The sequence below is a fragment of the Apteryx mantelli genome, chromosome 22, assembly GCF_036417845.1.
Source record: "Apteryx mantelli isolate bAptMan1 chromosome 22, bAptMan1.hap1, whole genome shotgun sequence".
Taxonomy (NCBI): domain Eukaryota; kingdom Metazoa; phylum Chordata; class Aves; order Apterygiformes; family Apterygidae; genus Apteryx; species Apteryx mantelli.
Window position 1 is genome coordinate 12526250 of NC_089999.1, and position 139047 is coordinate 12665296.

At 45.2% G+C, this 139047-nt stretch overlaps 8 protein-coding genes across 13 annotated transcripts; 6 read left to right on the plus strand and 2 right to left on the minus strand.

Moving 5' to 3' along the window:
* Nucleotides 1-2412: 2412 nt before the first annotated feature.
* CA4 (carbonic anhydrase 4) lies at nucleotides 2413-21019 on the minus strand. The gene is made up of 8 exons (XM_013955043.2): nucleotides 20960-21019; nucleotides 10305-10352; nucleotides 9340-9510; nucleotides 7087-7241; nucleotides 6244-6336; nucleotides 5907-5970; nucleotides 5285-5448; nucleotides 2413-4156 (listed from the first exon to the last, which is right to left on the minus strand). Exons 1-8 carry the CDS (start codon nucleotides 21015-21017, stop codon nucleotides 3968-3970), a joined length of 942 nt encoding a protein of 313 aa, XP_013810497.1. The 5' UTR covers nucleotides 21018-21019; the 3' UTR covers nucleotides 2413-3967.
* A 7648-nt stretch (nucleotides 21020-28667) lies between these two features.
* LOC106494707 (lysophosphatidic acid receptor 1-B-like) lies at nucleotides 28668-29724 on the plus strand. Its single transcript, XM_013955009.2, has one exon. The coding sequence runs from the start codon at nucleotides 28668-28670 to the stop codon at nucleotides 29634-29636; it is 969 nt and encodes a 322-aa protein (XP_013810463.2). The 3' UTR covers nucleotides 29637-29724.
* A 2468-nt stretch (nucleotides 29725-32192) lies between these two features.
* Nucleotides 32193-33557, plus strand: ZNHIT3 (zinc finger HIT-type containing 3). Its single transcript, XM_067309805.1, has 4 exons — nucleotides 32193-32293; nucleotides 32504-32535; nucleotides 32617-32793; nucleotides 33026-33557. The coding sequence occupies exons 1-4, from the start codon at nucleotides 32211-32213 to the stop codon at nucleotides 33214-33216; spliced, it is 483 nt and encodes a 160-aa protein (XP_067165906.1). The 5' UTR covers nucleotides 32193-32210; the 3' UTR covers nucleotides 33217-33557.
* A 94-nt stretch (nucleotides 33558-33651) lies between these two features.
* MYO19 (myosin XIX) lies at nucleotides 33652-54974 on the minus strand. 2 transcript variants are annotated; one of them, XM_067309802.1, is made up of 26 exons: nucleotides 54890-54974; nucleotides 54140-54312; nucleotides 53509-53640; nucleotides 51495-51636; nucleotides 50543-50691; nucleotides 50203-50316; nucleotides 49305-49437; nucleotides 49018-49087; nucleotides 48544-48646; nucleotides 48250-48346; nucleotides 47680-47756; nucleotides 47211-47301; nucleotides 45977-46148; nucleotides 45562-45635; nucleotides 45347-45468; nucleotides 43452-43565; nucleotides 42966-43142; nucleotides 41901-42047; nucleotides 41307-41414; nucleotides 40336-40406; nucleotides 39272-39381; nucleotides 37169-37332; nucleotides 36319-36448; nucleotides 36049-36134; nucleotides 35411-35716; nucleotides 33652-34471 (listed from the first exon to the last, which is right to left on the minus strand). In XM_067309802.1, the coding sequence occupies exons 3-26, from the start codon at nucleotides 53518-53520 to the stop codon at nucleotides 34343-34345; spliced, it is 2898 nt and encodes a 965-aa protein (XP_067165903.1). In that variant the 5' UTR covers nucleotides 53521-53640; nucleotides 54140-54312; nucleotides 54890-54974; the 3' UTR covers nucleotides 33652-34342. The 2 variants fall into 2 exon arrangements, with proteins under 2 accessions (XP_067165903.1, XP_013810573.1); XM_013955119.2 differs by lacking the exons at nucleotides 54140-54312; nucleotides 54890-54974 and having other exon boundaries at nucleotides 53509-53860.
* On the plus strand, nucleotides 54636-57485 carry PIGW (phosphatidylinositol glycan anchor biosynthesis class W). 3 transcript variants are annotated; one of them, XM_067309803.1, is made up of 2 exons: nucleotides 54636-54771; nucleotides 55943-57485. In XM_067309803.1, the coding sequence occupies exon 2, from the start codon at nucleotides 55955-55957 to the stop codon at nucleotides 57473-57475; it is 1521 nt and encodes a 506-aa protein (XP_067165904.1). In that variant the 5' UTR covers nucleotides 54636-54771; nucleotides 55943-55954; the 3' UTR covers nucleotides 57476-57485. The 3 variants fall into 3 exon arrangements, with proteins under 3 accessions (XP_067165904.1, XP_013810563.1, XP_067165905.1); XM_013955109.2 differs by lacking the exon at nucleotides 54636-54771 and adding an exon at nucleotides 54977-55050; XM_067309804.1 differs by lacking the exon at nucleotides 54636-54771 and adding an exon at nucleotides 55058-55186.
* Nucleotides 57486-61449: 3964 nt separating this feature from the next.
* On the plus strand, nucleotides 61450-80930 carry GGNBP2 (gametogenetin binding protein 2). Of its 2 annotated transcripts, none has more exons than XM_067309550.1 (14): nucleotides 61450-61528; nucleotides 62317-62444; nucleotides 66354-66434; nucleotides 68507-68760; nucleotides 69740-69838; nucleotides 72932-73045; nucleotides 75144-75353; nucleotides 76362-76536; nucleotides 77849-78043; nucleotides 78665-78815; nucleotides 79015-79140; nucleotides 79227-79378; nucleotides 79749-79997; nucleotides 80695-80930. In XM_067309550.1, the coding sequence occupies exons 2-14, from the start codon at nucleotides 62352-62354 to the stop codon at nucleotides 80896-80898; spliced, it is 2103 nt and encodes a 700-aa protein (XP_067165651.1). In that variant the 5' UTR covers nucleotides 61450-61528; nucleotides 62317-62351; the 3' UTR covers nucleotides 80899-80930. The 2 variants fall into 2 exon arrangements, with proteins under 2 accessions (XP_067165651.1, XP_067165652.1); XM_067309551.1 differs by having other exon boundaries at nucleotides 75144-75347.
* Nucleotides 80931-87222: 6292 nt separating this feature from the next.
* DHRS11 (dehydrogenase/reductase 11) lies at nucleotides 87223-115997 on the plus strand. Of its 2 annotated transcripts, XM_067309691.1 has the most exons (7): nucleotides 87223-87379; nucleotides 104951-105160; nucleotides 110489-110583; nucleotides 111135-111264; nucleotides 111812-111904; nucleotides 113081-113146; nucleotides 114202-115997. In XM_067309691.1, the coding sequence occupies exons 1-7, from the start codon at nucleotides 87248-87250 to the stop codon at nucleotides 114241-114243; spliced, it is 768 nt and encodes a 255-aa protein (XP_067165792.1). In that variant the 5' UTR covers nucleotides 87223-87247; the 3' UTR covers nucleotides 114244-115997. The 2 variants fall into 2 exon arrangements, with proteins under 2 accessions (XP_067165792.1, XP_067165793.1); XM_067309692.1 differs by lacking the exon at nucleotides 111812-111904.
* A 3889-nt stretch (nucleotides 115998-119886) lies between these two features.
* On the plus strand, nucleotides 119887-128450 carry MRM1 (mitochondrial rRNA methyltransferase 1). Its single transcript, XM_013954977.2, has 5 exons — nucleotides 119887-120539; nucleotides 121048-121141; nucleotides 122880-123000; nucleotides 127298-127417; nucleotides 127537-128450. The coding sequence occupies exons 1-5, from the start codon at nucleotides 119887-119889 to the stop codon at nucleotides 127584-127586; spliced, it is 1038 nt and encodes a 345-aa protein (XP_013810431.2). The 3' UTR covers nucleotides 127587-128450.
* Nucleotides 128451-139047: the final 10597 nt, after the last annotated feature.

Consider the following 139047-nt stretch of genomic DNA (forward strand, 5'->3'; position numbering starts at 1 on the left):
CTTTTCCATAACTATCCTCACAAAGGAAAACCAGGTGTCCTACTTCAAGCCTTCCTGTCTTTAACTGTTTTTTTATTTGAACAGCTTTTGCTGTAGATTTCTATTGATTTACTGCCCAGATACTAGTCCTGTAATTGGTATGTTCAGCACCAGAACAGGCTGTGGGTGGCTGCAAAGAGACGCAGAAAAACGTGGGCGAGAGCTTCAGGTGGCACCGATCATCCCAGCTCCCCTGGGCCGTGGCTCCGTGCCACGTGTCCTACCAACCCCAGTCTGGGGTCAGATGAAATTCACAGATTGCCTTTAACCTCCAAAGCCTCGTGTGCTTTCGGTGTCCTAAGGACCTCTGTCATCATGAGCTGCAGTAATAGCGGAGATGAGTTAGCGTTAATGTCTGAAATGCCTGGATGTGGGGCTGTCAGCGAGTCCTCAGTCAAAGGGGCCTGATACAGTGTTGTAAAAATGGGAACGAATAGAGTGACAGTGCTCCAATTTCTATGAAACAAGAATCTCATAGACTACAACTACGTGGCTCACACTGAAAATGTGGGGAGGAAAAAACACAAACAAAAAAACCCAACGCTTTGTCCAGCAGAGAAGAGGCCATTGCTGAGTTTGCTCTCAGTAAATAAATGCTGAATCTGCCCGTTGCTTGAGACCTGGTGCTGCACACTGATTGAGCCATATTCTTTGCATATGCCAAACTGAAGATACTTAGGTTAAATTTTTCTTAGAGCACAGGATGAGCAAGATCTTTTTGCATCACAGAAGTCTCAGATTAGAGCTCCTTTCTTTTTCTTTTTTTCTGTGAAAGACACTGTAAACATTGAATCACCTTATCAGCTATTTAATCTTCTAAATTAAATAAATTGTATTGTGTTATTACTATTCTTCTTCCTATTTCAGAAGCAGAATGATCCTGCAGAGGGAACTGGTTGTTCCTTGCTTCATTACTTGAGTAAAAATTAATAACGAGATTCAGTCAGAAGACTGATTTTGGAGATACAGGAGCCCAGAAGAACTGAGGATGAATTTCAGCACTGTTTTAGGTTGGGAGAGCTTAAGCAAATATTTTCTTTGGTGGTAATTCTGTAGAAATGGTCTTTCAAGAGGAATTCTACAGTGTTTTCATGTTCCATAGCTGCAAAGAACTGCTGCAGGTACCTATAGGTTGTTTTTTTTTGTTTTTTGTTTTTAATTCTTTGGAGAAAGAATTGCAGTTAGATCATTAAAAAAACAAAACAACTGCATTTCACTTTTCTCATAAAATTGGCATAAAATTCAGCCTCACTCAGGCAAAATTAGCCATACTTATCTATTTAGAGCTTATTCATGCTGAGGTATATGCAGCAGAGTGCTTAGAACTATACGAATCATGTTTTCAGCAGATTTTTTTCCCCCCCCTTAGCTATATTTTTAAATTTTTCAGAGGGAATAAGATCCTCCCCATAGTAATTAATTTCTGTAAATGCTTCTTCTATCCACAGTGTAACTGAGGCCCAGCATAGCGAAAAGTTGCCCAGGAAGTGACTAGCAATAAAGGGCAGCTGACCCCGATTTTTTGTTCTTTATTCGCTCTGTTCACCCTTAAGAGAGCTGCTGATGAAATGAGAATGATTTCATGAATTCGGTAAATAATCTGAGTGAAGAGGGATGGCTAGCTCTGACGCGTGCTCTCCGAAGGTGCCAGGGTCTTGGTTAATGAACCAGGCTGTGTCCTCGCTGGCGGCATCTGGAGGAGCACTCACGCTGCCACGCTCAGAAATGGGAGCTCCCGGTTCTGTGCGACTTCTGTATGCGATTGGGCCGTTTATGATGTTGCTCGTAAATCTTGAAAGAGCAGTAAAATGTGAGCCTGTCGGAATACACCCGTTTATCACATCTTGTAAAACAGCCTTAAAACAAAGCCTCTTTCTTCTTAATTTCTCAATGCTTTCTCTGCCTGTGGTATATTAAGGGAGGTGAAGGAAATATGGAAACAGGTAATGGAAAAAGATGGTATAGAGATGCTCTGCAGAGGGATGAATAAGTACCTATCCCGCCTAGCTAAACAGCTGAGCGTTTGTGCTGAGATAAAGCTATCCTGGGTAAGTCAATGGTACTATTTTCCCCGTGGTAAGAAATAGCGCTGTATCAAGCAGTTCTGTGTGTGCAGATCGCACTGTGGCAACCCCCATGAAGAAAAAGATCCAGAAGCCTGTCGATATCAGTAATGTCCAAATGTAGTGTAACTCCCTCCAGAGCCTCCACCCACCCCGAGGAAAAGCAAACCCAATGAGAAACTTTGTGAAGAAACTGGAAAAAATGTCACTTTCCTTTTCTTAATGCTTGTTGTATGGATCTTCCTCAGGAAGAACAAGAGAAATAAAAACTCAAGGCAATGAAGATATAGTAGGTCTCATTCAGCTTTAATCTTTCATTTATGTTTGCTTCTCAAAAGTTTTTTAATTATCTAAAAGTACAGTTAAAGTCCTAACTATTCCTCTAAATGTAAGAAGGTGAATTTGCTTTCACACGTGGTTTTAAAGCTTATATTATTGATTGCTATATATGAAAATAATTTTTCATCCTGCTTTTTCTCCTTTGGTGAGCTGTGTTTAGTAAGTCTTGTGTGATTTTCCTGAAAATGACCATGTAGCTGTCACGTAGAGCTATCGCTGCAAATGTTGTCCTAAGGAAAAAAATATAATTTTGCTAGTAGAAAATTCTATTTTTTGGCATGGCCATAATCTAAAATTCTTAATGAAGCAGCAGCAAGTTATATGGCATTAGCTGAAGGAAACAGCCAGCTATGTTCATCTTCAGAGGGAGAACTGGAATACTATCCGGAAATCCCATTTCTCAATATATTGAGCTTTCCTATAAGTAATTGGATAAGGTCTGAAGAAATCAGTTCAAATTACAATCTTCTTGGAAAAAATATAGATCTTAACCATATGTGTATATTTTACAGGCATGTTATTATTAAAAAAAAACAACAGATGGAAACGTTCACATATTTCTAAACTGAAATTTAAAAGCTTCTAAGATGTGATACTGGGAAGAGCCATTTCTTGAGCTGTCCCATTTTATTATGCAAATCAAAACTATATAGGATCATCAAAGTCTCATGCTTCAAAGGCAATCCTCCAAAGAGAGGGAATTTCCACAGATGTGCAATTAGTACATGTGGTTGAGCTTCCCTTTTTCTCTCTAGCACATTGTGTCAGCTGTGGACATCCGAGAGTAGGAAGCTGTATTAGGCTGAATAAATAGTCTCAGTTGTGAAACCTATTGACCTGAAATCCAGAATTAGTAGATTACCTGTAAAGAATCCAATATCCTTATCTACAAATTAATTTAGATATACTGAAGGAGGAGGGAAAAAAATTGTATGAGTACAGATGAAATTTGTCATGTATCCTTCACTGGATAGGAAGACGCAGATGTTGCTCATTTGTGTGTGAGCATTTGTTTGCTCTGTATTGTATCTTCGTGCTGGCAAATGTAGGGGTGATGTGAATTATTCCAGACAGTTCAGTGTTCCTGATTTGCAGTGCTGAATGTAAACTTCTAATAAACAAGACCCTTCTTAGGCACTCAAGAACAAATTCCTCCTAAAGGTCCTCTGCATAGTTTGTTAAGTGTTCTTCCAAGGTTGTGTTAAAACTACAGGATTCCAGATAATCCATCTTAATGTTTCTGTAAGTATTTTTTAAATTAAAATCTTCATACCTTTATCTTACAGTTCCTTATGATTCTTGTAATTTAGTGCAATGGGTTTCATTTTACATAAGAGCAGCAACAGAAGTCCTTTAAAAATTTTTAGGTGGTTAGTGTCTGGAGGAGAAAAAGGTTAAATTCTGTATTCAGATATAATTCATGAGTTGGCGGAGAGAATACTTGATACAAAAAACAACCAAAACAAACAAACCAAAAAAAAAATAACTCTTAAAAACCCTAGAACCTTGAATGAGGTGAGAAATCTTCATTGAAAGAGAGAACTCAGGACATACGTCAGGATTGGGACCAACATTAAAACCTTAGCAGGAGGCAGCAGGGGGCTGGTACCGGACCAAAACACACTTCGGGCATTCAGAAGCTGAACAGGCCGAAAATTTTCAACCATGTTTGTTGAGTTCTTGTCACCAAAGTGAACCATTGAGAACTGAGAAACCTGTGGACATTTAGAAAATAGCGTTACATTCTTTTTCCGTGAAACATTGGAAATTGTGATATTTTTAAACTGCCATGCCTCGCTCTGTGACATTGTTGTGTGTTAAACATTGCAGGAAACTTTGTGATGGAGGCTACTGCCAGAGGTCAACAACAGATACCTTCCTTTAGCTTCAGAAGTCGTCTAGACTTCCTTTCTGTGTGAGTCACAGGCTTTTGTCCTACTCAAGGACCTGGTTAGACCAGTAGTCTTAATGCATTTAGTCTTGTCCTTGTATGTCACATCAGAGTGACCCAAAGCCAGGGGCTAGGATTATGTGCCTCTTCTCTTTCCTAGCTCCAGATTTCTGACTTCTTGCAGCAAGAAGCTGGCCCAGAGCAGGCAGCAGCTCACTGCCTTGTGTGCTCTGCTAAGCTCAATGGTACGTGGCTGAGCACTGCCCTGTGGCTAAATTGATTATGAGTGTATTGCAGATAAGGAACAAAAATACAGATGCTGACTCTCGCCCAGACTGTGCTAGTGGGTGGTATTACCAAGACTCCACTCCAGAACATCTCAGTTCTTTATCATGTGCTCTCTCTGTAGAACGTTCTCCCTTTTATAGGCAGTCATGTCTCAGTGTCCTGGTTGTCTTTGTAGGACAAAAATGGGTTGCCTAAAGCTGATAGACCCAACTTTCGATTTTAAAGTATTCCGTTCTAGTACCAGAGCAGGAGAAAAGCAGTGGAATTTGGGGACAAGCAGATGGCTATAGCAAAGTGCTGTGGATGGATGAAACACTGAACTACGCATATACCTGTGGTTTGGTTTGGCTTTCTTTCCACCATGTCATTCCTCCTTCCTTCCCTTTTCCTGATGTTTTTTGAGAGAAGATGTAATAGGGCTATAAAGTGATGTTGTCAAAACTGGCACTTGTGACTACACGTAGGCTTAGACTGAAGTCAGGCACACATTGGGAAATGTACATTTGTCCAAGCAGTGTCAGTCTGAATTTTTTTGTGATTAGGCTGAATGCAACGGAGCAGTGGAGAAGCAAATGATTCTGTATTAAATCATGAGGGTGAACAGGAAGTCAGAGGGGCAAGATAACCATAAGCCAACCTTTCGGGATATCCCTCTGCAAGGTACCTGAGCAAGGCTGAGCTCCACCGGCTTCTCAAACACCGTCCAGATGACATCCTCGTGGCAGTCAGGGGTGGTGAGGGACCCCGTATACCGATAGTATTTTGCCAGATCATCTTCACGTGGGATAAGAGAGTCCAGTGGCAAAGGGTCCATTTGTCTCATTTTCCCTGTGCAAACAGCGCAGAAACACAGTTTTTAACAGGATTGTTCACGCTTGTCTTCACATGCAGCTGCTGCTAAAGGCTACCTAAAGTCTCAGCCCCAGGCATGCTTCCCTGGGCTGCAGCAGCCATGGTGTATTGCCTGAGAAATCACTGACTGCCAGTTTGAGGAGCTCACAGAGCACAGATTATGCACACCTCTTGTGTTAAAAACCTGCATTTTTTTTCTTGCTTTGCTTCCTCCTGCAGAAGCAGAAATACTCATTTTGGTGCTTAGGGCTTTCTTTATTGGCAAATTTGGAAAACTAGATTTTCTCCTGCCTGTGATGCTCTGAGTACCTGAACTAATCTTTATCCTTGGGCTCTGAGTCTCAAGTAACAATCTTAACTAAAATTGAACTACCTTGCAGCATATGTGCTCAAAATAAATATATGTTGCTCTTTGAGCAATCCAAATGTCTTACCTTTGAATTTAACATTGTCTAATTCATTTATTAGAGTTGCATAATTTTTATTTTCGTCTCCAACCTGAAATGGAAATATTTTGATTCCAAAACATGCATTTCCAAAAAACTGGTTACTTTAAATTAATAGTGAATAAAACAGAAGCAAACCACAAAGCTAATAGAAAACAGCAAGCAGAATATAGAAAAGTGTTAAGTAGCTAAGTGCTGGGACTGCACACTTGTAGAAATCAGGGAAGTTTAAGTCTTGGACTACTGTAACACAGACAGTCCAATCCTGAGACAAATTGCTGGTAGATGCAGGTTTGAGACAGCAATTAAAAATTTGGCTACCTACCTCTATAAAGAATGCTAACACAGCCACACCGTCCTCATTTTTCTTTGCTTCTGTTATATCTGAAAGATCTTCTCTTATGTGGACAATATGAAGCTGTAACACAACAGTTCAAGGCCAATTATTTGTTCCTTTTCTGTACAGTTAGCTGATATAAATATAGCCTGGCTGCTGCTCTGTGACTATGCTGGGGTGGAACCAGGGCTGCTTTTTTGCTCCCAGGCCAGGGAAAAACAGCTTCCATGGGGCACATGACTGCAACAAGAACTGTGAAATAAATGGACTATAATTTGAAGCTTCCTTCAACAAGAGCAGCCTCATTTCATACATCTTCCCATCACGTAAGTAAAATTGAAGTGCTCTGTGTATTGCTGCTACCCTCAATTTTCAGCCTCTACAATGCAACAGCTTTTTACTTCATGGCTTGGAAGGAGGGATGGTCACCAACCCATGTGCATCAGCACCAGTGACTTGCCTTGCCTTGAAGAGACCTTTTTTTCTCCCCCCCCCGCCCCCCATTTGCATACTCACTTTATGGTTGCAATCCCAGAAGTGTTTGAATAAGCAGTGTGAGAGGGTAATCACAGTGTATAGACTTTGAAATATTTCTCCACCCAAAAGGCTAAACAAGCCCAGATTTGTTGCATCTCTTGTGCCTTTGCTATGCAAAACTCATAGGATTTTTTCCATGTGATCTGATTAGCAAGCAATGCATCCGCAGCTCCTTATTTCCACTACTGCAGTTTCACAGGGGAACTGGCCAGTTGGTTTTCATGCAGTAGTATCACAAAAAGCCAGCATTGCTCGCTGCCGGCTGTACCCCATAGGTACCACCTATCCACCTACCTCCATAGCTGCTTTTTCGCCATTTATGCTGTGCTCTGACCCAGGCAGGTAGTGGATGTCTTGGACTCCCCAGTGGAAATGAAGTTCAATGGCCTTGTATTTTCTTCTCAGACCTCCGCCTCCAATTTTAGGGGATGTGCTAAGTGTTGCTTTAACTGGAGAAAACAAATAAGTAGTTAAAAATATATATTTAAGTTGTATATTAATATTATTGGAGACTAGAGAGATGCATGTTCTTTAGATTCAAATTTATTCCAAAGCTGTGGCTCAGTTTTTCATGCCAAGTGTTCCAGCAGTTCAGCACTGCAGAAGCTGAACTCTCACAAAATGCTTGTTGAGATTAATTTGAGATGAGAAATCCGCTGGCCCACTTTGCAGCAATATGCATCCTTTGCCTAGGGCAGGGCACTGGGAGCATCCAGCCGTTCCTATTTGCACCCTGGATTTGCTCGGCAAGCTCGAGTGACTCATGGCCTCACTTGCTTGACCTCGGCTGGAGCTGTAAAGTGCATTTGATGATATTTGTTTCCTTCTGTAAAACGGTGGAAAAGGGCAGAGTACTTGTATGGCTTGTTCTAGGGGGGAAAGTGTTTAAATAGCCTTTTATGATCCCCCCTCTATTTATCTTCTGTGGCATCATCAGCTACATTGAAGGGGTTAATAGGTGGTCTTTCCTTGACTGTGCTGAGAATGGTCGGGAGCGTTCGTTGCCTTTACAGCCCCCGGAGTCAGAGCTGCTTCACCAGGTGGAAGATCTGATATTCCTGCATCTTTCCTCTAGGAGAACACCCGCTACCAAAGCACATGAATGTTGTCTTGAAAGTAAACTTGATCACAGGTTATTTGGTTTTAAGGATCATTTTTATCTCCTATTGTGTGCACTGTAATAGTTATTTATTTTGTGCAGGGTTTAAAGACGCTATTATTTAGCTCAAATGGTGAATCTGATTGTTTTAATTGAGAGTAGTGCTGCTACTTAAGGCTAAGGGTTTAAGTCATTATATCTATTTAATGTGATGCTTGCTCGATTGTTAACAGCAAAACAGAATCTTAAAGAAGATATTTTTCTAGTTATAACTTATGTTCACTTCCTGTGTTTGAGGCATTTGGGATATATTTAAAAAATTTAATAATTAAGATCTCTACATTAAGCACAATATTTTTTTTTAATCAAAAAGGTTGTTTTAAGCCCTGGATTGAAGCCCCAGAGATTTCATTTTAGTTCCAAATTCCAGATGAATGTGGAGCTTGTGAGAGTCATTTAATTACTTTGCTTTTTTATGCTTTTTTTAATCTGAAAAATGGATTAGTAATGTATCTTTGTTGGCTTTATGTATTTAGATTGTGAGACCTTTGGGACACTGACCTTTACTGTGTGCACATCACCTAATACAATGACATTCTAATCTCCTGGAGAGCTTCTTATTGCTGCTGTAATATAACAATAACAGTTCCAGGGTGGTTCTCGTTGTACCACAGGAACTGGTTGCCCTCAGAAGAAAGACGTTTAAAAAGCCCAGACAAAAACCCTAATCTTTTCACATGTCTGGGGAAGATGAGTGATCTGACCAATCTTCATGAATATTAATTTTCACATAAAAGATATTTCTGTGTGCAGCAACTGTAATATGGAGCTTCTAGAATATCCTTCTGTAACCAGAAAGTCATTAACCTGCATATTAGTGAAAAATCAAAATATGTACATAATACTGATGTTTTAAACTAGAACTGCATTATTCTCTCCAGCTGTAAAAATCTACCTATTTCTCTACCTACCTATGTTTACATTTTAATTTAGGAAAATATTTGACCCTTGCAACTTCCCATTTTAGGGATCTGGCAGTCACAACAGCACATCTAACATTTTTAGAATACTAATAGTTAGTTAAAAAAAAAATTACAACTAATCTTTTTGAAGTTAAACTAATTTAGCATAACATCATTGAAACATCATTACTGATACTGCTTCCCAGACTTTGTGAAGGAAGTGCAAGCTCAGCAATGAAGGGTATAGGAGCACTCGGCAGACCTGATACACCCCTGCCAGAAATATTGCCCTGAGCCCCGACACGCTTGTGCCACGCCAGCCCAGAGGCTGCTATTTGGTGTAGAGCTTCCCTAGACATCTAGAGCTCTCCTTCTGCACACACCAGAGCCAATTCCTCCTGGGAAGCTCAAGGAACAAGTCCAGGATCCAAAAATTAGGTAATTTCCACAAGTAAACCCCATAGTAACACTTTTGACAGTACCCACCTGTATGTCCATTATTTTCTAGGTTCCATTTTGAAGGCCCCTTAACATCGTATCCTTCAAAATTCAGTGGCTTCAGGCTGCTGTCATAAATGACATTTTTGGTGACAATATTGATAGGTGACTGTTTGCTTCCTTTGCAGGTGGTGGTTATTAAATGCCATTTTCGAGGATCTGTTTAAGGGAGAAAAACATATTTTTTACTGTAGATTATGAATCCTTTATAAAGCCAGAACACCCTAACTGTGAATATGTTCTTGCTTTAGAAATTGGAGACATCTTTGAAAAAAAGGTCTTTGTATGGTGGAATTAAATAAAGGAAACTTTTTGGCATGCCATTTTTTTGCTTTGTTTTAAAAATATTCATGTGCTTCAAGAACGTTCTGTTAAGTTTAACAGGAAAAGATGCACGTGCAAATAGCCATAAAATAGAAAGTGAACTATTGCCAAGATTGACTGGCTGATCATCAACTGTAGCAAAAAAGAAAGGTGGTGCTGGGGGAGAAAAGCCCAAATCCAGCACAGTGGGTTTCAGAGGCGGCTGGACTGGACATAGCGAGGAACAAGGGAACGGGCCAAGTTGCTGCTCCTGGGAAAGCAAAACAGAGGTGCAGCTGTAGGTAGAATATAAAGCTTTTTCTTAACTCTCTTCATTAGAATTTAAATAGCTGGCTGTATCCAGCTTGCCGAGATGATTACCTCTAGAGCACATTTTAAGTTATTTTTATATTTGTAGTATCAGTCTTGATCGAAATAAAATGAATAGCTAGAAAAAATGTTGGCTTCTTCAGCATATCTTTATCCCTTTCTTCAGGTATCCTGTTTCTCACTTGTGTTTATATATAGCATGGTCGTGCAGTGTTAAAAACTAAGCTGTGTGAATTTTTGCATTATTTTTACAAAGAGGTCCTCTGGAAAACAGAAGAGTCCAAACACTGAAGCGATCAGAAATAAGTTGTTCACAGTACCTTCACAGTTTGGCAGTTCGTGCTTCTGTGACTGATAGCACCAGTGGCCTCCACATGCAAACAAACAAACAAAATGTAACCGATCAGACATATGGAATTAGATGAAAGAGAAACTGTACAGATTGCTTTAATATGCAAGCAACGGTGGCTGGTAAGAAGTGAGTTCTTCAGTTGTAAAGAGAGCTTGTTGCTAAAGATTTCCTAGCAGTACAGAGCATGCAATCATTTCTAATCGTTTCTACCCTGCAGCAGGCAGCTCCATCTTCTCTTTAGAGCTCCTCCTAGTCCTTAATGAATCAGTTTACACCTGTTAATATTCCTCCCCAAAACTGTGCTACCATGAAATATTACAGTTTGGGGGGGGGGGTGTTGCAATTCTAAATAATTTAGTTTTGAGCCCTTGGCTTCAGCAACTTCTTGAGGCAAGGGTTCCACACTCTGAATATATGAAGTGTTAAAGGGTATTTCCTTTTATCAGTTCTGTACTTGCCATTCTTTAATTTCTTTGGAAATTCACTTATGCAAAAAGACTCATCTCATCTGGTTTCAGGAACCACTACAGATTATATGGTGCAGTAAGGAATTTTAAGAAATGATAAATTTAGTTTTCCGTAAGACATGAGGAATCCTCATTCTAATTCAGCTGAGACTCCAAACAGAGAGGTGGAGAAGTTTTCATTAGAATGTCTTAATCTTGCTTTTTCAGTGTCAGAGGAAACGTGAAATTCAGAGGAAGAGAGCTGACTCAATTTAACTATGTGTTCATCCATGCAGGAAAGCAAGGACTATTTTGCTTATAGCAGCGTATTTCAAGGATAGTTTTATGACAGTAATAAAGTTTAAACAGAGTTTAACAAGGAATAGCTCTTTTGAACTATTTAACTAGTGATCAGTAAGAATACAAAGCCTCTGGGCATGGTAACTTATTGAAAATATAATCATGATCAATATTATAGTTTGTCTAGGTTTAGACATTTTTAATAAATGGTTAATCAATTTTTAGAGACTGTTATGGAGTCCTACATGTCATTAGATTACTTAGTACCGTAATTTGTGACCTTTTATAACAATTCTGCTGAAGGGTTCATAACTTTTTAACACCTAATCTTCATATTGGTAACACAGCAATACCATCTATTAAGCATTTAGAAAAATTCCTGAGTAGAACCTTGATATAAAATGTGGCTAACTAGAACAACAAAGGGGGGAGGTTTGGATGAACATGTGGTAATGAATTTAATCTTTTTGAAAAAATGATAGTGTTTTAGTTCATCTCTGTTCCTCACAAAATTTTAATTTATGCTGGAAACTATAAATAAAGTTGACTCACTTTCTAGTTCAGCAACTATTTAGTAATATTGTGAAGAAAAGTGAACAAAGAACTTTGTACATCCTTGTTGTAAAAACTGAAGTGATTTCTACATTGTTGTTCCATTAATATTTTGTATTAAGTCTCTCAAAAAATTGGTTTTGAGAAATTTTTTTTTTGACACCCTACTAAACATATACAAAACTTAGCTTTAGAACCTGCAATTTCTAAAACTGGTGGTTGTGTTTCGTTCAGGACTGTGTGCATTCGGTGGTGGCTGCACCTCCCACAGCGATAAGTGGTTTGTCCTCTCCGCTCCGAAACAACAGAACGGAAGTACCAAGTGCGGAATGGCACCAAGCGCCTTTATCAACCTGTTAATCAATAAAAGCCTAGCAAATACTCGGTAAGCTGATCTCCACAGTGTTTGATTATGTTTAATATGTGTCAGTGTTTGCATGAGTGAATAACTGAAGAAGTGTTTTTGGCATCTGCTGTAGCCCAGTTGTCAGCATATGCTTTAGAAATTGCTGTGAGCTGGAGGGAGCTTCCTTTGCAAGCTACAGGGGCATGAACCTCCAGGGGAAAAAATGCTGTACTGCAGGCGCAAACGCTTGATGGATATGGCTCATATGCAGTGTGAGAGGATAGTCACCTGCAAAGGTTTGGACTCAAGCTGTTGGGTGTGAGATGGACCCGAGAGGAAAGCTGGCAGGTGAGAAAGGAAGGCTGTTGGAGATGTTCTGGCCTGTCTATTGTAACATCCTTGGAACAAGCTCTGCTGTTCTGGGTTTGTATAGTGCCTCGGACAATGGGTGCGTGATCATGGCTTAGACATCAAAGCGTTGCTGCAGTGCAAATCAAATTTCACAGTCAATATGAGTCACGATTAAGGGTAAATGCAGCAAGTGCATTATTCATCAGGTGTCAGCCTGTGGAGCTTTTAGACCGTGACCAAAGAACCAAGGCAATCAACGCAGAGCATGGGAAATGCTGAGGAAAGACAAATACCACCGAATTGTACTGTCAGTGATCCTGATCCAGTGCCTCTATATCAGAGGAGGGAAGCAGAGGAGTGGGTTATGGAGACTTTTATTGCTGAGTCCAAGACCAACCCTTTTCAAACCAAGTGACCACATCTCATTACCAGCTGATAGATGTCTGGTAGGCTCTAGCAAATAAACTTGCAGGTTTCAATCCAATCTTAGCAGATGGACAAATGACAACAGTAAAAAATCTTTCAGCCTGCACATCCAGATGCTGGGGAGAAAAGCTAAAGAGAAAAAAACCCAGCCCTTTGGTGGGTACTGTTGCTTTATATCCAAGACTTATGAGGATTCTGCTCTGCTCCTGTTGAATGCAACTTAGGCCCAATAATCAGCATCTAATTGTTGCAGGCTTTTTGCAAAACTTCTAACGTCTACAAACTAATAAAGAAATAGTGGTTTTCTATCAAGTAGTTATCACAGTTGTGGTTTAGGAAGTTGGATAGTATCAGTGCAGTAGAACAGGATATAAACTCAGCAATTCTTAAGAAAAAAAGGTCCTTAAAGCTGTTAAACCTTGAACAATGAGATAATTAAACATTGCAGAATGGCTGCGCAAACAATGAATTACTGATTATTGTGAATAAGGGTTTTTTTTTTTTTTTGGTAATGTAACTTTAAAGAACAGGATGTTTTGCGTAGGTACTGCTCGAGAAAAACCAAAATTACCAAACCCTGTGTCACTTGCCAGCAGAATTTGCATCTGAATAATATTTGGCTTAGGTGTGATTCCTCCCTGTGTATACAGACCTTGCATTTAAAATGGTCCTTTCCCCCCACCCCGGGCTTAATTCCTGAGTCAAGTAGGAAAGAAACAACTGATACTTGTCTTATCCAGTCAGTTGTCCGTGGTCTGAGGCACGATTATACCCTAGGGTATGTTGTCTAGTCTTGTTTTAATTGTCTCAGCGGCTCCTGCCACTTCCCTTAGGAGACTTTTACACAGTCTATTAGACTTCACTGTCAGGAAATGTTTCCTGTTTAATAGCTTACATTTTCCACTTGCTTATCTGCATCCCATCACTCCTAGAAATACCATTGAACCACCCTAAACAATCTCTTTTCCCTCCCTGCTGTTTACAGCATTCAGACAGTTCCTTCATAATCTGTAATTCCTGTTCTTGCTTCATCCATCCTTACTTTGTCCCATCGTGTGACACCCTGCCCTTCACCCTTCCACTGTTTCCATATCGAAGTCTTTCCCCTCTTCCTCTGAAGCTCCCTTCTTCACAGGACTGGCAGCACCTGGCAGATCCTGTCTGGTGTCCCTCAGACCCTGCTCCTCTTTCACTCCAGTCTCAGCTCTGCCACTTTCTTGTTGTTTAGTGTATAATGGTTGCAACTGAAGGACAGACTCAGGATCATCTTCTCCACCATGACAAATTCCCGGATGCCTTCTTGCTTCCTTCTGGAGGCAACCTGAGCATAGAGCGCAGCAGCAGAGAGGCGACATGAGGGAGTGGTGATGAGGTGGCGGAGGGGCCCTGTCCTCCCTCCCCTCCTTCCAGCGGGGCACCGGTGCCTGCCCCAGAGAGCTGCCAGGATGGGACCGTTACCCCATCAGGGCTCCTGGGTTTGCCGCTGTCGGTGAGAAAGGCAGAACTCTTCTCTCAGAGTTGCTGTCTTGGCATCTTTCATAACTGCTCAACTATGCTTACTTTATGTATTGTCTTACTCAGATTTAGCCTAAATAATTTTCTAATTCTTGTTGTTTATTGCACTTTTGGAGGTGAGGTGAGAGAGAAGACTATAAACTCTCTGTATGAAATACATGAAGATTTACAAGTCACACAGTGACAGAGCATAGCTCTCATGGATCACCAAGTCCCACTTGCAATTTCTATCCAGCCCTTGCTTTTCAAGGCTGTTGCATTCTCCACTGCTTCTGCCCAGAAAAATGCACAGCTGTTTGGGGGTTTTGTTCGTTTTTTTTTCTTTTCTGTAGCTGTAGTGCTCAAACTGTTGTTGTAATAGCTGCCCTGGAGGGCTTCATAGCTTACTCCCCTGGTTTTTACTAGCTTGCTGGCACAAGCGAGTTAAGCCATGAGCACCCACACTTTGCTCAGGACAGTATTAGATACTAGGTATCAAAAGGCTCCTTGCCTTATTGGCATTAAATAGAGATACCTGCTTTGTTGTCACCCTTGGAAGTAATATAATTCAGTATACATATGAGGGCATCTGGACTTAAAATTACCGTTTTATCAACCGTATCTGACTCTTGCATTGTATTATGGATTCCTGACTTAAGTCACGGTGCATCATGTAATAGGTATCACCTTGACTTCACAGTGTTTTAATTTAGACTAGCGCTGAACTGAGCCGAAGACCTCCTCTTCCTTCACAAAGTTCAAGACAGTTAAATTTAGGGAGTCTCTTTTGGCAAGTAAGCAGGCCTACCACTTATCTCTGTTTCTTCCTTGTCAAATTTACAACTCATTTCCTAACCAAAGCTGTTTCTTGGCACCAGAATAGCAACAAAACAATACAATTACGTATTGTTTTCATTTTATTGTAAATGTTTTCAATTGTTTTAGCTATTAAGCCCAGTTTGGAAACTTGAGGGAAAAATTACTTCAGCTGAGAACTCCCTCTTCTGTTCACTGACGCGACTCCACAGAGGACAGTGCTTCTAACTTGAAGCCAGGGTCTTAGCAGGTTGCCAATGTGCTATTGTGTGATCTCAGAAAAGACCCTTAAGCTCTTTGGACCATGGTCAGATTGCCTGAATTCCATATAAGTTCCCAAATCGACTTTGTCCTATTTGTTCCTCACTTACTGCCCTACTTGACCTCCCAAATGGTGATTTGGAAGCCCCTCAAGGCAGCGAGGCAGGCCTGGGTCAGGCTGTTTGAGTGTTGCCCTTTAAATTTGTCCATTACTAAAGCAGTGTTTGTCCTTCTGCATGTCCGGAAATCTCTAAATTTCATATGCTGAGTGTTAGCTGGTTTTATTAAATATATTTAATCTCTTGAAGTGTGAATGATCTTTATGCCACCAATGGCCCAAAGTATTGAGACAGTAAGAATATCCTCTGTTGCTCTTCAGCTAAAATCCCTTCACTCTCACTCACTGACCGACTCCTTTGTTTGCCCCGGTAGGTCTCTGCTGTCACCCCATGTCAGCTGCGTCCCCTCTGACAAGTCATTGTTTGCTGAGACACACGACTGACAGTGCTCACGCCACACTGCCACTTTTCGGCAAGCTCGGGCTGCCCTGAACGTCATCGTTCCCACTTCTGCTCTATCGTCCACCTGATTCAAATCCAGCCAGTAAACCTGCAGCGAGCCCTGGCATTGCACTGGAAGGAAGGTTGCCTTTCCAGGAAAAGCCTAAATGCTAGTTGTGCATGCAGTGTAGTCTTCGTTTGGGTTTGTATTGTGCTAGTTCTGTTTCTAACTTGCTTTGCAAAACTTATTTTCTTTAGTACAAAAGACTAAGCAACTTAACAGCAAGTGGAATCTAAATCTGTCTTTCTGTATCTCCGTATGTCTACTTACATATTTTTTAAGTATTACACACCCCCAGGAAATCCTGATCAACCACTTTGACAGGCAAAATCAGTTCCAAATATTTAGTTGTAGATCTGTGCATCTCTAACCATGGAAAAACAAACATTAGTGATCATCCATCTCTCCTACTGTCATTTACTGGGAAATTCTGTTTTTCACAGTGCAATGCATCTGCATGGATATGCGTTCCAGTCCATTAGAGAGAATTGTCCTTGAAGATAAAGTTCGCTACCATAGTGAAGTGTTACAAGGAACGACATCTGATCCAAGCACTGCGTTTGTAATTTGCAAATGTGTACATAAGCCACGTGTACAGTGAGGTCGGAGCCTGTAACACAGTATGAGCTAAAGGAAGAATCAGATCTCTAAAGAGACTGGAAGGATTCTGTATTTGCTCTATAAACATTTGCAGATTTCTTCTGTTGTGTCAGAGTGAGGAAAATGTTTTCAGCTGTGACCTGTGATACTGTTGTAGCCTCTGTCATAATTGTCATGATAAATCTGCCATATCAAAGGAGAAAGCTGGCTTTGAACAAGAAATGGGTATCCAGGGCAAAGGTGACTTGCTTCTGCAGAGTAATTTGCTTTGCTTTGTTTACAACAGAGGCAGTGCCAAACAAAAATCTGAGAAATCCCTTTTTTTTTTTTTTTTGGTTATCTTTTAGAATTAATTCAACCAAAAATACTTTATCCTCCTTTTTCCAGTCTTTTATGTCTGATCTCATGCCTAGAAATGTGAAGGAAAACCTAAGAACAGGCCATTAGATATGTTGTGCCTCCGACTGACAAAGCATCTCCTGCAATGCCACAGGCAGGGGAGAAAAGCCCGTGCACCTGCAGCCAGCTAGCTGAGGAGTTGGCCCTTGCAGCGCACCTTCAAGAGCTGAAGGTTTGTGCTGGTTATCTGGACAGCAAAGAGGAAGGTGTTTCACAGCAGTGCCTTTCTCTGAAAATGCTTTTCTGCCTCCAGTTTTCAAAATCTAAAGGTAAGAGCTATGAGCAGCCATGACTCCAGTTTTCTTAAGTGTCACAGTGCATAACTCATGTCCTTATGCAGCACATAAAGGATATTCTAATTCTTATGCTGATACCTTTTGCTGCAGGAGAAAGGAGATAATCTATCAGCTGAAGTAATGTAATTTGTCACCTGGGTATGGCCAGGTGCTAGAGCAGGACGAGGCAATGCAGCACCTGAAGGTTACAGCAAGGTGTGACCGCAGAGCACAGCACGTGCTCTTGAATAATGTCACCCAGACTCATGTGAAGAGTATCAAGGCATTCCTCTGCTGACACAAATTTATCTATTTGTGCAATGCAGATGTATCTGGAGGCCATGTCTGGCTGGCTACGGAAATGTAAAAGGTTAAAAACATTTCAAAGTTTATTCCATATATGACTCTAACTCTGTCTGCAGCTGCCTGTCAGGGGTCTTCCAATAATACACAATGTTGTTTCTTTGCCTGCTGGCCTTCTTTCACCTCCTCACCCCTCAAAAACCCACAGAAACAGGCTATTATGACCAACTGAAGATAAATAGCCACTCTGTCTCCACTGTCTTGTCTATTGCTCTGCCACAAGTGCTGTTTTGTCTTTTGCTGAATTTTGGTGTCAAAGAGAAAATGAGAATGAACTTGTTACGATGCCTTACACGTTTGTGCCTTTATCATAAGCTGTGAAAGAAGTGAATGTGCTCTGCAATGACAGGATCTGCATCCTCAGGCATCCTGGTCAAGCAGTCTGTGTCCATCCTTCTCTCTCATGCATGAGCCCCCTCCAAGTGTAAGCCAAAACAGATATGTATGGATGATCATAGGCTGACTCAGATAAGGCTTTAGAACTATTTTGCCAGCCTGAATGATTACCAGGAAGAAAGGGAAGAAAGCCCTAAGCAAGGTATCCTGCATAATGATCATAATTTGAGATCAAAAGTCTGTCTGCACTGTGACAATCGAGGTAACTACCTTGAGATAATGTCAGTGATATCTTATCAGTTGTATTTTATCATGTGCTGGATTAGGTGGGTGGAGAGAAGACAGTTCAAAATTTTTCTCTCCTAAAGCAGCTCTGGGTTACTGCTTTTACCATGTATTCTAGGTCTTATAATGCAGTTCTTGCTCTCCTTTCTTAAACATCTAAAGATGCAACTTTTCATCCTGGTGTGTACCTTAGTAACGTCATTCTGGTTTTGCCAACTTTAAAATGGATTTGGAATACTACTGTAAGTATGTATGCAGACTGTGCTATTAGAGCTGGAAATAGAAGTTAAAGTATCTTACTGCCTCTATTTCCTTTTCCTCTGGAATCTCTTTTTATGCTGCTCATAGAGATATCAGGTATACTCTCTATTTTAATGGCCCTGAGGAAACATGAGACCAAGAATTAATGCTGACAATGTCAGTATCAGCATGGTTATGTAAATTTTATGTTTGTGAAAGTTAAAAGTACACAGGTAGAAATACAGAAAACAAAAGGAATTGTATTCTATTACGTGTCAATCTTTTGGAGCACCAGAGCATGGACTGTGGGAGAATGTCTTCTTACGGTTGAGTCCTGGTCTGTGATAAAGACAAAGGCTAAAACATACTGGGGTTTCCTCCATTCCCCTTAAAAGAAAATTATTTTTCAGAAACGCTCGGTGCTTGTTGTAACCCCCCTACAAAACTTCCAGATGGAAGCAGAGCACTATCCTCTACAGCTGTTGTACTCTGGATGACTCTACACTGAATTTACTGTTAACATAAACTCTTTCTCAAAAGGTTTGGAATATTCCTGTTGGAGCTTCCCAGACATATCCACATTTTGCCTCACTTCTGCCTGTCTGATAGCTGTACCTGAGGATTATTGATCTCTAGAAGGTGCCAAGCACACCTTCTGAGGTACATCAGCACTGCTATTAATGGAATATGCTGTACTGAGACCCATAAGGTGAGTGGATGGGATGATGGACAGGGATTTAAGACAAATAGCTTCTCTTCCTGACTCTAGCCAGCTGGTTGGTCTGTGAGTGGGTTGTTGCACCTGCGTGCCTCAGTTTCCCCATCTGTAGAATATGGATAATGAAGCTTGCTTCCTTTATTAAGCCCTGTAAGGACTATTAATAATAATAAAAAAAGTGATATTAAGCCAGGTCAATGCTGAAAGCAACTTGAAAGATTAGAAGTAATTCACATTGACTATTTAAGTATGATGGAGCTACCCAGAGTACAAAATCAGCCCCAGTGCAGCGATGTTAAATGAGCTGATTAGTAGATATCACTCAAATAAGTTCTAAAAAGCAGTAAGATACAGATGAAGTTCAAGGAAGACCTCCTTTTCTTTTTGTAGATACCTTCCAAATATAACATAAAAAAATAATTTGGACTGATTCTGAAAAGTTGAGGTTTCTTGAAACATCTAGTTTTTAACTTAGCAAAATGTTGTTTGTCTCTGCACTCAGGGAAGAAAGTAGAAATAAACATGCTTGCAAAAAAGGGGGTGGGGGGCAACAACAATTAATAGATGTTTTCCTTGTATTACTTCCTTCTGTTGAAGTGCTAATTATTAATGTTAAGCTAATAAAGCCTATAGAGGTTTTCTAAACAGTCTTCTAAGTTCCTGTAATAGAGCAGTAAATTTAGCAGAGTGCTAAATAGTTGGTGATCAATTTATATCAAGCAAGCAACAGTTGCCGTAGACTTTGGAAGAGCAAAGGTTCCTTGCGTTTCTGTGTTCCTGTACTGCATGTGAGAAGCCTTAGGAGACAGAATACCTGTAAAACACAGACTAAAGAGGTGGAAAAGTATTTCAACTGTAAGGTATGATCTGGAAAAGGCCAGTTACTGACTCATGGATATGGAGAACTAATTAAGAACAGAGAAATAAAATGTGGGAGACACCCCCATTTTCCCCGTGCTCCTGTTGTGCTCCTTAAGGTACTTTGTGGGCACCTCAGACCTCTGTTACTTTAAGTTTGGCAAATGAATCTTGATCTGCTTTAAAACCTTGTCCCTTTAATAGGCTCTTGGTGCAGTGCTTCCCTCTGATACATCAGATAATATTGTATCTCTTTTTTTTTCTTAATGCAGTCTATTCTATTTTTGTACAAACAATAGACCCTTCATTACTACTTAAGGACTGCAGTGTTTATTTTTAATTTTGAGACTGCCCACTGATATTTACATAGAAAAGGATATTTATTCAATGTTATAGTATTTCTGATCTAATAGAAGCATAAAAAACCTTCTGCATTCTTCAATACTAATTATAGATCGCTATTTAATCTAGTCATCATAAGTGCATAGTGCACTTACGTACAGAATGCAAAAATAGATGAGTCTGCTGGACTAATGCAGCAAAAGGCACATTGTTCTTTCTCTCAGTTGGCAAGCATAGGAATTTCATCCTATATCATGAAGGGCAAAGCAATATGAGTAGAAAAATAAAACAAGCTATTTGAAGTTTTAAGAACTTTATAGACAAAGAAATTTTGCATGCTTTTTGAATTTATATATATAATCAGAGAGATCAAGCAAACCCCAGTAATCTTGCCTGGAGGAGGAAAGAAACTAGAATCTCTAAAGGTGATTAAAAAAAAAAAAAAAACAGCCCCAAACCTCACACATTCATGAAAGAAGCCTACATTTGATAATTTTCCACAAATGATACAAGACAGAGAGAAATAAATAAAACATATTCTCCATTTGTCATATAGAAGAATTGGAGAGATTGCACTGTATGCACTGATATTCAAAAATCATAAATAAGAGTAACCTTGTTATATGGGGTTAGGAAGAACAGGCAAGGACTTACCTACTGCCTCAGTCTTGAGAGTGTGCAGAGAGAGCAGGACAAGGAACAGCAATTCCATTATCTATTTTAAATAGGCTCAGTGTTGAAACCAGAATTGATTAGACTCCTTAGTATGTGATCATATTTCTGCTCTGAGTTTTATACTGGAGTAAGTAGCCCTGGACAGACCTGAAAGCCATAGCCAGGAAGGTGAACTCCTCCCCTTTGTAATTTCTCCAGATGTACCCTACTCCTGATTTGCCTAAATTTATTCATTTCCCCCAAATGAATGCCAAGAGGAATAAAATTTTTTAGCAGTGAACAAGGTCCTGCAGTGAATAACTGATACTTTACAAGCTAGGCACATGTTAACCTATTACTAAAATGTTACATTTTTGTTTACTGGTAGCATTTTCTCTGAGAGCCCACATGAATTTCAGATTAACTGTGAATGTGTGCATTAAGGTCAGTGTTTTGTTTAAACACACACACACTCTCCAGATTGCTATTCAGACTTGGAGAAGATTTGTGAGACTGAAAAATGGGATTTCTGTATGCAGTAACAGGAAAAGTTTGAGTGGCATTCCTGGCACTTCACTCATATATGATTTTGCATTTAGTGAATTAACTAAGAGCACACCTTTTTTTGCTAATCCTTTTTCTTAACTTTCCTGATTCCGATACTGTAGTATAAGATAGAGATTTTTTTTCTGTCCCCTTTGCCTTCCTATCTGAGCACTTTAACTCTTCGTGCCCGATTTGGTGACAATCGGGCTTTATGTTCCACAAACAAAGGTGTGTGGAGAAAAGCAGCACTGCTACTTTTTGCTCTATAGTCTCGGTTATACATACATTTTCTGCTTTTTATTTGGGGCTGGATTTTGATCCAGCTGAGGAGGAAAATTAAAGTGGGAGTGCAATTTGCTCTCTCCCTCTGCCCAGCGCCTCTCTGTCCGGGGGTGCAGCCTGCATCATGGTTTGGGAGCAAGGAGGACAGCAGGATGTGTGACCTACTCCTCTGTCAGAGGTGCAGAGGCAGTGGGGTGGCCGACGCCGGCTGCCTGTGGCAAGCTCGGGCATCCTGCAAGCTTTGCCACTGCAGAGGGCTGAATTTAAAAAAAAAAAAAAAAAAAAAAAAAAAAAAAGAGCCAAGGAAATGCTTCTGCATGTACCAGCTTCTTGCATGTACTGGGTGTCCAGGTGAAGAGCTCCAGATAGCCATTTTGCTGCCTGCAGTAGGGACATAGGGGATCAGGACTAGCAATAACAATGGGAAATCTGACAGCTGACTTATGACGAGGCCCTTTATTCATAAAAAGGATGGCTATAAATAACATTCCCACAAAGATGATTTGTTGGGTAGTGTTTTTCCATCCTGGATTAGGTAGATTAAAATACAAAAAGACAATGATTTACCTAGCACATGGTGCGAAGCTGAATAGTTGCTGCAGGGACAAAAACAATAAGGGATTTTGTTGCATTTTTGAACTTCCTGATTTGGCAGTCTCTGTGGAGCTATCTCCACAAGGTGTATGCTGAGCACGTAGAGAGAAACTTGGGGAGTGGATGTGTTGGTGTCAGGTGGTGTCAGCCTTCAGGGGTATGCATCAGCCATTTATTCTTGGGGTTTTGTTTTGTTTTGTGTTTTTCTTTTCAAAGGATGGTCTTCAGTGGGGGGTGAGCCAAAGCTCTTTAAAATTTTCTCACTCTACTTGTATTTTGTTCTCTGAAAGCTAAAAGCCTGCTAGTAGAAACCCTCTGTTTAGGACTAAAATATCTGAGGGTTTGAAATTTTGTCCTTGAAATTCAAGATTCATTCTTTTATTTTTTGTCCTTTTGTGTAAGACTCCCAACCTGTCATTATTAAAGTGATAGTAATTTGTATTGTAGTCATGCGAACGAACTAATAGCCTCTATTTGCGCTAGATACTGCATGCAAGACACAGTATAAGACATTTCTTTTCCTTATGAAGTTTGTAATCCAAATAGGCAGGACAGACATCACGTGATGTCCACTTTTTAGCTAAATAAAGTTACCTGACAAGTGCTTAGGTACCAACTCTCAGTGACATCTTTGCATCTAGGAATATTTTTTGGAAGGAACTACAGTGTAGGTGGGTTTTACGTTAGGGTCTCTGTGCATTGAACTCAAATACACGTCAGGATCTGGACTGGAGAGGCTGTATAACAACATTATGTGGAGAGTCTACTGCAGATCCTTAAGCTCAAGGTTATTTTTTTCTGGTGTGATGATTGCAGTTGTGTCCATAGCTACAGGATAGGGAAGAATAGGTGGGAATATCAAGAGTGGCGGAAGAAGCACTTAGTGTGTTGTAACTTTCTTCACTAGGGCTCTCCAACTGCTGAGCAGGAGACCTGGGATTTCATGGGTAGCAGCTGCTGCTGAACCCAAAACTTCACATTGTATATGAAAAATGCGAGTTGGCCATGATTCTGCCACCGAGCCTGCTGTATCGTTGGGGGATCTTGTTTTAATACTAAGCCATTTTTAATGGGGTACTTAGAAACATTTTGGAATGGCCCCTTATTTGATCTTCTGCTCAAGTCTGATGCATTAATGGTTTGCTATCTGTTTTAGGCTATACGTGAGGATTAGATCCTGTACTACGAGATGCCATTGTTAATTAAACTGAAGGTTAATTAAACCTTCCCTCTTTTTCCCAGTATTTCTGAGGTAAGGCACTATTCTTTATGTGAATGAGTAGTCTTCTTTTGGTGAGTGATAAAATACTAGTATTGTACAACTCAGCTTTTGGTCTGATTATGAGTACATATTTTGAAGGATGTGTGCCTCTAATTTGTATATTTAGCTCTGTGTGTTTATAGCCTGTCTAGTTGCTTTGCCTGGTTTTGAAGCACATGCATTTCTGATGACTGCTTTCTTGTAACAGAAGTCCACATTGTGCCTCTGTAGTTGTTTAGTTCAGAAGGAAGATGTTCTTTGTGTGGACCAATTCATGTCTGAAGGGCTAAGAAGCATTCTGGCTTCTTTACAGATAAATTATTGGTAGAAGGCTTTGCTTATTGTGTAATGCTGGTTGCTGATATTTATCAATGTTTGTCTCCTTTTAGACAACATAATACAAGTTCTTCAGTGGTTAAAATAACAGCTCTGGCATCTCAGAGAAGTCTTCAGGCTCTGTACAGATGGGGAGAGGGCCTGGTTTGCAGGGGTATCCCTGCAGCAGGGTGTCCTTGCCATTATCCTGTAGCTTGTAACTAATGTGGTTCTGTTCAGCTGGCTGGGACACAGCAGTCTGAGACATTCAAGCCTGATGATTGTCTTGCCTTTATGGAGCTGCTGAGGGGCATGACAGCATGGTGGGGACATCAGATAACTGCAAACCTGTGATGCAAATATTCCTCAAAGAGTGTGGGTGGAGGAAGAGCAGAGCTTTCTGTTTTGAAAACATCCCAGAAAAATTCTTGGAAGGAGATCATACATCCCATTTCTGTCTTCCTCTCCAAAGAGGAAGACTTTAATCCACATTAATTAAAACATAAATTGGATAAATAGGCTCCTTATTTGTATTACTCCCTTTCCTGAACATTCCTTATTTGCAGGCCTCACGATGCGGACTGAAAGACTGGGCAGATGGATATTCTTGTCTCAAGGCCATGCTGAAGGTCATGGCAAGCAAACATTAATCTTCCTCAATACTTAGAAAACCTTCACATCACTTGCCATTTTTTTGAGTCAGATTATGTGTTGTCTGCAGCTTGGTAAAGTGCATGTTTAGTTAGAGTGCAGGGACAATTGAGGAAAAGTCCAACTGCTGCATTTCACAGCAAACAAGGTCTTGTGCTTCAAGCATGAAAGTAGGACTCTGATGTGAGTTCTGGTTTCTTTCCCGCCACAACCTGCCTGAAGAGTAAAATCAGTTACCCTTCCGGTGCCCTCTTTTTCTCATACGTATAGTGCATGTACACAACTTTGAGGATAACACTGGATCATCTGTGGCTCGGTTGTGCTATAGAGTTATCTTCTTTATACAGATGCACCATTTTCCCCTGTAGTTTCAGGAGTAACCTGAGATTTTTTTTATGTGTTTTCAGCACAGAGGACATAAAGAATTGCTATTGCATCATGCTAAGGTAAAAGTGTATGCTGTCCAAGGGTTACTGCACAGAACGAAGAGTCTCAGCTCCTGGACTTAATTTCCTGTTTTGAAATCAACTTTGGCATGTCACAGCTGGGGCCTGTTATTGTGAGAGCTGCTAAACACTGTGATTCCTGCTGAATTCTGAGAGCTGCAGGTATGCAGCATTTCTGAAAATGCAAGTTGAATTGTGTGAAGTTAAATTCTCAAGAACAGCCACTTGAAATGATGGTCATTAAAAATTCAGCTTTCTCAGTCTGCTCAACAAGTTCAGTGATTATTGTCTTCTCCACAGGGGTAATCTGAGGAGTATTAATACTAAACTCCAAGATTCTATGGCAAAAGGAGATGTAGATGAGAAAAGTATTTTACTGCTGAAAAATTGTTTACACAAAATAAAGTAATGCTGTCTCTCAATTAAGACAAATATCAAAACAATAGCAATTTGGACAGTCAGATAAAGAAATATAAAAATAATTATAATACCAGAAAAGGGGTGTAGAGGATGAAATCTAGATAAATATTGATCAAAGACTTCCCAACAGCAAGGTACAGTCAGTGCTTAAAGTGTTAGCCTGAGATGTAAGAGATTAGATTCAGCTCCCTTCTGTACCAGACTTCTATGGGACCTTAAGCAAATCATTTGATTGCTCTTTTCCCATTTGTAACATGTAGATAACGCACTCTTTCCTCACAGATGAGTTGTGAGCATAAGTATGAGAAAGATTGTGAGGTTCCCAGATTGTGTTGATAAAAATCACTTTGCATCAAGATTGTTACATGAACAGATCTAGCGAAGTAGTAGCTGTCTATCTCCTACCTTGCTGACTTTTAGTTTCAAACCACTTTTCACCTCTATTTTCGAGACCTCAAAACTTTCTTACAGAGGGTTAGAAAGTACAAATCTGTTTTTAGTATATTGAAGCATACTAAAGAAGCAGTTTCCACAATTATATTAATGTCTCCTTTAATCTAGGGACACTTTGCCAATTTTTATGCAATTATATTAGGGAATTAAGATTACAAAGCTTTTTATGAAGAACTATTTATATTACTTGATATTATTTTTAATTAAGTTCTGATCTCATATAGTGTTTCATTCTTCAACACCAAATTTTCAAATTAGAGAAATTTCAAGTAGCATTTTCAGGAATATCTAGGGCACTTTGAAGCCCAAGTTCATAGATATAATTTTCTAAGTAACTAGGGTACTTTAAAAAATCTTATATTTTGTGAATAATCTGCTGTTCATCGCGGCCTCAGCCCTCCCTTGGTTCACAGAATCGTAGAAAACATAATTGGAAGAGATGAGGAGAGCATGTGGTTTGGTCCTGTGTTGCTCCTAACAGATGATGTTTGTGTTGTGTGTTACCTGCTGAAACGCTGTTACTAACACAAGGCGCTGACTTGTGGTGCTGGCAAGGAGAAGGAGACAAAAATAGTAGAGTCCTTGTTCAGCAGGAACCTCCCACCAAACGTGTGGCTGATGAGCCTGTATGAGGTACAGAATGTTTTATTGGTCATAATTTGAGAATAACAGTTTATAGGATATTAATAAATCAGCAAAGTTGGTTAATCAGTTCTTAGTACTTATTTCTATATAAACTTTTTTTGTGCTTCCTTTTTTGTGGCCATCTGAAATATCTTTTACTTGTATTTCTAGTATATAATAATTGCAATCGCATGTTAACCCACATATACTTTCATAAACCTCAACTTTAATAGAAAAAATATATATAGAGAGAAGTTCCTTCTAAGCCTAGCATTTTAGCACAAATTTCATATACTGTAAACTCTGGAAGAGCTATCATATAGTTCACAGATTTACAGCTTTTCAGAGCTGGAATTGTTGCTGTAATGATGAGACATCAGCACTGTATGTAGAACAATACCAAACAGTCACTACAGCATCAAGTTCATATACTTAGCTGAATTACTGTTGTGATATCATTGTAATAAAATGTTACTAATACAAATAAATCCCTTGTTAGGATAACAGTAAAAATGCATTTGATATGATGCATCACAAATTAACTTGGAATCATTTTGTATGTAACATGTCTTTACCTGGATAATTTTGCTATACGAAAACTTGCAAAAATTGGGTCCTCAGATGCAGATGCCAGGTAGCAGTGAGAGCACCTTGGAGAGGTCTCTCTGTCTATGGGCTTTAGGACAAGATGTGGGATTACATAGAGGAGACCCAGCATTACAAAACAAAAGCAGCTACTTAAGAGTAGAAGGAGTATCCATGATACTGTTTGTATTTCTGTTCTGATGTACTGCTCACCCTGTTACAGTTCTTAAAAAATCTCGATTTTCCCCACTGTATATGGCTGTATATGGTTTCTTTTCAGATGTATAATTGTTTGTTACAGCAGTGCCCTCTGCTGACAGACACTAAATGTATGTCCAAAGAGCATTTTTTTTCTAAATAGTATCCAGTATTTTAAACCTAGTTTTCAAAAGTTATTTACCTTTAAAAAGGCAGAGGAAGAAAAGATATGATGATATTATGTTGCTTTATTAGTGTAGAAGTTATACATTAACTTAAACAAAACCCACAAATTATCCTATAATGAATGTATGAGTACAGACAGCTGTCATTTTCTGGTTACATTCTTATCCAAGAATTAAGAAAACAAAATGGCATTTTCAAAACTACTTAGGCAGCCTAAGTCCCCACTCCAATTAATCTACTAAAGAGTTGAGTTACTCTTCCTGCATTTGCTTGTTTGAAAATTAAGCTAATTCAACTTCTCATTAAATACATATGTGTATATATATATTTTTAGCTTGTAGAGCATCAGTGGAGGTACTTCTGATTTACACAAGGGAAAGACAAAACATGCAATTTTAGGTAGTCCGACAACTTCTGAGCTGAGAGTAGGCCAAAGCACAAGTGTGTCAGTGCTGGCAGACCGCTTCACCTTCCCGCAGCCCTGCTGCAGTGCTGCAGCGCGGGGTTAGCCAAGTATTGGCCTTGAGCACTTTAGGAGCTCCACTGAAGTCACTAGAGTCATCCCGAATTTAGGTGCATACTTAAATCCTCCACTGAACTGGGGTCCAGGTTAGTGACACAAAAGTGCTTTTCTTCTTTGGTTTCATCAGTCACATACTCCCCCTTGCCCTCCCCCTAAAAACTGCTGTTCTCCTTTTCTGACTCTCTAATCTCTTGTATTTGTTTCTATCTAATGTATTTGCAAATTACAGATGAATTCACATTCATTCCCTTTTAGAATATCATCAAAGTCTTTCTAACTACTGATGCAATCATCCATCTTCACAAGAGCTGGCAAAATTTTGCTCTTGATAAAGGTTACTTTTGGCAGATCAATTGTACAGCATTAAGCAGATTTTCCACTTTTGGCTATCCTAGCAACTTAAGAGTAATTGGCTGTGCCCTGAGTTGGTAACCCAAATATTTAAAAACACAAGTGGTTAAAGTTTAATCCGCTGTTATGATGATGTGGCAATAGAATGCGTTTCAAGATTCATTTTTCGACTGGAGAACAAGGTGGCAGTAACGCGGTTGGAGTACGGTCTTGTACGGAATACGGGATGTGTAAAGCAGACTTTGTTAATGGTTTGAAGTAGGATTTTCCACCATGAATGGATACCCAAACTGCTCTGTTAACCATACTAAAATCTGGAGTTCACAGTTAGTACTTGCACTGGGCATCCCTCAACTGACTATTAACATAATATCCGTGATCTTCAACTGCACTGTCATCTTCACCATAATGGCTACCAAGGATCTGCACAAGCCTATCCTTGTACTCTTCTTCAATTTGGCTTTTTCTGATCTCTTCACCAGCTCTTCTGGCTTCTGGATTTCAGTGCTGTTCATCACCAACCCTGACAGTACGATCTTTGGATCCAAGGATATGCTTGCACCTTATGCCTTTTATACTATATCTATTTTATCTACCATCTATAACTTGGTAAGCATTGGAATTGAACGCTACCTGGCTGTAGCTGAAAGCATCAGGACAAGATTCAGGGTTTCTAGAAAGCATTCTCTAGCTGCTGTTATAATTAACTGGGTCCTTGCTTTCTTTTTCGGCTGCTTGCCATTGATGGGGTGGAACTGCTTGCACAGGGAAAATAATCTTTCTGTCCTCTACAGTCCATTTTGTGTTGACTACCTCATCTTCATCACCATTCCCAATTGTGTGGTGGCCTTTATTGTACCTCTGTTCACCTACCTCAGCATCATTATCATCTTGAGGAGAAGAAAGTTCAAAATGAAAGCATGTGGACAAGCTACTGGCACCTACAAATCAGCTGAAATTCAGGTTGCCAGAACTAGCATTTTTATTTGGCTCCTGGCATTGGTCTCCTATGCTCCTTTTTTTGCAGGAGTCCTGTTCGATGCAACTAACCATCAGTGCCCCCTTGATCTCTACCCAAGTGTCTACATCTTTCGAAATTGCACAGCTATGTTGGTAACCATGAACTGTTTGGGAAACCCCATAATATATACACTGAAGACCAAAGAACTGGGGGCTAAACTCAAGGCTCTGAAGTGCCCTTCTGGCAACCGCATCCATGCCTGCACCGTTAAGAGTATCTAGCCGTTGCGTAAGGGCTGCCCGTTGGATTACTTACACGATATCTTCATGGAGATACCTGAAATAATGCCCCTGTCCCTTGCCCCACTGGCTGCAGGGCCCATTCCTGTGGGGCACGGGATGGTTCGGCACCTGGTGGGGCACAGCTCCGCACTCAACAGGCACACGCGGCGGGGCTGGGAACAGTTGGGTAAGGCAGCCTGGCAAACGAGCTGGGCAAAAGGCTTTCCTGACCTACATCAACGGCTTTTCTGGTCTGTGAATGTTGGATGAATTTGGTTAAATGTTTCCCCTGAGCACAGTGGCTTTTCTTCATTAACCTGCCTGGTGGATGGGCCTGATTTATCTGTCCTCTAAATGGAAGCAGGAGATTTATTTTGCCTTGAGATAAAAATAAATCCATTAGCAATGTTTACTTTGTATTTGGAAATATGCCTCTATTGTGCTTGCTTTGCTCCTAAGATTTAAATCTTTTTTTTTTTTTGCACTGTTTTAATGTTCTGGAAGATGCCTGTTGTTAAATTGCAAGAAAATTTTCAGTAGTATGGAGGGAATTATGTTTTAATTTTTTATTTACAAGCAGTCAAATTGTAGGTCTTTGAATGCTTGATCAATTTCTATATTAATGAGGTACTCAATGCTGCTTTACTGTTATAATTTTAACTGCAGTATGTAGTTGGATTATGTGTTTTCGTGAAATATCTGTGACTACTCCTAATATTTCTGCTTATAAACAGAAGCACACTTGAGTCTGTGGCTTTTGAAATTTTTACTGTAAGTTTAGAAGAAAACCTCATTTGAGTTTTGCAGTATCAAAACTGCAGTGGAGGTTCCTATACAAAGCAAAACAAAATAAAAATTTGAAGACTGGCTATTTTGTAAAAGGAAAAGGTCTCACCCCCTCCCTATCTGAAAAAAAGAAATTAGCTACTGAATACTTAATTTGTCATATCTTAGTAGAAATGGATGCTTATTTTTAATAACAGGGTGAGACACGTCTAGAGGAAACCGAATGTTTAAATTTCTTATCCCTGCACTTGCACAGTTACAAATGTGTAAGTTTTGAGCGAGTAGACCCTGGTGATGGTAGCTTGTCTTTCTTGTTGTAAGGTATACTCAAGTATTATTCAGTAGTATTGCATTAATGTGATAATGTGTACTGTACAATCCAAGCAACATCAGCCCTTGAAATACAAGTTGGAGTTTTCGGTGATTATTTCCAGTGTAATTGTTTTGTTGTCATTGTTTTAGCATTTCAAAAGGCTTCAGTGAAGTGAAAACAAAATTCCATTAATCTGTTCTTGAGAGGATATGAGAAAATGTTTCATATAAGAAGTGGGTTCACCTGTTAATGTAACAAATGAGTAAGTTCCATTACATTTACAAAGCAGATGGTTGGTGTTTTATGTTTATTACCATAAAAAAACTCTTTTGTGCTATTTTACCTTGAAGGATTCTGGGAGATTTTTTTTTTTTGGTCTGAATTAAAATTCAGACACTTCATTTAAGGAAATGGATGGTGCTATGTGATACCCAATTAAAATGTTTAAATGGATAATGTAACTCACACAAAATAAATCTGGCCCATTTCTTTCTTCTGAGCACTACTATTCCTGTAATTGTTTTCTGTTAACTTGACCACCACCAACCTCAAGAAAAGATTAGCTTAAAACTATACATCTGTCTCTAATTATATTTCCACCTAAACTTAAAAACAGGAGATTAAACAGAATTTGCCACCGGGCAGATGATAAAGATCATCCTGAGAGGGTTATGATGTATATTTCTATTCATATCCATATTGATATTGGCAAGGCGATATGTAACAACCAGGCCATTTAACATTATCACTGTCTATTATGGTGATTGTAATGTTAAAAACAAGATAACAGTTGGAATCCATCCATAAATCCTTAAAGAGGAAATAATCCTTAACTGATCAGTTCTCAAATAAATCTTGGGCCTTTTCTTTTACCATTTGTAAAGGCAAGTCCTATCCTTACTAGTGCAATAGTACTAGCTGTGCTGGTTTAGCTGGAAGAGGCGGTGGCTGGGGGGCACACGGGCCTGGAGCTCGCCTTCGGTGGGCACGGGTGAATCGCATTAATATATGTTATTGCCCTCCCCGGGCCCTGCCTATTTAGCTCATAAATGTTTCCGAGTGGCGACAGTTTCTTACTTTGTGTGTCTGCAACTTTACACGGTGAGGTTTCTTTTCAGAGGTGGGTGGTAGAAGGGTGACTGGAGCAACAGTGGGTGAAGCAAGGCCGGTAGATGGTAATCCATGTTTATGGTATTAAAAATTAAGTATGTAACGTGCAGCCACTAAAAAAGGACAGCCGGAAATGCATTAGTTGTTAAAAAAGACTTTTCGCTGTTTCGTTTCTACTGATCTCCTTCGGCGTTTCCCTGCGCCTGGTGGCGGGGAGGCCGAGGGGGAGCGAGCGCTCAACATGGCGCCCTGCGGCGAGGCCGCCTAACGGCTGCTCGATGCCGCCTCCTCGGCGGTGGATTAGCGCGCCTGCGTGGAGGCGCTGGGCGCTCGGCTGGCCGCGCCTGGCGCGGGCGGCGGGCGCCATGCGGGCGGCGCGGCGGTGCGGCGTGTGCGGAGCGGCGGGCGGCGCGGCCAAGTACCGCTGCCCGCGGTGCGCCGCCGCCTAGTGAGCGCCGGGACGGGGCATCGGGGCGGGTGGCGGCGGCGGGGGAGGGAGGGCACCGGGGCGGGCGGCGCGGCCGGGGTGGGAGGAGCGGCGCGGCCTGGCCCGCCCGCGCGCTGAGGGGGAGTAACGGTCGCCCGCTGTGGGGGCGGGGCGCGCGCGGCCCTAACGGCTCCTCTAACGGCTCCTGTAACGGCGCCTCTCGCCCCGCAGCTGCTCCGTGTCGTGCTGCAGGAACCACCGGGGTAAGTGACCGCCGGGCCGGGACCGGGGGGGGGGGGCGGAGGGCAGGGCCGCACCGCCGCTAACGCCGGCTCCTCCCGCAGAGCGATGCGCGCCGGAGCGGGATCGGGAGCGGGACGGGGAGGCGGCGGCGGAGCACCCAGGTAAAACGGCCGCGCTGCCCGCGCCCCCGCCCTCGGGCAGCCCCTGGTCGGTGGCGGACATCCTGACGGAAGACGACGAGCAAGATCGAGTCCCGCTGCAGAAACTCAAGCTTTTAGGTAATCTTCTGAAGTGGGTGTGTGTGGATGGGGGTGGCCTGAATCAAAACAAGCCAGGAAGTGCAGAATTCCCATTAATTCTTCGTGTTCCCATTGTGCAGCCCATTGCAAGGCCATACGGCTCTAACTGTCAGATAACTGGGCTTAAAAATGTATTTGTAAAATAAGACTGTTTTGAACCACATTTGCAACAGTTACAGACTGGCACTGTTTGCCTATTTTTTTTTCCAAGGGGAATCAGAAGAACTGAGAGGCTTGCTCCTGAATCCACATCTCAGGCAACTACTACTAACGATAGATCAAGCAGAAGAAAAAAACTCCCTCATGAAAAAGTACATGCAGGAACCATTATTTGTTGAGTTTGCAGACTGCTGTTTGAGAATTGTTGAACCCCCAGAGAAGGAGAACATTCTTCCTGAGTGAGCTACTTTGGGAACGTTTTTCTTTCCCTGAAATTTTTATCCTCTGACAGAAGAGATCCTGCAGCACCCTGAGCTACTGTGAGCTACATCATTCTATGTTTCCTCTAGCTTTGGCCACATTTTGCTCATGGACCTCTGTGCTCGAATTTTCACTTTGCTGTTGATAAGCAATGACATAGGCAGTCAAAGACAGCGTTGGAAAGGGGAGATTTCTGAATACTAGGAATTAAACTTGATATCCTGTGGACTTGGTTTCTGTTGGTACAAAAATCCTGTCAACCATGGGAAATGCTCCTTCCCAATAAAAAAATAAATAAATAAATGTTTTAGCATTTATCTTAATCCACAAACAAATCTGAAATGTTCTTGTTAATTAAGTCTTGTTGGGAAGGGTCAGACGCGTTTGCAAGATATTTAACAGTTTATTTAGAAGTGGTGTATACAGATGAAGTAAATGTTTTCAAGATCCGTGCGAACAACAAAGAGACTGTATAAAGCTTCTCTGATGAGAACTGAGAACCTTAGTGCCTTGGCAGAGGAGTTGATGTTAGTGACTAGCTAGTGGTAGAAATCCACGGCAGTTGTGAGATTACATAGATTTTGGTCCCATAGATAAAGAGTACAATCTCACTTTTCCCTGAGACATCTGCCTTCAGTGTTATATTTGACTGCTACTCACTTTCTCAGTCACTGTCAGTCAGAAGCGTTAAGATATTACTGAACACTAGTGTGGTCAATCAGAATAGCTGTTTGTACCTCCTGATGAGAATCCAGCAAAAACAAGCGTTTGCATTTTTCGCTATCTCATTACCAGTCTCTTGCTTCTCCCATGTAGTGCTAAAGTGTTCTGTTCAAGTATACATTGTTTAAAGTATTTGATCTATTTTAATCATGTCAAATGTTCTCATAGTACTGACATTTCCTCTAATATGTGCATATACGTGAGAGGAGGAATGCCCCTCCACCAGTTTGTTCTAAATTTGAAGTATATTATATGATACATAAACCGCATGACTATAGAAAGCTCTGAGGTAGCAGCAGATATGGACGTTGATTAAAGTATTTGAAAGCAGCAGCTTACAGGCATTCCTTCCCTGAAAAGTACAGTACCTGAAAATGGCCAAAACTTATGTTGGAAGGAGTTTTTTTCTGTCCAGTAAAATCTGGTTAAATCCAGTGACAGAATAGGCATCCGTATGGGGACTGACATTTGCATAATGCAGGGGGGACTTCCTACAGTGAAACTTGATAGAGCCCTAGAAGAAAAAGAGGTAGAGAGTTCTGTTAATGTTCTGCCAGATTTTGAGCTAGATTTTGCTACTCGCACTAAATAGTGCTTTAGTATATAACCAGCCAGTGGACATGAATAAGGATAGAGGAAGTCTTCCAGGACAGTTTTAACAGAAATGGATTTAAGTTAAATGATTACTACAAACAGCAGCAATAGCATGATTTGAACTAAAATCAGTTTAAACTCTAAAGATTTGAGTATCTAGTCAGTGGTTGACTTGGTACGTTTCCTCCAACTTGTAATAATTGTGACTGTTCACAAGCTGTATTCTTACAGGCTTAATCTTAGGCAACCTCAAAAACTTATCTACAAAAGGGGAAAAAAAAGTACAGGCACAAGATAACTGGTAACCATAGAGCAACTTAACAGAGAACCAAGTGTGGGTTGTGAATTGTTCTTAGTACTATTCTGCATGCAAATGGGAAGTGAAATACTCCAGGGTTGCTCCCAGAGTTGCTGCCCTGAAAATCCTCTGTCCTAATTAGTCTACACAGTGAACTTAATGCAGAATTACTGAGATATTAATAAACCCAGTAGCTTTTCCCTAAACAGACACTTATTCATGTGTTCACCTGTTGTGCAGCTTCAATCCCCTAAACAGAAAAAATACCTAGTACAGAACAGCAGAGACCATGTTAGAATCCTTTGCTCTCCATTTCTAAAGTACAGAGTTGTGATCAGTTTGTTCCTGTGACAGATTAAGGAGAGTTTTCATGCTTAGTTAAAAGTCTCAACTTTTTTAGCTTGGTATAGCTTGACCTCTTTGTCAGACTTATCCTTGCATATCTAAGCCAGTGGAAAAGAGGAAGATCGTAGCTTGATAGCAGATTTTTTACTGGCACTGTTACAGGATGGTGAACTCAGCTTAAGCATGCTACTGACTTAAGTGTGTGAGGTACCTTACCTGTGGGAGAGCTCTAACAGAAGTGATGCCACAACCAAAGAAACCATTTTCCACCTTGTAGCTGTCATTCTCCTGAAGTACTTCCAAGCATGCCAGCAGAGACAGGTCTCTCCGCAGTCCCCCTACGGTAACAGGTGCAGCAGACAGGACAAGGCCCAGAGGCCAGAACTTAATTATTGCACTGAGAGGCCAAGTTGTTTCCAAAGGGCAAGGTGAATTGGCTGAGGTCACCATAGCTCCAGGGAAAAAGAGTGCTTTTACTTCACCATCATCCAACTCTTCTGCTGCTAACGCAGCCATTTTTGTCTGAGGAAGAGATGCAGAACAAGATGCTTGAACACAAGATTTAAAACAGCAAAAGTAAGTTAGAGTCTACAGAAGAGGATACCTTAAAGGATAAGACAGTATTTGGGACATTTGCCCATTTGATCAAGATAATCAGGAGTGAGTTCATTCTATAGCCTTTACATTGCCACCCTGCAGAAGCAGCTATACAAGACTGGAGTCGTCTTCTCTTCAACTTGAGAGACCAGACAGTATTGGTTTTGTACAGTTACTTGACAGAGGTAGATTCTTTTCCAAACACCTAAAAAGCCTAAGTCGCTCAATTCAGTGCTCTTCCTTACCAATGTACTTACTTTCCATCTCCTCCAGCCATGCTTTATAACATTAGCAGCCCTGCGCATCCTTTGGAAGCGATTCTTGGCTAACCAGGAACGAATAGCTGAAGATTTAATTAAAAGAAATCTGAGTACAAAGAATCTCAGAAGCTGCCACGCGTAATTTAAGGAATGGCACTTACACTTTCTCCATGTCTGATTAGTATATCCTCTCCTGCCACTTAAACAGCTGGTGTAACTGGAAATGTTACTTGTTACATCATGCTTAGCCGCACCCTATCAAATTACCTGCTTGGATGACAGTTGCAGACCGTCTTGCCTTTGCTAATTTCTTCTGTTTAAATCTTCTCCAGCAACACTGAATGCAAAATGCTTTCTCATTTAACACATGTACTCTTCTAGCTTCAAGTTGCTCTAGCTGCATTGGGGACACAAGCCTGCAGTTAATACTCTGGGACAGAGTTGTGTTTACCCTTCTACAATAATTTGGTGCTTCTCAGAAAGCTACATACGCAGCAGCAGTTACTGAATATGTATTTCAGTTTTAAGACCACTGGATCATGTTTTAGAAGTGAGAGCACTGCTTTAATGCTTATTAGCTAACATCTAAAATTAAAACGAAAGCATAAATATCTGAGGGCAAAAGTAGAGTATTGTGGGGGAAAAAAGCAGAGTCTCAAAGTCGCACTAGCAGCTGGCTTAGAATTAGCTCTGTTGAAGGGGGTTCTTTCATGGGTGCATCCTTCAGTATGTAAGCTTTGTAAAAGTGCAAAAGTGCCTTCATCTTCAGGTTTTTCCAAATGAATGTGCTTAGGTCTGTCAGAGTAGCCAAGTCTGTCAGCTGAAGTTAGGTAAAGCTGTAATCTCTACTGGAACTGAAAGGACACTAACACTACTAGACACAAGTGCAGCTCCTTGCCCATTAACAACAAACAAGATCACCATTAAACAAAGTCTGCTTCAGTTGGATTATGATGGATGGACGTAGGTTAATAATTTGAAGGAAAAATGCCAAATTCTGGTCCTACTGAAATTATCAGGACTAGAGCCTAGCGTCATGATGATAATCATCTGTGCCAAAACTCCCCGTTATGCAAGTATGCTTCAGAACTCTTAGCCAAGGAAATACCATTCTTACCACAGAATTAGTCAGAAATACTTTAGTTTTGCCACAGTACACTGACAAGTTCTCTGATCTGTTCCCTGTTGGCTCAGTGGTAGTTTGTTCCATAACCACACTCTGAAGAATGTCGTAAATGACAGAACATAATGGTTTGTCATCATCCACTTCTGGAGTCTCACCTGCAAATGAAGCATTGAAGAGAAGGTATCACAGAACTTAGAAATTAGTATCAAATAACAGTCTTTATGTGGAGACTTCTTGGCTATTTAGGGAGTATACACCTACAAGGAGGGGAGGAGGTGATGGCTGAGATATTACTATACTAGTTCTAGCTATGTTTAATGAAAAAATGTAATAACATAGATTTCATCATGTGCTAACAACTAGAAAACTAGCCTAATGTGTTTAAATAGGCTGTAGTTTGGTTGCTAACCCATGTTGTCTTACCACCTCTATTCTAGCGTATTCAGACCAGCACAGATAAGAAATCATCTTTTGGGCAAATACAGACAATGAAACAGACATAAGGAGGGCTCAAGTGTTCTTGCATTGTTTAAGCATCCTACGTGGAAACATTAGAAAGCAACAGCAGTGCAATTAAGAATACACTTGAGTAGCTCAGTCCTAAGGAAATCTGTTAAAATACCCAAGACTCAAAACTATTGGGAACAAAGAGCAAAAAAGTAGAGGAATTAGACTCATAGCTTTAGTGTACTGTAAAATACAGGAACAGAAAAGGAAGGAATGCAGCCACAGTTCCAAAGCTTTTACAGGGTGCCAGAAGCAGCTAAAGGAGATGTACTAAGCAGGAGTTTACTATAGCAACCAGGGGTTATTAAAACCACTTCTGGGACATAGTATACAGTTTGTGTTAAGAGACAAGCAGGTTAGACAGATAAACCTATTTGGAAATACAGATAGACATAATTCAGACCTGTCCTTCAAAGAGATTGTGTTGTTCAAGGCAATGCTGCATGAGTATTCTGCATGCCCAGTGCAGGAACTTGATGGTCTTTATATCTTTTCATCCTTGATACTGTTTGCTTTTCTGCTATAAATACTTCTAAGGGGATGAGAGTGTTTTAAGGTACTGAAAACAAATATAAACAATTCTTGCTTACACAAAAACAACTGGTGACTACGATGCTGTTCATGGGGCTGATACTGGGAACCAAAAGCTTATCCCCATGTCTAGGAAATTGTTTTGTATATTTGCAGCTTATTACCTGATAAAGATAAAAAGGACTAGTAACCTATCACAATGAGGCATTTCAGCTAATGAGTTTATAATTGAGGGAGAAAGATAAGGTGTGAAAGTAATTTTCCAGCCTGCACTTCCTTACATCACCCCACTCCCCTGATTCAAAGTAGTGAGCAAGCAATATTTCCTCAAGGTGAATAGATTTCCAGCCATTTTACATATCTGAAATAGGCTCGTACTTGTTTCCCACACTTCCAGGTTACTGAATAAACCTATTAGGTGAAGATGGGATTAATCTAGGGGAGACAAGGGGGCTTGCAGTAACTTTCAATATTAAATGTAAACACTTGAGCGCCTTCTTTCAGGGGTTCATGCCAAAGATGTTACCTTGCAGATTGGATTACATTTTTTTAAAGTCCATCCTTGCTCTTGCTTTGGAAAAAGAATCTCATACAGAAGTTTTCAAAAGGTAAAAGAAGCAGAAGAATAGCAGCAGACTCCGAGTAAGCTAGGTCAATATGTTTGGCAAGAAAACAAGGTGAAAGAAAAAAGAAAGGAGAAGAAATATAAGCAAACAAAAAGGTAAGTGGTTTTCAAGTTTACTTAGGAACCAACTCTAAATCAAATTATATTGAGGGACCCCAAACACCAGTATAACTGTAATTGTTCTACCCAAGATGAACACAGAAAAACAGTACAATGAAAGACTTGCAGGCTTTCACTGTTTAAAGGAGCCTACTCTAAGCACTAGGCAACTGAGAAACTGAAGTCAGTGACAGATATAAAAAATATTTTAAGCTTGGGAATAATGGTTTCTGTAGTGCTGAGTACAGTAACTGCATCTGATCTATGTGATACCAAGTTGGTGCAGTGATATATTTTACTTTATAGCGAAGGGACTATCGAAAGAAACATACCTTTTTTCTTGGCAGTATGATAACTGTTTTTATCACACACACTGTTTTTATTGGACCCACATGATTTTCTTAGTATTTCATAGCGCTCAATGAAACTTTGGAAGGAGACCCTGTTAGCCAAAAGTACAATTAATTCTAGGCAAGTACCATTTATTTACTATGTAGTAAATAACTTATCCTTTGAGGGGAAAAAATTGCAAAATGGCTTCAAAAATACAGCACATGGAATGCAAACAGACTTATGCCTATGTAGTCACCAGCATGCAAGAAACTATAAACTTGCTAAAGAAATTCAATTATTGCCTAATAACAGCCAGTAACATTTGCCTATAACAAAGACTCAGCAGGAATCATTTTTGTTCACAATAAGAGCAAACTTCACCCCATCAATCCTGAGCTGTCCAAAATGTGACTAGGTCAGGCCTTATTCCCTCCATTCTCTAATGCTGGTCAAACATAAGTTGGTCAAACATAAAGCCTAGTGAGGTGACTGACTCAGATGAGATGCCCTACTTCTAGATGACTACAGGTAGATGAAGCCCATTTATCATTTAATTTTAATGCTGAAAATGTTCCTGTGGAGCCACATTAAATTAGAAAGTTTTAGTACACAACAGTCTGCATCAAAACATCTCTCCCCCATCCCTCAACCTGGAAAGCTACAGTGAGCTCTCAAACTAGGGGCCTGTTATAGGTAGATCTGTTTGGTTTTTTTTAAACACAGTGTCTTAAGTGCAAGTTGTTCTAGCACTGCTTACTATGTTACTGCACTTTTGGACTTACTGAACTAGCCACAGTTTCATTATCCAAAACAAAGAACAGTCCAGACTTGTGCCAAGTATTTTAAGTATTGTCTCCAAAACATGAAAAAGATGTGCTCCAGTAAGCCTAAAAGCAAACAGCAAGCAGAGCCCTTCAGACTGCTTTGAAAGGCTCAGTGAAGTTTTATGGTCTGAAACAGATTGCAAAATGACTGGATTTCCTGCTCTTCTGAATAGCTAATACCACAGTAATTACTATAGAGTCGAATTATGTAAGTCACTGCTCAAGAAGTTTGGACTTACCTAATAGGGAAGCCAGCTGCACTGATGGTTATGGCTTCTACTATTCCACATGCCTGAAGCTGGCTGAGGACCTGAGACACAAATTGAGATGGTTTAGGCGAACACTGTCTTATTTCTTGTGGATGCTGCAAATAGATCTGCACAGGGTGAGCTCGATCCAAGCCATGCTCAGCTCAGCAACCACGCCAAGGACTTGGCTGGTGTGTACCACCACAGTGGCAGTCAGCGTACGGATGCAGAGGGGGAGAAGGCAATTACACAGCCGCGCAGCTACAGCCTTACGTAACACCGGGAGTAGGGTCAGGGCAATGCTAATATGCAGGGACCAGCCCTCTCATGCCCTCTCTAGTGAATGCTGCAGAACGTGGAAAGCCAGTTGGTATTCTAACATTTCTTGCATGCAATCAGCAAATCCTCAGCGTGTTTAAAACTAATGCAGCACTTCCTGAGCTGCTTGCTTTTTTTTTATTTTTTTTTACGATGAGTTTCTCTCTAGTTATAGCTTTAGCATCTGCTGCTCTGCTCCCAAAGACATGCTTGTCAGCTGCTCTCATTCAGCTTGGCTGTCCTCCCAGACCAGACACCAGCAGCAAGCAAATTTGTGTTCTGGGCATGCACTGTGAGGACCTATGTGTAACTGGGGCTGCTCAGCAGTCAGATCACCTTTATCTGCTTTGAGGGCTGGGATGCTAACACCCCAAATAACCCAGGAGCATCCTATAAGGAAAATTTTTCATACAGCAATATTTATGCTGCTTCTGTGAAAACTAGCTCCATTTTAGAGAAGCATCATCAGTGATGCTGAAAGGAAGTTTATTTTGAAATTTCCAAAGGAAAAAAATATTTAAAAATGTGCTGTGAAAAGAACTTTGCAAGTGAATCACGATCATACAAGACCCAATGCAAAGCCCTGCACAATGTCTATAGAAGTCTCCCATCGACTGAGTGAGGAAAGGCTTTTGGAGAGTTACCTCTTCTCTTTTAAAAGTCATTGCCTTGCAGTCAGCATTAGGCTTGATACATCTGATATAATGAGGTGTAGTGCTGTTCAAGATCTGCATGAGATGTTCAAGCGAACCCTGTAGAAAACAAATATGGGTATAATTAGTGATTCCTTCTCCACAGGTAGTTTAGCTGATCAGTGGTCTTGTATCAAAACAATGAAGCTGTTTTTTGCAAGGATGGTTTTACAGACTCGGTATCAGCTGGTCTTTTAGGACAGCTAGAGTGAAATTCCAGTCTAAGGATGCATTTTTAAAAATTGTTGTTGGAAGATTCAGGAAGTTTCCTGAACTATAGCAGGGAGCCATCTGTCCAAGCTACACCACCAAGAAGAACAAGTAGGAAGAAGCCTAACAGAGGCATATGCCCAACTGTTAGAGGAAAGGGTTAAAAAAACGAGTGGATTAAAACTCTAAACCTAGAGAATCAAAAGAGTCTGAAGCTATTTCAGTTTTATAGCTGTCTCATTTAATAACATTTATCCTGATCTTGGCCCAACTAAACTGTTTTCTCACCCAATTAGGAAGACAGCAGTAGAAAGCAGAAACTTGAATAGGACATACCTTGAACTTTGACACCACTGTAACAACAGCTGCCCTGTTCTGGGTTTTGATGTTATTTTGGTTCCTTTCTGTCACAGGAAATAATTTTTGAAGGAAAGGGTCCTGAGAATTCTGCAAAACATGGACCAGCTCTGGTGGAATGGGGTCCTACAAACACAAGCATGACTCATTAGTATATGGACTTAGGCAGAAAACCATCACCTTTGAAGATTAATAAACATTCCACACATATGGATTGAATAATAATTATTTCAGACATTATACTTCTGATGTCAGTTTTGATTTAACTACAGCTGCAGTTTCAAATCTGCTACATTCATTCATAGTTAGATTCAGGAACAGAAAATAGGCTTTGGCTGAACATTTACCAAGTCTAGTCAAATGTACAACTGCTACTGACATTTTTCTCATTATACAATTTATATGAGTTAAAAGTCTCAGGACTAGTTTACTCCTGATAGGACAGTCTGCAGCAGACATCAGAAAGTTTTCCTTTTAATTAGGAGATTATATTTCATTGCATCACCATAATACCATTTGCCATAATTCCTGGTGAGGTCAGAACTGAAAAGGGATCCTCTTATTTGCAGATGATCACATTTATTCCCCAGTGGGCACATTGAAGGTCAAAACTTAATTTTTCTGGTACTTTCAGGAGAAATTTCAATAGTCAAGTCCAAGTTGCTGTTTCTCATAAACTTGTGTTAATTTTTATGGCCAACTAAGTGCTATATTTATGGTTATATGAATGCCCTGATGCCATAACACTTCTGCATTGTCTCAGGAATGGAAGAAGCCCCAATTTGGTGATACATGATGCATTTAATCCTTAGCCTATTTATATCCTTAGTCTGTTTTACATGTGCTGCTGATGGTTCACAAAAAAACAGACCAAGAACATCATTGCCCAACTTTACATGGCCTGAACAATTTTTGGAGCAAGGTGAGTGTATCCACTAAACATCACTGAATACACATTTTAGTGCTACTTTGATTTAAAACTGCTTTTTGGGCTGTGTGCTTTTTTTTTTTTTTTTAAATCAGCTCATTCTAAAAAACACCTACCTTATTTTTCTCCACCATTGCTGCCAGCTGATAGCAGACTTTGCCAGCATAATGTGAAATAATAAAATTAGGCTTCTTACTAAACTTGTTTCGACTTAAACATTGGTTATTAGACAAGGCTTTCTCAATCCGAGTTTGAAACAGGTCAATGTTAGAGGATCTATTCAGACGACACTCCTGCACAACAAACAAGAAAAAATTGCAGCACCTGCTATTTGCCATAAACAGCTGTCTTTAATAATCAACATACAAGACATTTTTATTTAAAATCATAGCCATTTTACTTTTCTAATTGCTGTTGGTATGCAGGTCCTGAAATACTGTGAAAAAGCTAAAAATGTTTAACGAATTTGCTGTTCTGAAAAATAAGTTCTGCAGAAGTTTTATAGCCGGCAATTTTGTACTAATTTAGTGCTAATGTTTTCTTTGGTGGCAAAGAAGGGGACAACTAAGTTAGAAGCATTAAGAGTTTAGATCCACACTTACCTCATTCAGCAAAGAAAAAATGCTGAGAGGACTGCCCTCTATCAGATCAAGGCAGTTCTGGTTGTCCTGGTAGTTTACAAAAGACCATTCTAGACCTTCAGCTGCATATTCTTCCTGAAGCAAGAGAGAGACTGGATATTCTGCGGCAGAGGGCACTAGAGCTCAAATAACTGTATACTTTTTCGCAGGTTGATGCAGTTACTGTTAACAAGTTAATCCCAGATTCAGCCTACTCATCCAAAACTCAGCTCACACTCAATGGTAATTTTGGAAAAAAAAAAAAAAAAAAAGGATACTCTGCCCCAAGTAGCCTTTAGGGAAGTAGCACCAGATCCTTCTGGAACAATTTAAGTATTTGGGAACTTCACAGACTTATCAGCAAGTGTTGCAAAGCTGCTTTACAGAGTAATCAGAGCCTATGTCACACTGAACCTCCTCTGGCTGTACTGGGTTTTCCCTTGAGGGGCAAGGAACCCAGAGGACTCCTTTCTTGGATTGGGGCATAGCCCTAAACTAACTGTTATGTGCCAAGCTTTACTAACTGAGTGCTGTTTACAACAAAGCCTGATCCAAAAAAGGAAGCAGAGAAAGATATTGACTGAATTAATTTGTACAATATTTATGCTGAGTTACAGAACAAACTGTCAGGAGTGTTTAAGCAGGCACAAGCTCTAGTTAGTTATTTTAAGTCTCCTGCCAAAAGCTTGCTCAGCACAGCCACTAATGGCATTTAAGTGGTTTGGCACATACCCAGATAAAGAGAGGTTAGAGGGCAGGGAGTAACTGGGAGGGGTACTGTAAACAGAGGTCATGAATCAGTTTCAAGGAAAGTAATTGTGTGTTTGAACTGTTTTCCATCTTCACTGACCATTAACCCTGGCGTACTTAGGAGGGCAGGCAGAAAAAATGTTGGGCATATGAAAGAATAAGTTATGGTCAAAGTGATACTTATCTCCTGAATAAATTGATTCAACTATGCTGTGAGGCCGAGGATGCCACCATTCCAGTGCCATAAAGAAAAGAATTTCTCAGATTCCAGTTAATGGCAAAGAGCATTATGGTAACATATGCATAATGTAGAAGAATTCAACCAGGACTGAACTACCTCTATTAAACTGGCAGTCCAGGCCTGACAGGGACTTTGCAGCTTTCAGAGCACTTCTGCTAATACAGACAGATACAGCAAAAAGGATTATTCAGAAAACTCGAATTAGCAGCACGTGACCAACTAGGCAAATGACTGCAACATATTTAGCATGGTGCAAAGTATCTTCCCCACTATGAAACAATCCGTCTTGGGTACCTCCTCATTCAAGAATAAAAGCTAATGTGAAGTATGTCTCTGTCTTCAAAGGTACTGGCACAACAACTGGATTTATGCAGCTGTTCTCCTGTGGCAGAGGGCCTTCACAAGGTACCGCGTTCTATTTATGTATGGGTTACAAGGCCCTGCTGGGCTCTCTGCCTTGGCAGTAAGTTCAGCTCTGGAAGCTCTGCACACATTCAGGCACTTTATATTTGGGGAAGAGAATTAGCATGGTCATAAGCAGCAGCTTCCAAGAGAATCACACTTTAGGCTATACTCGCCTCAAGAGATGCTCAGTTTAGCTTTATGTGTTTGGCTCTTTGAGGGAATCCAAACAATTTAACAGGCCACAGAGTCAATGGAGTTTTATAATGGGGAAGATTTCTAGTACCCTAGAAGAATTAACTGTCTCCACCATCTGCCCCATGCTCTATTCTTTAAACAAGCAATTTTTACTCACATTCCACTGATTTCTGTGGCATTATTTGCTTGAATGAGGGCTAACATCTGACCAGAAACATAAAAATAAAATTAAGAGACAAAAGATTCTGTTTTAGATATTTAACATCTGATCTTAGCGGAATATTACCTGTTGTGCCTTCAGATAGTGTGCTACAAAGTGCTGCTGTAGTTTCTCATTGGCATAATTAATACAAAGCTGTTCCAAGTTGTTTTCAGGGAAAGATTCAAAACCATAAACATCCAGCAAACCTAGGAGGAATATGGGAAGATAGTGCACTTTGGTCTAGGGGTAGCTTGAAGGACCTACGTTTACTCAGTTAGACCAGGGACGAATAACCATACCTATGAAGTTGGTCCACACCAACGGATCTGCATAGATGCTTTCGTTTACGACCAAAACGAGCCATTCAAACAATCTGTAGACAACAACAACTGGATTAGTTGAAAAAGTCCTCACTTGCAATTGCAATGATCAGAGTAGTGCTTCTTTACTACTGTTTTTACCGGTCTCTCATGGAAGAAATAGAGTTATGACATGCTCCTGGCTGAGATGAAGCAGCAGTTCTTTGAAGATCTCATACATACTGCAGCTATGCTAGTATCTGTGACTGAATCAAGGGTGTGTGGAGAGGGGAAGGGACAGTTATGCTATTATTGTGTCCAGGCAAATGCCAGGAAAATAAAATTTCCCTGGCTTTGCTATTATCTCACAAAAGTCATATGGATTACCACAGCAGCCTGGCCCATGTGCTCTTACTTAGCATAGATCACTTTGGCCAGGCAGTCCCTCCTAGTCTCACATTCAGCTCTGGAGCATGGCTTCTTGAAGACTTGTTGTTGTTTTCCAGCAGTTATTGTTCGAATTCTTAATGCTTCTAGCAGCACCTCCACGGGTATCTTCAGTAAATCTCCAGTGGTCTTCACAAAATCTTATTAAGGCAAAAAAATACGGCAAGATTACCTGAAAGTGTCAAATGAATGCAGCCCCTTCACAGTTTTGGAAGGTCTAGAGATAATACCAAAAAGGTGACACTTCCATGAAGTAGCCAACTTAAATGTGGGACATTGGATATTTTACCCAAACTTGGGAAAAAGTTTTGCAAGGCCAGCCTCTTAATTTGGATGTACAGTACCCCAAGAATTGCAGGTTCTCTATTTAAAATGGATCAACAGTATCAAAAAAGTCTGGAATTTGCCACACCAGAATAGACATTTTAGAGAATACTCTTTAGGTATGTCTTTGTTAGTTTTCACCTTTTTGAGCAGAGATTTCTAAATCCTCATAGAGAACACAAAACAGTGATGACCAGAAAAAAAGGAATTTGTGGAGCAGTAAAAGAATGTTATCTCTTCATAAGAGGAATAAGTATTTGCTAACAAAGCATTTTAAGATCTTGCTAACATGAACTGTACTTAAAACTGTTTGAATATTGAATAGTGTGAGTTCAGAGCATATGAAATAGTAGGAAATCTTACTATTTAGACCGGTGTTTTAGTTCTGAAGGAAAATTAGAGCCACATACCTCCTAAAGATGCACAAAACAACCCTATGTTCTATGCTACAATATAACAGACTTGCTATGATTAAGTGGAGTTTCAGTGTTTATCAGGAAAACTTCTGAGCCTTAATTTTAAAAGCCCTGTTCTCCACTCTGGGTCAGGTTTCTGGAAGTCTTGTGATGTCAGTGTAAGATTACAATCAAGAGTAACAGCTCTGCTGATAATCCATTCTGAACTGACTGTATAATATTGCAATTTCCTTGATCTGGGAAATGGAAAGGTATTACCTCTCAGAGCAGGAGAGCCTGAAGTTTGTGTTTGTGCAGTATGTCGAAACCACAAAGTATTGAACAAAAACACACTTAAATTTTGCTCTGCCCATGATCCTGATAATCTCCTATCAAGCAGAAGTGTGTAGTAAATCTTTCCTTTTAGGCAATTTGCACTGAGATAACAACACTCTCTGAATCTTGGCATGCTTGGTGCCTCACCTTTGGCTTTGTCTTCTAGTTCACAAGGCTGAGATTCATCCAGTGAATTAGAGAATTGAATATTCCCAAGATGAAGAAGGCCTGACAATACCTGGAATATAAACAATCATTGAATTTTCTAAAACAGAGCTCACCTTCAAAGCAGTGTCTTTTTAGCCTTCCCCTTTCCACATGAACAGGACAAGTCAAAACATTCCTACAGGGAAAATGCAAGTAGATTTCAAGCTTCTAGGTTAATTCCTAATCCTGCACAACAGTTCACAGGTGCTGGCTTTTAGTTAAAAACTATTATTTGGTTAGCAATCTAATGTGTAGCCGCAGGCCCTCAAGTCAGGATCGCTGCATTTGTTATCAAATGACCCATGCTCTGTACATCGATACAGATTTACTGCTGCAGAAATCCCACACTAAAAAGATATCCCAAACACCATCATCAGTCTCATGGTGCCCGTGCTGCATTGTACCTGACCTTGAAAATATTGTTCTGCGTGGAGTGATCAATGCCCAAGTGAAACATTGCATCTCTGGTCACCTTGAAGCAGTCCTCTGAAAAGCCAAACAGGAGTTATTTAAAAGAAAGCCACGCACAAAAACACAGGCAGGCAGAACACTACACCACATCCGGTTTAGCTAGAATTATCAAAAGAGATCAAGGAAGCCAGATGCTTTTTTGGTGAATTCCAGAGTACAAGCCACTGACTTACTGCTGTCTCTGTGGGTCTCAGAGGTTAGACAGCAGGTTGCTGAAGCACATCCAAAGTTGAGACAGCTTCTGAACACAGCCACAGAGAGATGCAAATGCTCTAGGCCAGCAACCGCTATTTTAAGTCAGGTGAAAACTCTTAATAGTGCAAAATGAAACTTATACAGAATTAGATTCATGCGGGTAGCTTTGCAAAACATCTGCTGTGGCCACACCAGGAGTCTGTTGGCTGACCAACCTGGGTCATGGGATTTAACAGGGGACACGTATTTCTGCCCGCCCCTCCTTTAAAGTTACAGCCATTTTTAATGGACAGTCTGTGAACCTAATTTTTACCATCTAAGTTTTTTTCAGAATTTGGCAGCCAGCGGTAATCAGCCCCTTCAGGAAGGTTCCATTCCAACCTCTCTTCTGCAGTGGCACCTTTTGTGATCTGGAGACAGAAAACAAGGTAATTCTGCCTTTGGTATTTACATCTCATTGAGGATGAAATATAGCACACTGGGAACATGATGGCAGAGCAAATAAACAGGAAAATTGTTAAATATTGGAAGGCACAACTCTGCTAAATTTGGTAATTTCATTCCCACTGTTTGTCAGAATTATCTAGAAAAATTAACTGACACAAACCTGATAAAAAATATGAAAGTTTCTTTCACTGGGGGCCTGATAGGTAACTCTGGTCTTCTCCAAAAGGAATGTCTGAATGGAAGCACTACTCAGATGGTGGAATCTAGAGAAAAAAAAAAAAGATTTCAACAAAATTCTCCCAGAAAATCTGATAAGCATCCTCTTGTCACAATACAGACTGGCTAGGAATGTTCTGCAGTCCACATTCAGTTTTGTGCAAGTTTATTGTAATTTTATTTAGAATTCTTAGTTGCAACTCTGATTTTTCATTGCTCTCTTAAAGAGATTAGGGTAAGTGCTGGTAGAAAAAAGAAATAATAACATAAACTGAGGTAACGAATGCCTGCCAACAAACCAAAGTGTGTTCTAAAGATACTCCACACACAAAATATTCTATGGCAGACTTTAGAAATAGGTTTGTAAAGATTTAAAGAAAAAAAAAACCAGATAAGCATACTACACAATAGTTATTACCTGTCTAATTGAAGCTGGATATATTTTCCAAAACGACTACTGTTGTTATTCCGCAGGGTACAGGCATTTCCTGTGAAGTTACCAGTGACAGATACAGCATGATCAGAGTGGTTTTACTCTTCCATGTAGGATATACAGACATTAAGGGTGATTTGTATATTGCTCCAGTATTTGAAGAGTTTGTCTTTTAAGCAGAGGAACAAGAGACAGCTTAGACTTATGCATTAAGAAAGAAAATTCCTACAGTGGCGATTAGTTCTCTTTGCTGTTAAAAAAGCCACATATACCAAATGCTTCCATGACAGGGTTGGAATCCAAAACTCTCTTCTCTATCCTTTCCACAGTTCCATTGCCTTTTGGGGAAGTAACTGAAGCAGCAACGGTAGCATAAAATTTCATAAGGCAGCGAGATGTCCAGGTCTGCAAGAGAGGGACCTGACAATAGGCAATTTGTTTTTACCACGTTATTAGTTATGTTAGTTAGTAAAACAGTGCTGGCTTCCAAGAAAAACACGGTATGCAGCTGGCAATGATGCTAAAGAGAGTAATAACATCAGGTTTACAGCTCCAGTTTAGCAGAAACTTTTTATACATATGCTTATGTGCAATATTTAAGCGCCACTGGAATATGAGTACTTTACTGAATGGCATTTTTATCAAGATGTAACCATCTGGAAGCTCAGCTAGGATTAACAGCAGGTATCTTAAGATTAATTGAATATAAATGGACTTTGAGCCATTAACACTCAGCAAATCATTCTGTTCTCAGGCTTAAAAATATCCTCAAGTATTTTGCTGAAAAGGGATGCGTCATTGCAAAAGGGCCTAGGATTGGACGTGAACTCCCCCATCTCTTGTTGGTCTTTACACAGGGTTTGCTGAGACCCACGCTTGCTCCTTAATGGACTGAGACTGAGTAGCAGAGACTTTCACTCAGAGACAATTTCTGTTGAATGATTTGAATCTTGCCTTCGTAGATGTTACAGATGTGGCCTAAAGAGCAGTTACACTAAGTACAATCTATTTGATTGCAGCAGTCACTTAATGCTTTACACATATTTCAAGAGAGTCTTGCTAGAGTAGACTGGCTACACGCTCTGTCAGAGATTTTTTTGCTAGCTCACTGCACCACCACATCTCAAAACATAAAAGCAATGTCAGGAAAACAGAAAAAAATCTCCTTACCTTCCCAGCACCGCTTTCTCCACTAACAATTATAGACTGGTTTATGGGGTCTAGCTGGCTTTGGACGTTTCTGTAGGTTTGCTCAGCCACTGCAAATATGTGAGGTTTTAAATCCTGGCAGTAAGACAGAATATATTTAAGAGACCAGTAATGACACAGTTCAACAGCAACAGACAGCAAAGGTCCTCTCACATCTATCTGAAAACAGTACTGCTTATTTAGCAGAACTCTTATTTCACTAGAAATGGGTTTTATTCTTTAGGGTTTTTTTTTTTTTTCGGAAGAACTTGACATCTTCTGAGTTCTGCAGATGGACAGCTATTTCAAATATAAGGATTACCTGAGGGCGAAGTGCGACGTGATACTCTCTCATAAGCTCAGGTGAATAGAGGCAGGAGATGGACTGAAATGGATTTAAAGCCACAAGGCTGCAGCCAGCATTTGTATAAAACAAGTTTACTGCATATCTTGCTTGAAGACATTTCAGAACTGAAAGATAAACCTTTTATTAGCATTTTTTGAAAAGTATATTTGTCTCTTCTTTTTCCTATTTCTAACAAAAAAAACTTCAGATACGTTACCTATTAGGATTAATAGAGAATGAGAAGTTGAGCAGGAGAGTGATATATGCCTAATATACATAAAAACATCTTTAAAGAGTTGCTATTATTTTTTTAAAAGCTTAAGGCATCTGTTAATTATTTCATTTAATAAATCTTGTGCTTCTAAAAGGTTTTACATGGTCAGCTCTAGAAAGCACATCTGTTCTTTTGCAGAAAAGACAGAGGCAAGAATTCTCCATACCGCACTACGAACAGGCCTTAACTTGTCTTAACAGGGCCATCTTTAAAAGTAAAGTGAGAAATTTATGTTTCAAGACCAGTTTCATGGACATATTTTGATCCAAGTCAGAGCCTCATTTTCTCAGCAACTTGAGACATCTAGAAATAAGATATGTTCATATAAAACTGAACTGCAATTACAAGTTCATGCAGGAGTCCTTCAGTAGCACTGACTCTTAACCATCCCATGGTTGCCTGGAGCAATAATACAAATTGAGTTCTGCATGCAGAGCTTGCTGTGAGATCAGTACAGTTAAATCTACAATAAAAGTGCTGATCACTTCAGCAGTCAAGCCAAATGTGAATTTCTTAGCTGACTTTAATGGGCTTTGAATCTTTAATTACTGTGTTCATGATAATATTAACACGATGAGAACAGTAACTACCATAGGTTGATGGCCACTAGGGAAATGACTCCTCTTGGGATGTCTCTGCTGGCTGTAGGCTTACCTGTTGTAGTTGTCACCGGATTAACTTTTGTTAGGTCATCAAAAAGATGCAGTTTTTCTTCGTCACTGAAAAGAGCTCTAACTTCTTCAAAAGAGTCATTGAGGTCACTGTGGATGACAGAGTCGTCTTTTTGACCATTTACCTAGAAAGGGCAAGAGAGATTAGCACCAGGCAAAAGCGGAATATGGCTGGACTTTCACCTTGTCAGCTGTAGTTTATAGCTCTTCTCCCTCTTCCAAATAACAGCAGTTCAGTCTCAGCAGGAATCATAACTTAGTATATTTGAGCTATTCTTCCTTTCAATTCGAAAGCAACGAACACCCTCCCCCTGCCTCAATGCTTCCCATGGCGAGTTCTGTATTTAGAAAGGTATTATCCGGCCTATGAGAGATGGCAGGCTGACAACATCATTTGTAAGCTGAATTCATCCCTGGCTATTCTGGCTGTGAGGAAGGACACTTGGGAAGAACATGTCCTTAGGATCACACTACCTGGTGCTTGCAATTTTACAGTCGTTCAGCACAGACACACTTATACAATGTTCTTAGCCAGTAGATTTCTAAGCCTCTGAATGTCATCCATTAGTACAAACACTGCCTTGAGCAGGGGGAAGCAGGAAGGGCTGGCTGCAAAGGCTAAGGCAGAGCAGAAAGCTAATGTGGTCCAACAGAAATGCATTTTTCCTAGGAGAGACCTTCATTTTTAGAGCAGAGATTAACGGCCTCAAGAGTGAAGTTGCAGAGTGTGCACAAGTCAGCCAGGGAAAAGAAAATGGTGGCATTATAATACCTGGCTTGCATTAGGTGAAGATTTGTCCCCTCTGAATGTCTTTATGTATTTAAATCCTAGCCTCTGGGCTCCCATGTCCTTGACAATATTAGTTGGAAGGACACATTTGTTGTACAAACGTAATGGAAAGTTTAGCCACCAGAGAGATTTCAGGTCCTGTTTGTCATTTCTGGGGGAAAGAGAGAGGGGCTAGAAGGGAAAAAGAAGGAGAGAAAAGATGCCAGGCCTGATTTTTGTATTCTGGATATTCCTTTTCTGTTCCCCTCCTCCTTGACAGAAACTCCTTCAGAATAACCCTACCCCGTTTGTATTTAGAATCACAAATTCTTTACAAGTTAACCAAGTCAATGAACAGTATCACCTTGCTCATACAGAAAAAGTGCTCAATTCAGTTAGCAGCATTCCCATTACATCAGCTAAACTCATTAATAAAGGGGAAAGTGTACTGTAAAACCCCATAACACGCTTCTAAAAAAATAAAGCAAGAATAATAAACTCATTTAGGAGCTTTGTATCTTTTGCAGAGAGCATAAATGGCTCATTTCCAGTAATACAAAGTTTTACATAGCAAAGAAAAAATGCATAGCAACACAATTAAGTGATGCCATCACAGTAATTTGTTACTCTATTCTGAATGAACATTAAGAAGCTTGCTGCTTTCAGAGAACAGGCGTGCACCATTATAAAGTACTCCACAGACAAGATCAGTTTTTGCAAATTACCCATTCTTCCTCTGCCCGCCCATGTTTACTGTGTTATGTTCACGCCAACAGAGTTCTTGAGAATTCCTCTGTGCTGCTAATATTGCAAGGCCTGAGAAAGGGCTTCCTTTTGCTGGCCTGAACCCATTTGTTCAACATCCATTGAGATGTTGATCACTTAGCCAAAAGAAAAATAATATTTGAAAGTACAATCACTTCTCAAATACCTGTACCATACAGCTCATGCATCCATTCGTTTTGCTGAAAAAAATACCCTTAAGAATGTGCTACATGTATTAGCATTTGCCCTATTAAAGCCAATGGCGTAACAACAATCACTGCTTTGTTTTAGTAACACAGCTCAAAACCACACAGTTAACAGGTCCAGTTTGTCATTGACAAGCTTATGGAGTAGGGCTGAATATACATTAGTAGTTACCTTGAACTTGATTGCATGGAAACAAGCCAAGAATTCTTTCCTAGCAGTAACATTTAATTAGTACAAATCCTGGTTTGCTTTTTACCTGCTTTGGCATCTTGGCAGTTCTCTAATGCAGCATAAGGGTGAGCATGTAACTCTATGACAGGAGCACTGGATAGCAGAGCTGGTTGAGCCTTTACGCTGGCATGTCTCTTTCAAGGCAGACTGAAGAACCCTTAAATAAAATAAAAGGCATTTAGGACAAAGTAACTCCAGATACATCATTCTGCAGGGGGGTCCATAAGCACAGTCCAAAGGTTTAACAAGTTCAAATGATCCAGGGGGCCCAGGTAACACTGGGGCTAGTGAGCCTACCCATAACATCAGAGTGCTCATACATTGTGCTTGTTTCTGTAAATAAAGCTTATTTGGAGGAAATAATACACTTTTGTTAACTGCAGGAATAAATTGCTTTGTTCCTCTTGAATTAATAAAGCAAAGCTTCTTGGCAAGAATTTGTTAAATCCGTTTTTGTTAAATTCCTCCTTTTGGGGCAAGCAGGAAAAATTTGTGGGTCTGACGGCACCCTGCAAGTTAGTGTCTTTGGGAAAGGTGCGACTCGCAGAATTTTCCCGTTTCAATAGAAACAAGATACCTTTGCTTGCTGCCGACTTTTTCATGCTCTCTAAAAAAAAAAAGCAAGGAAAAAAAAAAGAAATCAACGGGAGCCTTACGTCTTGCTTCCAGCCAAGGTGGGTCCCGCTCGCTCCCTGGTTTCCCGTGCCAGGAACAGAGGCTCCTGCCGCCCAGCCGGGAAGAATTTTGCCTCCCTTCAGCAGCGGGAGACGCCGCTCCGACCCGCGGTGCTCCAGCGCCGGCCCCGGCTGCCTTCTAACGGCTGGTAATACTATATATACATATTATATGTATTATATATACAATTCCCGCGCCGAGGCGCTGGGGGGAGAAGTTCATGGGACGAGGCAAACCAGCTCCCCGACGGAGAGAGCCCGCGCCGCGGCCGGGGCAGGCGATGGCGGCGGCGGCTCCCCTCAGCGCGCGCTCACCATGGCAGAGGAGGAGGGGCCGGGGCGGGAACAGCCCGTGGTGAATCGGCCGCCGCGGACAAGCAGGCTGCCCCCAGCCTCCCGCACCACCGCCACCCCCGCGGCCGGCGAAAGTGCGGCGAGGAAACGCAGCCGCCGTTTACGTGCGGGCCGGGCCCCGGCGCTGCCGGCGGCGGCGGCGGCGGCGCTGCGCGGCCCCGTCTGGGGGGACAAAACGGTTGTTCCGGGCCTCGCCGGGGGGGCTGAACGGAAGGGGCTTGACAGCGGCGCGCAGAGGAGCGTCCAGCTGCGGGACAGAGGTGGGAGCGCGTGTCGCAGTGGGGAAAAGGCCTAAAAACTGGAAGGCGACCCATTAGCCTGCGCCGGGGGCTTCGCGGGCCTGCGCCGCGGCCGGCCTGGCGCTGGGCCCTCGCTCACCTCGTGGAAACGTCGAGGCGCTGCCCTGGTTTTCCTCCTCGAAATCCTTTTTTTTTTTTCCTCAGGGGCCCGCCCGGGGAGCGGGAGCTGGCGGGTGCCGCCTGCCCGCCTGGGCTGGGCGCCCCCATCCCGCCTCGCCTGGGGAGCGATGCGGCGCTACGGTTAGTGCGGCCGAGTCTTGGTTCGCACCCTGGCGGCGGGCTAAGCAAAACAGCGTCATCGGTGCTTTTCAGTCCGTATTCTCCTGAAGCAGGTTTCCCAAGCGGAGCGGTCTGGCTGTGTGCGAGAGCTTGCAGGGTGGGGACACATGAAAGACGACTTGTGTTGCAAGAGGGGGCTATATGTGCTCTTTTTTATTGCATTAGACATTTCCACAGAGCACACTAACACTGGGCAATCATGATAATGCTTTTCTATATGAGAGCAGTAGGGACAAAGTTCTGCGAGCTGTTCTTCAGTAGCACCTGCCATGGGACCCGCAGGAGGGGCTGGAGGACCGCAGCCTTCTGCATGAAAAATCAGCTGGAGTGTATGCATTTAGTATCTGCTGACCAGGCAACAGTAGCTTTATCAGGGTCACGTTTTTACATATCTGTTGCTTTTACGCTATAGGGAATACTACTAAGTATATTCTACAGAGCAGAACATACAAAAAGATTATTCACAATGTCGACATTCAAGAAATTATTTGATGTTTAGAGATCTTCAGGGAAAGATATTTTAAGCACCTTGTTGCAAGAGAGCAAAATTTGTAGCGCTAGAACTCAGTCCAGTCTTGCAAGTGCCTATGCCTCTGCTTAATTTTGCAGGCCAGTTAAGTGTAAGCATAAGAGTCTGCAGCACTAGGGCTATTCTATATTCTTGAAATTGAATCATTACTTAGATTATTTTTTAAATGACTGTATGCCTTAATGAATCTGTAAGTAAGTTTTATGGTAAATTTTTGTGTCTAACATTTAAAAATGTACAAAGATGTCAGATTAGAATTTAAAAAATGAAGTTCTAAGAGCCCTGTTTCACAAAACTAACTGGTTCACATTTCCATTTTCATAGGAAGAAACAAGAATGTCACAAAAACAGCTGAAAGAAGCCTTTATCAGTAACTTAAATGGAACTACTTTGCTGGAAATTTCAGTAGGCTTGTCTCTAGCTCCATTATGTCTGCTTTGCAGAGGACTTTTGTTGATCTTGTATTATCTGCACTATGAGAAACCTTTAAGTTCAAGGAAATACAATCTGCTGCTAGACTTTGTTGTGCTAATATGTCCTCTCTTATTCTCCTGTACAGTCTTGTCTCCAGTCATCTTTTTTATGCCACCTGTCATTGCAGCCTTCTGTGCAGGAATATTTTCTAAAATATACAGCCAAAGAAAACATGATATTGGAATGTCTTTTAGGCAAATTGTAAATGACTTCCAGAAGACATACTTAGATCCAGATTACATTCCATCAATAACTCTGTTTCGTGTTTTTGTCAATGTGTTGACATCAATCAGCATATTAGCTGTGGATTTCCCACAATATCCAAGACGATACGCTAAAACTGAGACCTATGGAACAGGAGTTATGGATTTGGGGGTAGGAGCTTTTATTTTTGCTAATGCTCTTGTTTGTCCTGAAGTTAGACAAAAGTCATGTGCAACACAACCAAAATTTTCCTATCTGACCAAGCAGTTTTTTTCCATTTGGCCGTTGATTTTTCTTGGTTTGGGACGACTGTTTAGTGTTAAATCTATAGAGTATCATGAACATATTTCAGAGTATGGAGTGCACTGGAATTTCTTTTTTACCTTAGCATTTGTGAGACTTGCAGCATCTCTAATTTTGACCATATTTCCAAAAAATAAATCTTGGATTGTTGCTATGAATCTTGCTGTATTTTATCAGCTTATTCTTAATATTACCTCTCTGAAGATGTTTGTCTTACATGGGAGCAATGGCAGAGATACTAGGGTTGGATTTTTAAATGCCAACAGGGAAGGACTGTTCTCTCTTTTTGGATACCTAGCCATATACATGGCTAGTGTGCAAGTTGGACTCTATCTGCTGAAGTGCAGAAACTTTGTCAGAGACTGGATCAAAGCAATATGTTTCCTAATTCTGATGGTTCTTGTGCTCTTTATATTTCTTCATTTGTCACAAGTACACATAGACCCTGTGTCCCGCCGGATGGCTAATCTGTCTTACTGCGTGTGGGTAGTTGCACACTGTCTGACTTTATTCATCTGTTTTGTAGTGATCGATCTCATGTTGGTGTTTACAAAGCTTCTTGTGAATGGGTCCAGTGTGCCCTGTTGTTGGAATGTTATCCAGCCTGCCCATTCCAGTAAAAAGCACGACACAGAGGCCGTGCCTGTCAAAAGGGAAAGCAAGCTGCTGCACATTTGCCTGATCAGTGCCATTGATAAAAATCAGTTACTGTTTTTCTTGCTAGCAAATATTATGACTGGTATTGTAAATATGATGATAGATACAATTCACAGCAAGACTTCATTTACATTATGTGTACTACACTTGTATATGTTTTTTAACTGTTTAATTATGTATATATTGCATGCAAGAAATATAGTATTAAAATTTTGGTGATTTCACTTAAGTGGACCAGTTAAACTTTCTTTGCTGCACTTGAATGATGGTGTTTTAATGGAAAAACAAGTATTTTTTCCTGTATGTATTGCTATGTAGATGCAATAATGTATAACAGTATAGATTATGATTTAGCATTATGATGATTTATGTTTTAGAAAATTATACACTCAATCCTGTTACCTGTTGGAGGCGTGACACTCTAAAAAAATTAGTTTTTGAGATCGTTTGCTGAATACTCATACTGCTCCTATAAACAGTTATGCAGAAGAGTAATATTATGACTAGTGAATTCTTTGGTGCATTCAAGAGGTACATTCATATGCAAGTGTTGGTGTGATTAGGTAACAGTATATAGAGTAGCAGCAAGATGAAAAGTAAGAAAATGAGTAATTATAGAGAGAGGCTTAGCTGTGTCAAGATTTACCTAGTTAAGGCCCTCACATAAATAATAGATAAGAATAATTCCACATATAAAATGTATTGAATAAGTGGATACTTACTTAAGAATGTTTTGGCCCCAGTCCTGCAAAGATTTATGCATGTGCTTGACTTTGATGGGAGTATGTGGAATGTTAATCATACACTGAAATCTAAATTAGCCTTTGAATTAAAGCTAAATTTTATTTTCATCCTCAGTGATGAATATAAATGAAGACCCTCGATAAAGTATGATGCTCTAAAGGATAAAACTCAACTGCAGATGAATTCCTAAAGCATTTGCTGGAATTTGTGGTGCAGGTAATAAGGATTGCACAGCCCTTTATAAGAAAATACAAAGATCCAAAACCACCAGCACCCCCAACTTGCATCCCAACATGTTGTGACAGTTCATCTTTAGGAATGCTGTAAGATATGGTCTTCAGCTCTGCTTTAAAAGCACTCAGGCCCACCTACTACTCTATAAAATTATTTTAAATACTAGTTCATTTAGTACTGTATTTTGACAGCTGAGATGTCTCCAAGTGGGAACATTCTGTATGAATTTTATTAGCAAACAAACAGCATGCAAATGGAAAGAAGCATGATGCAGTGGGTCAGGGTACTAGCACAGTACTGCTAAGAGACCTGCTGAGTTTCTCCATCTATTGCAGTCTTCCTGCAAGCCCAGGGTGCTCAGCCCTTTCTGTTCACTTTCCTAACTGCATGGTGCATGTGACAGTTCTTCCAGACCTCATTAAGTTGTTGAGAAGAGAAATACATTAAAGATTGTGAGGAATTCAGTAATGGAAGATATAGATACTTAGGAAGTATAATATAAATGGTCATTGATGGTAAATGTCTGGTGTCAGTGGAGTTACAGCAGTGCGCATGGGCCACAAGTTCAAATTTCCTTGTCCTTCAAACACTACCATAAAAACTTATGGAAATTAAGACTTTAAATCAGATTCCTTAAGGCAGACATGCTGTGGAATATTCTTAAATTTATGAGGTTCTCTCTGGGTTTGGCCAATGAAAAGGTGAAGTCAGAATTATATACTCGGGCCATGCTGATTTCATGCTTGTTTACTTCCAAGTTATAGTGATGTACTCTTCAGAATTAAAGAAAAACAGCCTGTATTATCCTGGGGACAAATGTAATTAAAAGACAATTGTCACAGTTTATAGCAGAGTTTTCTCTGGTAACTGGTACATTTATTTTAAAACGTTTCCAGACCTTGCCTAGGGAAGAAGTGCCTCCATCATGAACTCAGTGGCACTACTCATTTATCCAAAATTACTCATGGATATTAATTTTTGAATATTTGAAGCACAAGACCTGCAATGAGTTCTGCCTGCAAGCCCAAGTCTATCAATATGATTCAAAATTAAGGCGTTAATTGGGTGTGACAAGGCTGAGTTGTGTCTGGACAAGCAGCAAACTATCTAGACGCCAACTCCATTTTGTGAAGCAAAAATTACGTGGGAGGTCTGCTGTGTCTGTGCAGAGCCCTGTTAGCTCTGCACAGGCAGCAGATTGGCGGACACCAGCTCCCGGGCTGGAGCTCTGGTTAGTAATAAAGCAGCTGTAACAGCAGAGCTCATCAAACCGGCGGGACCGTGGTGCGCAGATGATGAGAATGAGAACGCCTGGCTCATCTCACTGATGTCACAGTCGCAGCAGTGGCAGAACACCGCATCGTGGGGCAGCCTCCCACTTTTAAAGCCTTATGAAGCAAGTCTTTCATCACTGCATTAATGAGACGATTAATTCTCATTACTTATTGTCAATAACAAACGTGGCAAATTCTGCCCTGAAGCAACTGGCATAGCTGTTAATCCTGAATGTTTGGACTATGAATAGTTATGGACAATTAACCATGCTTCTGAAAGAACCAAGAAATGCAAGTGAGCATTCTTTGATCACAGGATCTGTACAAGCAAACGGCACTGTAATGAGGTTGGGAAGATGCTAGGGAAGTTAACGCTATGATACTGCTCTATCCACATACACTCTATTGGCTGTTAGCTTAACGGTTGGTAGGAGCAAGAAAACTAAATTTCATTTCACTTTGGATTTGTTTAGATGAGCAAGCTTACACAGATCTATAGATAAATATGAAGAAAAAAATCTAAATCTTTGATTTAGCCATTACATGATTAGTAAAAGTTAAGAAATATATTTCAGTTAGTAAGACTAAAATGGCAGATCTATAGCATGCCATTGACTTGAATAGTAAAGCTGAGCATGGGGAAAACACAAATGATGCTTTGTCTTTGCTGTCATAGTTCCACCAAATGATTATGATATTTTTGTAGGGCTGCAGGATGGAAAAAATGTGGTGGGAGAGCAGAGCTGATTATGTTTATCCTTAAGCTTGTTATTTGTTAAACATTACTAGCTTCCTAGCAAACCTGTTTTTAAGATTGATCCAAACACCAGCGTGCCTTCCTTTCCAACCCAGTAATGTCTCTTTTAAAGTCAAGTGTTATTTCAGCTAGCATCTTATTTCAATGCCGCTGTGTCCTAAAGAACAGGTATTTCTTCCAGGCAAAGAGTAGGGCATGCACATGGAATGGTGTAAATGGGTTGTCTGTTGTGTTGTGGGTAAGCAGACAGCTGGATTTTCTACTGATATAGTGGATATCAGTGGATAAAAGTTGCATTAAATTTAATGGTTATTTTCATACTTAATTTATCAATGTACATAAGTGTTAGGCCTTAAGAATACAAAATTTGGGGGATCACGTTTTTGTTGATATGCGATCTCGCTCTGGGAGCGGGGGACAAAAGTGACACCGGAGCCTGCAAGTCGAATGGACCCTGAGGACCCTCTACACCCATCAGAGCCTGCTGCGCTCGTGCGGCTGTCGGTGCTGGAAACCAGCGCTTGGTACAAACGGTCAGCGTTTTCTTAAAGCCCGTTTAAGAAGAAAACCCTGAAAAGTTAAAAATCGCAGGCTGTGCAGCGCTGTGGTTCTGTGCTCCGTAGGAAGCAGCGGCGCTGCATGACGAGTTGGAAGATACCGACTCCTCCGCCGAAGATGCGTTTGTGTTTTTTTGTGTGCAGAAACAAGACAAGAAGCGCTCGCCGCCCGCTCGCCCCCGAGGCTTGCGTCCCCCCGCGAGCAGCTCGGTCGCTAGGGACCTCGGTAGCCCGTGAGCGTGCGGAGCAGCCGGGCTCCTGGGCGCGCAGCTCAGCACAGGGTCCGTCGGGTTTTGGCGTGCCTAAATTAAGCCGCCACAGGATTTCTAGTCGGTTGCACCGGGGCGGCGGGGGGCCCCCCCCTTTCCCCTCCCCCCCCTCCGGGACTGCTTCTCGAGGCGGCGGAAGGAGCGCGGCGGAGCGCGGCCGTTTGTGACCGGCGCCGCCGCTGCGGGAGGTAACGGGCGGGCGCGGGGGGGGGGGGGGGGCGGCGCGGCCGCCGGGGCGGGCGGCGGCCGCGCCCCTGGGGGGAGGCGGCGGCGGCGGCGTCTCGCGAGAGGTGGGCGGGGCGGCGCGGGGCCGCGGCCGCCGCCTGCGGGGAGGGCCCGGGGGGGGAGGAGGAGGGGAAGGAGGCGGCTCCGTGGCGGGGCCCGCCGTGTCCGCCCGCCTGTCAGCGCGCCCGGGCCGCCGACTCGCGGAGCAGCCGGTAAAGGCCCCGGCGGCGGGGCGGGGGGGGGGGTGGTGGTGGTTTGGGGGGGGGGGCAGCGCCCCGCTCCGCCCCGCTCCGAGCGCGCTCCCCGCCATCGCCGCCCCGGGCAAGGCAGGGCAGGGCAGGGCGGTTCGCCCGGGCCGCAGCAGCGCCTCTGCCTCGCCCTGCGGGAGGCGGCGGCGGCGGCGACAGGGGAGGGCCCGGGCCTGGCGGCGGCGGCGGCGCCCATCCCGCACCGGCTGCGGCTCCCGGGCGGGGTCCGGTCCGGTCCGGCCTCCCCCCATCGCCTGACGGCGGAGGCGGCGCCCGCCTCGCAGGTGGGGGAAGCGCCGCCTCGCCAACGGCCCCGGGGGCTGGCGGCGGCGGCGGCGGGTCCCTGCGGCGGGGAGGGCGCGGGTGGACTTTACCCCCCCCCCCCTCCGGTCCCGGCCGGTGCTCAGCCTCCCTCGGCCGTGCCCCGGCGCAGGGCCGGGGTCCTCCTCCTCCTCCTCCTCCTTCTCGCCGGTCCCTCCCTTGCTTCCATGTTATGTCGCATTTCCCGGGCTGTCCGCGCTGCCCGTGCCCTGCTCGTGTTCCGCGGAGCCTCTGCCGGGATTAAACCGGCGAGGAGGCTCCCGGCGGGACGCGGGCGTGCGCTGGGAGTGGGGGGGGGGGAAGGAGGGGGGGGAGCGGCGGCTCCGTGTCGAATCGGGCGATCGGGTAAGGCAGGCTCGCTCCCCTGCTGGTGAAAGTGTCGCGGGGAAGCGGCGCCGCTGTTTACCTCCCGCCCGTGGGGCTGCTCGCAGGCTGGAGCGGGCAGGAAGCGGCGGCGGCGGCGGCGATGGCGCGGCTGGTGGCGGTGTGCAGAGACGGGGAGGAGGAATTCCCCTTCGAGAAGAGGCAGATCCCCCTCTACATAGATGACACCCTCACGGTGAGTGCCTCCCCTCCCCCCCCCCCCCGCGGAGCACCCCCTGTCCGCGCACCGCCTGCTTACAGCATGTGCAGACGGGATGTTGCAATCCCCAGGCGAGGCCTTTTCTCTCCAGACAGGCCTCCTAGGCTCCTCCTTTGGCTGCTCTCCCCGTGCTAGTCTGGGGGACTTTATAGCACTTCGGGTTAGCAGTGCTTGACGGGGCTTTTCTTTATTTTTTTATTTTTTAATCCGTTTTCCACCTCGGAAAACACGCATATAGCATAAGAAGAAAGTTCCTGCTGTGTCGGGGCCTGCCTATAATTCATTTTAAAGACTGACAAGTGTGTCCGTACCCAAACCCAAATGTGGGGCAAAACCATTTTTTTCAGTTAATAAAGAAGGGGGGTATATTAACGTTAAAAGCCAACTTCATGACTAGTTAATTAGGTTTTTAAATAGGCAAGGAAAGGCTGAGGGCGTTTTTGATGACTTTGGCTTAAAACAGATATTTTAGAGCCTGTGGTACCTGCTCATATGTTTACAGCAGCAAATCTGAGAGAGTTTCAGTGTAGTATTCTGACTGGAAAACTATGGGGATTTTGCTATCTCCAGAAGATTGAGTGGGAAAATGAAGTAAATGTAATTTGAAGGCTCTGTAGTCTCTTTTCCTCTCCCTCACTTGTTTAAATGGAGGTTCAGAAATTGCATAATAAATGAATAGAGAGCAAATGGAAGAAGTGTTTCTCTAACTACCTCATTGTCATTTGTCCTAACTTTTACAGGGTAAAAATGTTGGGTTGAAAATAAAATTGGATTTTCATAGTGTAATTGGGTATCTTAATTATTCATACTTGAATCCCCTTGTTTTCAGTGCTGTATCTTGTGACAGTAACTGCTGTGTTACTTAAATGATATAAAATGTATCCACTTTAAATTCCTGCTCTCACCTTTTAAAATGGGAGAATGCCTGACTTGCTGTAGGTTTTTTTATCAGCTTTGTAGTGTAATTTCTCCCATCTTTCAGAACAAAACAATTCAGTATCTTCAGGCAGTCTCTAAGCCCCCCCTCTTCCTGCTGTTAAAGACTTATCTGTCTCAATCTCTTTTGTTTTTCCTGCACTTGAAAAGAGATTTCTTGCTGTGTTTTAGTTTTGATCATTGTAAATGACTGCATGTTATTAATTTACCAAATGCCTTCACTATTTTTTTTGGTTTTATGTAGTCTGTCATCTCTGGTTAACTGTGCTTATATGTTAAGCAAAGTTTCCCTATGAGCTGTCCAAAGTGATATCTAGCTCCTCTGCAGTGGCTGGTTAGCTGGGAACCCAGCATTACTTAGGAATAGTGTAAGGTTTTGATGTCTTGTCTATTCCTTGAATATTATTTCCCCTCTCCATTCTTCATATAGTTTTAAGATTTTTTTTTTTCCTGGACTCCCTAATAAAAATGATTCATTAGGGATTTGTCAACTAGAAAATTTACCATGCTCTTCTTGGCATTTTTTGTACTTAATAGCTTGAGAGAGAGTGCGAAGATTTGGCTATAATGGGCATGAGATAAATGACTTCTGCTGGCCTAAAATACCATTTGTGATTATAGTCCAGGTATTTAACTTCCTGCCCCAAACTTTCTGCAGTTGCATGATGTTGTCATTATCATTTTACTTTTTACACCAGAGAAAAGCCATAGTCATGACTGAAGAAGTTCCTATAGCTGTAAATCAGTTTTGTATCCAGCTGGATGAAAGGCATTTATGTAAGTGCAAGTCATCCTCACCATAAAGAAATATTGTCCTGCATCCATTTTTTTTTCCATTCTTTTCTGTTGTTACAAAGCACTCAGATTTCTAGGGGATCTGGCAGCTTTTATTTGGTAAAGCTGTGGAAACAGGCGAATGAACTTCTTAGCTTCCTTGTCTTGGAGCCTAAACAAATTCTACAATATACTACTTGAATTCCTACAAGAGCTATTGCAAAAGATGCAGTTGTTTTTGAAACAGATGCAGTTGTTTTTGAAACATAATATTATATCTTTAGATTTGTTTAAAAATTGTGTTGTTTATTGATATTAACGGATTTGTGTTGACCACTTTTAAAACTCTCAGAATCTAAACACATTTTGACGATTTGATTTCTATTAGTCAGTTGGAAGCCTTAATCTATGCCCTGAATCTAAAAACAGTGAATCAGTGATAGCAAATTAGTAAATGAATGGTTTATAATGCTCTTAGACTTTTAACATTACTTTGTAGAAACTTCTTAGGTGCAATATGGTATTGCTCTGCTAAATGAATTGTTCACTATCTTACACTTTTCTGTTTCTTATCTCTCAACTAGAAATTAAAGGAAGTTGGAATATTTAACTGTTTTCATTTCTTAAGCAGCCCTTATGATCTCTAGAAGGCATTGCGTTTGATGTGGTATTGTGGGAATTTTTTCTTCAGTTCAGGACATGATGGTGGTTGATGTTTAACTGGTTAATAAAATCTCGTCAAACTGATGCATGAATTAATTTGGTCTTTGATAATTTCACTCTGTTGTACAAAACACCTAGGGGTGTGGTCTGATAGTGGGAGATGAAGGGAGAAAAAGAAGAATAATTATCTCTTCTCTGCTTTTAGCAAATATTTCTTTTATTTGCATGTAGCTCATTCCCCACAGGAACATCAGATTAGCAGTGTAGGAAACCTGTAATTCTGCAGCAAAAACTAGTGCTGCTGGTAAGTGTGTGTGGGTCAGGGGCATGGAAAGAGAAGTCAAAGAAAGGAATATGGGAGAGGTCAGAATTAGCACTGACTGTGGCGCTGGTCTGCACAGAGACTAGAAAGCTACGCTACTTTTCCAGTTCTTGCACGTGTTAGATCATATACTGCCTCGCTTTCCGGCCTTAGAGAATAGATGTTTATTTTGGAGCAATGTTGAGTGCCTGTAAAACTAAATGTATCAGTTCTCTGGAGATAATGTCAGCAGTTGTGAAGACAGCAGGGAATTCTTTCTTTATCAGTCAATTAAAGGAAGGTGGAGGCGGGGTAAAGAATTAATCAAACAATTTCATTTTGGTGTTGACTGGTATTAGAGTTGGTCCAATTTCAAAGTTATTTGGTCTTTCAGATTTTAAACTGAACTTTCTGTATTCATATTGATATATTTTGTATTTCTCATTTTGGATGAATAAAATCAACTAAGTCAATCCTCATTCCTCCTAGTTGTTTTCATTTTTCTCCCTGGTTGTTATGTTAGATTTTTGGCTGAAAATGATTTTACTGATTTTTCAAGAAATTGTCCTCTTTGTTGCTCAGTAATTGGAAAAGAAATATTATTAATTACTGTACTAGTAATCACATTGTTCTCTAGGCTTAACATTTTACTTTGAGCCACTTGAGAATTGCAGCTGCAGTCATACAAAATAAAGTGTACCTTGGAGTATCTTGTTGAATTAATATGGTTTTAAATTAGCACTTTGAAAGAGTAGGCTCAAAGTCATTAAACTGTGGTGACTTTCTTCATGGCTTTACAGATTTAGTTAGGCTTTTGGGTCAGTTTGGATCTCAATGTGTTGAAATACAATATATATATTTTTTTTAATTGAGGCATGTTTTCAAGTAATGTAAATAGTGTAATACTGATGTTCCATTTAGTAACTTTTGTTCTCTCATAAAACAGCTTTTTAAGGGTTGTTGTTTATAGACTGCCTCTAGAACCTTATATTAGTGAAACATTTAGTTAAATTGGTAAAACATTCACTATCTTAACTGCTATTTTTATCTCTTTCCAAGCTTTGAATATTGTAATGTGAAAAGAATGAGAATTTAACATCCTTTCTGTCTTCTTCCCCTTCCATCCCCAGTGCACCTCCCAGAAACTAAAATAAACTAATGGCTCTGTGTTTGACTTTCTGAAAGCTTATTTTTTCCTCTTTCTCACATAGATGGTGATGGAATTTCCTGATAATGTACTAAACCTTGATGGACATCAGAATAATGGTGCACAATTAAAGCAGTTCATTCAGGTAAATCCATCAGTCTGTTTTTAAAAAGGCTGCGTATCAGATCTTACTTTCCTTAGGTTTGTGCTTTCACTTTTCCAGGGGGTTGTCACCATATGTAGTAATGAATTACTTAAGAGACAGTCATCACCTATATGCAATTAAATATTGGTACCAAAGTGCACTGGGTGCATTCGTTTTCTGTACGTCACAGCCTTTATATGCTGTTGTCTTTACAGGAAGAGATTGCTGCACATCTAATTTTTTTTTTTTTTTTTTTTACGAGTTTTCAATTCTGATTTATCTTCTGGTCACTGCCAGTTTATACTTAACAGAAATTAGTTTCTAAATATATTTTAGTTTAATTCAAAATGCTCTTGAATTGCTATTCAAGTAGTGTGTGTTTCTTAAAGATCAAGTTCTTATGATTTGTACCAAGATAAAAGTAATGGGCTAGTTTATAGATAGTTTCTAGTTGAATAGTGAAAGACAGTTTTGTGGTCCTGTGAAATTTTAATAATGGAAACTTTTCTATTAACAATCTGACAAATAACTATAGCACTGTTAAACCTGTAGCAAATAAAAAATTGTGCTGCTTGGTGTCCAAAAGAACAGGCCAGTTTGATGATATGCAGCTTGCACTTCTTCAGTGTGGTCTTGACTGCAGCAGTTCAGACATAGGCCGCATATAAAGCGTAGCTGTGTTGTGAGAATAGCTCGTTTCTCCTGTTGCTGTGACTAGTACTGTTAATTACTGAAAAGAGAAGGATTATTGCAGAATACTGTCACTTGACAAACTGTTTAATGTGCCTTTTTTTAAGAGTACAAACTTTAAATGTTATCTGATAATAGCTTTACCTTTTATAATATGAATAAAAATAAGATGAAATGAAAATGTTTTTTCTTTTCCGTTCATGCCTTTACACTTTCTGTGGGATTGATTAGTTTCGCTATGTTGTATGGTCTTTTCTTCTTTCTCTCTCCAGCAGTTGTAATAAGTCATTTCTACATTAGGAGTGTTTGACTGGTATGGTATGACAATAATACAGAAAATACAATTGTGGCAAAACGCTCCCTGTATAGATATAATTGTGGTAGCAAAGCTGTATTTTGTATAACCAGGGAAAAATGACACTCACAGTTAATACACTGACAACACTGCTTTTATAGATAGAGTTAGAAAGTGCCAATAGTGCTGATATTGTAAGTGCAGGTATGTTGTTTGGTGTATGAAGAAGGGACTCTCTACTTGGTGTAGCTATGCTACTGGAAGTTCAATGTTGTCAAAGTCAGAGTCTGTAATACAGCAGTTAGAAGAAGAAATAGAAAGGTATGTGCTTTTCTGTGTGTGTATGCACATGGATGTGTTTGACAGAGGAACCGGGAGAGGCTCTTAACAGTGTTTATTGATGTAAGAAATATCTGATGGTGTTCTCTTTAATGTTTCATTGTTAGCATGCATTGGATGTTCCTCATTAAAATAGAACATTTCACCCTGACTAGTAATGCATGCTTTTTCAGGTATTAGATTTGTGATGTGAAATGGCCTGTAGTCTTCCAGGAAAAGTATTGCTAAACATGTCTTGGTCTGAATAGAATAGGTTTGTTTTAAATAAAATTTCCATATATGCAAATTACTAGCTAGTGTTTAAGAGTTCAGAAAATTCCTACCTCTGTGCCCAAGATAAAATGAGTGCGAGTAGAGAACAAAAACTTTAAAAGTTATATGTGAGAGCTCAGGTGGAGAAGGCAGCCTCCTGATGATAAAGACAGGGAGGTGTGCTGTTCCTTTGGAAGCAGTATTTGCTGATTTGAGTGGTGAAGGAGAGAACAAGAGGAGAAAAAAACTATTTGCCTTTCTGAGGATAGACCCCAAGACTTGAAGGAGAATTGCTCCTATGATATTAGTTGGCATGCTTTTATTTATACATTAAGTATTGTAAGTGATATACAGTAAGATATTGACCTGAATCTGAGCACTGCACACAGTTTCCATTTAAAGTATATTTTGAAAAGGAAATGCAGTTAAAAGCAAAGAAATCTTTGAACAGTTCAAGATCTCCAAAATAATTATTTAATTTCTTGCTCTCTTTTAGCGGCATAGCATGCTTAAACAACAGGATCTAAATATTGCCATGATGGTGACGTCACGTGAAGTTTTGAGTGCGCTTTCTCAGTTGGTCCCATGTGTTGGCTGTCGTCGTAGCGTGGAACGTCTGTTTTCTCAGCTTGTTGAGTCTGGAAATCCAGCTCTTGAGCCCCTAACAGTAGGGCCAAAGGGGGTTCTTTCTGTAACTCGAAGCTGTATGACTGATGCAAAGAAGCTTTATACACTATTTTATGTGCATGGGTAAGTTAAACCCACAGCTATCCCAAAACTGTTCAGATTATACTTACTGTCTGCAGAAAAGGAGAACCAGCTTCTATGTATATTACTCTTCTTTAGCTTCCTTGTTAGAGATATTGAATTGTTGCAGGTTTGAATCTGATAGCTCATACTTGTCTTCTACAGCCATGTTAAACTAGTTGTTGGTCTGTCTAATCTGGGGGGAAAAAAACAAACCCAAAAGACCTAATCTTTTGTATCATCAGTTGCAGAGCTCTGATTGCAGCTGAAAGATAGCAATATTAAATGCTTAGCTGTTAGTCTCCAAGCTGGCGCTGTGGGTTTTTCATGATCTCTGAAAGAAAAGGGTTTCTTCACCCCGCTACTTTACATAGAAAATTTGCCTTCTGCTCTTGAGTAGAACAGTAACACTGAGAAAGTGAAACCCTCTGGGTCTGGCTAGCACAATATATAGCCTCAGTGCCATTTGTTTCTCGGCTGTCAACAGACCAAACAGCGACTGCTCACCACAGTGTGCCTGCGCTTTCCAGCTGGCTTCAGCTCATGCTACTTCTTGCTCCAGTTAGCAGACCAGTGAGAAAAGGTTAGTGCAGAGCTGGGGACAGATTTGGAAGGCACGGCAGGTGTAACTTGGTATTGATAAGTTGCTCTTAGTGGTTCCCTGCACTTTTGAACTAGTTGTCATTGCTCCAGGTCTATTATTCATAGAGTAAAGTTATGTAGTAGCTTTTTAGGTTGTGGGCTACATTGCTTCCTAGGGTTTGCTTGGAAACATTCTTACTATACTTTCCTGGGCTACTACAAGTTTGTGGGTCATGAGTAAACAGAGTAAAAGCAGTGGAGGACGGGAAGAAGATTTTTAAATTTAGTGTTCATTAGTGTACTTCTTTTCTGACAGATGAGCTGAATTAATCCCTTTAAAACTTCACTGGATAATTATGTTTTCAGAATATTGAGTTACTTTTTTGTCATTTTTCTGTAGGTCCAAACTGAATGATATGATTGATGCAATTCCCAAAAGTAAGAAGAACAAGAGGTGTCAATTACACTCCCTGGACACACACAAACCAAAACCTTTGGGGTAAGTTTAACATGCAGAATTCAATCTAAAATATTTAAGGAATGGAACTACGGATACTAATTTCTTCTTAAGCACTGAGATCAATTTTTATGCATGTGATTTGTTTGCCAGAGTAGTAGTTTCCAAACTATTTGGATTATGGTAGATGCAAATAGTTTTGTGGGGGAGAGGAACAGAAGCACCCAGCAATTTTGGGCAGCCTAAGTTGCACAGCATGAGTCTTTTTTCATAGGTTTTCATAATAGGGTAGTTAGCCCTTCTGGTAAGACTGTCACTGCAGTCATAGGATGTTTAATCCTTTTCCCACTGACCTTATTCACACTTTAGTTTTGTCCAATAAATAGACAGTACGATAAAGTCTCCTGCCCTCCCAGTGCAAGATATGCACTCCTCCTTCTGAGAGCTGTCCCTGTGCCCTTTGTCAGAGCTCCCTAGGACAGTTGCTGATGCTTTCATATGAAATTTGAAATCAACTGTTTCTTACAACTTGCTTGTTAGCTCTAGCTGTTGAAATTTTGACTCTTAGCTCTTGAGTTTTGGGGTTTTTTTATTTTTTTTATTTAATATAAAAAGATACTCATGTTTAGTTTCAAAACCAGTTGCTGAAAGCCAGCTTGGCCATTACAAACCAGTGCTCTCTGTGCTGTTCATTCATATCTCTTGTCTGACATGGCTTGAATGATAATCTGCTCAGGGCAGGGATAGCTTCTGCTTCAAGCATTGAAGTCCTATTCATGGCTGACTGTAATATAAATGATGTTCACGAAAGGCAAATCAGTTTTCATGTTTTAAACCAAATGTTTGATGGGTGCAGTTTTCTCACATTGAGGTGAAAGGGTACATATTAAACAAATATGCACCGTTTTACTTGGGATTGTTAAAAATGTCTTGTGTAACTACTAATAAAGGAATATTATGATTGGACTGCAGGGTTAAAATTGAAAATTTGTAGAATGTATTTTCTCAAAATGTGACAGATTGTTTTGAGTACATCAGTGAAAAAGATGCATATATGCTTCTGTGTATTAGAAGCTGAAATGGTTTATTCCAGCTGGTTAAACAAAAAAACCCCCAGCCTTTAAATCTGTTCATTCTTTATTGTTTTTTTTAGAGAGGTGATGACCAATGAATTGGACTACTGTGCTTAGTTGGAGTGTATTGACACTTTTCTAGTCAGTTGTGTTCTGCTTCTGGTTAAGCATGCAGGCTGTCAAAGATTGATCAGGGTTTCCAGTTACAGGACATGTATTTTTCTATGCAGACTTTAGTCTCTTTGGGTTTAGACTGATCCCCTGAGATGCTAGGCTTGTGGAATTTGACACTTGATTTTACTTGCACTGCTTGAGGATAGTGGTAACTAGTCATTATCTCCTATTATATTTACAGGCCTTTCATATAATTGGTTTAAAGCTTATGTTACATAAACAAAAGATCCTATAGTTGTATTTAAAAAGAAAAGTAAAAATTCGAAGCTATATGAAAGTGTTAAATCTCTTCAGTTTGTTTATGGTAAGATTAATTACTTCTATTTAAGAACATATATCCTGGAATCTATACGTACCATTTTGGCAAGGCAAAACAACTGTGAAACTGAATGAATAGAGAGATAATGCTGCCTTTTATTTCCTCAGTTCATGCTGGAGTAAATCACCTTAGTATTTTGAACAGTGTCGGGTTAATAGTAATAAGTGGAAGAACAATATTTTAATGTATTAAAAGTAAAGCTTTTGGCTTTATCTGATAACATGGTGTGTGGACAATCAGTATAGTTTACTTAAGAAACATGGCTTGCACTCTGCTTGCTCAGTCAATATTCATTTATTATGCTACCAAAGTGATCGGGGTGTATCAGTACTGATATTTCTCCAAATAAATCTGCTGCCTGGAAGCAGATGTGCTAACAGCCTAGACATGGAGATGTCAAATAGGATTATGTTACAGAACAAGTTTTGTTTATCAATTTAGAGCTTCTGCTCGACTTCATTACAGCAAACTTCTTCAGATGAGTTGCATCTTTGTTAGTTGCTTTATACCGAGAGGGGGAAAAAAAAAAAAAGCTTTGGATTGTAATTGTGCTTTTAATTATACAAGTTACCTAACTATGAATACCAGCTAATACCATTTGAGAGTTACTTGACATTCTCTGTTTAAGTGTACCTGGTTTATCACTACTGTTTCATTTGGGGCTAAGGAGCATTTAACCTCTGGTAAACACACATGCAAATACAAATCTGGCAATTTACTGAGATGATAGTATAAATACAGACTCTTGAGGTACTAATTATTAAATAGGAGTGTTTCCTCCCCTGTTTTTCCTATTCTGTCTTAACTATGCATGAGCTTAAATAGAAATGACTGTTCTGGTAAAATGTCAAGTGTAGTCAAGCCTGTAAGTAAACATGACTTGCTATTTAAAGTTTATTTTTTGCTGAGAGTACTTTTAGCATATCCAAGTTCAAGTCCAGCAAATGTATGTAGTTTTAGAGTAAAGCTTTTTAACAAATTTTGGAAGTTTAATGTAGGTTTTTTAATGGTTTCCCTGTGGTGGTAGAGATGACTATTTTTCAAATTGCCATTTGAAATGCAATCTGCTAGAAATATTAAAGCTCACATATATTTAATATTCTGAAAAATTATTGCTTTCTTTTAGCTGTAATTTTTTTAAGTCATTATAATCTGGGTTTATGAACACGGACAGCAAACTTTGTATTTCATAGCTGACCCTAGTTTTTCTGGAAGTTCAGGCTTAGCCTATACAGTATTCAAAGTAAACTGAGGAACACTGAAGCGTTTTGATAGCGTTTGTTTAGGAAAAATAACTAGCTGATAGTAGACTTGGTATAGGTTTAAAATTTCTTTTTAATACTGTGCTACAGTGAAGGGAGCAGTAGCACACTCAGTACAGAGAAATTAAATGCAGATAAGAAAAGTAGTGAAGACAGCAGGAAGGACAGCAAGTGTAGGATCACTTTCCACTATGGACCTTTCCAGGGAGCAGTCAGGTAAACTAAAGATGCTTTATTTTGCTTCTTTTCCCCACCTCCTAAAAGGATAATGTACAGTCTTTGTTTCTTATGATTTTTTTTTTTGCAGGGGTTGTTGGATGGATGTGTGGGAACTCATGTCTCAAGAATGCAGGGATGAAGTAGTTTTAATTGATTCTAGTTGTCTTTTAGAAACATTAGAAACGTATCTACGAAAACACAGGTATGTTAAGAGAATTAAGACGCACCATTTTGAATAATACATGCTGCATATTCTTGTGAATCAATATGTATAAAGTGCACACAATGTTTAAAAGTTTACAGGATTCCTATGATACCTTTTTAAAACTGAAATTCTAAGGTTCATAGTAATAGACAACCTCACAAGATTGCATTACAACGGTTGATGATTAAGTAGATTAAGTATTCTTTGTATTTTACTCATTATTCCCAGTTATAGTAGTGGAAATGGACAGATGTTAGGTGAAGTCACAGCTATTTCTCTCAATTTTTTGGTTAGGATTAAATTATAAAAATTTGATGTATTACGGTTGGATATGTTCAATGTATTTTTAGTCATCTTTAAATACAAATATGAGAGTTTTACCTGCAACTTTAGAACTATCCCATGGCAGCGATTAGTATTCTAGCAGCAATTTCAGCATGAACAGACTCATGAACATCAGATTTCTTATTACTTTTAATTTTTTTAGTGGGACAGGCTGTACACTCAGATAGCAAGAATTCTAACTTTAGGTAGCTCTACCCTCTTTTTTTCTTCATGTTATTTAAAGTATTTTAATTGATGCCTTTAGAACTGTATGTGTGTGTTTGAGGGAATTTTGGATTACTTTCAGCGCTATACTAATATAAATTAGTATTAAATCTGTGCGTTCTTAATAATACAGAATGTTGAAGTTGATGCTTTCTACGTACAGAAGTTTTCCTTTCTGTGAGGGTAATTGATCTTTCAGTTCTTTTACAAGTAACCTGCTCTGTTTGGGACTGTCTTCTTCTAGGCTTTTGGGGAATATGTGCAATTTCAAAATAATGTGAGGTAAACTAATAGAAGCAGGAGGAGATTTTAGACTTGGTGTTGCTTATAAATGACTTTTAAAACAGGTGTTTATGACTTAATAGTTCTAGTGCTATTACTTCTTTCTTGCAAGAAAAAAGAGGCTACTAAATTATTGTTGCATGTGTATGGTAACTATCATACTGATGAAGAAGTTTTAATTTCCAGTAGTCTCAAGGTTTTGATATAAACTGTGGGGGCACAGATGGGTGCGGGGGTGGTGGTGTGGAAATAACACTTTGGAAACAAAATAACTTTAATCTTCTGTGACATTAAACATGGTGTTGGCAGCATTCCTGATCCTAACCTGCAGTAATATTACTGTTTTGTTTCCTTCCAGCACAGAAATTAGCCTGTTATCATAGGTCTATCAAACATCAAAACATGTTTGACTTAATGTTGCCATGTGACTGGACAAAGTAGGGAAGGGAAAAACGCTATCCAGAGATGACAAGAAGAGCAAGCTTTTCGGGCTGAAAGCTGAAATGTGAGCAGCTAGTCTGCCTCGCATTTTTAGAATAATATAGCTAGAGGCTTTGTAGCTTCTTGAAGATGGCTACTGTTTTAAAAGAGAATGAGCTTAATTTGGTTGTATTGTAATTATAATTGACTTCATAGCTATGCTGTTCTTATATTAGTTATCTGAGCTATCACATGTTTAAACTGAATATATTGTGTTATGAGTAAATCTTGTTTGGCTACCTGTGTAGTAATCTAATAATTCAAAATATGTTTAAAGAGACTTGTAGTGGAAACAAGAATCTTTCACAGCAGGCAACAAAGGAAACTTTTTTTCTTCTTACCGCTTATCACTGACTTGAGTATACTTTAAATAATTGCTGTAAAGTAACTTGGAGTGTGCCACTTGAGGAATATTGTGCTGGCTTGTACTAAAGATGTGTGTTTTTTTCACTGCTAGATTCCTGATTTTTGAGTAAGTGTGGAATTGCATATCCATCTAGAAATTTCTTCGTATTAACCACTGGCTGATTTATGCCTTGGAGTGTGAAAGTTGATATCCAGACTTTTAATATATGATAGGTATTATAATGTATATAATAAACTTACATGGCTTACATCCAAAGTCTTACTATTTTACGTTTTGAAGTAACATAAACATTTGTATGACCTAGCTTAAATACAGCATGTACTGTTGCATAGCTCAGTATGTTATAACTTAGATTAAGCTGTTCTAAACTTCTGCTTGAATAAGAATTCAGTTCTGTTATGTTCTGTTTTAATACAGGTTTTGCACGGACTGCAAAAATAAAGTACTTCGGGCATACAATATTCTTATTGGTGAGCTAGACTGCAGCAAGGAAAAGGGCTACTGTGCTGCACTTTATGAGGGTTTGCGTTGCTGTCCACATGAGCGTCATATACATGTATGCTGTGAAACAGATTTCATCGCGCATCTGCTGGGTCGAGCTGAACCAGAGTTCGCAGGAGGGTATGAGTATGTAATTTGCTAGAGTGGGCTATCTAGCGCTTTGCTTCTTTATTTTATTATTGAATGTATTTTGCAAAAGTGATTTTTGCCTCTCTGCTGCATAATAAACTTTTGAATGTAAATATTCATATTGAAGTATACTTTCAAGGTAGTGCTTCAAAGTAGTGAAGACTTTATAAGTGCTTTTAACTTTAAAGTGCATTTAACTCTAAAGGCAAGACTGAAAGAAATTGCTAAAAGTCTTCTAGTTCATTTGTTCACTCATTAGAGCTGCCTGCTTTTCCACTGAGGTGTTCAAAATATGCGAAATAGAAAGAGAGCCTTGGTTGAAAGTTTTAGTGAATGCCAAGCGTTCAACTTAATTTTGTCACCATTTGTATGTTATAGTAATTTCTGAATTTGTTTTAGCATCTTAAAATCCTCCAATGAAAAATACAATTCTGAGCTTAACTTTAGAACTAGATCATAGTTGTGTGATTAGGAGGGGAAAACCTTTTATAGTGATTTTCCTTAATAGATGATAGTTACAGATTAGTACTGAAATACTTGTTGCAAGGTGAGTATGTATAAACTTACATGTGTGTTGATACAGCTTCAGTTAGCTGGCACTGACACAGGTGTCTAGGAAGCGGAAATATTTGCTATAAACTAAATAAGTATTCTAGGAATCAAATGGCTGCATCTCTTTGACATTAAAACTCTTCTGATCCCTTCTAATAACAGCAAGCAGAGACTGGTGGGGTAACACCTTTGGAAGTCACAGGGTGGAAGGCATAGTGCAGCTTTACAGTGCCATGCACAGATGAACATGTCAGGAAAGTAGTGATATTTTTGACCTGATCCTTTCTATTTTGCATCTGCATGCAGCACAACAGAACTTGATTAAAAAAGCTGTTCATGCAAACATATCTTCAGTTGTGCATTTAAAAAATACTTCATTAAACTGCTTTGATCTTTCAGTAGACTTCTGGCTACTTTAACAGTACCTATACTTTGGTTCAACTCTTCCTTTAGACGAAGAGAAAGGCATGCTAAGACAATAGACATAGCCCAAGAAGAAGTTTTGACCTGCCTGGGTATTCATCTTTATGAAAGATTACACCGAATCTGGCAAAAGTTGCGGGCTGAGGAACAAACGTGGCAGATGCTTTTTTACCTAGGTGTTGATGCTTTACGCAAAAGCTTTGAGGTAAAAATCTAACTTGTATTTGAAGTGCTATAATGACTGCGTGCAATTACACTAAAATTCTTTTTCTGCTTTCTGCTAACATTGGACTGGAAGAAGCTTTCAAGGTCTTGCATTCAGTCCCCCATTCATTGCAGGCAACAGCTGCGTAATATCAATGTATATTAAAACTGAGCTGCATTCTGCAGTGAAGTGTACCGGAACATAAGAGACTGGAACTTGTTTGCTTTCACCTTTTACATACACTACAGTATGCAGGATTTTCTGTGTTTTTCATTCACAGTGAAGTTACTGCTACTGATAGCATTTAAAGTAGCTCTGGCTACAACAGGTTTAAACAGTTCTACAGCTTGGGTAATTAGTAAAAATGGAAGCTGTGCTTTGGAATTACAAACACAACTGCTAAATCTTGCATTCGGTGTGCTCAGTGGCTGGTTTCAAAGACTTTCTGTAACTCTGTAAGATCTTGAACTTTAGACAGAACTCTTGTTCAGTTCCTTTAATATATTCCAATAGTATATTTAACGCAAAAATATCAGTAGATTTATCTTGCCCTTCTATGTAGAATTTTTTTTATGCTTGTTCTATTCATAATGGCTGTTCTGTCTAAAAAATTGGGGGAGGAGGGATAAAATCAATTTGGGAAAAATCATAGTAGAACTTTAGTTATTTCTTTTTTCAAGTATTTCTTTTTTAAGACTTCTCTTGCTGTGGAAGTGACATTGGACTAGGTGCACTGTGGCGTTTTTATCATGTTTGTCTTGGTGTTTTTTCAGTCATATCGATACTTGTTCTAAATTAATATTAATGAACAGCAATATGCTTAGATACTTGCTATGTTTCTGAAATATATCTCCACTTTAAAAATTGGAGTGCTTAAAAATCAGTTAGATGACCTGCCTTTTTCAGTGGTTACCCTAGTCAAAAAGTTGCAGGAATTCTGTATCAATAATGCTTTTTTTTTTTTCCTCCCCATGCTGTGTTACATAATCAAAGTTCCTATCATGTAAACACAGATCCACAAATGTATTCAAGTCTGTAGCTTTTCACTGAAAATTGTGAATCTGGGCTCTAAGTTAAAAAAAAAAAAAATCAAATTGTCCCACGTACATAATCTTCTCCAGCAGTCTAAATTTAATGACTAAATCTGAATAAGCAGTTTTTCTTCTGGTACTGATAGTTGTGTTACTGTGACTTTACCATAAAAAGTACTTACCGGTTATTTTCCTCCTCCTTTTTTTTTTTTTTTTTTAATAAATGTAAAAGCTTGAGTTGTGATTAATGTCTATAAATAGATCTAACATCTTATAAACAGATGGCTGTGGAAAAAGTGCAGGGTATTAGTCGATTGGAACAACTCTGTGAAGAGTTTTCAGAAGAAGAAAGAGTGCGAGAGCTTAAACAAGAGAAGAAGCGCCAAAAACGAAAGAATAGACGGAAAAATAAGTGTGTGTGTGAGATCCCTGCTCCTTTGCAGACAACAGAAGAGAAGGAAATAAATCAAGCAAAGGTAAACACTGATAGCTGTTCGTTTCTGCTGGTGTTAAATAACTAGACTTTTAGTTTGGTGCTTTGTTCCTCAACTCAGTGCTCAATTTTAGAATGCTTGAGAGGTTTTTACTGTATTTCATTTCTGGAAGCTGGTTTTGGTCACTACTGGAATTTAATAACTCTTTCAGATTAGTAAAGCCTTTTTGTAAAGTGGTTGCTTGGAACTCTTCGGTCTTTTCTTTTAATCATAAATCCAGGTGATTAGGTAAAGCATGTTAGAATATCTTTGAATTATCATTTCTTAAAGATCACTCAAATTAGAATATGGGAATTCAAATGCTAATCAAAGACAACTACCATTAATTTTTTTTTAGGGAGGCTTTTCTCTGTGGTTGATTCAACATATGCTGCTGAATAAATGCAATTATTATTCTACATCTCTTGGCTGAACTAGAATTCTGTTAACTACAGATCATATTCTTGTGAGGAAAGTAGGGTTTTTGAGTTGTCTTGTACTTCTGAAGAATCATAAGAAAGTGTCTGTTATCACTGTCAGCTGTTTTCCTTGTAGGAAGAGTATCCTTCCTAAAGTTGCTGACTGAGCTACTTTCAGTACTTGCATTTATTTTTTGTTTTTAAGGAAAATTCAGACTTCATTGAAAATAGTTGCAAAGCCTGTGGTAGCGCGGAAGACGCTAACAATTGTGTAGAAGTAATTGTTACTAATGAAAGCACTTCTTGCACCTGTCCTAGTAGTGGTACCCTATTAGGCTCACCTAAAATAAAGAAAGGTATGTTAAATTTCATAATTTTTATTTTAAAATCACCGTTCATGGGATAAATGGTGTTTGGATAATCTTCTAAAAATTTTTGGAAGAGGTCTGAAATGTTTATTTTGTCATATTTTTAAGAATGGCCTGTTGGTAGAGGTATAACTAAAGAGTGTGTAACAACTACTAGAGATGACCGTAATTTTTCACTTCATCTCAGGTTTGTCTCCACACTGTAATGGTAGTGATTGTGGCTATTCATCTAGTATGGAGGGCAGTGAAACGGGATCTCGAGAGGGATCAGATGTGGCCTGCACTGAAGGCATTTGTAACCATGATGAAAATGGTAGGTTTGGCAAGAACTTAATATTGTTTTAGTATAAACAAAACTTCAGAAGTGTATCTGAGAATGAAACTCCTTGTCTTTTGCAGGAGATGATTCATGTGTCCATCGCTGTGATGACAAAGAGGAGGATGGAGATAGTTGTGTAGAATGTTGGGCTAATTCAGAAGAGAATAACACAAAAGGCAAAAACAAAAAGAAGAAAAAGAAAAGTAAAACTTTGAAGTGTGAGAATGAACATGTAAGGACCTTAGCTTATATCAGAATACTTATTTAGTTGCATACATTGTAAAGTAGTTACAAAAGTATTTCCAATTTGGATGGTGACTAATGTAGTAAATAACATGGATCTTCTATTACCTCTCCATCCAAATTTTTGTAATTGAAGTCCTTCCTAGAACAGGTTCTGGCAGAATGATTCTCTCTTCTCCTGTACTTCCAATTATGCATGTTTTGTGTATTAACATGTCATCCCCCCCCCCATTTAAAAAGTATCCTTGCAGCCTTTTTCAATCTTTTTCCTTCCTCTTCCCCTCCCACCTCCATCTGAAACTTGAATTGTTTCAGTTTTAACATGGCTAGGAGTTCACTACAGATGTTTTCTCTTTTAGATTCAGAAACTTGGAAGCTGTATTGCAGATCCAGGTAACAGAGAGACCTCAGGAAATATCATGCACACAGAGTTTCATCGTGACAAGACCAAAGACACACATGCTGAAAGCTGCTGTAGCTCGGAAAAAAGTGCGCAGCAGTTGCCTTGGTTTGAGCATATGAAAAATGTGTCACAGTTTGCTGAACCTACAGAAGTGTCGCTTGTTCCTGATACTGGAAAAGGTGCCAAGAGCTTAGTGGAACTCCTTGTAAGTAACCACTTATTCTGAATTTTAAGTTGTAGCTTTAAATCCTTGGGATTGAGGATGAGGTCTAGAACTCAAATCTCAATGAAGAAGTTCTACAGCAGATAACATAACTGAGCCAGAAGCTCATGGCTTACTCTCCTAGAGTTTGGTTTGTTTGCTCTTACACTTTCTCTGTAAAGTGTATGTATAATTCAGTTGCTTTGCAGGGGAGGAGGAATTGCCTATTGCTGCAACATAAGTGACAGAATTTGTATTATCAGTATTCATTATTAATAATTGTATTATTCCTTGAAGTGAAGTGTGCATTATTGTTGCCTTCGTGCTTCAAATGTTACTTCCCAGCACAGACTCCTCGGACAACTTTCTTCCATCTTCCGTTCCTTCCCCTTCTCCTTGCTTTTATGTACTTCATTTCTTGAATGTCAAATATAAGCTGTGCTCTTCCAATGGAAACTAGCTAAGACTGAAGCTGATTTTGCTAGAGTTCATGACTGTGTAGGCTGCCTCTTACCCAACAAATAGCAGAGCACTATGATTCAAGTGACTGGATTAACCGGTTAAGACTACTTGTGTTGTTGTGACATGAAGGCTACATCTTTCTGCAGAGCGACTGTGGACAACATGTAAAATTGAAAGACAGGTGTATGGTACAGGAAGGGCAGTCCTTGGGTTCTTACATGCTTGTTTTCATTTGTAGGATGAATCTGAATGCACTTCTGATGAGGAAATCTTTATCTCACAAGATGAAATACAGTCCTTTATGGCAAACAACAAGTCTTTTTACAGCAATAGAGAACAATACCGACAGCATCTGAAGGAGAAATTTAATAAATACTGCCGCTTAAATGATCACAAGAGGCCCATTTGTAACGGTTGGTTGACAACGGCTGGAGCGAACTAAATACAATAAAATAGCTCTGTCTTTCATTGAAATTCTCAAGATGACTACTGCGCCTTCTCTTTCAAAAACTTAATTTAGTGACTTATGGCAAAATTTTATCTTAAATTAATGTGATTTTTTTTCCTTGTTTTTTGGGGGAGGCTGGTGGAGGTGATTTCATTAATTTTGTTCTTTCTTCAGGCTTGTATCTTTAGTTGAGTAGCTGTGCAAGCCTCTCTTATAATTTAAGCCATCTCTTTTCATTAAATGTTTCTCTTACTGTGAGACTTACAAAAAGCAAACTAGTGGCAAAGTAATGTTGTACCTATAATTCTGTACAGAATGACAATGAGCTGAATATAAGATTTTACAAAGTAGACATCCATTGGCAAAATGTTTTGGATGTAATATGTTAAAGCGCAATGTGCAAAATTTAAATAAAGAATATTTATTAATATGCATAGTAAAAGTTGGTGTACATGTTTCTACTTTAAACACTTATTTCCGGCAGTTTGAGTTCTTGCTGTTCAGTGCAGATGGACAGCTGTCACTTCAGTCTGTGTAGCTTCATGGAGGTAGTTGTAATTTGAGCAAATTTTCCTAGGACAAGGATTGTTATTTCTGTGGCACTCATGAAAACCAGTTAACTTGACTGTATGATTCTCCGCTGTCACGTGGTGTAGAGATCTTCAAGTTATTGCAAACAAGCTGGGTCCATAATAACCTGGCTGTGTCAGTGTGGCATTGTACCCAACCTAGTTGGCACTGCTGAGGTTGTGTACTGCACGCCAAGCGGTTACTGTGCTTCCCGGGTCTTAGATAGTATATCGCCATGGCATGGCGCTACACGGAGCTAGCTGAGGTGTCTCTAAACAGTGTTTTGCTGTGTAGACATGCTGTATAAATTTTGACGTTACTGCTTTGCTAAAGGTCAGCGTGCTTAGTGTGTGGTGGTACTGAACTTGTTAGCACAGAGCCTATAGCATTTTGGGGGGCTTTTTCATGAAGATAATTACTGATGCCAGTTAGTTAAGAAACTGCTGCACTTGTTTTCCTTATCCCCTGACAACGCAGAATCGGAATTTAATCCAAGAAAAAGCAGATTGTTTTCAACACACCTTGAGGTTTGCTTAATGGAATAATGAATTCTGTTCAGAGGACGGAGCACAGGTGCTCTTGCACAAACATGCTTTCGACCATATTGCGTTCTTAAGGACACGGTATCTTATGGCATAATGTGTTTGTAATAGGGTGATCTGACCAGTGGTGGAAATATGGTATGTGGGAGATTGAGAAAAAAGTAGTTCAGTAACTGATACTAAGTAGACAGACTGGAGATGGTGAGATGGTTGTGCACAGTAAGCATCCAGATTCGGCTGCCATAATCTAACTTCTGTGGCAGCTGCACTTTCTTCTAGCTGATTACTGTAAGGTGTTCTGTATTGGTATGTGCCTAGACAAGGAGGCTATTCATTGTGTGAGTGCAATTCAAAAAATGTTGGAATTTTAAAATGATGTAGGCAAATTGGAATTGAGATACGAATGTCTTCCTAATCTTAAAAAAAATAATAATAATAATAATAATTTTCATGTTTAAGGCAGATAATGCTCTGCTAATGCGCATCCTTGCTTTATTGTTTTATGGCTGTCTTACAAAATCAAATGTGGATAATATGTTCTTGTGAGTTCTAGCTTCATAATTTTTTGAAGTTAACTGGTAATACTCTTAGATATTAGTTAAGCATTATATTTGTTAACATACATTTAATGATTATTTCACTCGTACAAAACATGCAAGAAAACTATAAAAAGATGTGGATGCAATTTTTTTTTGATGTGATAATGCTTAGATTTTAGTGGCAACTGCCACTAGAAGAGGAAGATTCTGTTTTGTTTTTTGCTAGGTGGATTTGGAGCATAAGCAGAATTATAGAATATCATTCCTAATTCCATGTTCTCTGGACTGTAGTTCACTAGTCTTTCTGATCAGCGGAGAGACACAGGTTTGTTTTCTTGGCTTTGCTCTATGCTTTCAACACAAGGTAAAGTTGCACTGTGCTTGCAGATGCTTAGTATGCCTAGTGTTCTTAAAATGAATCCTGAGAATTAATTTATTTCAGAATAATAGAAAACTAGTCCTGTTTTTTTAACTGTGTGGTTCACAAAGTGAACTTCATGAAACTTCAGCTTCCTTTGAAGCAACATGTATTCTGTTGTCCAGCTTCAAAGAGAATGCTTTCTCAGCTGCTCTCAAACATTTGCTGTTACAAAAAGCTAATTTTAAAAATGGAAACCTCTTCCTTTTGAACTGTGAGGAAGGGGACCTTTACTGTGACAATTCTTTTTACTTAAATATCCAGTTTGTCAGCTATAGTTAAAACGGCTGACTTCAAAGTGCTGAACTGGCTGGCTGTGTACTGCTTACGCATACACGAAGGCTAGTTCAAATGGCTCGTTGTTCTTGTGGATTGCTCAAACGATCGCTTTTAAGCGGAGCATTAGTTGTTTTGTGCTTTTCCAAGAACTGGAGTGATAAGAAATGTAACTAATTTAGATCACTTTGTTTTGAATGCAGTGTTATCGCAGAACACTCAGCAATTTGGTACTTGCTGACACAGGCCAGAAGAGAGAACTGCATACCTGGGGCACTTCTATGCACGTGGCCAGCTCAGGTACTAACAGTTGCAGTAACAAATACCCCCGAGTTCCTGTATGTAGCCTTGCTTCTCCTCGAACGGTAATGTCCGCGCTATCGGTGCACGCTAAAGATTTCTTACAGCTATTATGGCCAAGGGGCCCTGCTTGTTGCAACAGCCCCAGCTCCTGAGTGTGGCTGCCTGCGTGGGGGCCTTGTGCTTGGTGCGGGCCCCAAGCCACCAGCCACCACAGGAAAGTCTCCTGCAACCGTTGCCCTTTTGGGCAAGATACACAAGTGTTAGTTTATTTTCTACAAAATGTAAAGAAGCCTGAATACCTGTGTTCTTTAAAAACTTCCAGTGACAGGCTGAATAGTCGGCTCTAGGGGATGTTACTTAGGAATTGGACTTTTACTAGTGTTCTCCTTTGTTTTGTGCAGGTTGAAAGTAGGTTTAAATTAAACCACCCAGCAGTGCATGGCAGGCAGAAAGGGAGGGAGGAGGAAACAAATGCAAAATGGTTTTCCCAGTGCACTCTTGCAGCAAGCAGCTGCCCTAGTGCAGATGAAACCTGTTTCTGCTCCCCATCCGAATGACCCCAGAGCCAAAGGGAGAGCTTCATTCCAGTTAAATTGGGCAACTCATTATCACAGCATGGTGAGGACGTGAGAAGCGTGCATGGGTTCAAAGAGTGACCAGACGTCTGTATCGGTGGAACACAGTCTGTCGAGGGCCATCAGATGCAAAGGTGCAGAGATGCTCTCTGGCCTGGGAAGTCCCCCAGCTGCATGTGACTGCAGTGTGTCGCTAGCTGCTTGCTCTGTTTTACACCCTTTTTCTAAACTTTTGCTACTAATCGCTACTAAAGACAGTAGGGAATTCAGTCTGTGCCAGTATGACTGCGTTGTAATTCTTAAATCCTGGGAGGTTCTTGTATTTGCTAGTGGGAGGTCAGGGTATCAGGACTGGGACCTCTACTGTAAGGAAAGTTGCACTCATCAGGAGAATCCAAATAAGATGCATTTGACAGAAATTCTCATTTCCAGATTCTAACAAAGCTGTTTCATGTGAATGCAAGTACGGCCCGTGTATCATGTTAGAGAGGTGTCCATGATTTTGCTCTGCATCTTGAGGAAGACTACATCTGTACCCAAACCTTGAAAGATCTATTCTTTTTTTCCCCCTGTTCCTTGTATCATTTTGTATGCAGCTGGTCTATATTATCCAAATGTGTGATTCAGGACTCGTTTTTAATTCCTTGTATTATCTGTGTCTTGTTGGTAACCTGAATGTTGCTTTGCCAGAAACAATGTACTCATATCTCAGATAAATTCAGAGATGCAGAGAGCTTTGCACTAATCGCCATGCTACTTGCACATGCTACTTGCAGTATTACATAGTCGCTAGATTACTGGTATGACTGTTCATGCTGCAGCCAGGAGCATTTTGATGACCATAATCCTTAGATCTGATAGATAACTTTACCAAAAACTGCAGTTGCTTCTTTCAGGGCCGGTCCACAGAAGTGTGCATTTATTGCCTGCAGTGGGGAATGACTTGTCTATTCACATTCATATTTTTAAAATTTACAGCTATCCATATGTCCATAATGCGAGGAACAGATATTTTCAATTTATGTCTAACTTGTAATTGAGACTTTTCCAGTATCTAAAGAGAATTGTCAAATCCCCAACTTTTCTTTCTTCTTTCATAAATCCAGGCTTCTGTCTCTTCAGTTTCTCTTAATCAGTTTCTTCCAAAGTTTCTGCAAATTATTAAGGGATGATCTCTATTCCTTGAGAGGGAGGATGACAATCCTTTTATAAAGCTCTTTTATCCTCTGTAAGAACTCTTGGATTTGATTTTACGAAACATGCTTTTTCCCACGAGAATTAACCAAGCTCCCCTATCTCTGTAGCTCTCTAAGACTCTGGCTCACTACTTGGTTGCGTGTGGGCTCTGTTCTTCAGGTTTAGATCCCGGCATCTGCGGCTGTGGCCACGGCCCAGGGCTGCGTTTCGCAGGGCCGAGATAGATGGCAACTTGGCACCAGTGCCTGGGAAGCGGCGTCTCTCTCGCACGCAGCATCAGCCGGGATGTGCTATCCCCGCTGTAACGCCAGCTCGCTGAAGGTGTGACTATGGATAAATACCATTAAACAAAGTTAAAAGAATCCCTCTCGGGTTTAGATTTGAGAGCCTGGAATGTATCTTTGGAGGCTTTGACCTCTGTATGAAATAATTAAGCAGCCTTCTCACAATGTCTATTAGCAAATGACTAATTTGATCAATGACATACAATCACAGTATTAACTCGTGTAATTACATGGTTTAAAAGAACAGAAGTTAATATGTCCAATTCCATGCTAAGGAATAATTACATTTGATTTAAAACAATCTCTGTTTATTACCTGAGCTGGCAGTGTTTTACCTTTAAAGGGAAAGTCATTTAAAAGCATTTCATCTTTTTGATTGTAGGCTATGAAAAATCCCTGTTTGACTTGCTTTCATTGTAGTCACACCTGGAATAAAAGTAATCTGCTAGTAGTTTTGTTACAGATTTGAAAATGGTCATAGGGCTTAGCTTTTTAATTGTGTACATTTTGGGAAAACATCCCAAACATGGCAAGCTTATGAAGTTTCAGCTTAGTGCTAGTGTTTAAACTTCCCAAACCTGTATTTAAAATGAACTCTGCTGCTGCACTTTATCACGCCTCCTTCGTTCCCCGGTGCCGGGCAGGGAGCAGCGCTTGTGATGCATCCTCGCGTTACCAGGATAGGATTTTTGTCCTGTCAAGTGAGGACCAAAAAGTGCCCTCGGCTCTGGCTGAGCAGCCTGGGGCTGGCACGAGCCTCTTGTGGAGGGTGAAAGGGGCCTAAAAAGATGGAAGATTTTTACTGCATTGCTGAAATTGTGGGAGGAAAAAGTCACTTGAGAGTTCACGCCAGTTACCTGCCTTACATCTCTCTCCTGAAGTATTTTGTCTGCTTTCTTCTCACTCTCTGTCTGAAAAGCGCTGAGAAAACTAATTGCTGATATCATCCAATTTTTGGAAGGTTTTCTTTCTGCTTCAAGCCTCGCTTTTTTTTCCAAATTCATCGCACAACCTCGCAGGGTTTCTGGGCTCTGTTTGTGGCAGCTGATGCTCTTCCCGTTCCCTCGTTGCACCTCCGTGGAGCGTAACCTCTCCCGCGCTGAGCGAGCGGCGCCTAGCACAGCCGTGCCAGAGCTCCCAGCAGCTCCAGGCCCCTCTTGGCTTTCGTTTCATTTTGGGAAATGATTACTGTTCCCCCCTTGCCTCGGCACCTCTGACCTGCAGCCTCCGGCAGGCTCCCTGGATCTCCCCTCGCGTGTGCCGTGGGAGCCGGCCGAGCCTTGGGGAGAGCTAATTATAGCTGCGCCTGGCTTGCCTTTTGACGGATATAAATCAGCATTTTAGCTTTAGACTTGCAGCCGCCAGGCTCGAGTTCGGTCCCCGTTTGAGAGGCGGCGGATGGGTGAAGCCTTCCGAGCGGCGAGAGGCTGCTCGGCGCTGGGCACCTCGCTGAGCCCTGGCAAGCTCAACACACGCCGGGGGCGGGGCTCGCCGGGGGCGGGGCAGGCGCCGCGGGGGGGCGTTGCCGGCGCCGCAGGGGGCGGGGCCGGCGGGGCGGGGGCGGGGCCGGCGCCGCAGGGGGCGGGGCGGGCGGCGCATTGTGCGCGGCGGCGGCGGCGGCGGCGGCGGGGCCGCGGCCATGGAGCGCTGGACCGGGCGCGTCGCGCTGGTCACCGGCGCCTCGGTGGGCATCGGCGCGGCCGTGGCGCGGGCGCTGGTGCAGCACGGCATGAAGGTGGTGGGCTGCGCCCGCAGCGTGGACAAGATCGAGGTACCGGGGCGGGGAGGGCGGCGGCGGGGGGAGCCGGGGCCGCGGGCGGAGCCGCCGCCGTCGGGGGTCGAGTCTCGGCAGCCCCCGGGGCTGGGGGCGCCCCGCGGCGGGGGCGGGAGCGGGGGGGGGGGAGGCCTCGTGCTGCCGCCGCGTGCCGCTCCCGGCGCCGCCATCACCCCGGGGGTCGCCGACCCCCCCCCTCCCCTTCCCCAAAACCGGGCACCCCCGGCCCGGCCCCTCGCGGTTAAAGGCTCCTTCGGCCCCGTTGCCGCGGCGCCTCGGGGGCCGCCTCGGCCTCCGCGCTGCGGCCCCGCTGCGGGCCGGGACCCCGCGGGGCGGGCGGCGGTGGCGGCCTGGCCGCGCCGTCGAGGCACCGCCGCTGCCTCCGGGCTTCGCGCCGGCGAAGGAGCCGCGCGGTTGGCGGGCGCGGCGGCGGCGGCAGCCGGGGCTGCTCCTGTCCCGAAAAGCCCTTTTTTCGCAGCGAAACGCGGCGGTTGCCGCAGGAGGCTTCCAGCACCCTCCGTCGGAGCGGCGGGAGCCTGCCCTGCCGCCGGCGCTCCCTCGAGCTCGTGTTTTCCCATTCCTGCGGAGCAGGGAAGGTTGTTTTGGAGTTGCCGGAGCGGCGGAATTAGTTTTTGTTTTCTGAGCTGCCCCTTATCGAGTTTAAAAATAGCATCCGCCTGCTCGGACTTACGCTGCGCTGCGGTTGTGAAGAGCTGGTCTTGGCTACGAAATGTTTGAAGGCTCTTTACACCCCGCTCGATGGGGGATTTAACGCGCTTTCTGTGCAAACGTTAGCATTCCGGAGGTATGGCACTCTTAAAACGAGATTTCGGTCCGTAACGTGTTTTTACCCCTACATCAAGCCTCTGAAGAGCTAAATCAAAAGCCGCACAATGTTGGCTTGAAAATAAAGAGATTTAAAAGATACAGGCTGTGTGGTGTCCCGTCTTGCATTTGGATGCCTTTGTAGGCTTCCTTCACAGCTGTAGGAGCTAAAGCTTATTTACTTTTCCAAAAAGAGCACTGGGATTTTCATGTTCTTGTATGATACCAGGAACTAAAAACCTGAAGAACAACAGCTCGTATTCCAACACCCCTGGTGAAATAACGGGGTTGGCACAGCCGCTGATGCGGTGTTGGTGGTACTTTGTGGGTCAGGAGGTCTCGGGGTTTTCTTCTTGAACGTGGAGGTACAAAAGCGACCTGTGAGGTGGGTGACTTTGTGCCACTTATTATTGCAACTTTATAAAGCATAAGAAGGTTGTTGAAAGGTTTTTTCATTTTGCTCATTTGCATCACATGAGAAGCTCAGGTCTTGGCGCATGTGGAGCTGGATGAGATCATAAGAGTGAGAAAGCTGAGTATCTGAGGGAGGAAAACAGTTGTAGTCAGCTTAAAACCATATTGTCGTCTTGCGTGGTGCCTGCTGAGCAACCGAGGGAAAGGAGGTCTTTACGGACATCCAGCGCTTTTATTTCCTTAGCGACACGGATACGGACTCGCTATATACAGTTGACCATACCAAGAATAAATCTTCCCAAAAAATCACAGAAAACAAGACTCTACATTGCTTGTATTGTGAAGAAGCGGGGCAAAAAAGAAGAAGCCTTCAGAAGAAACAAAACTTTTCTCATCCTTCATCACGAATCAGAAGGAAGCTGCCAGCAGAGGAGAGAGAACATCCCAGTGTAACTCTTGCGCGTCCTTTGGCGCTTACTTCTGATTCTGGGTTTCACGACATTTTCACGGCTGTGGCTTATGGAGAAAGGCCGTGTTCTCCAAAGGTTTTCCCACATGCGAGCGATAACGTTAATGCACTTCCTTAGCCTGGCAGTGTCTGGTAAAGGATGCTATTGTTTCCCGTTTCCCTCCAAAAAGGAAAGAAAAGCCATTTTCCCTCCCGCCCGGTTCCCAGGAGCCCATTAATAGCTTCCACTGAGCCCTGGCTTCCTGCCGGTCCACCCGCTCCCGGCGAGGGAGCCCGAAACGTGGCTGCGGTTTGCGGGGCCTGGCGGGCACGTTGGCGAGGCCGGGGCCGCCCGGGATCCGGCTGCCGGGCACGGTCGACGTTCCGGCCCTGGGAAGCGGCTGGCCGGCGGCACGGGCTCCGCTCGGGGTGGTCAGTGCCCTCGCTGCTCCAGCCTGGGGGAAGGCGTCCGTATCGCGGACGCGTATCGTGGGGGGAGGCGCCCGGGCCGCCTTGCACGGCCCCCGCTGCGCACGGGGCAGCGTGCGCTGGCACAGGACGAGCAGGGCGATTTAGCAGCTCGGCTGGTTTAACTGAGCTTTGCGCTTCTGCAATACAGTTTGATTTTTTTCCAGCTTGTTGTGCAGCACAAGTTGGTTGTCGTATGAAGATTTAGGGGAAACGTTTGAAGAGATCCTAAAGAAATTTGGTAATGAAAATCAACGGAACTTTTATTTTCCCTCTGTGCCACAGATGTTTTTTGAAAACCTTCCTTTCTCATGCTTTTCTCGCAGAAATACAATATAGATTTAAGGGGCAGTAGACTCTCTTAGAGGTTTTGCCTTTTTGTTTGTATCCGCGCAGAATGCAATGCGTGTTTGTACAGGTCATTCGTGTAGGTCATAAATGTCCTGAGCGGGGTGGACTATTCTGTATCTTCCAAGTCTTTTGTTACTGTAGTGTCTCAAAACCTTCTGTTAAGCCGTGGTTCCTTTCCCTGTGCTCTCTGAGCACCAGATCATGTTGGAATCACAGTCGTTTGTTTTGGTAGGTGTCTGGGCTGCGTTTTGCTCTGTTACTATTCTGGTTTGCTGTGCAATATGTTTCCTTAAAGTGGAGGAAAATCCAAGAGATGCTGCTTGCTCAGGGAAGGGAAAGTGGGGGAGCTGGAGGGGGTCCTAGGTCGCTCCGGGAACAGGTCCGGCACATGGGACCGGCTGCCCAGGGACACTTGCGTCGGCACGGATGGGTTTTCTTGCCGAGTCCCCCGTGCCTTCGGAGCGGAGCTGTTTACCGCAGCTTTCCTCCAGGAGCTGCTGGGGAAAAAACAAAACAGATATTCAGGTTTCAGATTATTGAGCTCACGCTGGGACTTGGGACTTTGGACGCGGCTGTAAGAAGCCGTCCCGAAGCGCGGGGTTGGCTTTGCGTGCCGGGCAGGCGCCCGCGCCTCGGAGGGCGGCTCGCGCGTAAGGGCAGGGGGAAGCTGTGCCGATGCGCGAGGCCGGCCTCCCCGGCACGGCGCCGGAGCGAGAAACGCGGAGGAGCCGCGAGTCCGGGGTCGCCCGAGAGGCCGCGCGGGTGACGCCGAGGTGTGTCGCAGCGCTGGGTGCTGCAGGACGCGACGAATAATTAGCTATATACCGCTGTGAGTAACGGCGTGCAGAGGGGCGAACCCCAAATATACGCCAAGCCGCCTTGAAAAGGAAGGAGTGTAAATGGTGAAGTTTAAAAATGAAGCAGGAATGCTGTGCTCGCTCTCCAGCATAAAGCATACGTTTTCGTTAATGTTAGGCTCTAGAGTCAGCCACTTGCAGGTAAACTGCCTTGAACCACGCTCTACGGGTTTTTTTTATAACCTGCTGTAAACTGGTGACACAGAGTATGTTGTCCGGTGGGGAGTTTAACTCGGGCTATAAATACTATGCGAAGATTTCTTAATCTCTCGGAAAATCAGATAAGGGCTTGAGGCAAGATTACACAGGAATTGCAAAGTTGTGCTTTTGATGTTAAACCAGTGTCGTGAGTCCAGCGCTCTTTATTTGACTTTGAAATAAAAATGTCTGAATTTAAAAAAACCTGCAAAAGTCTGTTTTTTTTTTTTCTTCCAGCATCTCTGTCAAAAAGCAGCGCAAACAACTTTTGTTGAGTTCGGGCTCCAGTTGACTCCCATGGTATGGTGTTTCCTATCGTTTCGGAATCAGATTGGATTTTTTTTTGGTCACATCTTACGTGCAGGGCATGGTAGAAAGCCCGTTCTGGCAGCCAGTTTTCCCCTTTGTAATAATACTAGTTGTGACCGTTTAAAATACGGTATTGGCCCCCCCGCAGCCCTCGTTCACGAGCGTCGCTCCGTCGAGCCCGTTCCCCTACAACCGCCTTTTGTTCCCTGCTCGTTTCACCGCTCCTGTGAGCGAAGGCTGCTCGTGTGGGTTGTTCGGCAGTGACTTTTTTATATAATCAGACCGAGAGAAATAAAATATAAGTAAAATGGCTTTCTTTCACTCTTGTATGCCACAAGATAATTTGGCTTGAAAGCTGGTTTTAAATGAGAAGCTGCAAGGTACTATCAGCTGTCGCATACTTTCTGGCATATGGTCTTACGGAGTGTTTTCTGCTTGTCAGATATTTACATGTGTTTAAAGTCAGGAGTGAGCTTAAGCGCTTTAATGAATTAGCCAAGAGTTTTTAGCATTCTGCAAGACCGAGCGCTGGCGGAAGCTGGTCCCTGCTGGATGATCACCTTTACGGGGGGCTCTCACCGGTCGCTTGGGTCTCGAGCATGCAAGAAGGTTTGCTGCGATTTAACAGCTTACTATAGAGCTCGGCTGATGCGTGGTGACACGTTAAGCTGTGGTAACTCCATCCTGCGGACAAAACGCAGGGCATCGCTTTTGACGTCTCCGCGAGAAGGCTCGTAGCAGCTAGGTGACTTTCTTCTTCTTCCTGCCTTTTTCCAGAAATCCGCATTTAGCGGCTGCCGTCTCGCGGCAGCGCAGAACGGCGCGAGCGCGGCTGCAGGGTCGCTCTCCCCGTGCTGGCGGCTCGTGCGCGACTCCCGGCACGGGAATCGGGGGCATCTCGCCGGCTTCCCGCTGCGTGCCCTGGGGACCCGATGCCGCCCGTCGGAGCATGGGCACGGGGGAGACGCCGTCGCTGCAAGGAGAGGCTTGGCGGTGCCCGCGGCAGGGAAGCCGAGCCTCTCCTTGTGCCCTTGGGCAGCCTGCTGCTCCGGGGCCTCGTTTTCCAAGGGATCCCGGTCGGTGGGGTTTTACTGCCACGTTACAAAGAGTCTCCCGGCTTGGAAGGGTTTATTGTTAGCAGAGCGCGGAGGATGGGAGAGGGCCGGGTGCTGGGAAAGGTGCTTCCCGGCACCGTGCGCTGTTTGCAGGCAACATTCGAAGATGCACTGTTTTTCCTTCTGCTTCCTTTTGACTTTGAAGATCCCCCCGCGGTTGCAGGACGTGCTGCTGGCTAGGTGGGTCACGCCAGCCGAATTTTTACATTAAAATTTTGTTTCACATGTTTATTTTTATATGCATGGAGAACGGCAAAAGCGGTGGCAGGAGTTCTCTCGTCGGAGCCCTGGGTCGGCAGCCGCGTCGCATCTGCACCGCCACGTTCAGCTTTTTGGACGCGATTGCAGCGGGCGCGATAGGTTTCAAGCGCGTCCTCGCTGCGGGCAGGAGGGCTGGCGAGGACGCGGCGGCCCAGGCTGGCACGGCGCGGCTGGCCTTCCCCGGTCCCATCGGCGCCGAGCTCGGGAGCTGTTTGCGGAGCCACCTCTCCGGAGCTGCTTGGGCCGGATTCACTGCCGCTTTGGCAAGCGAAGATCTGCTCTGCTGTTTGTCCTCGGGGACCGGCCGGGCGATGGGAAGCATCACCTGAGCGACGGGAAGCGTGTCCTCCTCCCTCCTGGGGCAGAGCTCCTGCCGCTGCTCTCAGCTTTGCCAGAAATCCTTCAGCGGCTGCATCGCTCCTTCGATAACGTGCTGTGGGGTGGCCAGGGGCATTCGTCGCTTATTTTATTTTATTTTATTTTATTTTATTTATTTATTTTTTCTATATGCTGTTAATTCATCGCTGGGAAAAGGCTCCTTCAGAGTGTTGCGGGAAGTCAGCTGGCTCCTGCAGCCCTTTTCCTCTGCTAAAAGCAGCTGAAGTCGCGGGGCCGCGGCGTGGGGCCGGCGTGCGCAGAGCCGGGCGCCCTGGCTGCCCGCTCCCTGCTCTCCGCTCGGGTCCGCAGCGGCAGCTCCTTGGCTCTACCCAGGCCGAAGAGCGGAAACGGCCACCGCTCCCAGCCGGTTGGCAAACATCCCCCCAGGCAGCGGTAACTGGCCGCTCCAGCGCCAGCGCGGGATTTTGAAGGGATGCCCAGGCGAAAAGTCCAAGCCCTGCTCCTGCCTGGCCGCTCGCGCCCTGGGAAAGCGGGACGACGCAAGGCGGCTCAGGGGAGCGTGGGGAGGTGAGGCCTCCGTGAGCAATGGCCGCTTTCGGAGAGCCTTAATAATGGATATTGTGCTCTAAAAAAAAAAAATTTTCCATGTTGAGCAGAGAAGGGGAGATAGCTGTGCAGGAAGCAATAAAATATGGCTTAAATTACAAGGTTTAACCGATTAATTCTAATGCATTTGTGACAGTTATTGATCAAAGGTAACATTTATAACCAGGGACTGCATTGTCAAGGTTAGATCTTGCTTAAGAAATAGCCTTTGATAAGCTGAGCTATTGATTGCAGATCCTAGCAGTGCAATCTCTGCAGAGATTAGTGCTCTCTTCTTTAAGCAACGCTGCATCCGTGCGGGAGGGGGCAGGAATAACCGGGCCTTCCTCCCGGTAGCCGAGCATCCCCAATAGCCGTTTAACGCTTTGCAGAGTTCCCGCGGGCAAGACAGCGCAGCGCCCTGCTAATTAAAGGGTGGGTTGTCCCACAGTGCGCGAATGCGGCAATTAATGATGTTGCATGCAAACCACATCCAGCACAGGGAGGTAAAACTATTTTCTTGGTCCTTCTCGGATCTCCCTGCTGGTTTTCCCACCCCTTGGTTACCGCTGGGAGCGCGGCGGGGCGCCTGCACCCGAGGCAGCCTCAGGCTCGTCTCGGCGCGGGCTCGGAGGCTGCACCGTCACCAGCACTCGCGTTCCCAGCTGCCAGAGGGGCTCGGGAGCTGCGCGAAGCCCGTCCCGCTGCCCTGGCTCCCGTCTGCCGTGCTGGCACCTTGCCGATCTCCCTGGGGGCTTTGCAGACCTCATCCCCCCTAGCCGCTGGCGCTGGCCCCCCCCTGCTAGAGGCACGTGAGCCTCTCCGGGCCTCGAAGGTGCTTTTATCGCCGCTTGTCCCTGGGCAGATCCCTCCTGGATAAATGTGGAGGAGACCCTGGGATTGCTCTCCTGAGCAGGGACGGATGCTCCGCCGTCCTCGTGATTTTCCTCCTCCCTGAAGCTAATGAGGTTGGGGGCAGCTCCCGCGTCGCCTCCTGGCCGCGGCAGGCAGGATCCACTGGGGAACGCCGCTTGCGCTGGGCTGCGGTTTTATGTGCAAGCTCTGGTTGTTGGTGCACTGCTAAAAATAAACCATAACCGAACCTTTCCTAGGATTTTGGCGACGCGGGAAGGGGTGCTTGTCCTGCCTCTCTTCTCGCGTAGCTTGGGGCGGATCGGGTAACTGCTCTGTGCCTCGGTTTCCCCTCTGCAAGATGCGGAAAACGCCGCTCTGCGGAGGTGGGAGGGCCTTACTGGAGCAGTGTTCGGACACGGGGATTTTCGTGATCCTGGTTTCAGGCTTGTGGAGAGCGAGCTGGGGCAGGGAGTCCGGGTGCAGCTGGCCCCGCTCTGGCTGATTTCCTGCGGCCCGTTAATAGTTAAAGCTCTGCAGAAAGCACCAGGCTGTGCCGAAGCGGAGATTTAACCCCGGCTCCTGCCAGCATCCGTGTGAGACATAGTAATTTCCTTGCTGACAGTGCCATTCGTTTGCCTTGGTTGGTCCTGGATGGCTTTTAAGCCCAACCTTGGGATTTCGGGTAAAATGGGGTTCGGGTGGCTGCGGAAGCAGAGGACCCGCAGTTTTGCTCCTTCAGCCGGACTTTTATCTCTGTTAACGCTGATGCAAATCAGATGCGACTGCTGATGCTGCTGGCTTAACTCTGGGCTAGCGTCAGCGCAGCTGCAGCCAGCACGGGGCCCGCTGCGGCCGGTGTCACGTTGGCCCCCGTGCAGATGTTTAATCGCTGTGTGCGGCACTTGCAGCTGCATTTGCCGCTCAGCGATTGCGATTGCAATCTGTGCTGTAGCTGTGGCTTGCTGCAGAGCCTGCGCTGCTGCGTGCTGATGCCTTCATCTCGCTTGTCCCTGGGTCATAAATCTGGAGCGTATTAAAATTCGGGGCCTGTCATCTGAATTTTGCTACTGGGGAATATTAGGAGCCTGTGAACGAAGGCCTGCTCCTTTGCAAGCGTGTGCTAATCTTTCTTTTCAGGAGAGGATTCGTTCAGGATTATAAGGGCGCAGAACAGGAGCCGATGAGACGGAGATAAATGTGTGAGGGCTGCAGCTCCCTCCCTGCCCTCCCGGCAGAAACGTTTGCTGCAATGTGAACGACACTGGGGGCGAGTGTGGGAAAATATCCAGCTCTGTGTGTCTGGAAACTTTAAAGGGAGAAAAAAAAGGCCTGCAGTGTGGAGTGTTGAAAGGGGGAAAGGCTGATCTTACGATCCGACAGTGGGGACCTGCTGTTCTGGTGCAGCCCTTTCCATGATAGCGTTTGGGTGTTTTCCAGCCCGCCAGCAGACGGCCACGCTGGCAAGCCCGTTCTGTTGCAGCGAGCTGTAGGTTTGGGCCAAACTCGGGGGAAATTCGGCTGCCGCATTGTGCTTTTATCGCAGGGGAGCGATCGATGCTCGGATTTTCCTGGGCTGATCCGGGGTCGTCGTTACGTGTGTGCATCGAGGAGAGGGGCTGTACGACGCGTTCCGCTTCCTCGAAAGCGGCCGTGCGTCAGGTGGGCGCTCTTCCCCCGTGGTTCCTTTGCGTTTCCGTAGCCTCAGCGTTGGCTTGCAGCTGCTGTGCTTATAGAGCAGGGCCGTTTCGAGAGCAGCAGCCGATATACTGGCTACCTCTATAGGAGGTCTCGGTCTGCTCTGCCGTTATTCGGGGCTGTGCGCGCGATGCTGGCTGCAGAGGAGGGGACCGGCTGACCGCGGGTGCTGCCACCAAAGTACGAGGCTGCGGCATCTGACGTTCATGATGTCTGTCCTCTCTCTACATATTCTGAATATTTTATTTGGTGGAGACCCTAAGAATCTTGACGTGGAAGAGTGTTGTTAGATCATCTCTCAGGGATGTAAGCAATTAGCTCTTAATGGACATTTTCTAAGGCTCTTGTATACTGAGATGTCTCAAAAGATGCTATTTCTAGCACTTTCGTGGGAGAACAGCCCAGAGCACAGCACGTTTTGTTATGAAAACCTCGAGCAGGTTTCTGGTACGTTGCATCCCGATTTTCCCATTCTTTATTTTTTCCCAATGCCCCTCTATGCATCAGTGTGAACTGTGCAGTTAAATCCGTGTTATTCGGGGTGGGCATGCAGCGATGGTTCTCGCAGATCTCAGATGAAGCCCGAGATTTTCACGATATCACTGGGCGTCTCAGACCTTCCCTGTTGCCTGCTGTGAGATTAGGCAGAGTTTGGGGACGCCGCGGAGGGCACGGGCCGTTGTCCGGCCGGCCGGGGCTGACACCGGGGCCGTGCTCTGCCCGGGAGCCCGCGCGCGCGGCAGGGTGTGCGCAGGTCACCTTGGGAATTCGTGCTCGAACGGGCGGCGATCTGCACCGTGATGCGGGAATCCGCTCGGCTGCGTGCCGGTGCCGGCGCGCTGGAGCGACGCAGCCTTCCTCCCGGCTCAGGCGGGCGAGGTCTGCCCGGGAACGTGTGCCGTTGCAGTACGTTAGCTTCAGGGTTGATAAGGGCGTCGGGGTCCTTCGAGGAGAGAAAGCATCTACGTGCCCCCCGTGCGCAAATCTGCGTTGCGCGTTTTGGAGCTGGAGAGCGGGCAGGCGCATACGAGGCTTCTTTTTGGGGCAAGCACACCTCCGAACAGGCAAGAAATATTGCTCTAATGAGCTGTCACGACAGGAGCAGCGTATTTCCTCCTCCCCCACTCCAGCCCGTAGCAACGCGATCTGAGCAAGCATTGAAAGGAAAAGAACAAAAAAAAAGTGCCTTCAGCCTTGACGTAAGGAGCGACTGTTTGAATGACTTAAGGCAGCAGAGACATTCGGAGCAGTGTAAATGGAATGATGCAACTTGCATGTGCGAAACCAGAAATTTAAAATTAAGCGAACTAGAAGAAAATGGCTCGAATGTTTAACTGCTGAAAAGTACAGGCGGCAGGAGGGGGCTTGGAAAAAAAGCGGTGTGACCCTTCAGCAGTCAAGGCGGACAGTTGACAGCGCTCGGAAGACGTGCTTGCTCAACCAGACAGGGAGCCAAGCTTAAATTTCTGAGATAAAACCAGCCGGATGATTTCCCAGGCCGTGTTTGACCCACGGACACGAGGTGACGCTTGGTGGGAAGAGAGGGGGAACCGTTTCCTGTCCTTCCAGCAGGTTTTGATTCAGACCCTTAAAAATGGCTCTGCCTTGGGAAAACGGCGTGGGAACTCAGAGGGAGTGCGATGGCCAATGTGGCGTTAGCCGTTCGGCCAAACCCTCGGCGCTCTTGGCTGTCCGCACCTCTGCGGGGTCGGCGTTGGCCTTGGCAGTTGGAGCCAGCGTGGGGCTTGCAGGAGACACGGGGAGAAAAGCTCGGGAGTGTCCAGGAAACGTGAAGCCGTGTCGTCGCGAGCATCTCTGCGGCTGTGATTTCTCGCAGCGCCCAGGGGTTTGGCTTGCGCAGCGCGAGCCGTCCCCGGAGGCTGTTCCTGCAGGGGTTAAAACTTCCCGTGCAAAACGCGTGGCCGAAGCGGTGATGAAAGCAGTGGCAAACGCAAGCGCCTTTAGTGGCCGCTCAACAAATCCGGATAAAACATCTCGTGCGGTATTGCAAATAGGTAATTCCCCTCCTGGCTGCGCTCTGCAGCCCGGCAGTGACGGCGGTGACGGCTGCCTGGCCGGGGCCGTTACCCCCAAATGCCGCTTTCCACTTTCTGCTTCTCACTGCTGGAAGTTAATAGACAACGAATCAGTCCAAGAAATTCCCCATGTTTTTTCCCCTTCTCTTTCACAAAATGATATCCAGTTTTTCTGAATTATGTATTATATGAGTGCAGATTTTTTTTTTGTGCCACCAGTGAGTCTTTGGACAGTACATTTAGGATGTTGCAGGGTGAAAAATATATACAAGGGCTTTAATTTTGTCCACCTTTTGAACGCGCTTTCCTTTGCCAGTGCCAAGAGATGAGCATGACAGTTTTGGGGGCAATGTAATAAATTCAGTCTCCCTAATTAGACAGTCTGTACCTCAGATGTGCTTTGGGTAAACTATCCGAAAATAGTGCTAATCCTTCCTCTGCGCTAGGTGTTGGTGCTGGTGCCACCAACTGAATGCCGCGGGTGTTTGCTTTTCCATCTAAACCTTGCTTCCCAAGCTTTCCCCTGCATTACCCACCGCTCTTCCTTGCGTTTTGGAACAGAAGATGATCTGATCTGAGCAGCAGCGATTTGCAAACAATATGTAAAAGCATTGATTTAAAGCTTGAGGGTGTGAGAAAGAGTCGCTTTGCTGTTTTATTCATCTGAAAACTCTCTTCAGTCTCCTGTGGAGGCCCTGTCTGGGGGCCTGGAGCCAGACAAAAGAGGCTGGAAGAAATGGGAAGCAATAATCGCACGTGTTCGTGTGCAGGCAGAAAGCCCCAGGTGTCCGGGTACTTTAGGAAGGGGCTTCACGTCGTTATCTCCCTTTTACACGTGAGGAAACGGAGCTCTGAATTCTTGCCCACGGTCACCAAGCACGCTACAGAAATGGCCAGAATAAAATCTTCTCCAGTGCTTTATTCATTGTATTATCTCTTCTATTATGCTGTTGTGCTGATATTAAATCTTAATTAAAAGAAGCTTCAAAGTTGCCAATCAGTAAAATGAAACGACTTGTAAGGCTCCGGTTTTCTTTCACCGTTGATGCCATTTGTTAGGTTTTTTCTCCTTCATTACCTTCAGCTAGCAAAAATAATTGGGGTGGCTTCAGTTTCTTTCCAGTTGGTTTCTCAGTGCAGCCGTGTACTTAAGCACAAGCTAAATCAGTAGGATGCAAGTACCTGTGATGAATGGGAGGTCAGATTAAAAATTACCTAATGGTTTCTTCCGGCTTTAATCTCTTTGAACTAAATGTGTCTGAACTTAATAGGATAGTTTGCCAAATAAAGCCCTATGTGACTCTTCTTTTCTGTTTTTTCATCTCTTTAAGAGTCCCCTTAAATGTTTATATCAATTAGTTTTGTAAAACCCTTTTACCATGACTGAATCTAAATGCGTGGCGCTGTGCCCTTTACAAGTGTCTTGTGCATAAAGAGCATTAACCCTTTCTTGGGAGAACTGGCTTATTCTTAACGTGAGTAAAACATCCCATAAATGTGAGGCATCCTTGTAAGACCTTTAAAAACAGGCAACTAAATAACGTACAGTAAACATCACGACCAGGTATTCTTCTTTGTCTCTCTTATGTGTAGGCGTTTAGTTTTTGTCATCATCTTTTTGTTCATTCATTCATTCAACACTGCTGTAAATAGAGATAAATCGCAGTGATGTCAATGGGAAAATGGGTGTCTAAGCAAGAAGCACATCGCACCCTGTGTGTCTAGCATGTACTGTGATATTGGCTCGCTAAATCACACTAATAGTTTAGATGCCCTTTGTGGAAAGCTGGTCTCTCCTGGCTGTGACAAAACTTGCCCGGTGCTGCGTTTACGCTGGTTAGGGTACCAAAACTGCGAAGGTGAGGCGTTGCATCCATGGCAATGGGGGTTAAGTGTTTTCACATGTAGTGTAATTATTTCTTCTTTATGTTATATTCTCCTATACATACGAGTACGGCAGGCACCTGACTGTGCATTTCCGAGCATCCGGTGACACGGTGGGGTGCAGAGGTGCTCAGCTCGTGTCTCAGGTCTTCATCTCCAGCTGCCGGGCGTGCACTGGCCCTCAACTGGGTCTGCATCGCTTCATTTGCTCGCTCCCAGGTTGCCTGTGAAACCTGGAAGAACAGCTTTTCTCTTTCTCCTTCCCCCCGCTCGTGGGTGGTGTACTTAAAATGGATTGAGCGTTAATTGGGTGGTTTAACTGATGCTCTGGAAAAACATTGCAAGCTCCCTAATTCATGGAATTACTTTACGTAAGTCTTCTCCTGCAAACTTGCCCGCGGTTGCCGTGTCTTTGAAGAGCCCGTGATGCCTCTTTATTCTAGGGACGCGCGAGGCGCGCTGGGCTCAGCGTGGCTGTCGGCGGCGTTCGGCACTTCGTTTTCAAAGAGAATTTGTTAACGCAGGTGCAGCCTGAGAAATGGAAGGACCCACGTCGATTCCTGTTCGAGGCAGCGAGAAGCCAGAGGGGAAAAGAAGGAGCTGGGGAGATATTTGTGGGCAGATTTCTGCGGCCGGTTGCGAGAAGGCGCTTTCCTCTTGGGTTGTCTAACCCATGAGCTAACGAGATGTCCTGGGAAAACGGGATGGGCAGCTCCTGGCAGCCGGACCATCCCTTCCTTCGTCCGCTCCTGCGTTCCGGTTGCTGTGCCGTGGCCCGTGGTGTTTGGACCCCGTCTGCTCCGGGGAGGAGCGGTGCTGGGTACTGAGAGGTGCGAGACAGCTGAGCATGGAAACCGTGATATTAGACGTGGCGTTTTCCCTCCGGGCCATGAGCGCTCGTCCGGCCCTTCCCGTCGTGCCGCGGGGCCCTTGCTCCTTTGGGCCAGCCGCCCCGGCACGAGTCCTCTTCCAGGAGGTACGAGGGAGGTCTCGTACGCATGAATTCCTCATGCAGGCGTTTCCTGTCTTCTAAAATCACTGCCGTGATTTGGTTTGGTGGCGGTGGCGGTCTCCGTGCCCTGCCCAGCCCGGCACTAACGGCCCCTGCGGGAAGCTCTGTGCTGCACCGACGTGCCACAGGGCCGAGTTCGGGCAAGCCGTGTCCTGCCGGCGGCGGCCAGCTTTTCCTCTTGCAGCTCCGGACACACCGTGTCCGTCAGCCTCGAGGTGCTGCCGGTGCCCTGCCGTCGTCTTCTGCACGTGGGTACGTTAACATCGCGAGACGGCGCCCTGCTCCAGCTGCAACAAACGCCGGCACCGGCGGCGAAAATGGGAGACGCCACTGGGACGACGTGGCAGCCTGGCGATTGCGGGATGAGCCGGGACACCGGTCCCATTCCAGAAGCAAACTAAGACCCGACTCTTGTCCGTGGCCTGGCATACCAGGAGCAAAAATTGCTCGTGTCCGACACTTTTGCAGTAGTGCTTAACAATACGGAATGGGATGGATCCCTTTGTGCAGAGCTGGGGTTGGGGCAGCAAGATGGAGAGGGCTCTAAAGCCACCTTGATGCCAGGTTATGAAGAATGTGGGCACTTGCCTGTTATTTTACTTATTTATTTATTCTTCTCTCCTTTGTATCCTTTTAGAAGCAAGTAAGGCCCCATCCCCGGAGCGGTTTAACATCTTGCAGCAGCCCTTCGTACGGCTTTTAATTTCCTAAATGCTGCTCTTGCGTATTGTTCCCAAACTGTCTTCTCAAGTGTTTATTCTGATCTTTTAAAAAGCATTTATTTTTCAAAACCTTGCCAGTACACAGTCAACAAGGCCGCATATATAGCAAAGCGGAACCCCCCCCGGGAGGCTGCCGGGGAGGTGTAATTCGGTCCCAGGGGCGCCTTTGCTCTGCGCCGGGCAGCAGCGGCAGCAGCGCCGTTCCGCTCGGCCCGAGCGGGGCTCTCCGGAGAGCGCGACGCGGTTGGGATGCATCAATCTCCCGGCTGAGCTTGGCACGTCCGTCCCCTTCTCGCTCGCTTCTGGGAGGGCAATAATAATAATTCTTGTGCCGCTGCAATGCCTTCGTTGAAGCGGTACCCAGCACAGTACGGTGGTTTCTGGAGCAGACCTTTAGACTCGGGCTGGTTTCAGCTTGCGATCTGCGGGATCCCCGGAGACCTGTGGATCGCTGCTGAGAGCGGTGAAAGGCGAAGCGGAAAAGCTTAAAGTCTCTGTTCGGGGACTTGCAACACCTCTGCAGCGTTTTTAGATACTGAGAAAGGTTGAAAACGATTGACCCAACGGAGCCAGTTGTCCCAGAGCTATTAAAATGAAGGTGTTTGGGGACACCGAGGGGATCCGGAGATCCTGGCTGGTGTCTGTCCTCCTCCCAGCGAGAATGCCCAGCCCTGCTCTGGGCAAAACCTGGCTTTGAGAAAGGTGTCACCGAGAAGGGCCCCCCCCCCCCCAACAGGTCCCGAGTTTTATTGCACCCGCCGGAGCGTCACGTCGGTGAAGCGGCTGTAGGCGACGGCGCTGGAGGGGTTTGGTGGATGTTCGTAGCCGGGGTCCATCTCTGCAGGCGCCAGACGTCACATGGCTCCCGCCTCGCGCTGGAAGCTGTCCCTGTCTCTAGCGTGACGCATCGGAGCCGAGATGCTGTTTCTCCTTAGCGTCGGGGGGGGGGAAGGAAAGGGTCCGTCCTCCGGAGGATTTGGTGCGGCGGCTGCTGCATCGTTAACACGCTCGGCCGGCGGCGGCTCTCGGCCTTGCGTTTGCTTTATATCGTCGAGCTGGGTAGAAGATCTGGATGCCTGGGATAATTGTTGATGACGGCTAACGAGGAGCTGTCGGGCAGGCGATCGCCGTGTCCTTTATCCGCGCGGCAGTGGGGGGGACGCGCAGCCTGCACCGGCCGCCGCTGACCCCCTGCAGCTTGCGCCTGCGCTGGCGTTTATTAGTGCTTTGCCAACACCTGCTCACCCCAGCCTGTATTGCTTGGGGTCATGGACAAACACAGAACGTGTCCTTAAGTTTAAGAATTTAAAGACTGAAGCACTCACTCTCATATATATATAGATAGATAGATAGATAGATAGATTATCATTATTATATATTTTTAATTAGCCTTTGCAGTGATGCTTCCCCAGTGCCAGCCTTGCTGGCAGCCTGCCATGCTTTAGTAGCCCAGGGACGTGTTTTTAAGCGCGTGGCTGGTTGAGCCACCCCGGGCGGCGGGCTGGCGGGGCGCGAGCGCGGGAGCTGGCGGAGGTCCCCTTGGGGGTCCCCGGAGCGCGGCTGGTGCGCGGCGGTGGCTTCCCGGGGAGCTGGGCACGGCAGCATCTGGGTGGCAGGCTGGAAAGCTTCTCTTGCTCCAGTGACAAAAGGTAAAACTGGCCCTGGGGACGTTGGGGCTGATGTTACCGTTGCCCCGAGAGGTTTCCTTCCTCGCGTGCCCAGAGGGAGAGTCAACCAGCGAGGAGCTCGATCCCCTCTTGCATACGTGGGGACGAAGCCGTTGCTTGGAAGGGGCCGTGACTTACATTGCTTGGGGAGGCCACGCTCCCGCTGTAGAGGTGAATAACGGAGCGAGTGGCGCTTCTCTTGGAAGCGTTTGTGCTGAAAAATGAGCAAAGGCAGGTGTCTGTGGTTCCCAGAACGTGTTGCTGTTGCTTTATGAAGTTTTGCCTTTTAATGCAGGGGGGAGACAATGCTAAGAGGCAAGAAGATACTGCTAGCAAACGTCCCCCCGTCTGCATTTGGCTTTGCTCGTTTATAACTGTTTAGATCTGCGCTGACCACCCAGCACAAAGGTATTTAAGAGGGCTTGCTGCGAAAGAGGAAAAACTCTGCCCTGTTCGCTTTTCCTGTGTCGATGACGGTGGTCGAGCATGCTTCGGCAAGGAACAGCTTTGCCGCTTTACCCTGGGCAGTGAATCCTTCGTGAACCCTGAGCGACGGTTACGGCAGGGTCGCCTGAGCTTCCCCGCTCCTGGCAGTCGTCCTCCCGTCCCGTTTCGCTCGCACGCTGCTTTGAGCAAGACCCGCTCCCTGCCAGACCTGCCTTTTCTCCCTTTTCTCGGTGGTGGTGTTGGATGGCTCACCTCTGCCGTGACGGAAAACAAAAGCACCATTGATGCCTTTATCGCTCGGGAGGAGAAGGGCTCGAGCAGGACTGCATATTTCGTGCCTGCACCGAACGATGCGTTGGGTGGCTGGGGCTGGGTTGCTGGGGAAGGAGTTGCTCTCGGATGGCTGCGTTTCCCTGCGGCGGCCCAGCGCCGCGGAGGACTCTGCGGTGGCAGACGTGCTGCTGGGCTGCACCTTCCCCCCCCCCCCCCCCCCTCGCGCGCGGCAGCTTCGCGAGCGCCGGCGTCCTTCGGGAAGGCTCCCCAGGGGTGGTTGCCTTGCAGCCTAGATTAGCTAGGTTTGCAAAGCAAACGTAACTCGAGTCAGCAGCGCGGGACCCCAGGGCACGTCTGCTAACGTCACGCGCCTGGGTATGCCGAGACAACGGGCCTGGGCAGGCTCTCGGTGCGTTTTTCCCTGCAGACGTGGTGCAGCGCAGCTGGGGAATCTGCGTTCAGCACAGGCCAAGGGAGGGCTAGCGTCAAGCTTTGCGAGAGCGGCGGTCAGAGCGCTGAGCTCACTTTGCGTCCGGCTTTGCAGCCGCCGTTGGTGGTGGGGTGGTTCGTTCCCGTTGCTTCACCTTTTGGGCTTGAGAACGGCTGTCCCCGGCTGTGCTCTGATGGGGCCTGGCATGACCATCGGGCCTTGGCGGTGTTTGCAGTCCTTCGGTTTTGCTCTCCCCCAGATCTACAGCAGCAATGACTGCGAGCAGGAGTCATGAGAAGCACGGCCGGTCTCAGCGGTCTGTCCGTGAGGAGAGGATGCTGATGGCTGTCGTCTTCCTTCCTTTCTCTCTTCCCCAGAAATTGGCAGCCGAATGCCAGAGCGCCGGTTATCCTGGGACCCTCATCCCGTACAAGTGCGACCTCTCCAACGAAGAGGAGATCCTGTCGATGTTCTCCGCCATCAAGACCCTTCATCAGGGGGTTGACGTGTGCATCAACAACGCGGGGCTGGCTCGCCCGGAGCCCCTGCTCTCGGGGAAGACGGAGGGCTGGCGGACGATGATAGACGTGAGTAGCGCTGCTGGGACGGTGGGAACTGCGCTTGCGAAGGTCTCCGCGACGGCCGGGCTTTTTGCCGCCGGGTTCCCAGAATTACAGCTACCTGTGGGAATTGGTTCAAGGCGCTTGGGAAATGTTTTCCGCAATTTTCCTGCTTTGTTTTTTCATCAGTCTGAGTGGTGGAAATGCTCAGATCGGGGAGAGCCTTCCCATCGGCTTCCTGCTTGTCTGTACAGTAAAACGCGTAGGTTGCTGCGTTGCGGGGGTCTGCAGCATTTGGCTGCTTGATTTCTGTGCTTAGCCGGACTGCAGTTAAAGTGAGTCTGAGGGCTGAAACGTAAGGAACTCTTTGTCGGCAGAGAGGTTTTGCGCGTCCTGTGAGCTGCCGCTGCCGCGTAGCTGTGTGGGCTGGAGGAGCTCCGGACTCGTGGACCTGATGGAGAGCTGCTGCCGCACCTTGCCTGCTGCCCGGGGAGGGCTTCGGGCTGCCGGCGAGGCGTCGCGGTGTCCGCGGGAAGGCCAGCGTGGGTGCGCCAGAGCCCGTCTTTCTGCCGGCCCCGACGCTGCTGTGCTCGTCTGTTTTAATTTCACGTGAGCGGAGCTGAGGGCCTGCTTCCACCTGGCTCTGCGAGGCCCAGGTTTGTTGCCCCTCGGATGCGGGCTGAGAGTTTATCAGCTCTCCCCCGTCTTTCCCTTGGGAACTGAGCCGCCATCGCGCGCGCTGCTGAGCCACATGCCCTAGGGGACGAAAGCGTGTATTACTTTCGGTAGTGTTTTTCATTTCATTCAATGGCTTTCTAAAAGGTAAGGAGCCTCATTTTTTCTTAAATAAAATAGGAAATTAAATGCCAAGCACTGGCTTTTGTAGCTAATCCTGTTAAGTAGTTATAGCAGTGGGTTGTAAGATGGGCAGATTCTTTTTCGCTTAAGAAGCTGTAATGCTTTTTGTTTTTATAGCTTCATTTTCTGCCCGTAATCTGGTTAGAGCTGCACGTGGATGAGCGAATTTCACGTGCCGCACCAGGAGTGCGTGAACGGATCGCGCTGCTCGCCAGCGGCATTCCCACCCGTGGGGTCAGCCTGGATCTGGCGGCCCGCGGGGGTCTATCCGGCAGCCGTTTCGGAGGCCGGGTAAAGCGAAACGGGGAGGCGCAAGCGCGCTGAGGCCAGAGACTGCCGCTGCCAAGGGGAGAGCCGCCTCATCCGGGCTAATTAAGTACTTTTTAGCATTTCGGTGGCTCTGCTCGCTGTTGTGGCTGCAGCCAGGTCAAGCTCTGCTCGGCTCCGTCTGCCCACCCGCGCTTTTGCGGGTTGCCCGGCTTGGGTCACCGCACAGACGCGTCTCTCCCATCCCGGTTGCCACGGGGGCTTTAGGGAAAATCGAGCGGAGCGTTGCCGGCACAGAGCCGGCGTAAAGCAGAACGCTTCCCAGCGTCGTCGTCTCGCTGCGAGTCCGGCCCTGCGCGTCGCCTTGTCGTCTCCTTGTCGTTGCTGCGACCTCCCCGCGCGGAGATCCTGCTCTCCGAGCGCCCGGTGGCCGCTGAGCGGGAGCAGGGAAGGCTTCTTCCAAGGGCCTGTTGGAGGAAGGCGTTAGTGAGCAGCACCGTTTGCTCCGAGATGCAGCTGGGGTGTTTCCGTGTACTTAGGCGCTGCAAGACAGGGAAAATTTCTAAACAGCCATTGATCTATTGATTTAGAAGGCATTTAGGGCCTGAAATTAAAGGTGTTTTTTTCTTTCTGGTAAATTGATTTTTGTTTCCATGCATATTTTATGAGGTTTGAGGCTGTCTGTCGTCCTCCAGACTCCCCTCTCAGTATACCCGTTCCGTTCTTGCTGTACATCTACCAATCAAAGCAGTGTTATTATTTACTCATTAAAACACTTATTCCTCCTTTTTTTTATTATTTTTAATAAATATTTCAGATCCTTATCATCTGGTGTTTTTATTCCCAAGGGGGAATCTGTAGGTGTTTATTCTCGCTGGGCTGCTGCAGTCTCAGGTCCAGACTCGCATCTCTGTTGCTTTCTGACAGTGCTGAGCCCAGGGCCGCCAGCCAGCAAATCCCCGGCGTCTGCAGCCTGCGTGCAAGGCTGTGCTCGGCGTGTGGCTGGAGCAAAGTTCTCCAGCCATCCCCAGCTCGCACGGGAGTAGCCGGGGCCGGCGCTGGGTACACGCTGCCTTTGGGCTCCGCGATCTGAACAGCTCCTTCGCGTTTTACCTACTGACCTTTACAGCCAGGAATTTGAGCTGAACTCTCCGTTTGCACCGTTCCAGGTGCAAAGGGCTGCAGCACACATCCTCTCCCCGTTGTAGAGGGTAGCTGGGTTTGGTTCTTCTCGGCGTTATTCATTGGCCAGTGAGGCTTTTTGCACAGATGGTGTCTAAAAGCAAGAAGAATAGACGTGTTTTCTGTAACCTGAATTTTTATGCATACTTGGAATTTAGGATACTCATTGTGATGCCTTAGAAAAGCCTGATTCCGGGAAGTGAAATGCCTGGTACTTCCATGGAAAGGTTCCTTTGTTTTCCCAACCTGGCAAATAAAACTTACAAATTACTCAAAAATGTGACTTTTTCCTGTTGCACACGTACGCAGTCACAGACCTGCTGTGTTGTGCAACACGCTGTGCAAATGCAGAATGCAGATGTGTTGGCCATCCTTGCTAAGGGACCTTTGAACCTTTTGTTCTCAAAATAGAAACGAGTGCTGAAAAACATCTTGCATGGAGATTTGCAAGAATGACCTTTAGGTTGTTTCTAGCAGTGATGTCGCCCTAAGACTTGCTCATTTTCCAGGCAGGTTTTTAGGCTCCTAAGCGGCCTGAGTCGCGTTTTGAAACGGGATCGGGGTTCCAAAATCCTGCAGGCGCTATCAGGGAAAAGACTGTGAGTCGATCCCGGGTCTGCCGCCTTCCAGATGGTGGTTTTGTTGTGCCAGGCTGGCTTCTCGTACCAGCTCCGGGCTTGCTCACATGGCTCTTGATTAGTATCTTGCTCTGCCAGAAGTTGTCAAAACGTTGTCGCTCTACCCACGCACGCACGCACGCACGCACGCACGGAGGGAGGCATTGCTCAGCGTGAATCACAGCCTTGGAGCTGGGCCTCGGTTGCGGCTTTGGGCTGATGTTACCCTCTAGTGGCCTGCGGAGACGGCGTGGAGCCTGGGAGCGACTCTGCCCCAAAGACGCGGTTTCTCCTGGCTTCGGCTCTTCTTGAGGCAGGGAGCGAAGCAGGGGTGTTGCTGGCCGTGACGGCTCTTCGCGCTAACAGCGGCCAAGATCTGTATCTGCAAGGACCGGTTCCTCGCTTGGCTGTTATATCGGACTGGAGCAGGTTACTCCCGCTTTCCTTGACCTTGCTGCTGCGAAATCCCGAAGATTTGAAACGCCTCGCCTGGTCCGGGCTTTGCTGCAGCGCCGAGGTGGTTGCAACGTGCAGTTTCTGCTGCAATGCCTGCTGTCTTCCTGCCCTGCACAGCCGGGGTAGATCTTCAGCCTGGTGCTGGGGGGAATTTATATCCGTGGCCTTGGGCGCGATGGCTACGATGGCCGGCAGTGACTGCGCCAACCCGAGTGCGCTTGGACGGAGATGATGACTACACTCACTGTGTTGCCTGGGCACTCCGTGTTAACGTAAGATCAGATAAGCACGCTACTTATCTCTTGCTGAGACAAAACCCCATAGGCATGGCCTCCGGTGAAGAACAAGACCTAATGACTGAGACAAAAGCAGGGACTGGAACATCCCTCAGCTGACCCCACTCGTCCTTTGAGTGTGCTGCTCAGTGAGTGCATCTCTACAAGGCGGAAGGGGGTGGATTTTAATTTCTGCTCTCCAAACTAGTGTTCTTCCCCTGCGGCTGTGTGTCCTTTCGTTCTAGCAAGTTCTAGTTCGTCTGCCTCGTTCCTGTTTATAAGTTTCGCAGAGATGATCGCCAGCCCTCTCGTGTATCCTTACGTTTGCTGTCCGCATGGCCTTGTTCCCAGTGCTCCTCCCATATCTAGTTGCAACTGATTTCTGATTCATCAGAAATTTAGTTCTTGCCGGTTGTTTAGTCCACAGCAGTGTTTCTAGGCTCGTCTGGCCCGCTGATATCGTTAACAAAGTGACTTACCATTAGCTGTGACCTGCCAGCGTGACCTGCCTTGAAGTCGTCGTATCCTTTCTAGAGGGCTTTAGCAAATATTTTCTACCTTTCAGCCACTTTTTTAAAACTGAAACATTATCAGCCTGAGCAATTAACACTGCTGCTGAGATGGCTTGCAGATTACCAGGCTCATCAATCTCGCACGTACCTGTTGGTGCTGTGTACTGTCGTGTGCCAGCCAGGGGAATTTCCATACCTCGGTCTTCCTGGAGACTTTGACTCTTGTTTTATGGCCAGAAAACAGTCGGGGCATTTGCTCGTTAAAGCTGGCACGTTGCAGAGGTGATACGACTGAGCTTAACTGAACCACAGTGCTAGTCCAAAGAGTAAGAGCGTGGAGAGCTCTGGGTCCTGTGCTGAAGGACCAGATGTGTTGTCTTGTCCTTCCTTCCTTGGCTGATCCAGCCAGGGCTGAGCAAAACGTCAGCAGTCAGGGTGCCAGATTTGTGCCTTTTGTGTCTTCTGGGATTGCTTGCACTGGCCCTCTCCATGACGTGGTGTGAATTTGGCTTCGCTTGTCCATGGGAAGCTCTTTGCCAGCCATGTGGTTTGCAGCACCTCTGAGTGCCTGGCTCTCTGACAAGCAGTATCTGGGGGTTTCCTCATTAACCGTCTGACCTAATTACCTGCTGTTAGCGTCCCATCAGCTGCCCAAACCCCACTGTGCTCCGTGCTGTACAAAACAACAACTTTGTCTCCTGGGCAGAGTGCTGACCATGGTGGGGTAGATTTGTTCTCCCTTAACTTGGACTTGGCCCTCAGGCTTACCTGTAAAACAATTAAATCCATGTATTTCAGGCAGAGGCCATGGCCTGTCTCACAGAATTGGACCTCTGTGCCTCCCCTGCCCAAACCCCTCGTTATTGCAGCCCCGAGCTTGGTCACCGCGTAATGCAGTGCGTGTACGTGCATTTCCCTCTGTTGGCATTCACGGGAATTGCCGTGCGTCGGGTCCTGCGCTGCTGAGAACGGTTTTGCTCGGCAAGAGGCCTGGGGCTCTGTCCTGCTGCGTCCTGCCTCGCCTCGGTTTGCGTGGCATCCTCCCGCCCTGGTCAAACCATCGCTGCTGCGCGACGTTTGCGCTGGGGTCTGTAACCCGCATCCGCACCTCCGGGGGCACGGAGGGCAAATCAGAAGGTGCTGGGCAGAGCGCTGCTGGTCTTAGCCTCCTCTCTTCTCTTCCCTCAGGTCAACGTGATGGCTGTAAGCATCTGCACCCGAGAGGCCTATCAGTCCATGAAAGAGAGAAACATTGACGATGGGCATATTATTAACATTAACAGGTATGTGGGAGTGGTGCATGGAATAGCCACGTGGGCTCCCCCTCCGCCCCGAGAGGATTTCTGATGGGAGTTTTGACCTTTCAGAGTGGCTTGTGTGTCCAGAGAGGGGGTTTTCAAGGTTTGTGATGGTTCAGATTTTCAAAACTCTTTCTTTTCCTCTGCTGGTGCAAACACGACGAAGACCCAACCCAGGAGAAAAGCATAATGAAAAACATTTGCAATGGTTGAAGCTTGACATTTCTTGGCCAGCTCCAGAAAGCAGCTGCCTTGAGAGGAGCTGCTGCTGCTGCTGCTGCACCTCCCTGTTGCCGGTTCCCCGGCAGCTACGTGTGCTCTCCCTGGAGCTCAGCCCCGTCAGGACATCCCGTAACCCACGGAGGGGTGTGCGAGAGGGGAGTTCCTCATGCAGCCATTCGTCCTGGCATCCCTTTCTCTCTTTGTGTTCGTTATGGTGGCAATAATTAAACATTCTGAATATTTTGGTGGTTCTTCCCTAGGACTTCGCTTGCCTCCCTCCTCTCAGCACTTTCCTTTCTGCTCTCTCTCCTCAGCATGAACGGCCACAGCGTCGTGCCGCAGTCGGTGGTGCATTTTTACAGTGCCACCAAGTACGCAGTTACAGCGCTCACGGAGGGGCTGAGGCAAGAACTCAGAGAAGCGAAGACTCATATACGAGCTACAGTGAGTACTGCGGGATTTCCCTTCTCTGCTGCTTTCGCGGATGGTGGGAAGCTTTACTGGGCAGAGGTTTTCCTTTGGAAAATGGTCAAGGCGGCAGCAATCGGCTGTGTCAGAGAATAAACGTTTTGGGGTGCACAAAGTGGGAGTCCTGTTCCGGGGAGCGAGGGGGACTCTTGGCAGCAGAGGAAGCAGTCGGCTGGGGCAGTTTGCTCTCATGCAGACCTTGCATCTCAGAAGTGACTCGTCCAGCATTTAATCGGTATTGTGAGCTTTTCTGTCATTTTCTCCACCTATCCATCCCTTTGTGGCATGAAGAGGAAAGTACAGCCATCCGTGGTTGTCCAGAGATACCCTCACAGCAATCACTAAGGCAGTATCTGCTCTCTTAAACTATTCCCCTAGGAGAAAGGGTGAGGGGAGAGGAACAACAGTAAAAGGGGTGGTCTGCTGGCTTTTGCAGTGCTAAGAATTTTTCTCTTCTTTTTTTTAATTGTTTTCCGGAAGGGGAATTACAAATCCTATTAGGATGTGCTCTGCTCTTTTCCAGTGCATATCTCCAGGACTGGTGGAAACAGGATTTGCTTTTAAACTTCATGATAATGACCCAGAGAGAGCTGCTGCCACCTATGAGAGCATTCGGGTAGGACGTGGAGGAATGGAAGCGGAGGGAAATGGCTCTGATCATAGTCAAACGATCTCTCTCCTGGTTAATCGTGCAAGGAGCCAGTTCTGCAGAGTGCTGAGTGCTTTCTAGAATATAGTCAGCATCCTCGGAAAGTCTCAGCACTTCAGCAGACCTGGACCCATAGGCTCAAACCTCAGATTTTGCGCTGATATTTACACATTGTGTAGATCTGTAATCAGAAGCAGTTTCCCACTCCCTATATCTTTCCTTATATCTAGATCTTCCTGTAAATAAATCAGTCAGCTTTGACACTTTGCAGGCTGTGGCTTCTTCTTTACTGAAGGGAGGACATACCAGGCAGGCATATCTACACAAGGGTGGTCGAGAGGAACTCTGAGAGCATGTTGCCTTGCAGGTGGCTAGTGTGGGACTTCCCGTGCTTCCCTGCTACCATCTGATAAGGATGGCAATGCTTGACCTGATGGAATGACTGTGCTGGTAGTTTCCCAGCACGCCTAGCCAGGCTGGGAGCCAGAACAGCTCTGTTGCTGTTCCCATCCTCACGGTGCCCCCTGTTCTCTGCCAAACGGCTGCTCCCCTGCACATCCTCTTAGCCTGATCCTGAAAGACACCTGGAAAGTCTCTTCTGAATTATTTGATTTAATTGTGGTCTTCTACGCTGAGAAATAACCGAAAGCATTTCCTAGCCATATCCTGGAGGGGTGATTTCTGACTTCCAGAAAGCCCCAACGCTCTTTCACAGAGAGGGTGCTGGATTTAGCGAATGGCAGGAGGAGACATGAGTTTTGTTCTCTGCTCTTCCCTTGCTGCTTTCCACTGTGCCTCTGTCTTCCTTCTTTTGTCCGGTCTAATGTATACTGCAGGCTCTTGAAGAGGGGTACCATCTCCATCTCTGTTTCTGCTGCCCAGCACCGGGGGATCTTAGTTTCAGCAGGCACCTCAAAGCGTTTTGTAATAATATTAACAGCCAATGCAGAAATATCATCACCAGACACCACCTTTGTTAAATTTTTAATGGGTTATTTTTTTCCTGCTCACTTGCATCTGTTCTTGAAATGCCCCAGTGAGACTGTCGAAACTTGTTATTGATGGTTAGGAAAGGAGTGATCTTGTGGTTAATATTTCCCGAGGTGGCCTTTGACTGAGACAATCTCTGTCCTATCTTTCCAGTGTCTCAAAGCTGAAGATATGGCTAATGCTGTCATATACGTCCTCAGTGCCCCACCTCATGTACAGGTAAGCTGCGGTTGGCGTGGTGGACTCTGTGGGTAGCTGAAGGAGGAACGGGTAGCTGCTGCTCTGATGTTTGCTAATCAGCGTTGCAGCCGCCGTATCAGCTGTGTGCTTAGCAGGGCCAGGGCTGGGGATCAGCAGTGGTCACGTCTGCTTAAACTTCCCTTAACGGCAGCTTTGGGACAGGGTTGCTCGGGCTGCTCGCGGTCTGCGTATCCAGCAAAGGCTGCTCTGACCGCAGAGGAGGACTGTGCGCAGTGGGGGGAACGGGAGGGACGTGGGCACGTTTTGCCCTTTTGGATGGTGCTGTCTGAAACTTGTTGACTTTCTTGCAGCTGGGTCAGGTTCTGCCACTTGCCACATAAAGTGTTGGGCCCGATCCTGCCAAGCGCTGTGCACCTCCCCTGGGACAGTGCGAGCTGCTCGCGCTCCCAGAGGGACTTCCCTCCTGTGACACAGCAAATAAGTGACCGACTTTGCTGAGCTGGAACCAGGAGGAGGCAGCAACAGTCTCAAAGTTTAGGATAAGGGCTGGGGCCTCACATGAAAGTCCCTGTTGCAAAAGCAGACTTTGGCCATGAAAAATTTAGCAACTCCTTCACGTGAGCTCTGCTCCTTCGGAGCAGGACAAAGCTGTCTTGACATTTGATCAGTCCATTGCCTCTGGTGTCCTGGCCTTCTTGCCTTGAAAGAAGGATGATGAAAAATCCTGCAATGGGCCAATATGGAGAAATATGCTCACAGGCAATGCTTCTGCTTGACCCTCTATGAACAGGAGCAAACTTAAGCCTTGAACCATGTGAACTTATTACCAATGTCATCTTGCACTCTGTTCTTTCTCCGCGCATACTCGTGCTTTTATCCCTTCTGCTAAAGGCAAAACAGTCCCATTTACCTGCTTTTCTGTCTAATGGCTCAGTTTAAGGGGCTCATTTCTAGTCACAGGAGCTCTCTTTGTGTGCAGCTCGCTACCGTAGTGGTGCAGCATGTAAGTACTTGGTGTAGGATTTAAAATGTACTTCAGCGCTCCAGTAAAATCATACATTGGTCTCTTCTAGATTGGAGATATTCAGATGAGGCCCACGGAGCAGATATCATAGCAAACGAAGAGGAACGTGAGCAGCACCGTGTATCCACTCCACTTCGAACCCTCTGACAATTTAGGGTTTTGTCGGCTGGCTAGCAACGTTTTAATTGAGTACCAAGGATCATGTTTGAAGAATTATTATTTCTCTCCCTCTCTCTGAGCTGGTGCTGAGCCAGTTAAAAAAAAATAGTAGTGGGTATCTTTCTCACCCACTCCTTTCTGGAATTGCTTAAGAGTAAAATGTATTTGAAAATAATGCAGGGAACTGGGTTTATGAAAGATTGTTGTCTCCAGGCTGGTTTATTCTTCCTTTTGCTTTCTTTTTGAGGTTTGTTTGATCTTACTTGCTGATGCTGTGGTTGGACGCAGGTGAAGTGGCACAAGCTGTTTGCCAGCTTCAGTGTGCTTATGTTTTGAGGTTTTTAGTGGATGTCATACGTGAATCCATCTAATTTGGGGGTTTCTTGCCATCAGTTCAATGCTTATTTGGTAATTATGCACATGGTATTTTTTACTTCTCTCATACCCCACTGTTCTAAAACAGGTATACACACTCCCCCCACCCACCAAACTCTCCCTTCCCATTCACATGAATAGTGCCTGCCAAGTTTGAGGAAGTATAAATGTGTGCGCTTGCTATTTCTGTTTCTTTCTAGGTAGGTAGGTAGGTAGTTGGAGGAGTGAGTACCTGTATTTCTGCAGGTTAGAGAATGATCATCTAAGTGGCATAGTTGCAGTACGAGTGAGTTGTTCGGTATTTTTAATAAAAATTGTGTGCTGTCTTGTAATCACCTCTATCCTTGGTATCATGTCCCAGCACTCTTGATGTTTTTGTATGTTTGATATTTGCATGCATTGACACTTTTTGGAAATAATGATCAGTCTTAGAAAGATGTACGGTGCTGTTTAAATGCTGGTGCTGGTGACTAAGGAGTTGGAAATATTGAAAGTTTGCTTCTATGAGAGAGAAAAACTCGGAGAGAGACAGAGAGAGAGAGAGAGAGAGTGAAAGAGAGAGTGAGTGAAATGAACCATGCCGAAGCTCTCCAGAATGAACAGATGTTAGTAGGGGCATTTGCCTACAAAGCAGCGGGTGAAAGGTCTGGTTCAGATCTCCTACTAGTCTTGCGCTGTTGCAGCCCCATTGATTTGCTCTGGATTTACTCTAACTTGACGGAGAAGAGAATCAGCCCCATAGCTGATACAGGCAAAGCTGAGAGACCATTTGAGCTGTTGTGTTTGGACTCCTACAGCGTGGCAAATGATGCATCTGCGTGTAGTCCAACTTGATATGGAGCTGTGGAGCTGTTAATGTACACCTTGCCTTAAGATTGCAGACTCGCTCCTGCTGTGCTATGAATTTCCTGTAGCGTTTCTGAAGGTGGACCTGTTGTTTTAGGTGGAGCAGTTATGGTCAATTGATCTGAGTGGAAGACGAGGAGCCAGAGAAACCTGATTTTGATCATTCTGCTTACACTAGCGTAGCTTTATGGGAGTCCATCTGTGGTACACCACCATAAGGGAGAGCAAAATCAGGCCACTATGTCATGAGTTTCAACTCCCTATATAGCCTTGGGCAAGTCACTTTACCTCTCTGCCTCAGTTTCCCCATCTGTAAAATGGGGATAATAATACTTACCTACCTCACAGGGGTGTTGTGAGGACTCACAAGCTGTTTGTAAAGCACTTTGACTATGAAAAGCGCTATGTAAGTGCTGAGTGTTGTTATGAAGTATTATTATTAATTAAATCTTGTGATACATGGAATTCCTTGTGCCAAAGGTGAGCAACTGTAGAAGGATACAAGGAGAAAGCTGGTAAAACATTCCTTGATAATGGTAAAACAAAACCAGTTTGCCCCTCCCTTTTTTTTTCTTTATAAATACATGCTCATGATGTTTTCTGTCTGTTCTTTGTCTCTCAGCCAGTTCCTACCGGCAAGTACACACAGCCTTGTCTCTGGATTTGGCCTTTTAATTCACCATGAGTGAAATTCCTGCCCTGTGGCTAAGTCTGTCACTGCTCTAATGCACTGCCCTCCTCCACCTGGCTGAGGCAGTGGCTTTGTGTGGGTTCTTTGCACAGGGCTGGGTTTCACCCATGTCCCACAAGGAGCGGCCAGCCTAGGTCTGCACGCAGCCAGCCATCCTCGCCCCAGCGGAGAGCGCCTGGAAAAGCTCGTTGGTCTCGATGCCACCGTAGTGCTCAGCTTGGAGGCACTTGGCTGGGGAAGGTCCAAGCACAGCTGTTTTTGCATGTGCTTTTATAGCTCCCCTGTGTTGTTCAGCTAGGCTGGATATGAAAACACCCTGTGTTTTTTGTTTTTTTCCCCCAGGGTTTCTTTTGCACGAGCTTGTCACTGGAATTTAGCAGGCGCACTGTGCTCTGTGTGTGCGCTGTCTTTTTAAAAGAAGGTGCCAGAGAAGGTGGCTGAACTAGGAGTTGAAGGCCAAAAAAATGTTGAGAAATTAGGGAATTCCGAGCAGGAAAAAGAATGAGCAAAGGTGTGGGAAGCACAGGTGAAACACTGGAATTGGTGGCCATAACTGTGTGCAAAGTTAAGCAGATGTTGAAATGCATGGCTGAGGCGGGACCCAATTTTATCTTTCTGCTCTGTAGAAGGAGGCTTTAGAGAGAATTGCTTAAGACGTAAGGCCTTGAAACGAGGCCAATCAGGGTAGTCACTCCCTGCAAATACAACCTGGCTGATGTGCAACCCTGCCAGATTTTTCCCCAACAACATTTGTAACCTTTGCAAGTCTATAAAATAACCTGTTGTCCTTGAAATGATAGCCAATATATTTTTCCATCTCAAATGTGTTTTTTTTTTAGGGAATAATTCCTGCTGCCAGTTAACTCCCTGCCTCTGGCTGCTTTCCCACGCAAAGTGTGGCCCGCGGAGGGGCTTGGCACGCTTGCTTGGCAGCTCTGCCTCTCACGTAAGCTGCCAGCACTTTGAGCCATCTTCCTGGGATGAGACAGGATTGGCAACATACTCTGAGGCATTAAAAAACCCCAAACAGGAGGGCGAACTGTGTAATTTATCAATAGGTTTCTAATTGTTAACTGTTAAATAAAAGAATAAAAAGAGAGGCATGCTGTAGTTCTTTTCTTGCAAATAGTTTTTGTGTTGAAACCTAACACCCTTTTTACCGTTTACAGCTAAACCTTTCTTTTGTGACGAGTTTAAACAGAAATATGCGATTTTGGTTCATTGTGGGGGAAAAAAACCTTAATTGCTTTCTAGAGCAGAACAGCACCCAGTGGTCTCACGGATAACCTGCGTAGGTTGGACTCGCTGTCCACGCTTGAAGGGAGCAGCACCCCACAGGGGTTCACTGACGTCCCCAGGCAGGCCACCGGGCAAGGCTGGGTTCGGCTAAACTGCGCAGGGGCGAGACAGTGTTGCTGCACCGACTTGGGTATTGGACTCCCTCAGTCTCCTGTGCTTGCCTTGAAGCAAGCCGGATTTTTGTTGTTAATTGAAGGCATTTTATGTCCCAGTCGGCTTTCAGCTTGTCCACGTGCAGCTGCACATTCCTGAATGCAGGTTTGCTGCCATTAAAGTACAAGGTTTTGGTGAATGAGTAATGAATAGCTGAATTGGCTGACAAATGTTGTTACTGGATTTGGAGCAGATGTTTTGGATATCTTGTAAACAGGTAGAAAGCATTTGTAGAATTAAAAGCACGCTATTTCCTACTCTTGTGCTTTACTTCTGTCCTATTAGGTAATAAATATCATCAGTTATCTTAAATTTACACCTCCAGGAATCACGTTGTCTGCCAGATCTCAGGTGGTTGATCTCAGCTCTCATTTTGTGGGGGGGGGACCCCAACATTTGAATCCCTGTGGATGTGCAGAAAGAGGTGAGAAAATGACACAAGCACAGTTCAAACTCCGGAAGGCTGCAGAAAAAAATGCAATTTTGTTTTAGATCTCAGAATCTGCAAAACAATTCCACTGTATTTTTGAGGCCTGACCTAACTTGTCAATGCAGTACAAAAAAGGACTGAAACACTTTTGCTTCTCTGTAAAACTCTTTACTTTAGAAGACTGTCCTGTGTGGAAGAATTGCCCTGGCAGTTTATCCCTCACGGCCCACGAAGGGGCAGGTCTGTGTGAGGAAAATGTGCAGGAAGATGCGCAGAATAAACCCCAGGAAGCCCAAAAGCTTCACTCTGGAGGGATCTCACGCCGCTTGCCATAGAAGACCAGATTCCCTGTTTGCCTGCCCCTTCTCTAGCCTTTTATGAAAGCAAAAGATAGATATAAAATGCCATGTAATTAGAAGAGCAGAATTTTGCGCTTCAATGCCCTGGTGTAAAGTTACAGGTTAACAGCGAGTCAGGCCCCCGCGAAAGCACTCCGGGCTCATCGAATGCACGCGGAGCCGGTTTCTATCTGCTATGTTAAGAAAAGCATGTTGCAATTATAGTGTCCGGGGCGTAAACAGGCCAGGTCTTTGCCGCCAGAATGCGTCTTTCCAGCTGCTCAGCTGTGATTCGGACAGTTCCGTTGTCCGTGGGATTTGCAGCCTGCCTGAGCGCACAGCGCCTCATGGAGCGGGGACAGGCAGGAATCGTGACTCTCGGGGCGACAGGAGTTCAAGCGACACTTGCGTTTGAATATTTAGAAGATAGGGGATATATCTACGAATTCCCAAGGTGGAGACTTGCTCTGTGCTGCCCCAGCAAAGAGGGAGGCGGCGGTGGCCGGGGCACCAGCTCGGGGAAGCGGGTGATGGGGATTTGGGGTTTGTTTTCCCCTGTTGGTGCAGGGAGAGCGGCGGCGGTAGCTGCTGTGGGGCCAGGTGCTGCCACTGGGGCCCGGCCGCCCCCGCAGCGAGGAGACCCCCCCTCAACTGCGCTGTGGCTGCGGCCGGCCCTGGGCGTCCTCACATGGGCATCGTCGTCCCCCCCCCCCGGTGCACCCTGCACACGCGTGCGCCCGCGCCGGGGCTGCATTGCGGCCCTCAGCATCGACATGAAAGGCGTCGCGGGTCGGGGTAAGGCCCCCCTGGGCCTGGTGTCACCCCTGGGCCTGGTGTCCCCCCCTCCCCCCAGGCCTAGTGTCACCCCCTGGGCCTGGTGTCACCCCCTGGGCCTGGTGCCCCCCCCCTCCCCCCAGGCCTAGTGTCACCCCCCTGGGCCTGGTGTCACCCCCCCTCCGCCAGGCCTAGTGTCACCCCCTGGGCCTGGTGTCACCCCCTGGGCCTGGTGTCCCCCCCCCTCCCCCCAGGCCTAGTGTCACCCTCCTGGGCCTGGTGTCACCCCCCCTCCCCCAGGCCTAGTGTCACCCCCTGGGCCTGGTGTCACCCCCTGGGCCTGGTGCCCCCCCCCCTCCACCCAGGCCTAGTGTCACCCCCCCGGGCCTGGTGTGCCCCCCTAGGCCTAGTTCCACCCATCCCGGCCTGATTCTCCCCCCCGGTTGGGCCTGGTGTCACCTCTAGGCCTGGTTCCCCCCCCCAAGCTCCCTCCCGGCGGCGGCCGCAGCGGCGCCGTGGCCCCTCCCGGCCGCCAGGGGGCGCCGCAGCGCATGCGCGGGCTCGGGGCGGGCGCGGCGGCTCCTCTCGCTGGCGCGGCCACGTGCCCACCCGGAAGCGGCGCGCGGGCAGAGCGGGAGGCGGCGGCGGTGCCGGTGGCGGGCGGCCGCCATGGCGCGGGCCGCGTGCGGGCTGTGGCGGGCCGCGCGGCTCCCCTCCGCCCCCGGCCCTTCCCCCTGGGCGCCGCGGGGCTTCGCCTCGCGGGAGAAGCCGCCCCCGGGCCTTGCCCCGCCGCAGCGCGGCCCGAGCGGGAGCGGCCGGGAGCCGCGCGGCGGGCGAGAGGGCGGCGCCTCCGCGGCGAGGCCGAGGCCGAGGCGGGAGCTGCCGCCGCCGCTGCCACCGCGGGCGAGAGGCTCCGAGATCCTGTTCGGGGTCGCGCCCTGCACCCTGGCGCTCGCCGGGGCCCGGCGGGCCTTCTTCGGGCTCTTCCTCAAGGAGAGCCGCGGCCCGCCGCTGCCCGCCGCCCGCGAGTTCGCCCTGCAGGCGGCGGCGCGCGGCGTCCCGGTGCACCGCGTGCGCAGGCGGGAGCTGGACGCGCTCTGCGGGGGGCAGGTCCACCAGGGCGTCTGCCTGGAGGTCACCCCTCTCCGCTGCAGGAGCGTGGAGGAGGCCGCGGAGCCCGGCGCGGGGGGCGAGCACGGGCCGAGCCGCCAGGTGATCTGGCTGGTGCTGGAGCGGATCCAGGACCCCATGAACCTGGGGGCTCTGCTGCGCTCCGCGTACTTCCTTGGGGTGGACAGAGTGGTGACGAGCCAGAGGAACAGGTACCGGCTCGGCGGCCTGCTCCCGCTGCGCCAGGCCTTCTCACCCTGCTTTTCCTCCTGGCTCCCGAGGGAGTTTCTAGCCTGCCCTGCATGACAGCTTCTTTGGAGGCCTTTCCAAGGCTGAGCTTGGGAGTTGGGTTTGGCCGCTTACTGCTTTGCCTTGCGCCCTGCAGGGAGGCCGAGGGACGTGGCGTTTCATGCTGGTAGGAAACCAGGCCCTGTGTACATAACAGAGGCTGGAGAAGCAGAGACAGAAGGGTTTATTTTGCTTTTTCTACCTTTTTGTATTGGGGTTGTCCAGCTGCGCACAAAACTGCTGCAACCTGTTTCCTGGGTTAATTTCCCTCCCATTCTCCATAGGAAAGTGGACCCGTATAGTGAGTGAGACCATCTGCAGACTAGTCAGAAATGGGTTACATAGGGAAGAGAAGTAAATAGAGAAATAAAAATTCTCCTTGATTTCCTTTTTTGCCCTCTTATGAACTTTTTCCTTTCTTTTTCCCTGCAGCTGCCCCTTGACTCCAACAGTGAGCAAAGCTAGCTCTGGAGCTATGGAGGTCTTTGATGTCTACAGCACAGATAATCTCCAGAGTTTTTTGAAGGTAGAGCCATCCACGGTTTTGTTTTGTTTTCTTTTCAGTAGTATTTTAGTGCAACCCCATATATGGGAAATCTCAAATATTGCTTGTGTTGAACGGAGAGGAGGTACAGAAAGAGGACTCTCGTATTTCCAGTGCTTCTGTACTTCTGCTCTGCATTCCTGTTTGTTACCGGTTGTCTGTGCTGTAGGACCACCTCTGACGCACATGCGCCCCCAGTCCGGTCCTGCCAGGTTAGATGGGGTCTGTGTTTCAGGCCCTTTTCTGGAGGGTGGAGGGAGTAAGATAATGCTGTGTCTGTCTTCTGCGTTCAGACCACGAGCTCGATAAGACGGGGCCTGTCTCCCTTTCTGTCCGTGGGGACTGGAGCTGGCACCGCTGCCTGTGGTGGCCTTGCGGCGGAGGCAGCGTCCCGGGGCCTGGGCACACGATGGCAGCATTGGGCAGCGTTTGGAGCGGGGGAGAAAAGAGAAGCCAGGGCTGGGTCTGAACCGCTGGGAATCATTTCGCCCTGTAGCTGTGCTCTGAGATGAGGTAGGGCCCCGTGCAGAGTGTTCCTGCAGAGGGGAGAACGCAAATGGAAGCACAGGCTTTAAACTGCAACAAACCCAGGGAATTTGCTTTGTATTGGCAGGACGTGTCCGTCCCCTGTTGTAGCAGCATGTGCCCAACTCCTTGTGGAGGTCCCTTGCACCCTGGCCGGGCTGGGAACCGGCTGAATGCTACCCCTGCGCACCAGCACAGGGCGGAGGGACTGGGCGAGCGTTGGTGCGTGGCCGGAGGGGAGCAGGGAGTTGTGGCTGAGCCTCAGGCTCGCAGGGAAAAACAGGAAAACCTGTGTCTGGCTGTGCAATAGGTCTGTGGCAGCCGGAGTTCTGGATGATGGTGAAATGAAAAGCATATAAAATGTATTGATATTTAATTGAAATAGCTGGAAGAATCACTTTGTTACTGTAAAGCTTGAATTATTAACATTTTGAGCCATTGCAGCAGTTCATTTAATTGGACCCAGATTCGCTGGCCTAACCCTTGGCATTGCCTGGCTGGTGTAAATTTGATGTAATGTAATGTAAAAAGTGCCAGTTTCACAGGAAATGAAGCTGGCAAGAAGCAGCAGCTCTTTTTATTGTTAAAGTGGATATCAAAGACAAATAATTAAGGCTCTTATTACTAGGGTGAGGGAGGGAAAGCTGGTTCTCTTGTTATGTGAGGGGCTGAGAGTGTTGAGTGACCTGCTTTTTGTGCGAGCTGATTTGTTGGCATCCAAGTTTGAAAATGTGCGCTTGTGTTTGTAAATGTGACTGTGGGCTTCTGCTGGCTGAGCCTGCACTTGAAAAATTCCACTGCATTGCTCTGTGGATTAGCCTTATGTTAATGTAACATTACTTTTTTGGTACGCTTTCCTGGTAAAAACCCTCCTAGAGTTGTTATACTAGCGAAAAAAGGCTTTTCAATTGCTGTTTTTTTGCTTGCTGACCTGGAATAGACATCAGAAGTAAAATCACCTTTTATTTATTTATTTATTTTTCCTTCTTAAAGCAAGGTTTGAGTCCTGGTACTGGGCAGATTTGGGGGGTACAAATTCAGGGGATGTTAATAAACAGATATAAAAGCTAGTTAGCCTAACCGAAAATCTAAAAAAAAAAAAATGTGTGTTTACATACATGTCTTTTTTTTTTTTTTAAGCTTGAAAAGTTGGAATTGTTTTTAACATTTGTCTCCCTTTCTGTTTCTTTGCAAGGCTAAAACTGCAGAAGGCTGGGAAGTCTTAGGAACAGTCAGCAGGACTGAGGCTGCAGAAAATGTTCCTGTCATTGATTGCTTGGAGTTTCAGTGGAATAAACCCGTTATTTTAGTAATAGGTATTTCAATTTACAGAGCTTTGGGCTTGGTGGAAGCGTGTGTATGAGTGAATGATCAGGATCGTGGTTTGTCTCCAAAGCTAGTTGCAGGTCTGCTACATACTGCTTGGGTGTCATCACACTTTAGTCTGAAAAAGAAAAGCTCAGTCAGAAGTACTAGAGAGAACTGGCTGCAAATAAAGTGGGGAACCAGAAAAGGTGGGGAGTCTGGGAGCTTTCCAGCAGAAGTTGCAGGAACAAACCAGCTCATATAGATAACTAGGGAGTTTAATAACTGCAAAGGGACTAGATGGCGGTTTTCAGGGGCAGGGCAGGGTCAGTCCAGCCGCAGCGCACTGTTTTGCATCATGTGCTGCACCGCCTTTTGTCACATCCTAGAGCCCTGAACCTGGATTTTTGGTATTGGCGAACCACAAACCCGAGTGGGAGGTCGAGGAGATACACGTTTGCTCTTGCTCTGCTGAGGCTGTGCCATGTCTTTGCTCTGTTTTGATTCGTCTTAAAAGCAGGAATATCTCTCTGTGCTCAGATCTGTAACGAGAAGGCTGAGGTGTTTTTGGGGACGGTATGAGCACACAGCTGGGCTTTGTGGCACAGAGACCACCCCTGAGACCAGCCAGTGGCCGGGTTTTATTCCTGGGAAGACTCGGGAGCTTTGGCTGCTGCCATACCACCAGGAAGGGCAGGTTTAACCTCCTCCCTGCCAGACGTGTGTGCTGTTTGTGCGATGGGTGCCTCTTGCTGTGGTCCTGAACACCTAAGCTCTGCGAATCCTCCAAGGCCTTCTGCTTCTCCTCTGTCTTTATGTAGAGGAAACTTGCAAAGACTGCTATCTTTTGTAGGCAGAGTTTTGGGTTGTGCAGCCTCCTGGAAGGTGAGGAGAAGGGGAGTGATGGCCTTGTGATAGCTAGAGAAAGCAATTCACTCATGAGCACTGCTTGTGGCCTTGTGTGGCTGCGTTGTAGCCCCCCACTCTGTCACTTGGCACATGAGCTGATTCAAGCTTTTATCCTTGGAAGTAGTGTCATTTTGGCAGTGAGCCATAGAGGGGCTGTAATCCTGCTCTGTGCTGCTATTTTCTTGGCTCAGAAGACATTCCTTTAATTAAAATGTTTATTGGACTCCTAGAAATACTGACAAGACAGTGCAGCAAATCTGGCATCTCTACAAGATGCGTGGAGCTATGTTATAAAGGGAATAGGGAGGCTGGTAGCGCTGCTGATGGACCACAAAGAAATGCATCCCAGAAATGATGACAACACCAAGAGAAAGGAAGGGGGTGAAAGTGGCAGTAGTGTCGTTACCTTGAATTATGAGAGATTTCTCCAGGAAAAAGTCCAAATATCCTTTTGTCAAGGGAGATTGGAGGCTGATTGGTAGATGCATGAGGAGAGCTCCCAGACCTTGCAGCAGTAATGATTTCAACTCTCTGCTGAGCACTAACTCTTCACTGAAAGGAAAATTGAACATTATAGTCATCTGATGCTGGGGCTGTTTGAAGAAACATCCTAGATCTGAGTATGTAGCCTACCTGCAGCCACAAACGGAGAGAAGCAGAGATAAATTAGCATGGTAGTGAGCTTCTTAGCACTGCACAGATTGTCTTGTAAGTTAAGCATTTGTAGACTTGAATTCACCTTCCTGGCATTCTCACTGGCTTGGCAAAGAGAATGATTTGGACAGTCCAGCTTAATGTTGTCTGTACGGGAGTCGTTGCCTGAGGTGACAGGCAGGCTGGCTGCCCTTACGGCTGGAAGCTTTGTGTGAAGAGGAACAGATTGGGAGCACTTAGATGTCCTCGCAAGAAGAGTTTCTGGGTAATTCGCTCTTCTTATGCATTCAGGCTTTGGCTGGGGCTTTGAGGCTGTTCATGGAAGTGATAGTTTTATCTAGATGCTCATTTTGCAGATTTTTCCAGTCAAAACTGCTGCTTCTGCCTGGATTTGAACATCCTGTACTGAAAACTGCAGTTGTTACACTGATATTAATTGAAAATGGGACAGGAAACCTCCTGTGCTATTATTTTAGCCAAATTCTAGCTCTGGACTCAGAGGCTTTCATGCAAAGTGTCTGGTAAGGTTTCTTGGAGGAGGTGGAGGAGTCGGAGCCTGGATCTGATCCAATATGGCAAGTCTCTTAGTGAAGGTGGAGGACGGTGCATGTCATTACAAGCCCCTTTGAACTGCCAGGCCAAATCCTGGGTAGTGCTGTAGTAAGAGAAGGGGAGTAAGCATTACTAAATAAGTAAGTGTGACTGCATTTCAGGTGCAGTGTCAGTGAGAGAAAAAACTATGAGACTGAAGTCAAAGAAGTATCAAATGTTTTTGTTCACCAGTATAAACTAGGGTTTTATCCGATTCAGTCAACACTCCCTCCCACGTGTCACTCTGCAGGTCTTTTTGCCCTGAATTTATGGGTCCTAATTATTTTAAGCAGCCAGAGCCATAAAAAGCTTTATAAAAGCTGGAAGCAAAATTGCTGCCTTTATTAGGAATCGTAAGACCCTTATCAGGGAGAGAAGAGGGTTGCTCCAGGAGCTGTTGCACCACTGGTGATAGCTGCTGTCCCAGTTGGAGAATCCCATAGGAGTGTGGTTTTGAGAGGCTCAGGAGACAAATATTGCTGTAAGTTGTAAAACTTCCCTGTATTAAATCAGGAAAAAGTAGGATAAGACTTTTTTTTTTTTCTTGGCGCCTCCCTGGAGAGCCACAGTCTAGCAACGAAGAGGCCGGCCGGTCCGTGGGAGGCCTGGCTTCGACTCTGTGTCACCCCAGACTTCCTGTGTGACCTTGGATAACTCACCCTGGCCTGTTCTGCACTGCTGGTTTAAACTGGTAGGAAAATAATGGTTGGGATGGAATTTTGTTTTTTGAAGGTTCATTTACCCCAGCCAATGGGTGCTTTTGCCCATATAGCTATCTCCGCATGGGAAGGCGCTGCAAAATGCGTTACCCAAAGCATTCTTTTGCTTGCACAAAATGCATCTTTCCAATCAGATGAGGCCAGCAAAGCCTTTTGCTGGGCCTCAGCTTCCAGTCTATGAAATGTTAATAACAGCACTTCCTTTACATTGTGGTGATGGAGGGGTCTGGACAGATAAATGCATAGCTATGGGGGCGTGGGTCCTGCTAGGAAAGTGTTATAAGTAGATATCAGTGAAAGAATTCTGTGGCAACTCAGGCAACCAAAGACCTCATTTGCCTTGTGGAGGTGCAAGTCTGCAGTGGCACAGAAAGTGCCTAAAGCACCCGTGTATGCTGTTACGCTTCGGGTAAGTTTCTAAATTTAGGTGGACTGAGCAAGGCCTCGGGGACAGCATTGGTCACAAAGACAGAAAGCCCTGGTGGGCAGCGTATGCCCCAGCAGTGTCGTACCAGAACCGGTCTGGGATTCGGCAGGGACCGGGATAGGATACGGCTGTCAAAGAGGACCGTTCGGCTCCCCGGATGCTGAGTCTGTTTTGTTAGAGGGTGAGCACATCTTTCAAACGAGCCAGGTATTCTTGCAGCCGTGTAGCTGTGTCTGTAGCTCTAAATAATGAATGTGGAAGAAATCTTTGGGGAGCTGAGCGGCTTGGGAGGTCTGTGGGCTTCTGCATTTTCCCATGTCTGTGCATAGGATTGTTTAAAGCCTCTCCTTTTCCATTTCCCTTTGTGACAGTGTGAGTCAAACAACTACTAATGACCTGGGATAGATTTCAACTCTGTTTCACCAGTGTATCAGCCCAAACATATCAGGGCTGTTGGATGGTTTAACAACTAATCAATTGAAGCCTCTGGTTAGACTGTCTGCATTCACAAGTTGCACCCAGCTGGTGGTACTGTGTGCTGACTGTGCGTCACTATCGATAGGGATGTAGGATCTGCTGGACCAGATCAGGCCTCCGGCCTGTTGTCTGCCTCCTCCCTGTAAAGCAGCCAGTGTCCATGGGCAGCCATACACTGGGATGGGGGGTCCTGGCCCGAGGGATCCTCGCACTCGGGCTGCAAGGCTTTGCACTTTACGCTCTGTGCGTGGGTGTGTTGCACAGGTATTCCTCAGAAACACTTCAGATGGATACCTGGAGAACAGATCCAGGGTAGTTGGAATGGGCTGGGAAGGGAAAGCAGGTAAGGTGCTGGCCTCTTTGGCTGGTCTTGACTCTCATGCTCTGTGGGGGTTAGTGGGGTTCCTTGTGAGCTTGTGCAGGAGCAGGATGTAGTTGTGACTGAGTATTAGCAGGAACCGTGTTGGGGAAGGTGGAAAAGGGATGTAATGGCTGCTGTGAGCTGACCTGAGTGTTGTCTTTGTTCTGCAGGTAGTGAAGGTGATGGACTTTCCCTAGAGACACAGCGCTTGTGCCATCGGATGCTAGTTGTACCCCCTGGAAGAGCACTTTGCCCAGGGATTGAATCGCTGAACGTCTCTGTTGCTACTGGTAAAAACAGTTCAATGTGCAAACATTCCACAGTCCAAATTTCTGTATTTAAAAATCAAACATCCAGGCCCTCAGAATGATTTTCTTGCAGCTGAAAAAGTCCCCCACCTTTCCTACAGGTATTCTCCTGCACTCCATCTGCAGCCAAAAAGTGAAGCCCGGTGATTGATGTTATCCTGGCAGGTGGTGGAAACTGTTCAGCCCAGACCTTTTGACCAGGGAAGCTGCTCAGTGTTACATGACTACGCTCAGCTGGAATAGATATGGAAGTACTCCTTCCAGGGTCTTCTCTGTTGCTGCAAGCTATAGGGAGAGACCCACTGAACTGAGCTCCGTCTTGGCTGACGAACTGCACCGCCCAAGCCCTGGCTCAGCACTGAATTCAGACCATCTGCACGCCGCTAGGTAAAACCTCTCGGAGGAAAGGTTGTAAGGAATTGTGGCAAAGCTAGACTTTGAAAGCAGCCAGCCAAACCCTCCATTTTTTTGCAATAAAATATCCAGTGATGGCTGCAAGCCTTGTGTTTGTCGCACAGGAGACTGTGTACATGGTCAGGCTGCGGACAGGATTTTGGGCTGTAGTTTTGAGATGATGTTTGGCTGGTGCTGCCTCTGAAAGCAGCTGTGCCCCATCCCCCACCTCCTGCTGCCTCTAGCTGCCCTGTGCCTGAGCCCTCTGCCCTTCTAGCAACCGAGGGGGCCGAGCCGGCTGAGGGGCTGATGCGGCTGAAAACTAACCCAGAGCGGGAGGGAAATCCTCCAAGCCAGGTGAGTTCCCTGTGTGATTGCACAGGTGGCTCTGGTTCTTGTGTGAACCAGGTGGGATTTGGGACTCCTCAGTAGTGATTTCTTTGCAGCGAGGCAGTTCCTCTGTTACATGTTGCTGCTCGAGAGTCTGGAAATACACTGTGTTGTATTTGATTGTAAAATAGGTCTGCAGCCCTGCCAAAGGATGGACACAACCCGTCAGAGCAGAGCTGGCATGGGGAAAAATGCAGTCCGCTGAAATAAAGCCCTGTAAAGATTTGTTGTAGACGTGAATCAATCCTTTGTGTCATATATAAACCCAGAGTGCAATTAGTGAAACAAGACATTGCACTTGCTGCAGGTGAGAAGGGGAGTGAGTAGCTTGTTATTCTCATCCCAGAAAGTTTCCTTTCCCAGGTGGGCCTGATTCTGTAGGAGTCTGAGCCACCCCAGCACCATCGTCCCCCTTGATGGCATGGGGGGTTCAGGGAGTGGTGAGGGCTGCTTCATTTGCAAATATCCTGGTTGAAAACCAGGCTGGCTAAATTACTGAGAACCAAATGAATGTTATCACTTAGCACCTTAATTATTTTATTTAGCTACTGTGGCCCTTTGCATAGGATTCCTCATTAACACTTAATTTACAGTGCCCTTTAGGGATAATTTCAAACAATTCAGCTTAGTCTCCCCCCTCCTCCCTTTCCAAATGAACTAGTAAATCACTCAGAGTGACTAATTAGGACTTTCCTTTGAGCTAAATGAAGTCTGTAAACTGGTCGGTGGATGCGGAGGTTTTTCAGATGTGTTGCTCCGAGGGCCCGGCGGGCCTGCCGAGGGCTGTGGGCTGGCGCTCGCTGCAGAAACGGCGCCAGAGCTTGTTCCGCCAGCACTTTTTGTGGCTGGGCCTGCAGCTCTGTGGCTGCAGCGTGTCCGTGTGTCTTCCCGCATCCCGGCGCGGGAACAGGGGGGCTGTCGCGCAGCCGAGTGGGGGACGGGGTGACGCCTGGCCCCGCAGCGGCCGTCGGGCTGTGAGTTGCCGCATGGTGGCCGCAGTTCCCTTCCCTGGCTGGAGACCTTGGCACGGGCGGCTGGGGAGGTGTCTGGGGACCTCGGCTCCCCCCGTGCCGGTGTAGCCCAGGGAAGGACCTGGGGTCTTCCAGGAGCTCTGCGCAGATGTGCAAGAATAAATAGCGCTCTCCTGGCTTTCATGTGGGGTCCTGGGCAACTTCTTACTGGTTTCACTTTTCCAAGGTGTTGAGCGCTCGCGACTGTGGCCTGTGGATGAAAAGGGTGCTGGATGCTGCAGCAGCTATCCCGAGCTGCGTTTTCCCCTTCAGCCTCTAATGTGGCAAAAGTGGCCTGTACAGGGCGATGCCCTTCTGGCTGGCGCGTAGCATTTACATTTTATGGGATGGATGAGTCTTTTTGAACCTTGCAGTAGAAAATGCAAGGGTGCTTGAGGCGAGCTCTTCCTCCCAGCAGCTGCTCGGGAAGCCTCGAGTGCCCCCAGTAGAGGGTGCCCGAGGTTTAGATTTGCTCATTTTCTGGAGGAAAAATTCAGAGGATTTGCAGCTGAGTTCTTCCTTTTGAACAGTAGGGATGAGAATAAGACCATTTCTTTATTTCTGACTTATAGGTAAGTATATATATATTTTTTTTTCTGAATTCATAAGAACTGCAATTTCTCCCTTTCAACTCCCCCCCCCCTTTTTTTTTTAATTTGTGCAGTACGTTAGTAAGAGGAGGCACTTCATTAAGTTTGCTCCTGTGCCGGCCGGCCGAGGAGGAAGGCACGCGCCCTCAGGCTGCGATTAGCCATGCCAGCTTGCGCCAGCTAATGAGGAGGAAGGTGAGTAACGACGTAGCCGCTATTTATCCAAAGTCTCCCCAAAAGCTGTGAACACTTGGTGCCTGGGCGGCCGTGCCGGGAGGGATGAGCATGCGGGGGCTCTCGGGGACGGCAGCCACCCCTCTCCGCTTCGTACCCGGCCGGGTCTCTCTTCTGGTGGCCCAAGCATGGCAGTGGCGTGGTGCTGTTATAAGGGGGCTAAATGTGCGGGGCAAGAGCCGAGGTGGGAGGCAGCAAGGGGAGCACGAGGCGAGGATTTGGCACCACGGCGGCAACCCTTAGCACGAGCAAAGCGGGGGGAAGTTGTCCCTACGGCAGAGGAAGAGAGTTGGGAGAGACGCAGGTGGAGAGGGAGGGGGGGCAGCAACGTCCCGCGCGTCTCCCTGAACTCTGCCTAGTATTTATTCCTCTGCGTGCGATTTCCAGTGGCTCCTCTGGGCTCGCTTTGGACACGCCGAGCAGCGCGCTTTCCAGCGTGCTTCCCGAGCTTTGCCAGCCCTCGTAGCCGCTAACTCCGGCAGTCGGCTGCCGGGCAGCTCAGCAGCCGTGGCGGCAGGGAGGCCCCCCTGTGTTTTCCCATATGGATGCTGTATCCATAGAGCGCCTTGATTTGGCGCGAGTGCCGGACGAGGCCTGGGAGCCGCGGGAGATTTGCGTTTGGAGAGGCAGTGGTGCTTCCGGCTTGTTTTTGCCAAGCCGCTGTGGGGCCATGGTGGGAAAGCCCTTCCCCTTCTGCATCCGCTTCTCCTTCTGCATCCGCTTCTCCTTCTGCATCCGCTTCTCCTTCTGCATCCGCTTCTCCTGCATCTTCAGCCCGATCCTGCTCGGCGCTGAGCGCCCCGGGGCCTTCTGCTGCCCCGGGGACCTTTGCAGAATTGCACCTTCCGAGAGGGAGCTTTGCGCTGCGCGGTTTGCCCCCGATCTAATAAACGCGATCCATTAATTGGATCATTGCCTGCTTCTCCAGTTAATTTCCTGGATATTTTTAAATGCTAGAATGTAGTTTTTATAGTCTTTCATTATTTTTAGCCTTAAGCCTGACTATAATCGTCCCTGTAATGTAACTGTAAAAAACTCCCTGCTTTATATCATAAAGGAGGACATTAATTGTCATTTTTGTGTGTACATCAGCAAGATCAAAACGTGCTTCCTGGTTACTTCTGTTTGTGCATACGGCCTCTTTGATATTTAGATGCGAGTAAACTGTGTGTGTAAAATTTGAAATTCAGTTCTACCCTCCCTGCTGCTTCTCGCGGATTCCTTTCAGAAGCGTATTTACCAAATTGATTTTAAAGTTTAGTAATTGCCCTTCCAAAATGATTTCTCAGTAATCAAAGTGTCTCTAAGCGCAGTGACAAAATATTTGTCCTTGTTAGCTGGGAAGAGGCGCGGTGTGCCTCTGCCTCTTTAGCCCCCGACGAGGGCCAACGCCAATCTTTTCATCCCTCGAAATCAACTCAAGTGAGAACTGGTTTAAAGAGAAGCTCAGCCCATGCCCTAAGCTCAGGTTTTGTGCACAGATTATCGGTACAACCAAAAAAATCCCATTCCGTAAAACCCAGCGCTGCGTCCCAGTAAGGTTTCCTGACGCCTGGCCTGTGGGTGCTTTGGGGCAGGGAATGGCTTTTCCTGTCTCCGCAGAAGGCTGCCCGGTGCGGGGCAGTCCAGCACTCAGCGCTGCCCCCGGGCGCGGCGGCGTGGGTGCTTCAGCCCGCGTGCGGCCGCTGCCCGCAAGTCCCCGAAGAGCGCTTTTCCTCGCCCAGAGCGCACGTGCGGCGGCAGCTATTCCCGAGAACTGCGCCAAAAATTCGGTTTCTATGGAAACGGCTAAAATTTGCACAGGTGAGGAGTGTGCCGGCGTGTCTGTCCGGGCGCGCGGGAGCCCCTGGTGGGATGGGACGGGTTCGGGCTCTTTCTGGCCGGGCACCGGGTCGGGACCGACGTTAATCGCCGCCAGGTTGTTGGCGGCAGTTTTGGGAAGGGGCCGCGGTGCGAACGGCGCCCGCCGGTGCCGCTGCAGCCAGCTCTGCCCGAGCGAGCGCTGCCGCCGCCGCCGGGACGATCGGGGTTTGCAAATGTAATCAACCTTGAGGTCTTGTTACTTCCACAGGTGCAATTAACATTACCATCTGCTAATCCGTGATTAACGATGTTTACAAATATGCTACAACATGTTAAAATGTGCCTGCACTCTTCTTTCTTTTTTTTTCCCCCCTCTCTTTCCCCCCCTGCGCCGTTGGGCGCGCGCCGGGAGCTGCCCGCCGCGGGGTCTGCCGTGCCGCCGCCAGCGCGCGCACGTTTTGTTTCCATTATTTAAAAGTGCCGTTAAACTCCAAACCAGCTGTAGGAATGACAAGTTCAAATCAAAAGGTCACTGCCGCTAAATGGGATTTAATTGCACGGGGGTTGAGGTACAAACTGGTGAATCTGAATAATAAAACTTTGTTGGAAGCGACATATGGCGCGGTTTAAAGTAAATTTTTATTGATCGTCCCACAACTGATGTGTTAATGAAATGGCAGTTTTGCTGTGAGTTTGATATTGATGTTGAGTTTTAATAGTGTCACAGTTGAGTTTTAATAGTGTCACACAGGAATATTGTGGATTCTAATAGGAGGAGTTTTTATTTAAAAAAAAAAGAAGAGTATTTTCTATTAACTGCCTTTTTCTTTTTAACATAGGGAGGAATATTTTATCTCAACTGTACGTCCTCCAGATCTAGGTTACATGTAATTGCTCTGTAATTGGTAGAACCATGTAAAAGCCATGGTATTTGCCAGTAAACCCTCTTAAGTTACCATGAAATTGAAGTGTGATATTTGTTCTCTATAAAACTTGCTGCCCAACTAATGTATGAGACCGGGTTTTGTTTACTGCAGAGGCACTTGGGCGCTGGCTGTGCGACGTGCAGTGCGGGCGTTTGGGCAATTTTGCAGCAATGCTAAGAGCAGAGGGTTTTCCAGCGTGGGGGGTTGGTTCGGGTGGGTTTTTGGGTGGGAGGGTAGAAGGTTGTTTTGCTACAAGGGATGATGTTTTAACCCCACTCGGGCTTCGGTTTCAGGATTGTTCAAGTCATTTGGAGGCCTCATTCAAAGGGACTGCGGTTTTTGAGGAGGCTGAGGAAGTTCTCATCATGTTTTCACTGGGAGAGTGATTACACTTGGGCTCTTTTTGAAAACCTCTGGAGATAAAGTATTTGTAAGTACACTGGGAAGTTCCTCAGCTGGAAGTTGCTTTATAAGTGCCTAGAAATCTTATTAACGTTAAATAAGAGTCATAGTGGCTGCTGCGTTTACCGTTGAGATGGCCATGGCAGTAGGACCTTGCAGTCCCAATACGTAGAGGAACGCGTGGTGCACCGCGCGCCTCTGGTCACTGAACGTTGTTTGCGTCTAATTGCATCTCCTAACACGTGACGTTGTTACGGAGTTGTTTGTGGCTAATGGATTTCTTAATTACGCGCGAGCAGCCGCACTGAAGTGTCGCTCGCTGACCGCAGTCGGGGCTCTTCCTTGCTCACGCAAAGCACCTGAGAAACCAGCCATGGTGCCACCTTCCCCCGGGCGGTCCGGAGGCGCCCGGCCCCGGGCGGCAGCCGCCTTGGGCGCACGACACGGCTCACGTCTAACCAGCCTCCACTGGTGGTTTTTTCCCTCCCGATTGAGGTTTTTGCCACCCTTCTCCTGCCCCCTCCGTGCAAAACAGTGTCTGTGTATTAGCGATCACTCATTTGCCTGCTGCATGGCTTTAAATATGCGCAAAAGTAATTGGCTTGCTTGTAATCAATACTTTTATATACCTTTAAAATGTAACAATATGCTGCGAATTGATGCAAAAGTAAACCTGCCAATTTTTTTTTTTTTTTTTTTTTTTTGCTGGCCTGTTTTAGAAGGTGCCAAATCAGCAGTGTTTCTCGTCTGCTTAGTAAGTGATAGCTCAGCTGTTTTCCCTGGAGATCTGAAAATCTGGTCCCGTGCGTCACGTGGGTGCTGCGATCTGTCCCCTGGCGCCGTTGCATCTTGCTTCGAGTCCTCCTGCACAGCGCGAGAGATCCGTGGGCTGCGGTTCGATACAAACGTCTCTCAAAATCTTCTGAAGAAGATTGGTGGAAAAGGTGCAAAGGACGCCGAAACTCAAGGGTTTCGGCATCCCGGCAGGGGGTTACTGCAAGGTCCGAGAGCACCAAACGCCTCCCCGGCGGGCTTTGCCGCGGGCCCTTTCCTCGGCGGTGTTTGTATAAATCGTTAGAACGACTCCGATGTTTATTTAGTCATGGGAGCAATTGCTGCCTGCTTCTCCTTGCAGGAGCAACTGAATAGTCGAATAATGCTTTCCTTCCTCTCCCCTTTCCATCACCCAAAAGGCTTTTTCCAGTTTGAAAGCTGTTGCTGCGACCGTGCCTTTTCCTGCCCGCTCCGAGGCTCTCCGCAGGCTGGGAGCGATCGCCTCGGACCGCGCCGCTGCAGCCCGGAGGCGGCAGGGTCCCCTCCAGGTAGGACCTCGCCGCGGGATGCAGCCTGGCCGGCGGGCGCACGCTGACGCACCCTTGGGCGCGCGGGGCCCTTCTGTTCGGGTAGGGGACTGCACCGCACGTTCGATGTAGCTGTCGCTTAGCTACAACGCGGGAAATTCCCCCTTTTCCGCCGGGGCTCGTTCCTGGCACCGACGGCCCCGCTCGCCCCATGCCTACGCGCAGAGGATGCAGCAAATTGCCATCATGAAAAAGCCAAACCAAGAAGGAGAAACACCCCCCGCCTCCCGCCACCCTCCCGCCCCATCGCATGGAGTTTTGCGAGAGCGTTTGAGCATCGCAAGAGTTAAACGCGAGGGGGGACGCGTGCGGATCTGTATTACCCGGCAGAATAGCTGCGGTGGCGGTGTCTGCCAGCGCGTTCGCAGCTTTGCCTAGCCTCATTAGCACCTTGCAGCAAGGCAGAGCTTATTCAAACTATGTCACAAGTCTTTTGCTTTAGATTGCATCTGTGCCTAATATGCATTTTTATATAAACAAGGATGCTAAATGGCCTTTCGGTTCCTCTGTAATGTCTTTTTTAATGGAAGGTCCTGAATTAAGAACATGTATATATGACTCTAAGAATTTTCTAAGTGATATTGAAAACCTATTGTAAAGTAGGATTTCTTCTTGCAAAATTATTTTAATGAGGTTCCAGTTTATTTTCTGGCTATATTTTACTTATTTAATCCTCCAGAGGGGTTTTTCAGAGGCAGCATCTCATTTCCGATGCAACTATTCTTAGCATTAGGGAAAACTACCTTTCTGAAATGCATGAAGGGAAGAAAAAAAAAAAAAAAAACCAGAGGAAGATGTACGAGATAAGAATAAACTTGAAAAGCTTTGAGGTGGTTTATGGCTTCTCTTGAAAGAATAACAGTTCATGTATTTTTGTTATGGTGTGGTTTAATGATGCTTGCAGAAAAAGATAAGGTAGGAATGGAAATATAAAATTAAACCAGCAAAGTGAATGTGATTATTTTAGTTACTAGTATTACCTGGGGAACAGGCTCTCGGAGTTTTTTTATCTAGGCTAAATATTTGCTTTTCTAGAAGGAAAGGCGCTGTGCATCTCAGAGGAGTGGGGTTTAAAGCAAGATTTCCCTGCGTGTTGGGGCAGCCTTGCCTGGGAGGAAGGCAGCGTCACTCCCGCTTCTCTGGCCGTCTGCACCCGCCGGTTTTGTCCGCAAAGTCCTGCCCAGCTCCTGGGTGCTTTTCCGCTGCTGTTAAGGACCTCGGGGCTTCCCGCGGCCTGGGAACTCCTGGGCAGCGCCGCCTCGTCCCGCCGGCTGCGCGGCTCCCGTCGCTGCGGGTTTCTGCGCCGCCGCGTGCGGGATTCCTCTGCGCGCCACCCCAAGCACAGGTGCCTGGTGGCTTCTCCCTGTCCTCCGGGCGGGAAGGAGGTTTCGGATGCCTGGGGGGCTGGAGAGCCAGCCGAAACCCTGCCCCGCGCCAGCCCGAGCACCCTCCTCCTCCTATTCCTCCTCCTCCTCCTCCTCCGCGGTGGCTCTGCTGCCTGGGTTGGGGACTGGGGGGACGCGTGCGCGTGGGATCATGCTCCTCATCCCGTTCGACGGCGATCTGCTGGGATTAGCTAAGTTGCGAGTCAAACCGAGCGCCGCCCCGCTCGGATCCCGCCGCCGCGCGCGGCCCTCGACAGTCTGATTTCGGGTGCTCGCTCTTTGGTGAGCCCGGTCCCTGGGTCACAAGAGGTAAACGCGAAGACGAATTAAGCATGACATGTGGCCTTGAGCTTTACTGGGTAGTTAATTTTTCAATTTCTTTCATGGGTCTGGAATAGGGAAGAGTTTGTTTATAATTAAAGTACTTGAAGATTTATACTTTAATTCAAATAGCTGAAAAGAAGCAGTTTCTGTGTAGGTTTCTTTACTATCAGAATCTAAAACAGATTATTATGTAAATTTTTCCGATCCTAAATTCATTATAATATTCAATTTCAGGAAATGCTCTTGACCATCTGCTGCTGCTCTAAGAAATGAGTCTTGGAGATTGTTTACTACCAGAAATATTGTAGGTATTTAGGATCTATCACTGTGGAATGCAAGGGCAATGTATTTATTTCTGCATCCCGATTATAGAAATCTGTGATGCTGAAGCCGCAAGCCCAGGCAGTTTCCGTGCTGCAAACTTTCCAGCTTGTGCCGTTGTCCAAAGCGCAGAAACCCCCGTGCGTGGGCTTTGGGCAAGAGCAAAGAGAGGAAAAGGGAGAATTTGGGATGTTTTGGCTCCCTGTGGAGCGCCGTTGCTTGGCCTTCGACGGGTGGAGAGCAGCTACGGCTGCACTGAGGGTCCAAAGGGAAGAGAAAGGAGACGTTTTCCCCAATAACCAGCTTCAAGTCCATGTGCAGGTCTGCTGCTTGCCTTGCAGAGATGTTGCCTCTTTACTGTTCATCGGGTTTTATTTAAAGTGGAGGGCTGTGAATGAGCATTAGACTTTGGTTTCAGGCCTTTAATTTACCCTTGAAACGGCTCTTTTGCTCGGGAATGAGGCAATCCGAGAGGCTTCTAGCTCTGTTGCGTTACCTCGGGCAAGTCGCTCCACTTTTGTCTCTCCGTCGCCCCATCTGTGAGTCCCATCCATAAAAAGAGGGTAATAATCCTGCCCTATCTCGTAGGGATGCGGTATTGATTAATTCTTGGTCTTAATAAAAGTCCATCTGAGGGATCTCAGACGGAAAGTACCGTGGAAGTATCATTTGCCATTTATTGTAACCTCCAAACTTGCCAAGACAAGTCAAATGCTGATTTGCAGCGAGCTTTCTCCCCTGATGATTAAAGTAACCCGAACCTCCAGACAAAGAGAAAACGCCGGGCGAAGACCTCTTTATCAGCACGCGTGCAGGACACGGAGCCCGTAGCTACCACGGAGCCAGCCTGAAGTTTAATCTATTTTTTCCAGCGTATTTTATTACCGCAGCTTGTACATCGTTAGCTGTGTCAGAGGCAATGGATGAAACGTGGCGGAGGGGGATACGGATGCGCTGCGGGAAGCGCCTGCCTCCCGGGGCGATGTCCAGCCGAGGGAGGCCGGAGGGGGTTCGGACACGGCGGGGTGGCTCCGAGACCCAAACGCCCTCCCTTTGCGCGCCGGCCGCGGGAACCAGGGGTTTCGGCTGAAAACCGGGGAGGCGTTTTGGAGGCGATGCAAGGCAGCGGGCGCAGCGAGGCTCCGGCCGGCCGGGCTGGATTTGCCACCGCGCTGATTAGAAGGGCAGGCGGAGGCCGCGCGCGCCGCCGGCGTTAATGAGTGCGGAGGGCTGGTAGCTGGGTGGTGGTAATGCAGGGGGTGATGCCGTACGCAGAGCAGCCGTTAATACTGAATTATGTAAAGTATTTAGAAAGATTAACCATTAACGCAGCGCAACAGCCTGCAGAAAGGCTAGCCGCATTCGTGCGAGCGTGTGGACGGCGAGGGACCGCCTGCACGCTGGCAGCGCTCATGGTAATAGCGGTGCGAGTAACGTAGCGCGGTGGCTTCGGCACGCAGGGCTCGCGGCGTCGCTGGGCGTCCGCCGGGGCCTTTCCTAGACGCCGGGCGTTCGGCAAAGCCGCTTCCCTGAAACGCTCGCCCGCACCGTAAGTAGCGCGTCGGAAGGCTGCTAACGGTACGAGCCTGCGGAGCAGCGTCTGCGGAGCGGATACGAGCCTGCCGCGCGGGTCGTGTGCGCGAATCGGAGCGTCGCGGAGGATGGGGAGCTTGTTTTGTTCCCGCTGTTCTTCCTTCGCGTATAAACTATGGAAACGCTGCTTTCTTATCTGGAGCCCTTCCTCGGCTTCAGTGTTCAAACACTAATCGTCTTACTTTCCCTCCTTTAGGGAAATTTTCACTCTTGTCCTCTGTTGCTCGGTAGATGTTTAAGCTGGTAATAACGTGGGACAGAGGGAAATAAACGGGCTGCTCCTGCCCCTCGCGTGCGTGTAAACCGCCAAAGGTCACACACGTAGAATTAAAAAGGTGTAAAATTGCATTCGAATTGTTCCTCTGCTGATGAGGGGTTCGTTTTTAACAGGGAGCGAGGAAAAAAGATGACGTCCCGTTCCCCCTTGGAGTCCCTCTCTTCCCCGAGCTCTGCAGCCGGGCTGGGGCTTCCCGCAAGGTGACTCCGGCATCGCGGTGGACCCAGGGACGGCATCACTGCTGGCACCGCGGTGGACCATGGTCGCTTCCCGGCTGTGCTGGCGTCCCGCGGATCCGGGAGCTCTGGATCCCCCCTAATTGCCCATAATGCACGCGTGGAAAATCGGATCTTGGGGCCTGACAGTAGTCTCTTTGCACCGCTCAGCCATCCCGCGCCGCGGGGAGCCCGGCGCCTCCGCGGTCCCGCTGGCTTTGCAGCTCTTCCAGGCATAACTCGTGGCAGGTTTTCCCTTTGCTCCAGAGCTGAGGAAGCCTGGATTGCAGCAACACCGCCTCGTCCTTCCTGCAGCCCGGGAGCGAGTCACTGCTGAGGGGTTTTCCCTGTGCGTTTCCTTTTTTACTGCTTGGACCGAGGCAGGATT

Coding starts and splice junctions, on each gene's coding strand:
- CA4 (XM_013955043.2), bottom strand. CDS start 21,017: ATGGAATTGCTGTTCCTTGTCCTGCTCTCTCTGCACACTCTCAAGACT. Junction 5,971..6,243: donor TGTTAGCATTCTTTATAGAG/GTAGGTAGCCAA, acceptor TTTCCATTTCAG/GTTGGAGACGAAAATAAAAA. Junction 5,449..5,906: donor AGACAATGTTAAATTCAAAG/GTAAGACATTTG, acceptor CTGTTTGCACAG/GGAAAATGAGACAAATGGAC.
- LOC106494707 (XM_013955009.2), top strand. CDS start 28,668: ATGAATGGATACCCAAACTGCTCTGTTAACCATACTAAAATCTGGAGT.
- ZNHIT3 (XM_067309805.1), top strand. CDS start 32,211: ATGCGGGCGGCGCGGCGGTGCGGCGTGTGCGGAGCGGCGGGCGGCGCG. Junction 32,294..32,503: donor CCGCGGTGCGCCGCCGCCTA/GTGAGCGCCGGG, acceptor CTCGCCCCGCAG/CTGCTCCGTGTCGTGCTGCA. Junction 32,794..33,025: donor GCAGAAACTCAAGCTTTTAG/GTAATCTTCTGA, acceptor TTTTTTTCCAAG/GGGAATCAGAAGAACTGAGA.
- MYO19 (XM_067309802.1), bottom strand. Junction 48,647..49,017: donor ATCCAGCTTCAATTAGACAG/GTAATAACTATT, acceptor TTTTTTCTCTAG/ATTCCACCATCTGAGTAGTG. Junction 48,347..48,543: donor ACTTTCATATTTTTTATCAG/GTTTGTGTCAGT, acceptor TTCTGTCTCCAG/ATCACAAAAGGTGCCACTGC.
- PIGW (XM_067309803.1), top strand. CDS start 55,955: ATGTCACAAAAACAGCTGAAAGAAGCCTTTATCAGTAACTTAAATGGA.
- GGNBP2 (XM_067309550.1), top strand. CDS start 62,352: ATGGCGCGGCTGGTGGCGGTGTGCAGAGACGGGGAGGAGGAATTCCCC. Junction 75,354..76,361: donor GAGTTCGCAGGAGGGTATGA/GTATGTAATTTG, acceptor CTCTTCCTTTAG/ACGAAGAGAAAGGCATGCTA. Junction 78,816..79,014: donor CTCACCTAAAATAAAGAAAG/GTATGTTAAATT, acceptor ACTTCATCTCAG/GTTTGTCTCCACACTGTAAT.
- DHRS11 (XM_067309691.1), top strand. CDS start 87,248: ATGGAGCGCTGGACCGGGCGCGTCGCGCTGGTCACCGGCGCCTCGGTG. Junction 87,380..104,950: donor GCAGCGTGGACAAGATCGAG/GTACCGGGGCGG, acceptor TCTCTTCCCCAG/AAATTGGCAGCCGAATGCCA. Junction 105,161..110,488: donor GCTGGCGGACGATGATAGAC/GTGAGTAGCGCT, acceptor CTCTTCCCTCAG/GTCAACGTGATGGCTGTAAG.
- MRM1 (XM_013954977.2), top strand. CDS start 119,887: ATGGCGCGGGCCGCGTGCGGGCTGTGGCGGGCCGCGCGGCTCCCCTCC. Junction 120,540..121,047: donor GTGACGAGCCAGAGGAACAG/GTACCGGCTCGG, acceptor TTTTCCCTGCAG/CTGCCCCTTGACTCCAACAG. Junction 123,001..127,297: donor ACCCGTTATTTTAGTAATAG/GTATTTCAATTT, acceptor TTTGTTCTGCAG/GTAGTGAAGGTGATGGACTT.